The following is a 121896-nucleotide window of genomic DNA, read 5'->3' on the forward strand; positions in this document are numbered from 1 at the left end:
TACAATGTGCTCGTATGTAGGTCTGCAATTAGGTGTATTCTTAAGCCCCCGCCAGAGGGTCTAATGCTAAGATAGGCCCTCAACAGCAAAAGGAGATCTTTCATGTGAAACTGACCTCACAGATGCAGCACAGTTTAAAGTACCAGTCGGGACGGTGATGGGGACTCAGAAGTTGGAAAATGTTAATTTAAGTAATAGCTAGTAAGTTTAGTCATCCATGCATGTAAAAGTTATTGTTCCGGGAAGTGAAGGTGTGACCCCCCTGACTCCAGGAGACTAGAAGCAGTTCCACCTGTGTGCCTTGGGAGGGCTGCGAGCCTGTCAGGATGGAACCTGAGCCACTGTGCTCCAGGGTGAGATGACCCAGGGTGAGAATGCTGCAGGGTTTTTAATCCAATTAATTTTTCCCTGAATTCCAAACCCCTTACCTACCCTTTGTCTTCCTTATAAAAAGGGCCACTTTGAAATAGACTTTAAGACAGTCCATTAGGGTGTGAACCCACCATCTTCTCAGATCCCCGGCCATCTGAATAAAGCACCCATACAGATTCAGTCCCTGTTTCTGCTGATTTGGTCTGGAAGCTTTTCTGGTTTCCATATAGTTTCACTCGCCTGCAATAGGTTTGGGTGGATTCCTCAAGTTCTTGATGTCCCAGAAATGTCTTCGGGTTCCTTCCTTGCCATCTTCCAGGGAAGCAACCTTCGCTCATAGTGCATAGTTCACACCTGCCACAGAACACCCGCCATGAACTGCGTGGCTGAGCAAGGCGCCAGGCGATTCTCCAAGGGGCTCTCACTCTCTGGCTGTGAAAGTCAGTTTTCATTCCTTAAAGCTTTCTGGTGACGTCCAGCATCCAGGTTTGACTCTTTTGATCGTGACATTCCCAACAAAGACTTGGTCAATAGAACCACACTTGGAAACTGTTGCTGTTATAAAGAGAACAGATTCTTAACTGGGTTTATGCAAACAGATTGCCATGAAACTCACACTCACTCCTTAAGAATTGCCGAATTCTGGGGGGTCGGGGGGGAGAAAAATAAATGTTTTGATGTTGCTCGTGAGGGTACAATTTACAACTTGTTCTAAGAGGAAAACGTGTGTTCTTATATCTAGACAACAAAAAGGTTTAAAACTAGCAATAAACTGAACAAAGTCATAAGAATAACAATTATCTGTAGTTCATTCAGTCCCATATAATCAATTCTGTTTGTCTTGATTATTTGCCAGTATTTCCACGAATTCAGTTATTCCTTAGGGTTCTATAAATCTTCATTTGCTTTAAAGATGTGACCTACTTAAGATACCTGTAATTTAAGGCAGAGTCTTTTTCATGAATCTATCCAAAAATACATTTGCAAATATATTGGAGTTGAACAGTGACTGCTTATGTCCAAATTCAAAGTGACACGGTTATAGATTCAATTAAAATGCAATTGATAAAGAACTTTGCTTCTCTGTAAAATATATTTCAAGATAACAATTTCTTGATAATTACTATGAAATAAGTATATAAATCTTTATTTTCATATTTTTAAAATATATTATTTATTTATTTTTAGAGAGAAGGGAAGGGAAGGAGAGAGGGTGAGAAACATCAATATGTGGTTGCCTCTTGCACGCCCCCTACTGGGGACCCTGCCTGCAACCCAGGCATGTGCCTTGACTGGGAATTAAACCATTGGTTCCCAGGCCAGCACTCAATCCACTCAGCCACACCAGCCGGGGCCCAAAATTTGTATTTTAAAAGATGGCCCAGATGAGAGTTCTTAAAGAACATCAAGTATTTACATTTCAAAAATGTAGGAGTGGGGGTGGGGGGGGACCAAGCTTCTCCTAGAAGGGCTTTGGTTTCATCAGGCAGAGGGACAGTAAAGCAGCTCAAGTTGAAAATGTCACTTTTTTCCTCTGCATTGAGGGACAGGCCCAATTGTTCCCGGGATCTGGCAGCTCCCAGGTCTCCGGGAGGAGACTATAGAGTTTTACAGTCTGGGGGGCCCCCGGGGGGGGGGTGCGGGGCAAGATTTTCCTCCCTCCTTGTGCCCCGGTTTGTGCTCACCTTGGGCACAGCCGGCCAAGCCTAATTCTGAACCGGAGTTGAACGCAGGACTTGGGGGTCAGGGGGGTCAGGAATAGCGTCACCCCCTGCTGGGTCATGTGGGTGAAAAGAGCATGGCCTTACAGGGTTAGAGAGCTGCTCAGCTGAAAACAAATACAGCAGTTGCTCTGTAGCAACACAGACACGGGTGGGGGCGGGGCGGGGTGGTAGTGTGAGGCCAATTTGAGGGAAGAGGCACAGTTAGAAGGAAGAGGCCTGGAATCCCTGCTGAAGATTAAAATCTTGTCTCCTCCCCTCGAAGACTAAACCTAAGGAGGCGATCAAGATGGCGACGGTGAAGGTCAAGTTGGAGGATAGTATTTTAGTTAAGAGATCCGTTCCCGGGCCAGACTTCCTGGTCACTCAGTTTGTATCGAGGCCAGGCCGTGTTGCAATAAAGAATCCAGCACTTGGACTTGAGGCCGGTAAGTCCCAGAGCTTTCAAGTTCCATCCCAATGGGAAGTCCTTGGGCGGGGCCGATTGAGAACTGCCCATTCTAAAAGGGAAGGAGATCTCAGGGACAGAACGAACGAGGGCGGGGAAGGTTTGAGAAGGGCATCCCCACCTCAAATGACTTAGAGGTCTGTGGCCAGAGCTGAGCGGCCTCGAGCCTGAAGGCACACGGAACTTGAGGATCTGCCTCAGAGCCAGGCTCCCTGGGTCCGGAGAACAGAGCGAGCCAGCAGGGAGACGGCTGGGGGCATCCTTTCCAGCCAGAACCCTGAGAAGGAGATAGACCCAGCCCCGGGCTTTACGACAATGAGACGTGGTGGGTATAAGCTATCAGTTTCTATAAGATGTTTTTGTCCCGAGATTCAGAGAGACTTACTGATCTCTGGCTAGGGGGGCGGAGGGGGGGGCGGGGCCGCGCTGTTCACAGAGTCCCCAGAGAGAGAAAGATTGGAATCCTCTCCCCAAAACTCACATAGACAGGGTTAGGGGTCGCACTTCCGCCGCCCACTGCTCCCCTAATCACAAGTCAGGAGGCGGGAGGAGAGGGAGAAACAGAGAATGTCCCTGTAAGGGCCACCGAAATGTTAGGGTGCTCGCTGATGCAGGCTGTGGAAGAATTCACAAAGAGAAGACAGTGCAGAGAGCATAGTTTTTATTCACTCTCCAAGAAAGGAAAGGGGCATGGTGTGCGGAGGTGCACCAGCCCTGAGGGGTGGGGGCTTTGAGCTTTTATTGGATTGTAATTGGATCTAAAAAGAGTGGGGGTGCAGTTGTGTGGCCCCTGGGCTGTTGGGGGTGCAGTTTGTTCAGATGTCATCTCCTGCCTGTGGCTGTAGGACGCCCTTAGTCATGTTCCGGTCTTGCTTTCCAGTCATTTCCAGTCCTGGGAACAGAAGCTCGGAAGAGCGAAACCGGCAGTCGTGTTTAACAAGGTCACAGGCCCGCAAATGGCTCTGACTTTATCTTTTCATCCCCTGGGGGGTTCCCGCAGCTATGATGCAATCAGCTGAGAGGTGGGAGGCAGGAGGGAGATGTAATTACAGCCTCTCCTGCCTCAATTCAACAGGAAGCTCAGAGTTGGGGCCCAGGGGACCCTAATCCAATGTGACTAATGGACCACTTGCCAGGCACACGCAGGGCCGGCTCTGGGGGGGCAGAGGCACAGTGAGCTGTCGTCTGCCTCCATCCAGATCCAGCCTCACTCTGAGGGAGGAGCGGGGCGTTGAGCCTTAGAGAAGAGGAGGCAGGGGTGAAGGAGTGGAGAGGGGGTCTTGAACTCCATGGCCCTTGGGCCAACCAGGTAAAATAATTAACCAAACCCACAGGTCACCTTTCTTTTCATTCCACCGTAAGAAGCCCCTGACACAGGCTCCAAAGTAAATGGCAACCGGACCTCCACCTCCTCAACTGAGAGACAACAGGGCGGGTGGGGACTTCAGCGAGCTGGGAAGCCCATGTCCCGTCTCATAGCCTATGGTCACCCTGGGGGTCATGTAGGTCTGAGGTCACCAGACCTTCCAGTTCGGAAGGAGCTGGAAATGTGGACTTTTGTGTAAAGTACTCTATTAATTTGACAAGAACATTACATAGGCCAGAATAGATAGCCAAAAATACACCTGCAGGCTCTATATGTCCTGCAGGCCATCAGTGTGTGATGTGGGACACACAGGGCAGAAACCAGAGTAGGTACAGTCACCCCTGTGCCCTTAGAACAAAGAAATTGTTGAAGGAAGGAATGTGCAATTTAATTTGTCTCCTCTCCCTCTGTCCACACTTCTCTCTTCTCTGGGCCCCAAGTTTGGTTTTTTGCTTTTTAAGGATTTTCTTTATTTGTTTTTAGAGAGGGAAAGGGAGGGAGAAAGAGAGGGAGAGAAACATCAATGTGTGGTCACCTCTTGTGCACCCCCTACAGGGACCTGGCTTGCTACTCAGGCACATGCCCTGACTGGGAATCAAATAGGCAACTCTTTGGTTTGCAGGCCTGCACTCAATCCACTGAGTCACACCAGCCAGGGTGTGAGTCCCATGTTTTATTACCATCGTGTACCAACTCAGATATCTCCTCCTCCTCCAGGGAGCCCTCCCTGACCCCCAAACTGAGGCAGGTGTTCATGTTCCCTATGAGCTCTTCCACCCCAAGCCTGCCCATTTTGGGTTGTCACCTTTGGGGGATGGTTTGTCTCTCCCACTGGATTCTGAGCCCCAGGAGGGCAGTGCCAGGCTCTGTCCCCAGCTTCACCCAGCACAGGGTCAGTCACAGGGCAGGAACTAAGAGAGCATTTGGAAGAATGAATGAATGAATGAATGCACAGAGTTCAGTGCTTTGGGACAGAGGGAGGCCTGTGGCAGGGGGTAGGCAAATGTGAAAAAAGGGGTGAAATCATTCAGGATGAGAGAGGTGGGACGGGCACAGGAGGCAGGAGAGGGCAGAGGCCAGCCGAGGGGTTCAGGGAGCACTGGGCTCCACAGTCTTCACCCCATCACCTCCTCTCCATGTGACTTTGAGTAAGGGACCCCTTTGGCTCCATTTCCTCATCTGTAAAAAAGCTATTCTACAAGCAGCCAGCTGCCTCTGGGACTGTTGGGACGATTAATTAAATTCAGGATCATGGAGCGCTGAAAGGATCATTTCTTCCCACACACCCTCCGTATCCACACGCACCGCATATTCTCACCCCACCCCCATACTCCACACATACTCAGAAGATGTGCGAAGGGACGCGGGTGGCCCCAAGCCCTGCACATGCCTCAGTTGTCCCCAAAAGCACAGGTGCCACCAGTCACCACGTTTATTGGACTCATATTTCGGCAAGGGAGGGTAAGCTGTAGGGAAGGCTCAGAGCAGGACACAAAAGAGGCGCTTGTCGCGGAAGGGGTTCTCTGCGGCGGGTACCGGTGTCACCAGAGGGTCATCTTTGGCGTGCGTCTCGCAGAATGCCAGGAGCTCTGCTGCGGCCTGCGACACCTGCGGGCACAAGGGTGAAGTACACGCCCTGCCCCGGCCAGGGCCCCGCCCCATGCCCATGCCCCTCCCCTGGCCCTGCCCCGCCCCCTCAGGCTCCACCCCTCTCAGGACCCAGGCCAGGTCCAGCTCAGTTTGGAAGGGAATCCTACCCCCCACGGCTCTGTACCCTTAACAGCGCCGGGTCCAGACCCTACCCCCGAGCCCCCACCTTCCTCCTACCCCAACCAGCACCTTCATGCGGTCGATGTTCACTTCCAGCTTCAGCTGTTCCACCGTCTTGCGGGCCTCCGCGATCTTGGCCATGTTGTTGGACATGGCTGCGGCGGGGAAGGGGTTGAAAGCCCGGCGGGAGTGGAGGCGGAGGGGGTAGGCTAGGGCAAGTCTGGGTCTGGGTCCCTGGCTAAGGTGTCTGTGGTGGTGGGACCCGGCAGCGGGGGCGCGGGTGGAAGAGCGCACGAATGGGGTAGCCGGGCACAGGTGGAGGGGGTACAGGAAAAGAGAGGGAAAAGCGGAGGGATGAAGAGCCGCACAGACTGGAGACCGAGAGGCAGGTCCAAGGAGGGACCAAAGAGCAGGGCGGAGAGAGGCAAGAGGGGAGGCGGAGGGGTACACAGATGGGGTACCTGGAGCCAGAGAGGGGCGAGGAAAGCAGGAGGAAGCACGGAGGTGGGGCTGAGAGGCAGGTGGAGAGAGAGACGGAAGGACAGGGCCACAGGTGCTGGAGCAGGACCCAGGTGTCCTCAGCCCCCAGGGAGGGAGCATGAGCCAGGAGGGGGGCCCTTCCCAGGCCAATTAGCGGCCGCTCCAGGGAGACCAAGGAATTAAGATCTCCGCGGGAGGGGCACAGAGGGGGCCTCATTAGGGCCTTGGCAGCAGCTGCCCCCTCCGCTCCCCTCAGGGAGCTCCCCCACCCCAGCCCTGCACCTCAAAGTCTCTTCTGCTCATTAGCAGCTGGAGAGAGGGCTGGCGGGGTGGGGGGGCACCCAGACAGGACTGGGAGAGGGGCAGAGAGGAGGAAGAGAGGGACGAATGGAGGGGCAGAGGGAGAGGAGGTGACTGGGGCACAGGAGAAAAGAAGAGACTGAGGGAGGGAAGAAAGCGATGGAGAGACGGGGGAAGGATGAAGCGATGGAGGGAGTGGGGGGTGAGTGGAAGGGTGGAGAAAGGGACAGAGTGATGGGGGGAGAGAGGTGCAGAGGGGATGAAGAGACCGAGGGAGGGTGAGAAAGGGGGGCCAAGGAGCCCAGGAGGGGTGGGAGTGGGAGAGGATAAAGGTAGGATGTATGGAGAGGTAGGGGAAGGGGACGGGAGAGGCCACCGGGGATAAGGGGACAGAGGACAGGGGGACAGAAAGAGAGGGGTGAGGGGCTGGGGGAGAGACAAGCTGGTGGAGACGCAGAAGTACAAAATCATCCCTTCACTCACTCACTCATTCATTCCCAGGTGGCCAGACTGGTCAAGATAGAGCAGAGGGACCATCTGCCGGGGCCAGGATGGGAGCTTCCTACCTGTTGTTGCTCAGGGCTGGGATGGCGGGCTGCTGGTGGAGGCTGGGAGACAGCCCTGGGTCCCCCTGCCCGCCCCAGCCCAGCCCCGCCCCTCCCACAGGGCAGCCCCTGAGGACCCGCCTCCGCCTGCTGCCACTGCCACCCACACCCCACTGCTCTCTGGGCCACCTTGGGTCTGTCTCTCTGGATCCTAGCTCTGTCTGTCCCCATCTTTGACTCTGTTTCTGTGTGTCTCTCCCTCCCTCTGTCTTTCCTCTCAATCCCTGTCTCTGTCTCACACTCACTCCCTCCCTCAGGGGAGAAGACAGGCTCTCAAGGTGTGCCCCACACCCTGCTGCACACCTTCCCATCACACAGCTCTCTCCCGTGTGTCCCACATGGCCTGCTTTCCATTGCACGTGCTCTCCCACCCTGTCACACCCACCACCTCAGTGTCACCCCGTCCCAGACGCCTCCTCGCACTCACACAGCCTCACACTCACAGTTCCTCGCCCAGAGACCCGCAGCACCTCCCCACTGTGTCACATGGTGTTGCCACACATCCTCGCCCATGGTCCGTGCCCGACACACACTCCCCCACGGTGCCACCATCACGTGGTCTCTCCACACACCGCCCATCCCTCACAATCTCTCCGAGCGTGACATGTCCTCGCCCATGACATCAGTCAAGTGTGCTTTCTGAGTGTCCACTGTACAAACGGTTTCACATGGTGTCACACAATATGTCAAGATGTATGTGAGTGTGTCACACACACACATGTGATAAAAACTTCTGTCCCACACCCTCTCAGTCTCACTTTCCCCGTGTCTCCTGCAGTGACATGTACTTACTCACTCAACCTCTCTGTCAATTACTGCCATATAATATTTTGTAGTGTGACAGTTACCGTCACAGCCAGTGACTCCCACACACATCACACACATTCTTGCACAACCTCCAAGTGTCTCACAATCCTACACATTCCCAAACACATAGTCACACAGAGTCTGCCCCCTGTACTGTCCTGTACAGTCTCTTGCTGAGCCTCAGTCTGTATGACACACAGCTGCCGCCCATCCTCCCACAGAAATCCCCCAGTGTTGCACACTCACACACACCAGGTGTCTCCTGTACTCTAATCTCTGAGTGCCCTGCACAGTCGCCCACTCACTCACACACTGTCACAACGCTGTGCCAGTCTGTCGGTCTCCCACACAACCTATGCTGCACACAGCCACACACACTCTCACAGTTCATCGGTGTGGCTGGCACCTACTGTTTCACACTCACATGGCCTCTCTGAACACCCAGTCCCCGCGGGCCTCTCACACTGCCTTCTCAGGCCATCTCTGGGTGGGGCACACTCATTCACTCTCACACATCATCTGCCCATGTGACACACACAGCACTCATGTCCTCAACACGTGCACACTGTCACGACCGCTCACTCTCACACATGACCTCACAAACTCCCCCAAACAGTGTCTCCGGCACACCCGGTCTCGTAGGAAGAAACAGGGTCTCCAGGTGTGCCGCATGCCCTGCTGCATTTACTACAGTTACCCACCTCTCCTGTGTGTCACCCACCTCTCCTGTGTGTCCCACACAGCCTCATTCCATCACACAAGCGCCCACACCCTGTCACACGCACCAGCTCGGTGTCACCCTGTCACACCCAACCACATGGTATTACTCGCAGCCACGCACACATATCTCTTCATCTCCCGTGCAGAATCCATACAACCCCCAGGTGTAACACAGTTTCCCAGTCATACTCTGGTTGTCACACATCTCACCAGCTCACAGGGCCACACACAACCTATGGCTACAGCCTCACGGTGGTACACATTCACACAGTCTCTCGGTGTCACCCACCATCTCCCCCGCATCACCCACGGACACTCGGTGTCCCTCCTGCATTCAGGAGACGCCTGCCGGCGCGCACACTCTGCTCTCCGTCTCTTCCTGACAGTCCCCTGCAGGCCACAGGGAGGCGTCCGTGGTCCACAAAGTCGGCACCAAAGCCGTGGGAGGTGGTGTAAATCCGGAGGGCGAGGCGCCCCTGTGGGCCGGTCGGGTGCAGGCAGTGGAGAACACGAGATGTAGGAAGGTGGAAGGGTCTAGAGAGAGAGAAATGAAGATGGACTGGGACACCTAGAAAGGGAGTGAGAGACTCAAGGAGAGGCAGAGAGACAGGGACAGACAGAAATTTGGAAAGATAGAGACGGAGGGACTCGGGGAGACAGAGGTAGGCAGAAGGTTGCAGAGACAGAGGCACAGAGACATGTAGGTACAGGAGAGACACACAGACCGAAATGTAGAGTTGGAGGCAGAAATACAGACACCCAAACAGAGACAGAGGCGGGCAGAGAGACAGCACTCAAGACCACGCCTTACACAGGGGACGGTGGCGTTAGCCTGTAGAGGTGGGCCTAGGGGGCGGGGCTTTGGTGTCCTGAGGGGCGTGGCCTTGAGGGGCGGGGAGGTGGGAGTGGTCTGGATGGGGCGTGCCGGACCACCCTAAACGGCTGCAGAGGGGGCGCAGGCCCGAGCCCCGAGAAGAGGCGGAGGTGGGGAAGGAGCGTCTTTACCGCAGTCAGCCCATCCCAGTTCGGTTTTTATGATCTCGTCTGAGAAGGGAGACCAGTGGGAAGGGGACACCCGCCAGATCTATAGTGTAACTATTTGATAGGGGGGTGTCAGACCCTGGCTTCCCTCCTCCCCAACTCTGCGGGAGCAACGGGGCCAGGTGGGGGAGGGGAATCAGGCTCACATCTGGAAAGCATCAGGAGCGCCGGACGTGCCAGGGCCCCGGCCCACTGCGGATGGGGGGAGGGGAGCTGGGGCGCCCTAGTTTCCCGCCCCCCTTAACGGGGTCTGCCGGCGCCGGGGAGGGGCCTGGGAGTGCGCCCAGCCTCCGAGCCTCCCGCAGCTGGTTTTCATCAGCAGTTCGGGCCCAGCAGCCCCGGAGAAGGAAACCCAGCTTGGAGCGTGGGTAGACAGGGTGACGACCCAAACTCCCCTCCCCCTCCCCATGGAGGCCAAAGACTGGGGGAGTAGGGGAGACGGGCACTGCCTGAACTGAGCGTGACCTCCATTTCTCTCCCGAGCGGCGGGCCTCAGGCCTCTTTCCACTCTATGCATGGCCGTAGTCTCGAGGTGTGCTGTCCTGGTCTGTGCTGCACAGGAATCGCCATCCCCCCACACCCCCACCCCCGTCTCTTGACAACCTAGTGGTCACTGGTATGGTTGTCCCCATTTTTTTGGACGGGGAAAACTGAGACCCTGGGTTAAGATTCAATTCCGGCTTTAATAATTCAAGAAACGTGCCATGAACACCAACAGTAATTCTAGGATGAAATACCAATCACCTCCTGGCTATTCCCACCTGGATGTCTGGTGGGAATCTCAAACTCAGCGCGTCCAAAATGGAGCTCCGCAGTCCACCCGTCACACCCACTCCCACCACAGTCTCACCCATCTCCGTGGGTTCTTCCTGGCGCCCCTTTCTCTCCCGACTCTCCACAGTCCCGTTTCTTCTCACCTCCTCTGCTGCCTCCACACTGGTCCAGCCACCATGCTCGCTCGCTCTCTCTCTCTCTCTCTCTCTCTCTCTCTCTCTCTCTCTCTCTCTCTCTCTCTCTCTCTCTCTCTCCCTCTCTCTCTCTCTCACTAGTGCAGCAGGCTCCCCACAGGGTGCCCAGCCTCTACCTCTGCCTCCCTCAGCCAGGTCCCATCAGAGCAGCCAAAGGGACCCTGTTTGAACTGAAGTCCCCATACAATAGCAAGTGTTTGTGAGGATGTGGAGAAACCGGAACTGTTGATGGGAAGGTGAAATGGTGCCTCACTTTGGAAAACAGTCTGGGCAGTTCCTCAACAGGCTAAACAGAGTTACCACGTGACCTAGCAATTCCACGCTTAGGTATCTCTCCAAGAAAAATGAGAACATATGTCCACAAAGCAAATTGTGCAGGAATGTTCACAGCAGCATTATTTATAACAGCCACAAAATAAAAACGACTGAAATGCCCATCAACTGGTGAATGGATAAATTAGATGTGGTCTATCCAGACCATGGTGTGTCATGTGGCAATAAAAAAAAACAAGAAGGGCCCTGGCTGCTGTAGTTCAGTGGATTGAGCGCAGGCCTGCAAATCAAAGGGTTGCTGGTTTGATTCCCAGTCAGGGCACACGCCTGGGTTGTGGGCCAGGTCCCCAGTAGGGGGGCTTGTGAGAGGCAACCACACAGGGATGTTTTTCTCCCTCCCTTCCCCTGTCTCTAAAAATAGATAATTAAAATCTGTATCTTTCTCTTTTTTTATAAATAAAATATTTTTTTAAAGATATGAAGTACTGACACACACTACAACATGGAAGAACTTTGAAACATTATGCTGAGTGAAAGATGCCAGGCACAAAAGACCACAGATTTCATGATTTCACTTATGTGCCCAGAATAGCCAAGTGTATGGAGACAAAAGTAGGTTAGTGGCTGACAAGGGATGGGGAGACTGGAGGAAGACAGCTAAGGGGTGCTGAGTTTCTATTCAGGGTGATAAAAGTATTCTGGAATTCACTGTGGCAGTAATTGCACCACTCCGTTACTATACTAAAAGCCATTGATAAGACATTGATGAAAGAAATGGAAAAGGACACAAATAAATGGAAAGGTATTCTGTGCTAATGGATTGAAACAATTGACATTGTTAAAGTGTCTATATACTCAAAGCAATCTACATATTCAAAGCAATATCTATTATATTCCAATGGCACTTTTCACAGAAATAGAACAAACAATTCTAAAATTTGTTTGGAACCACAGAAGACCCTGAACAGCCAAAGCAATCTTGAGAAAAAAGAATAAAGCTGCAGGTATCACTCTCCCTGATTTCAAACTGTATTACAAAGCTATAGCCATCAAAACAGTATGGTACTGGCATAAAAACAGACACATAGATCAATGGGCCAAAATAGAGAAACCAGAAATAAACACACGCATATGTGGTCAATTAAATTACAACAAAGGAATCAAGAACATACAATAGAGAAAGGACAGTCTCTCCAATAAATTGTGTTAAGAAAACTGGACAACTACATGCAAAAGAATGAAATCTGGACCACTATCTAAAAACATACAGAAAAATTAACTCAAAATGGATTAAAGACCTCAATGTAAGACCTGAAACCATGAAACTCCTGGAAGAATACATGGGCGGTAAGCTCCTTGACATCAATCTTGGCAATGATTTTTTGGATTTGACACCAAAAGCAAAGGCAACAAAAGCAAAAATAAACAAGTGGGACTACATCAAACTAATAAAAAGCTTCCACACAGCAAAGGAAATGATCAACAAAATGAAAAGGCAACTACCAAATGTGAGAAAATGTTTGAAAATTATATATCTGATAAGCAGTTACTATCCAAAATATACAAACAACTCATACAACTCATTAGCCAAAAAAAAAAAGTCTGATTAAAAAATAGGCAGAGGCACTGACCATCTCTGATCACACTTAAAATTACAAACTCGCCCTGACCAGTGGGGCTCAGTTGGTTGGGTGTCATCCTACAAAAGGGAGGGGTCGCCGTTTTGATTCCAGATCCAGATGTGGGGCACGTGCAAGAGGCAGCTGATGGATGTTTCTCACATCAATGTTTCTCTCCCTGTCTTTCCCCCTCCCTTCCCATCTCCTAAAGATAAAATAATCTTTTAATAAATAAGAAATTTGGCACTTCCAGTTAAGATGGTGGCATGGGTAAACATGGCTCACCTCCTTGCACAACTACATCAAAATTACAACTAAAATATAAAACAACCATCATTCAGAACTGTCAGAAATCCAATTGGATGGAAGTCTGACAACTACAGAATCAAAGAAAGCACATCCATCCAGACTGGTAGGAGGGGTGGAGAAGAGGTATGGGCTGGTTCCAGATCCAATGTGTGGTGGTTAAAAACTCAGGAGGGATATCTTGGGAATGAGGAGTCCCAGCCCCACACCAGGCACCCAGTCCAGGATTCCAGTGCCAGGAAAATAAGTCCCCACAAGTTCTGGTTGCAAAAATGGAGGATTGAGTTGGTGGGAGAAGCTTCTGGAGCCCCAAGCAATTCCTCTTAAAGAACCCACACGAGGACTCACCTACTCAGACTCACCTACTCAGACTCACTCCCTCTGAGCTCCAGCACCAGGGTAGCAGCTTGAAAGGCACCAGTGGCACACAGGGAGGAACTGAAGTGTCTGACATCAAGGTGAGAGATAGGGGACAGCTTTCTCCCAGACAGAAAGGTGGTTAGAGGCCTTTGTCCCTTTTCTGAACCCTCCACCACAGAGCCACAGAGCCAGCAGGCTGGTGCCATATCTGAGACTCCATCAACCTGGCTAATACTATTTGCCCTGACCTGGAGATCCCCAGAGACTCATTCCACCCAATTTACAGGCCCACCCAAGCTGCTTTTCCACACGAATGTCTGGTCTTGGCTCATGCTTCACAATTTCCTAAATCCTCTCAAACAAGAAACAGCTGGCCTCAGTGAGTTCCCAGCCCCTGTGCCTCTTGCTAAGTGGCCCCAGGCCCAGCACTAGCAGCAATTCACAGCTTTGCTTTGCCTGGGAATCTCTAAGCCCAGAACAAGTGGCAGCCATCTCAGACTGCTTTAGATTGCTTTATAGCTCAGGAAGGGTGGCCCCCGGCAAAACACAGGTGGGAGCTGACCTTGGCTTGCACCACCTGGGAAACCCCAGAGCCTGCTCACCCAATGGACAGCTACAGACCATGTCGGAGCACTACCACCCTGCTCCAGCACAGCTGATCCTACACAGAGGGTGGAGGTTGGTGGTCAGTGGTCAACGCCAGTCCTTGCAGCTGACTGGCCTGAGTAAATCCCTCCCTTTGACCTGCCAACAGCAACCAAGGCTCAACTATAAGAGCAGGGAGTATTCAGCCTGCACTTCAAGTACCTAGCTTGGGTGATAGGGGAGGCTGTGCCACTGGACCCTACAGGACACCTACTACATTAGGCTACTCTACCAAGACAGGGAGTCATAGCAGCTCTACCTGATACATAGAAACAAACACAGGGAGGCTGCCAAAATGAGCAGGCAAAAAAAAACATGGCCCAAATGAAAGAACAAGTCAAAATTCCTGAAAAAGAACTAAACAAAATGGAGATAAGCAATCTATCAGATGCAGAGATCAAAACACTATTATAAGGATGCTCAAGAAACTTAGTGAGGACCTCAACGGCATAAAAAAAAGATGTAGTCATAAATGAAGGATACACTAATCAAAATAAAGAACAATTTGCAGGGAAACAACAGTAGAGTGGATGAAGCTGAGACTCAAATCAATGATTTGGGACATAAGGAAGCAACAAACAACCAGTCAGAACAAGAAGAAGAAAGACTTTTTTTAAAAAGAAGATAATAGACCTGGCTGGCGTAGGTCAGTGGATTGAGCGCGGGCTGCGAACCAAAGTGTCACAGGTTTGATTCCCAGTCAGTGTACATGCCTGGGTTGCAGGCCATGATCCCCAGCAACCGCACATTGATGTTTCTCTCTCTCTCTCTCTCTCTCTCTCTCTCTCTCTCTCTCTCTCCCTCCCTTCCCTCTCTAGAAGTAAATGAATAAAATCTTTAAAAAAAAAAGATAATATAAGCAGCCTTTGGGATAACTTCAAGCAGTCCAATATTCACATCATAGGGGTACCAGGAAGAGAAGAGAAAGAGCAAGACATTGGAAATCTATTTGAAAAAATAATGAAAGAAACTTCCTAATTTGGTGAAGGAAATAGACATGCAAGTCCAGGAAGGGCAGAGAGTCCCAATTATGATGGATGCAAAGAGGCCATTCCAAGACACATCAAAATTAAAATGCCAAAAGTTAAAGAGAGAATCTTAAAAGCAGCAAGACAGCCCTGGCTGGTGTATCTCAGAGGATTGAGTGTGGGCCTGTGAACCAAAGGGTCACTGGATCAATTCCCAGTCAGGGCACATCCCTGGGTTGTGGGCCAGGTCCCCAGTAGTGGGCACATGAGAGGCAACCACACATTGATGTCTCTCTCCCTCTCTTTCTCCTGCCCTCCTCCCTCTCTAAAAATAAATAAATAAAATCATTTTTTTTTAAAAGCAAGACAAAAGCAGTTAGTTCCCTACAGGGGAATTCCCAGAAGACTATCAGATGACTTCTCAAAAGAAACTTTGCAAGCTACACGGGATTGGCAAGAAATATTCAGTCATGAAAAGCAGGGACCTACAGGCAAGATTTCTCTACCCAGCAAAGACGTCGTTTAGAATTGAAGGGCAGATGAAGAGCTTCCCAGATAAGAAAAAACTAAAGGAGTTTGTCATCACCAAACCATTATTATATGAAATGCTAAAGGGAATTATTTTAGAAAAACAAGATCAAAACCATGAACAATAAAATAGCAATAAATGCACATCTCTCTCCACAATTGAATCTACAAAACAAACTAAGCAAACAAGAACAGAGACAGAATCATAGATACAGAGAATGTTCTGATGGTTCCCAGAATGGATGAGGGTGTGGGGGGAATGGGTGAAGAGGTGAGGGGATTAAGACGAGCACATAGGCTGCTACAGAATAGCCATGGAGATGCAAAGCGCAGCATAGAAATGGAGTAGCCAAAGAACCTACACATGACCCGTGGACACAAACAATGGCGTGGGGATTGCCTGAGAGGGGGGGATTGCTGGGTGGAGAGGGGCAAAGGAGGGGGGAAATTGAGACAATAGTATAATCAATAAAATATAATTAAAATAAATACATAAATAAGAAATTCACACTGGCATCACAAGGATAGTGTGATAAAATGATAAGAGAAAATAAAGAAAATATGAAGGAGAGATCCAAGCAATGAAATCAACTTGCCCTTAGAATCCTAGAAAGAGGAAATTAACTGGATATGTAGATGCCATAGTCAAAGGAATAATTGGGGGGCAATTGCTGAGTTTATAGAATTCAAGGTTTCCAGGCATCTCTGGCCAGGTAACTCAGTTGGTTAATGTGTCGTTCCCCATACACCCAGGTTGTGGGTTCGATCCCTGGTCAGGACACATAGCAACCAATGAATGCATACATAAGTGGAACAGCAGATCTCTCTCACACACACACATCAATTAAAAATTTTTTTAAATCTTTTAAAAAATAAAATGACAAACTTCTCTGCTCTCCATCACACTTAGTGGTATTCCTTGATACCTCTGCTCAGTTTTTTCTCCTTGTCTGATCACCTTTAAAAGATTATAAACTGTATTATGTCACACCCCCTGCCAGCTTCCATCTCCGTGACCAGTTCCCTGTATAGCCTTCCAGAGACAATCCACAAAGCAAAGGGACTATGTAGGCCAGTGGCTAAGAGGCTGAACTCTTAGACAGCCTTAAGTTCAATTCCGGCTTTGCTATTGAATCACTTCAGGTCAGCTACTTAACCTCCCTAAGCCCCAGATTCTCCTTCTGTAAAATGGGCATAATAATAGTACCTACCTCCCCCACCTCCATGAGGCTGTGAGAATTCAATGAGTCAAACTGCTGAGAATAGAGTCTGGCATGTGCTCAATGAGTGTTAGTTGTTGTTTTTTTTTTTATGAGTAAGCCCAGAATGTTAAACAGGAAGGAAGGGCATCACATTCTGACCAGGGGTGAGCTGTGCAGACAAGTCCCCTCCACGGCCCTTCCCCTTTTCGGCTTCAGTTCCCGCTTCTATGGAATGGAGATGCGGCGAATATTCCCAAGGGCCCCGGCCAGCCGAGGCTTTTCCTGGCAAACTTTTAAAAATAACTTTGATTTATTAGTAGTCCTAAAAGAAATATGTTTATTCACACACATACTAGAATGGATGCTCCACAGGGCAGAAACGTTTTTTGCTTTTTTTTCTGTTTTGTTCTCTGCTGTGTCCACAGTGCCTACCAGGCACTGGGGATTCAGGTGGGCACAGCAGGCCTGGTCCCCGCTCTCTCAGGCCCCACAGGGACAGACAGGTACACCACCCACGTAGATGCAAAGATCAGAGCAGCAACAACTAGCCATCCTTCAGACTGTGAACTTGGTGGCTGCTGAGTCCTAGCCCTGGCTCCCTCCTGCTATGTGACCAGGACAAGCGATGGCCTCTCTCTGAGCCTCTATTTATTCATCCTTGAAATTAGTATAATTATTCTGCTTACGCAGTAGAAGAATGGGCAACCAATATGAACAGGCAATTCATAGAAGAAACACAGGTGGACCAATACCCAAACAAATAGGTGTATCGCCTCAAGGAAACAGGGAGGGAGACATGCTAATTAAAATAAGTTCTGAAGCCATTGTTTGGTAAAGGGGTGGAAAAGAAGTGTCTCAAAAATTGCTGTTGCAAATGTCAGTTAAGGGCCATCTGCGCAAAAGGAAGCGTGGCCATGTCAGTGACAAGTTTTTAAATGAGCAATTCTATCCCTAGGAGTTGATCCCATGGTCATATGAGGGCTGTCCGGGAAAAGTCCAGCCATGGTTAACACAATGAGAAAACGTTTTGCGCAACATTGTGTGACCTGGCAGCCAAGGAGCATGGACTGGAATGTGCATGCATGCACAATGACAACTTCACTGTACTAGTCAGTGAGGGCAGTAGACACTGCTGAGTGAGCACGTGTACTGTGTAGCCACCACATTCAAAATGACTGAGCAAGTAGAGCAACGAATCTACATCGAATTTTGCATTAAGCTTGAACATTCCTCCTCAGAAAGTATTCTGATGATTCAAAAGGCTGCAGCCGGGGGCAGCTGGTGATTGGCAGCTGCATCAGGACGATGTGCCCACTCACGCATCACATTTCTTGCAGAGTTTTTGGCCAAACATCAAATCATCCTGGTGACTTGGATTTGGTAACCTGCAACTTCTGGCTTTTCCCAAAATTAAAATCACCTTTGAAAGGAAAGCGATTTCAGACCGTGGATTAGATTCATTAAAATATGACGGGGCAGCTGATGGTGACTGGGCGAACTGTGTGAGGTCCCAACGTGTCTACTTTAAAGGGGACTGAGGTGTTATTATCCTATGTACAATCTTTCTCATATCCTGTATCTTCTTCAATAAATGTCTCTATTTTTCCTATTACATGGCTGGATATCTTCTGGACAGGCCTCGTACATAAATACACAAGGATGTAACTGCATCAAACTCCACAATAGCAAAGGGACTGGAGCGCTGACAACAGGGTTAAGATGGTGGGCTCTCCGCAGTGGGGTCTCGGGCAGCTGCTGCAGTAACAGGAGTAGATGTCATCCCAGTTCACATCACATCACATGGACAAGTCCCTAGAATAATACCACTTAGCAAAACTGACACACGAAGAAACAGAAAAGCTACATAGTGCTATAACTATCAAAGAAATTCGATTTTTAACTTAAATATTTCCCATAAAGAAGTCTCCAGGCACAAATAATTTAACAAAAAAAAAGTTGATAAAGAATGCATACATATAGTTCAATTCATGTAACTATATAGTTTCATCTATACAGTAGGACAATATGCATATGCATATGTAGTTATACATATTCATCTAGTTACTAGATCCACGTACGTATGCCAACGCATGAAGGATGCACATCAAACTGGTTATGGTGACTTCTGAGAAAGGGGGTCTGGGGCTGTTCCTTTACCTGTATTGCCTCTGCTTTTATGAAACCATATTTATGAGCACACAAAATTCCATCGAAGGCCAGATTCGTTGAAGTAAAAGAGCCAATGATAGGAAAACGATGTTGAGACCCACCCTGCTATCTGCCATCTGGTTCTGGACACGTTACATCCAAAGCCCTGGCTGGTGTGGCTCAGTGGATTGAGTGCAGGCTTGCAAACTGAGATCCTGGGTTCGATTCCTGGTCAGGGCACATGCCTGGGTTGCGGGCCAGGTCCCCAGTGCAGGCACGCAAGAGGCAAATAACTGATGTTTCTCTCCCTCTTTCTCCCTCCCTCCCCCCTATCTAAAAATAAATAAATAAAATCTTTAAGAAACAAAGCAAACAGTAATCACTCAGTAAATGTTAGCCCAGCCCTGGTTAGTGTGGCTCAGGGGATTAAGTGTCATCCTATGATCCAGAGGATCATGGGTTCAGTTCCCAGTCAGGGCACAACCCAGTCAGGGTTGCAGGCCAAGTCTCCAGTCGGGGGCACGTGAGAGGCAACCACCCATTGATGTTTCCCTCTCTTTCTCCCTCCCTTCCCCTCTCTAAAAATAAATAAATAAAATCTTAAAAAATAAATAAATGTTAGTTCAAAGAAAAAGCAGACATAGACCCACCGCATATGTAACATTGTGCATTTATTTACAAAGAGGTTAGAGAAACACACAGAATCCGGCCCCCCTGTGCACCGGGGAGTCACCATCGTCATAATAAATACAGTAATTTTTAAAAAGAAAAAAAATACTGGATTGGAATAGCTGAGGGTCATCCTGAGCTCCCCCCACTCCCTCTGGTGGGTGGGGGGACACCAGATAGAAGCCATCTTCCTTCCCCTCTTCTACTTCCCAGTCCTCCATAACTGTCCATGGATCGAGGTAAAAGAGTCATTCTTTCCAGGTGTTATCAACTCCTACTTGACCCTCGAAACCCCAGAATCAGAGCTCCTTCCCTTCCCAGGGCACTCTGCAGGCACCATCTGGGTCAGACACAGGGTCTCTAACCCGGTGCCAAGAGAATATCCTAGGGGGTCCAGAGACATGGGTGGGGGGCACTTTGTGTATGAGGGGGCCATGTCTGGGCATGGAGAGGAGGAATAAGAGGGCGCAGTGAAGGGAGTGAAGGACATCAAACAGGCTACGTGTCTAAACTAAAATGGGGCAATTCAAACCGAATTACCCCCTTCAGCATACCATAGTACACCCATAGTACAGATAAGGAAAGTGAGGTCCAGAGAGAGGGAACTTTCTTGCCCGCGGGCTGCAGAGCCAGCAGCTGAACTGGGTCAAACAGGGCTCCTCCCCCATTCCTCCCTACGTTGGAGGGGGAGCCTTTTCAACCAAGCCTGCCGTGGATGGGGGCAGTCGGGGAGGGTCTTTGGAAACCGAGAAAATGGTGGTCTTTGGAAGGGAGGTGTGGAAGGGTCAGTGATTGGGAGTGTGGTGGAACTGAGGCTATGAAGGGGGAGCCCAAGCAAACCCCCAAACTCACACTGTAGTCATGACCTTAAGAGAACCCGAACGGAAACGCAGTATCTTCTTTTTGAGCGCGTGGGAAGCCTTGATCTTCACAAAGACTTTGGCGGGGCCGGCAGGCGCCCCACCACCAGCACCACCTCCCGGCCCGGAAGCCGCGGTGGCTGCCACCAGCTGCTGCGGCCACACGAGGCCACCGCTGCCGTCTGAGTCGCTAGATGCGGAGCTGAAGGCAGGCGACTCCCCCTCGCTGGCGCTCGATTCACTCTCCCCGTAGCCGCCGCCCGCAGGGCCCCGGCGTCCCAGGGGCCCCAGGCGCCCCGTCGAGCACTCGGAGTCGCTGCCCGCACAGCCATAGAGCAACCGGCGCTGAGGAGCAGACGGGGATGGGCCGGGACCTGGGCCACGGGCGGCGGGGGCGCGGGGACGGCCGCGGCGCCCATCGGCTGCGTCGATCTCGGCCGTGGAGCGCCAGCGGCGGCAGGACCCTGCAGCCTGCGCGGCCAGCGTGGGTGCTGGGCCGCGGCGGGGCCGCGGAGGCCGAGGCTCTTCCCGTTCCGCTGTGGGGTACTTGGGAGGCCCCGGAGGAACCGCAGCGGCGCGGCCCAGCAGGCTGGTCTCGGACTGGGAGCGCGCGGCCTTCCGAGCCCGGGGCGAGCCTCGGCGGCCCGAAGCCTCTGTTATGCGTCCGCGGCGGCCCGCGGCCCTGGGACGCTCCCGGGGCGGGGACTGCTCCACGCTGCGGCCCCGGGTCAGTGGTGGCGCTTTGCGGCGAGCCGCGCGGCCCGGGAGGCCACGGGTGGCCGCCTGTGCGCCTGGGATGTACTGCGCCTTCACCAGGCGGCCCTCGGCCGGGCTGTCCGGGGGCGAGGGGACAGCGGGCGACGCGGCAGGCTCGGGCGCCACCTCAGACTCCCACGGTGAGGCCCAGGCCCGGCCCAAGGCTGCCGGGCTAGAGGGACGGCCCCCCGCGCGCTCCACTGGGGGCTCAGGCGCGGGCCGCGCGCCTCCGGGGGGCGGGGACGCGTCCGGCGGCCGCTGGCGCACGCTGTTCTGGCGCCGCGGGCCCCCGTCCGCGCCCCCGGGACTGGTCCGGGGCTGGCCCGCCCCCCGGCGGCGGCGCCTGCGCAGGAGCGCCGAGATGTAGCCGTCCAGGGGCCGCCCTGCGCCCGGTACCTCGGGCGAGTCTGCGGGAGGACGACATGGCCGCGGGCTGCGCAGCGCCACGGCGTGCAGAGGGCTGGGCGTCAAGAAGGGCCCAGCGCGGGCGCGCCGCTCCGCTGAGGAGCAGGCCTCCGGGCCCGCAGACCCGGCGGCCGTCGGGTAGGGGGCGGAGAAGGACCGCGGCACTGGTGCCCGAGCTCCCACGGCCTCGGGAGCGCTGGGACTGGCGTCTCCTACGGGAGGGAAGCAAAATGTAAAAAGGAAGAGTGGGAGAGGCTCTCAAAGCCCTTTCCCATAGAGCCTAAAAGGGGCATTTCCCCCCTGTTGTCCCACTCCCATTAAAAAACAACATCAAACCCTGCGCTCACCCCTTCCCTCCCATGAGATTTACAACAAACTCTTCCCAGCAGCCTGCCAGACCCTGAATGGTCTGTCCTGCCTCTGCCTCTCGGACCTCCATTTCTAACCCCTCTGCTCTGTATTTATAGATCTGTATGTACCGGGCCAGTGACCACTTGGATGCGCAGGCCAGTCCAGCTCCGGCCTCAGGGCCTTTACACTTGCTATTCCCGGTTCCTGCAATGCTCTTCTCTCAGGACATCTGATCGGTCCGTTTACTTCAGGGTGCCGTGCCACTCAGCTGGCAGAGTCTCCGTGATGCCCTCTCTGACCACATTTTGTGAAATTGCAACTCCTCCCCCAATCAAAGGGATATGCTGTAGTCCCCTTCCCTAATTTTCTTCTCATTGTTCAAGTCAACACCTAATATCCTGTATATTTTACTTACTTATCTTGTGTGTTAACCTGTTTCACCCACCAGAACGTCAGTTTTGTGAGGAGAGGGACTTTTTTCACTGCTGTGTCCCTCACCCTAGGATAGTGCTAGGATAGCACGTCGCAGGGGCTCAGAAACGCACTTGAATAAACGAATAACAGCAGTTCCTGATTACTGAGAGGCTCCCATGTGCCAAGTCCAATGCCTTACGGCAGAGGCTCACTGAATACTCAAAACTTCCCTACGAGGTAGGTGCTGTTATTAACCCCATTCTCACAGACGGAGAAACAGGCCCAGAAAGAAACAAATGCTCAAAATCCCATGAAAGGGAATGTCACAGCCAGAATTAGAATTCAGGTTGGTCTGGCTCGGAAGTGGGTACTCAAAACCATTTTTCTCGCAGTCAGTTCCCTGGCTCTTGAGGGCCCCAACCCCACCCACCTTACCTAAGGACTTGGGCCTCTCGCTGGCATAGATGCCCCGGGGTTCAGAGGGACCCAGGCGTCCATAGGAGCCAGATCCAGAGAAGCCACTGTCGCCACAGAAGGTCGAAGGTGGTGAGTCGGGACCTCCTGTGGAGCTGGGGTCTTCATAGAAGCCTGGATTGGGGAGAAGGGCAGAGACACTCAGGGAGGTCTGACTGGGGAGAAAAGAGGAGACCAAGCGACAGAGATGGGGGTCTGAGGGATGGGGGACAGTGGAAAACACTGGGGTGTCCCAGGCCGACCCTGCTCCCTTCACCCACGCTCACCCGAGCTGCGCCCGCTCTCCTGTTCCAGGCCCCCAGATTCCAGGCTCAGGTCTCCCAGCTGCTGGCCCAGGTCCCAGATGAGCCCGGGCAAGGCCTCCTGAGGGCACGGGAGAGCAGGACGGTCAGAACCCACCCCAGCCCCAGTCCTCTGCAGACCGGTCCCCTATCCCAGGAGCTCATGGGCCGAGTTTCACTTGGACGATGAGGCTCTGTCTTCAGAAGGGTAAAAGCAAGACCTGAGTCTCAGGATTCCACCCCCCACCCTGTCCCCCAAGATCTCTGCACCTTCATCTCATGAAAAAGTCCTGGCTAACTCCAGCCCTTCCAGCTGCAGCCGCATCGTTTCCTATAAGGTGTGATGAGGCCTCAGTAGGTCCTACCCCTGCCCCCTCCCCTTCTTCCATCTGTGCTCATGGCCCCTTGACCCCTATTAAAATGTCCCTCATTGAGGCTCACTTCACTTCCTGCTACTTCACTGCACTGCCAAAAGTTGGTGGCCAGGACCTGGCGGGTCCCTTAGGCATCGTTCTGCCTTCTCCCAGCCCTGGACCCTTCCGCCTCAGATGCTCCCATCTTCCCCCACTGCCCGTTAGTCACCAGTAGAAAGTTCTTTTGCAAGTCTTCCTGCGTGCTCCTGGTGCAGACTGACCCTTCCCCTCACTTGGATGAAATAGGCTAGGACTCCTATGTCTTTGCTCCTCTCTTCAGAAAGAACCCACATGCCTACTGGAAAGTCCTTCTGTGAGTCTAGCTAGCCTCAGTGGTACTGCACCACTGAGCCCTGGCAGGTACCTTTGCCCCTGGGACCACAGCTGCCTCCTGCTCTAGCTTCAATCTCACCCAGAGGCCCCCAGGGTCCACCCGCTGCTCCCCATCCTCATAAGAAATTTCTGTTGTGTCTACCTTGGCTCCTTCTTGATCTGGAGCTGGGGGTGGTGGGGGAGACCATTTCTTATCAGTTGTGACTAAATGAAGGTGCAAACGCTTTGAGGGGAGTGTAGCAGTGGCTGTGGCTGGGGAATAGGGACTGAAACAAAACAAATGTGGCCGAAGAGACTAGAACTTAACCCCATTTGGGGAAATGGGGCCAGAGCCAGGAAGAGCCTCACAGGGGTCCGGGTGAGGCCAGGGGTGGCGGCAGGCTGAGCTGACGGTTGCCCCTCAGACAAAAGCGGCTTGTCTGGCCGGCGGGAGGGAGGGGAGGAGGGAAGGAGGAGGGGCTGGGAGGGCAGGCGCCCGGCCCTGCCTATTTAAGGCAGAAAGACAGGCCAGCTCCCTCTCAGACCCCGCCCCCCGCCCCCCAGCTTCCTAGACTTGTGTCTGCTCTCCTGAGCCCCATCCTCCCCCTCCCCCCAGAACAGTAGCCCCCGTCTGGGCTTGTTTATACGGCAGTAAGTCAACAAGAGAGTCCACTCAGGACTCCTGCTCTGGGTATGCAGAGGTGCTCAGGATGGTGTCATCTTTGAGCAAAACCCGGGAAAGCAGCCGACCTGTGCAGCATCCGGGGTGGCTAAAAGAAAAAATCAGAATCGCCCAGATAACCGATATCACGTGCCCCGCTAATCGCCCGCTTGCTCACGGCGCGCTGGCCACCTTGGCCTCTTCGCTGCTCCCGGAACACGCCAGGCATGTTCCAATCTCAGCAGCATTTGTCCCCCGCATCTCCTCCTGGCTCACTCCCTTGCTTCATTCAGAAACTTCACTTACCCAATCCCTTCTCCCACCCTCTTTTCAAAATAGCTCCCCTGTCACTCTGCACCCCTGGTGCTCTGCCTTTTCCCCTCCGTAGCAGCACTGCCCTCCTGGCTTAAAGTTACTTATCAGGTTGTTATTTGCTTATTGTCTCTCTCACTGGGATGTTGGCCAGCCCCCGGAAGGTGGAGATTCGTGTCTGTTCCGTTCACGGCCGCATCCTCCACCTCCAGTGCTTAGAACGGTGCCTGGCACAAAGTAAGTGAAATGTTCGATGAAGGAATGAATGAGTGTGTGCAGCGGAATACTATGCCACTGGTAAAATGGAAGGAGGCAATCTCTGTAGAGAGGCATCCCCACGAGAGAGCACTGAGTAGAGAAAGGCAAGTGAAGAATGAATAGTATGAGAGTGGGTTAGAATTGGCCGGAGGGCATATTAAAAGCTGAATCACTGCCCCCAGAGCTCCTGATTCCGGTCTGGAGCCCCCCCAAACTGCATTTCTAACAGGTGTCCATGTGATTCTGGGCCACATTTCGAGAACCCCTGGCGTGGTCTTTGGAACCTCACCCAAGAGACTGGAATTTGTAAAGCGCAAAGCAAAACTCTGTTTTTGGTATGTAAACTGTTTCTCTCGGCAGCTGCACTGCGAGAAGTCTGGAGGGACTCCCGAGGTGACACAGAGGTGACTTCAGAGAGGATGCATTTAGGAAGCCAAGTGAGGGATAAGGGGGCGGGTTTGTATGATGAAGTGGTCAAGGAGGCATAGCTTGGAGCCTAATTGCCAGGGTTCCGATTCAGCTCTGGCCTTTCCCAGCTGTGTGGCCTTGCAGGCTGCTTCGCCTCTCTGGGCCTCGGTGTCCTCACTGTAACAGGGCACTCTGTGACTCCCTCCCTCATGCGGTTGCTGAGGGCCCCGTGAGTTCAAACAACAGTTCCTTTTAAGCACTTCGAAAATGCCAGCTTTTATTACTGCATGAAAACTCTGAATTTTCTATCAAGGAAAATATTAAATCATGTTTTACTGGTATAATTCAGATGCAATGTTCAGTTTTTCAGGTCGAATTTCAATTCTCCCCCACTGCAGGGAAGAGAGGAGTGAGGGGAACAGAAAGGAGAGGCCTCCTCCGCCTTTGTGCCTGGACCCCCAACGCTCCTTCCCCCGGTCTATTCGAAGTCTGACCTCCTTCTTTCCAGCTGCAAAAGGATGAATCTTTAAAAGACCAGAAGGTCTTTGGTCTGAATCTGGCTCCCTGTTTATCTGCCCACAATGCCCAGTGCGTTTGAGGGCATCAGGCTAAAGTGGGTTTAGCATGAGTATGGTTAGAGCTCCCATCCCATGCCCCTAGTCTGTGTCCAACTCCCTTTGTTTCTGTGAGGAAGTCCTTCTGCAAGTCTAGCTTAAGTCCTTGCTGGAAGAGGAAATTTTTCCTTGGTGGGAGTTGGACCACCCCACCTCCTTGGTGGGAGTTGGACTCCCCCACCCCCTTCCAGAATTCCTGCCTGTTTTCTCTGTGATACTCTGTTCCTTCATCCCCATCATTCTTATTAGAAACTAATGAAGCCTGGCTCAGTGCTCTTGCTTCGAAGGGAGTATATTCCTGGGCAGGGGTGGGTGGGAAGGTAAGCATGGTAAGACAGAGGCTCAGGAATGAGTAGAGGCCTCCGCCCCTCTTCAGAAGGACCAAGGAACCCCCAACACCAGAGGGGTTTATATTTAGCGCTTCTCAGCTCCTCGCTCAGTGCTGCTGTCTCCTCCCGCTGCCTGCCACCGCCTCCTCCCTGACGCTGGGACGAAGCTTTGCCTGGAGACTGTAGGGGAAAGAGGCCTCTCTACTACCACCTCGTGGGTGGGGGGGAGCTGAGGGGCAGAGGTGGGGAAGCTGAAGGGGGAAGGGAGAGGAGACTGAGGCAGAGACAGGGAGAGACTGAGGGACAGGGAGGAAGGACACGGCTTGCCCATCCCCATGCCTTCTCCCTCTCCTACTAGAGGTGAGAGGTGCCTCCCCAAGCCCAGCCTGCTGTGTGTGAGGTGGGGGGAGCTGGTGAAGGCCCCCACAATGCGTCTCTAACTTTGGGAGGGGGTGGGGCCTCCCACAGCTGTTTCTGTTTCCAGAGAAGAATGTGCAGGGTCCCACTCCCGGGGTGGGGGGGAGGGGCTGGGCGTGCAGCCTAGGAGTCTGGCTTCAGTCCCCTCCCCAGTCCCCAACTGAGGTAGGGGCAGTCGAGGTCAGCCGCAGGGAGAGCCCCCTCCCCCGTCACCTCGGCTCAGGTTTCCCCAAACGGGAAGCTCTGACCACCCACAGGCTTGGGGATGGGATCTGCAAGGGGAGCTGGGGTCTGGGGCCTGGTGGGCTGGGGGGAGGGGAAGGGAGAGATAGGGACTAGGACACAAGGCGGTAAGAGCGAGATGCAAATGTGCAAGAAGGGAAGAGCAGGGAGACAGAACCAGAGAAGCAGAGAGACACTTTTTCAGAGAGACAGAGACACACACAGCAAGTCACAGAGATGCGGGAGGAAGAGTGTGAGGATCCCAGCAAGAGGTCGGGACAATCAGGAAATGACGAGAGGGAGAGTGAAGAATGACAAAAGTCATTCTGGAGACTTCTGCCTCATTTTCCCCCATTAGCACACCCAGAGAGTCCAGAAGTCAGACCCCCATGCTGCCTCTACCAGCCTCCTCTTGAGTTAACCAGGGTTGGGACCAGGTAGGAAAGGAGGCAAAGTGTCACGGGAGGATCAAGATCACCATGGGGTCCTCAGAAACTGTGAGCTTCCTCTCAACAATCATCCCCCCCTCCATTTGGCCCCCTCTGGAGATCACCAAGCTCACCAGGACTTAAGGAGATGGAGCCCTGGTAGCCAGGGCTCAGAGTGGGGCATGTTTGGATCCCAGCTGTGTGACCTTGGGTGAGTCGTTTGCCCTCCCTGAGCCTCAGTTTCTTTCTCTGTAAAATGGGGACTACCGCCCAAACTACAGGAAGACAACGCATGCAGAACACTGGTCCCCGGGCTTGACACATACTTGGCGCCCAGAAGGATTTTCTTTAGGGAAGGGGAGGAGGGGACGGGGCCTTGTGCATCTCCAAAGGCTCCAGCAGAGGCGATGCAGTCCCCCCTTTCCCAGTCTGGGGGGTGGGGAGGCCACATCCCTCCCGCCACCCAGACTCCAAGGTCCGCAGCCCCACCCCCTGCCCTTCGCCCCTCCCTTCCCCCCACCGGGACCGGTGTATGAACGTCTAACCCAGACAGACGGACAGACCGACACAGATGGGTGCGGAGGGACGGATGGACAGGCGGCCCCTCACCAGCTGCTCTTCCAGGGCCGCTGCGGCCCGGCGCGCTGCCGCTGCATCTTCATCCTCGTCGGCGTCCTCCTCGTCCTCGGCCTCGGCGCCCCCCATTCCGGGCTGGGCCAGCCGCAGCGCCTGCTGCACGCGGTACTCCTGCCTCTCCCGTAACCAGTGCAACTCGCAGAGCCCGGCCAGGCTGCCCTCCAGCCAGCCCCGCAGCCGGCCCCGCTCGGGGCTCACCGGGAACGAGAAGGCCCGGATCATGGCTGCGGCCCCCCGCCCCAGCCCAACCGGGCCCCGCGGCCACCCCTCTCCGGGTCCCACCTCCCCGCCCCAACAGCCCGCCTGCCCGCCCGCCCGCTGGCCCGGCTGTCACCGTCTCATCTGCATAGGCGCCCGCCCATTGGGCCGCCCACCCGCGCCTTATCTTCATGGCCACGCCCCCGGCCACACAGCAACGGTCGCCTATTGCTCGGCCTTGCACCCGCCCCTCCAACACGACGCATGCTCGCAGCTGCATACTCGCTGTGCTCTCAGGCGGCCTTGACACGCCCCCCGCTAGCCAGCCACAGGTCCATGGCCACGCCCCCCAAGCGTCACAATGAAACAAGCTGGGTCTGGCCCCTTTGTCATTGGTCCGTGCTTCCCCAGTCCCGCAGCTGGTTCCGCCCCCTTGTGGGCGAGCTCCGGCTACCATTGGACTGTCTAGCAAGAGGGGAGGAGGCGTTCTATAAATAGAGAACGGGTCCAAGAGACAGTTTGGCAGAAGCCCCTCTCTCTTCAGCCCCTCGAACCCGTGAACAGAGAGAGGAAAAGGTTAGAGGGTCGAACCCTGATTTTGCCTCCTCCTCCATGAAGACTTCCAAGACATTCAGCTGTAAAACTAGAGGGCCAGTCTAGCTAAGATCAACAATCTCCCATAAAATTATACTTGTAAGCAGGGCTGGCTTCAACCGGGTGCGACCAGCTTGGTTTTAATGATCTGCTGTTTTCGTCTTGACATTCTTAATTTTTGAACTAGGGCCCCGCGTTTTCAATTTCATGTTAGGCCTCGCAAATTATGTAGTCAGTCTTGCTCCTCAAGGTCTAAGATCAGTTATATCCCAAGTCCTGGACTTGTGAGACACTGGGTAGAAGGTTCTATGATTCGACCATAACAGAATCTAAGCGTCTTTTGTCTGCCTGCTGTGAGTCTCTGCGCTGGCCATTCTACCATTCCAGGGGTCTTTGTTCTACGTTCTAAGAGGCTTTGTTCTCAGCCTTCTACTATGCAGTGTTCTCAACATTCCATGGTCCTAAGAGTTTGAGCCTGACATTTGTTTCTAAGGTTCCCTCCTCCCTATCGGGGCTCCGCAAGTGGGGCTGGCGCCCCCTCAGGCGGCCAGCCTGTGTCACTACATGGAGTGTGCGTTCCTACAACCTTTAAGGAGATCTAGCTCCAATATTGATCACCATTTCTCAGACAATCCTTGACCCCTTCAAAACCAGAGCTCAGAAGATCATGTGAGAACCTCCCTTTTTAATGAGTGACCTTCTAATAGCTGGAGAGGCAATAGTAGAGAATGAGAGCAAAGACCATCACGAGTGAGCCCCAACTCTGCCACTTTCCAGCTGTGTGACCTTAAGACACTTGCTTAACCGCTCTTGTGCCTCAATTTCTTCATCTGTATAATGGGGGTCAGAATATTGCCTTACCTCACAGAGCTGTTATGGGGATTAAGTGAGATATTGGTCGAGTGCTTGGAGTGGTGCCTTCCATGAATTAAGAATCAAGCAAGGATGTGATAAATAAATAGATAGATATATAGATAGATGGATAGATAAATAAATAAGTAAATAAATATCTAGAGTCCAAAGGAGAAAAACAAGCCTGGACTTCAATAGAGACAAACTTTATTCAGTCCCCCTCTTGTTTAAGACAGACCTAGACTGTCCTTAATGACCTTGATTTTCCAACATGAGGAGATGATTGGGATTGAAGGAAAGGAGTTCTGGGGAGCTTGCTCTCACACAAGATTGTCTCAGGAGTCAGGGGCAATGTCAGGATTAGTTTTTCATCCCTGCTGTTTGCACAAGAGAGTCGAACCACTTGCCGTGTAAAATATTGGATCGCAAGCTGAGTTAGGAGGCTGGTCAGCAGGCATTGGAAGTTGAGTATTTCTGGAAGAAAAATCAAAATGGCTTGAATAAAGAAATAAAACCAGGATCTGAGGCCAGAGGGCCGCCAGTTGACAGGGTTCCGAGAAGGAGGTGAGGAGAGATCCTTGGTTGGTGAAGCCAGAACAGCAATTCTGCGGATTTCTTTGTTGGCCTCTCAGTGTCCTTATCAATAACAACAATGCCTGCAGAGTTTCTGGAAAGGACTGTGCAACATCGCTTCCAACCGCAGCCTACAAGTCCCTCCCCCGGCAACCCCTAACCTGTGGCCCACATGTGGTTGGAGGCCATATTGAATCCTCGGACTTCACTCTGGTTTCTTGTTCCAAGGCTTCATTGGATCCCAATGAATAAGGACATCACAGTCGTCCTGGGCCTCGTGTCTGCGTGGTGGTTTTTAGCCTCCACAGGATTCAACAGATCTCTTATGTTGGTGAGAAGTTGGAGGTTTGAAAGGAGAAAGAGTGAAATGTGGGTATTGGTAGAATTAGGGGGGATTGAAACTCTGATAAAGGCTCACAGGATTGGCAAGAGCGCAGCAGCCAGTCCCGCTGGTAGGTAGATACCAGTCAGTGAAATCCACACACGGAAAGTATGTGTCATTGTGGGCGATCCAGGTTTCATGGAGAAAATTTTGATTTTTAAAATTTTTTTAAGGTTTTATTTATTTTTAGAGAGAGGGGAAGGGAGGGAGAAAGAGAGGGAAGGAAACATCAATGTGTGGTTGCCTCTCACGTGGCCCCCCACTGGGGACCTGGCCCCTGCAACCCAGGTATGTGCCCTGACTGGGAATCGAACTGGCGACCCTTTGGTTTGAAGCCTGTGCTCAATTCACTGAGCTACACTAGCCAGGGCTTTTGCTTATTTGAGTGGTCAGAAAGCAAATGTTGATTAAAGATGGAAAATCAAGGAGAAGATGTGGGGACAAGACTGGGACCTTGAGATCAGTCAAAAAAAGAGCAAGCAATGCCACTGCACCAAGAGAAATGGTTGGCAGCATTGGTTGACTTGGGATGGGTAATATTTTGATATCTGGAAAACCTGGGTGTGAGTTCAGTGAGGAGGTGGTTCTTGCCATTCAGGTTGGTACAGTGTCATTTACTACATAAAAGATTCAGTGATGCCTGGCTGGTGTAGCTCAGTAGATTGAGCGCAGGCCTGTGAAGCAAAGGGTTGCCAGTTCTATTCCTGGTGAGGGCACATGCTTAGGTTGTAGGTTTAGTCCCCCATTGAGGCACATGTTGGCTAATTATATAAGGGTCTGTCTGGGTAAGAAGTGGTGAGGAAGAGCTAAAGATAGCAATAACAGAAGATACTCTGAGTTGCAGCATTTCAATGAAAAAACAAACAGCAGTTTACAAAGGTATCTACTCTGCACTCTCATTTGTTGTTTTTTTTTAAGATTTTTTAAAAATATTTTATTTATTTATTTTTAGAGAGGGAAGGGAGGGCGATAGAGAGAGGGAGAGAGAGAAACATCAATGTGCGGTTGCTGGGGTTTATGGCCTGCAACCCAGGAATGTACCCTGGCTGGGAATCGAACCTGGGACACTTTGGTTCCCAGCCCGCGCTCAATCCACTGAGCTACGCCAGCCAGGGCTATTTTTAAGATTTTTTTGAGAAAGAAACGCAACTTCAGTGAAATTTATTATATGGTATCATACAGTAGCATATGAGAATAAAGACACTGCAAAGAGTAGAAAGCAGCCCTGGTTGATGTGGCTCAGTGGATTGGGCACAGGCTGCAAACCAAAGGGTCGCAGGTTCGATTCCCAGTCAGGGCACATGCCTGGGTTGCAGGGTCCAGGTCCCCAGTAGGGGGCATGCGAGAAGCAACCACACATTGATATTTCTCTCCCTCTCTTTCTCCCTCCCTTCCCCTCTCTAAAAATAAATAAATAAAATCTTTTTAAAAAAATAGCTGACATTTTTAATATTTTGCCTTTAAAATGGCATTTTATTTTCTTGTGGACAAAACCAACATGAGATTACCCTTCTTTTTTGTAAAAATCCTCACCGAGGCTATGCTCATTGATTTTATTTTTTTAATCTTATTTTATTAATTTCAGAGAGGGCATAAGAGGGAGGAAGAGAGGGACAGAAACATTGATGTGAGAGAGAAACATCAATCAGTTGCCTCCCATATGCACCCCAGTTGATATTTTCTCTCCCTCCCTTCCCCTCTCTCTAAAAATAAAAATAAAAGAAAGCAAGGAAGATGTTAACCCAGGAAAGTGGGTGGTATCAGAAGATACAGAGAGGCTTAGATTTGACCATTTTATTTATGGCCGAGAGGTCTTGGACTAACCGTATCCCAACCAATAGCAACATCGGGGGCCTTGAAGGAGAAGGTGGGAGTGTTACAGGGGCCAGAGGCCATGTTAGAAGGCCCTGCGTGATGGGCTGGAGGCCCTAGATGGTAGGTGTCAGAGCGTGTTAAAGCAGTTTGGGGGGCGCACAAAAGGATCTATGGCCACTGTAAGAGGCTCATCCTCCAAGATGCATCCTAGGTCTGTTGCATTGGAGGTGCAAAAAGAATCAGGAATGTGGGTTAGCACAGCTTGACTTTGTGGGCCAGAGGGAGAGATCTATGTGTTACTTTGGGGCTGGGGTAGGAGTGGAGGAAGGGTAGTAGCCCAAGATGAACAGGAGCAGTCAGGGACTGTGAGGAATAAACTCATAAACATGCGAGGTTAACCTTCCAGATTGATAGGACATCCACTCTGAAAAGATTTACTGAAGTAGTCTGAGTAAGAAACTGCTGGCCAGTAAGGGACCTAATGAGACAGAGTGGCTTAGACAAGGGTAAACCGAGTGGCAAATTGTGGCATCTCATCATGCTATCTCTGTGTGCTGGAGGCAGGACTGCAAGATACCACTGGGGGTGGGGTGGCCCCAGAATCTACTAAAACGGTGGCAGCAAGCCCATTCATTAATGGGGATGGTCACTTCCCTTTGAGGGTTGGGTGGTATTTTCGGGCAAGAGGACAAAGTCTGCTGGAAGGGAGGTGTCGGGGAGACAATCTTAGGCTCAAATTCCTTTTTTATTTTAAAACTGGGCAGTCTCAAGTCCAGTGTCCTTTTATGCTATCTACATGTGTCTCTATCAAGGTTAGGTTTTGTGGTATCCCATGGCCCTGCAAAAGTGGACATTTTGGGGGGGCTTCAGTTTTAAGTTGTAGGACCTTAAATGGTGTTGTGTGGATTTGATTTTGTCTGCCGTGGTGATGTTGGGCTAGTTCCCGGAATTCTGTAATTGGGGCTTTTTTTTTTTTCCAGATCATGTCTCTAATTTCTGATCTCAGGATATTAAATCTAGTGGCCAGGACAACAGTCAAGAATCAGGCCTGAGTAGTCTTTCCGCACATTTCCTAGCCTGGCCTGGCTTTGGAGTTGGATTTGTCTCTCTGTTGTGTGGATCTTAGATCAGTTCTAGAGGGAGAGAAATTCAGGATGGGACAATCCCCACTTAGCGTTAGCTTGGATTCTGCCTCGGGGGTGTTCTGGTTCATTCCGAGATCCTTCTTTCACTGAGGCTCATTCAGCTTTTTCAAATCAGCTGCAGTTCCAGAACCTACCAGCAGGTGGACTCATCGATACAAACTGGAAGGACGCGAAGAGCAAGCTCCAGGGACTAACTAGCCTAAATTGGCTGCTAAACACGGACGATTTTTACCGGGCTCGAGGAAAAGTCTTTAACTAAGACGTGAGAGTCTGAGTGCGACCCAGGTGTAAAGAGAACGTACGCTGGTGCACGCTTCCACATCATTCGCCCTCAGCTGTGGGACCAAGAGTCTGGCTGACGCTGGGGAACAGGAGGGCAGGGGTTAGATGTGGAGAGGTGTTCCCTGTGCCTAAAACCTCAGGGATTAGAAGTCAGCCAGCTCAGAAGACTAGTTCCCCCTGGCCCTCATGCTCGCTGTGGGCTGCCCTACTCTGCTGGGCTCCCCACCCCAGCCCTGCCCCACTGGGTAATCACTGTTCAGGCAGGGACAAGTCCGTCTCCCCACTGAATGGTGAGCCAGCTGAGGGCAGGGTCTGGGGTGTCTTGGTCACCAATGTCCCCAGCATCATCCAGCACAGTGTGACAAATGGATGAACCAGTGTGTGAGCACATTTAATATGTGGAAGTCACCACTTCAAGATAAAACAGCAAATATCGTGTTGGCTTGATACTATAGACCAGACCTCAGCTGCTTGCATGGTTGTGATTAGTAATAACAGCACCAAATACAAAATGCATCAAACAAGCCATGAGATTACTTGCTTTTCTCTAAATTCTCCATCCCTGCATCTGTCCCCACCTCCCTGTCCAATCATATTCCCTCCATCTCTCCTCCACGTCTAGCTTTCCATCTGTTACTCTTCCCTCTCCCCCCTATACAACTCCACACTGTCCCCACTTCTACTCTCCCTTCCCGACAATCCTCTGTATTATCCACCGTTAGTCCTCTTTCCAAAACTCCTCCCCCTCTCTGCTCTTCTCCACCTCTCCAGTCTCCCCTCCACCCGGTCTGCTTTTTAGGCAGCCCTCTCTCCAGTTGCACAACAAACTGACGACACAAGAGGTGTGGCCAGAGACCGTGGCCAAGGGGACAGAGATGAGTCCGTTTTAATTGTTGGAGAATTAATTTTGGAAATAACTCCCAGCACCTCCCCCATGCTCCTCCCCCGGGGTGTGTGCCATCCAGTTCGGGCAGCAAGTCGCTTTCTCTAGAGCAGTTGATCGCTGGGACGGTGTAGAGGGCCGCTCCCCGAGGAGGGAGGACAGCATCATGGGGCAGCCAGGGTGAGGGCACGGAGGCTCAGAGGACGCTGATACGCTGAGCCAGCCCCTGCATCTCGTGGTCCTGTGGTGGGAGGGCCCCCCCGAGCTCCCTGTCCGCGATCAGCCCTGGCCCAGGCAGGGGGTGGTCCGCCACGAACTGCTCCCATCGCGCATCGTCACTCTCGTGGGTGATATACCGCTCGCCCATCTTCCCCTCCAGCTCTCGGAGGTCCAGCCACGTCTGGTACTCCTAAGCGCGGGAAAACAGGAGTTAGCTCGAGGGCTGCACCGAGGGCAGGCCTTTGCAGCTCAGCGCTAGGTACCAATGAAGATGAAGCCTTCACAACCTGCCCAGCCAATCAATGGAGATGCAGCTCCACCCCCTTCCACAGCCCAGCCAATGGGAGGCTCAGTCACATTCCCCAACCACCTAAACGTACCACACCCATCTCGTCCCAGCCCCGCCCCCTGCATCACCTGTAACCACGGGTGGCTGAGAGACTTGTCCACGCTGTAGCGCTTGCGCATCTTCACCTGCAGCAGGTTGTTGATGAGGTCTATGGCTGCGTGGGGAGAGAGACAGTTCAAGCCCTGCGGGGTGAGAGCTAACAGGCCACCCCCACGTGCTTGCTGCCCATCCAGGCCTTCCTTCTGCACTGGCCCAAGTGGCTCGGAAGCCTCACCTGCGTCAATCACTCACGCACCCGTTTCCTCACTAAATCACAAGTTTGTTTCCCTCCCACACACGTGGCAAACATACTAACTCCTACCTCTGTTCATTACGGCGCCTTCGTAAGTTTGTCATACACGGGTATATACAGGTACACCTACGATTTTTCACTTAACATTTCTCTTTAAGCCAACTCATTTGTCCAAGATGTAATGTGACGTGGACAAAGCAAGTTGAAAAACATCATGTATGGTATGCTACCATCTGTGTAAAAAGGGGAAATAAGAGAACATATGCCCACATATTTGCTTGCCTACATACAGAGTAGGGCAAAAGTAGGTTGACAGTGGTTCATATGGAAAATAATTCAATAATTAATCAAATAATACAAGAATAAATTCTGTTTTGCATACTCAGAACTTTAAACCTACTTTTGCCCACCCCTGTCTAAAAGAGACTTGTAATAGCCACTTGCCTTTGGGAAGAATGGCAAACAGGAGTGAGAATTTTCACTGCAGACCCTTTTGTATATAGTTACAGATTTGAACCATGTGAGTATTTAACCTAAGTAAAAATCAACACAACTAGCCCTAGCTGGTGTGGCTCTGTGGCTCAGTGGCTCGAGCGCTGGGCTGCGAACCAAAGGGACTCCAGTTCGATCCCTGATGATCGTAGACCAAGCCCCCACTAGGGGGTGTGGGAGGGGTAGCCACAAGCTGATGTTTCCCTTTCTTTCTCCCTTCCCCTTTAAGAAATAAATAAAATACTTTAAAAAACCAATACAATGTTGTGAATCACTTCACTTTTTAAGGTGAAAATGAATTTATATAAAATGAAAACTTTACATCACCCTGATAGATGGAAATCCAAAGACCACCTGCCACGCCCACAACGAGAAGACGAAAATAAACATGACTGGATGGTAATTAGTCACTGGCTTCCTGCAGAGCGCCCAGAGACCCAGGTCCGTTCTTTATGAAAGGGAGGATTAGCGAGCATCAGGCCTTCAAAACAAGCCAGCATTTGTCCGGGGCTCTCTCCTCGGTCAGAGGCCTCGAAGTACAAAGGCCTCACTGTGCGAGCCCCTCCGAGCGCAGGCCCTGTCTGCATGGGCACTCTGTTCTGGTCAGCACCACGGGCTCCCTCACGCACATCCATGCACACTCAGCTTCACTCACGCACACTTGACAGTCTTACTGAGTGACTTCTGAGCAGGTCTGGAAGCCAACCTGAGGACCTGCAGTATTACCCGGGACCCAAGTCAATCCACACTCTTTTTGCTTAGTGCTTACCTCTCTTAGGTCCGCCACCCTAGAGGGTTCCTGCACCAGGCAACCCTCATGTCAGCCCCACCCCCACCAGTTCCATGAGGCCACACCCCTCTAGGGCCTCACCCCTCCCACTGTCCACAGACCACTGGACTGGACAACCTTCTTTTCACATGATCCCTTCTCTTCAACTTATCTCAGTATTCCCAGAATCTAGTGAGGTCCAAACCAAGCACAGAGTAGGAGCTCAGCATGTCCTTGTTGAATAAATCCTGATACTTCCTATTTTCCTGAGTTCCAGGCTGCAGGACCTGTCCCTTGTTCTAACTTCTTTAGGGCTTCTTATCTTAGCCCTGCCCTTGGCCCACACCCAGACCTGGCTCCGCTCCCTAATTTGTGGGCACCAGGACTTGACTTTCCCAGGCAAGTGCCCAAGGCAGGGGCCCAAGTCACAAGGCCCAGTGCCACTACCTGGCTACAACAGCAAAGCCCCTATCTGCAGACATCCTAAAGTCTGCCTTGGCCCTGACTCCCCTCTCCTTGGAGCCCATGCTTCTCCGCACCCCAGGTGTCAGGTTTGACTTTGGTCTGCGGGCTTGTTGTAGTGCTTTTCCTAGACAGCTTCAGAAACCCTCCACGGCCCTGCCTCCCTCTAGCCACACCCCTAAACCAGCCTCCTCTGTCACTGAACCTGCCCCCAGGCCCCAGGCCCTAGTCTACACTTGCACCCAGTAAATTAGTCAAGCCCTTTCGGGGTCATGACCCCAAAGACTACAGATCCTGGCTAACATCTTGGGAGGATCTGTCCCTCCTCCTGGCACCCCAGCCATTTGGCTTTCTCAGGTCCAGTCTCCCTTTGGGTCTGGTCCTAGACAGGCCACTCCCAGTTCAGCCCCCAAGACGCCAACAGGGAGTCTGTCCTAGCACTTCTGGGCACTCCGTTTCCAACCCACATAATGTGGCCTAGGCCTGGGTCCGGGACCTGGTTCCTTCCATACACGCCCCTGAGTCCCTGCCGAAAAGTTCCAGGGCCACAGTGCCTCACGGTTTAAAGGGTTTACCTTTCCCGCAGCCCCGCCCCATGTTTAGGCTCCACCCAGGCAGTTTCAGGGCCCACCCCTCTTGTGGCCCGCCCACTTCTCCATCCCGACCCAGTCCCAGATCTCTGCACACCTCCCGCAGAGATGCAGCTCCAGGGACAAGCCGGGTACATGAAAGCGGCGTTCTGAATCTGGTCGTTGATGTCCTCATCCTCATTGAAGGGGAAAGTCCCACTGAGGCTGACATACATGATCACGCCCACTGACCACATGTCCAGCGAGCGGTTGTAGCCCTGGTTGAGCAGCACCTCGGGCGCCAGGTAGGCCGGTGTGCCCACCACGGAGCGCCGGAATGACTTCTCACCAATGATGCGTGCGAAGCCGAAGTCACAGAGCTTCACCTGCCAAAGTGAAGGGCACGGGGTCTGAAAAGGTGTTGAGGAAGCTTACTCTACCCAGTCTCACATCCCCATCACAGTTCTCTAGGGCAGGGGTGTCAAATTCATTGTCAGCAGGAGCCACATCAGCCTCGTGGGTGCCTTCAAAAGGCCGAATGTAACTTTAGGACTGTGTAACTGTAACTACTGCTTAACTAGGGGTAAGGAGCTCGGCGCTGCCACGGGGTAGAAACAAGGTGCCAGGCTGGATAAAACAAGGTGGAAGGCCTTCGGCTCTCGGGCCTTGTGTTAGCCGCCTGTGCTCTAGAGAACATCAAATATTGGTTCGAATCCAAGCTCCTCCACTCACTAACCAAGGGACCCCGGGGGAAGTGACTTCCACTCTCTGTGCCTCAGTTTCCTCATCTGTGTGAGGAGGAGGAGCATACCAGCGCCTGACTCAATGGCTGTCATAGGGGTTCCATGAGTTAATCCATCTAAAGCTCACAGGACAGCCCTGGCTGGTGTGGCTTAGTGGCTTGAACATCAGCTTGTGGACCAAAGGGTTGCTGGTTCGATTCCTGGTCAGGGCACATGCCTGGGTTGCCGGTCAGGCCAGATCTCCCGTGGGTGGTGTGTGGGAGGCAACCACACATTGATGTTTCTCTCCTTCTCCCTCCCTTCCCTTCTCTCTAAAAATAAATACATAAAATCATAAAAAATAAAAAAAATAAAGGTCATAGGACAATAAGAGCCCAGCATGCTCCCTGCCACATATGTGTCATGTGGAACAGGTCTTACTTAACCTCCATGTGGCTGTTTTCTCTTTCATACAATGGAGATGCTTAGAGCCCCTACCTGAAAGGGTGGCTGTAAGGGTTGGAAGAGTAAACCCACATCAAGGGTTAGGTGCAGTGTGTGGCAGAGAGAACCTCTCAGGAGAGGGACCTAACTTCTCACCGCCTGTTCTGTCGTCTGTATTGGGCATGTTAATAGCAGCTGCCTCTCCAGCTTCCCCGGGGATTAAAGAGGACTGGGCAGGTAAACTGCTGATGGGGTATCAAACAGCAACAGATGTGCGCCCAGCTTTCCCTGGTTGGTGGAGGCAGTCTAGGGTCATGCACAGGCTTTGGAGCCAGCAAGACCCGGGTTCAAGGTCACACCCTGCTGCCTACCTCTTTTTACTTTTTCTGTTTATTTTTTTAAATGTGGCTACTAGAAAATGTAAAGTGATAACTACGGTTCACATTAGATTCCTGGTGGACACTATTACTCAGAAGCAGGGGTTCTCAAGCTCGGCAGCCTTGCCATTCAGGGCACAACAGCCCTTTGCTGCCAGGCTGTACTCTGCCCAATGTTTAGCAGCATTTCTAGCCGCCAGTAGCAGCCCTCCCCGCAATAGCTGGGCCACCAAAAATGTCTCCAAGATTGTCACGTGTCCCCTGGGGGGATGCGCAAAATCGCCCCCAGACGTAAACCACTGCTAGAGATGAACGTTTTGGGGGTGCGGGGATGGGGATCTCTCGGTTTACCACAGACCCTACCGCTCCAGCATGAGGAACCTGGCATGCAGCAGGCACACGGTGAGCTTTATTGGACTAAGGCGAACCTCTGGCTTTTGAAATGCAATGAACTACGTGACTGTGAACTGCGGATAAGAAATCAACTCCATAGGGGTGTGGAAGGGCTAAATGAGAAACTGTAACTAAAGGCCCTTCAGCACAGTAGGTGCTCGGTACACAGCAGCGGTTACAACTGTCGCCCCTGGCTCTGCCCCTAAGTGGGGTCTCATCACCTAGTCAGGAGGCTGTCAGGCTGTTTTCTTTCTCTTTTTTATCATTATTATTTTAAAGATTTTGTTTATTTATTTTTTAGAGAGGGGGGAAGGGAAGGAGAAAGAGAGGGAAAGAAACATCAATGTGTGGTTGCTTCTCACGCACCCCCTCCTGGGGACCTGGCCCGCAACCCTGGCATGTGCCCTGACTGGGAATCGAACTGGCGACCCTTTGGTTCGAAGACTGGAGCTCAATCCACTGAGCCACACCGGCCAGGGCTACCCTGTTTCTTTCTTCCTTCCCCTGCTGTTTTCTGTCTTCTTTTTACATGGCGGGCAGCCAGCATGAACTGTGAAGACCAGGCAACACCACAGAGAGGCCAGAACAAGACAGCAGAAGCCACCATCCCTAACACCATGTGACTTACCTTTTTGGCCCCAGAATGCTTATGCCGGACTGTGCATGAGTGGTAAACAAGTCTCTATTTTAGCCGTCGTTATCGTGATTAATACCACCCACCCCCCACCTGCCACCAGTGTTGGCTGGACTTCCCAGATTCAGGAGTGGACGTGACTGACCTGGGGAAATGGGTCGGCTGAGGCCAGCAACACATTTTCTGGTTTCAGGTCACAGTGGACGATGTTCTTGAAGTGCAGGTGTCTCAAAGCCACCAGGATCTGAGGAGAGGACATGGAGCCAGTCAGAAAGGTGTAAAGGGGTCTGCTCCAGGTTCTGCCTTCAGCAGCCAGCCCTCCAAACCCCGCCCATGCCCTCCTCTGTACCCTAAAGACGCCCTCGGGGCCAACGGAGGCATTGGAGCACCACAGAAAAATCTCAGAACCCCAGTTCTATGACTGGGATAGGAGTCGAACACATAATTCTGGAAAGGCTGAATTGGAGCGGTGGGTTTGGGAAGACCTGGAGAACCTGTGGCATGCGGTAAGCTCTTGCTAAAAAAAGAGCTATGAAGCCCTAGACACGTGGCTCCATTGGTTGGAGCACCGTTTTGTAGATGAAAAGGTTGAGGGTGCGATCCCTTGTCCAGATGCATATGAGAGGCAATCAATCAATATTTCTCACATTGATGCCTCTCTCTCCCTCTCTTAATCCCCCTTCTCTCTCTAAAAAAAAAATCAATAAACATATCCTCAGGTGAGGATTAAAAAAAAAAACTATTAGCCCTGGTTGGTGTGGCTCAGTGGATTGAGCACTGGCCTTCGAAACAAAGGGTTGCCGGTATGATTCCTAGTCGGGGCACATGCCTGGGCTGCAGGCCAGGTCCCCAGCAGGGGGTACGTATGAGGCAACCACACATCGATGTTTCTCTCCCTCTCTTTCCCCCTCCCTTCCCCTCTAAAAATAAATAAATAAATTTTAAAAATTAAAAAAAAAACTATTAATATAGCAGTTGCTTTTTTTTAAAGATTTTATTTATTTATTTTTAGAGAGGGAAGGGAGGGAGATAGAGAGAGAGAAACATCAATGTGCGGTTGCTGGGGGTCATGACCTGCAACCCAGGCATGTACCCTGACTGGGAATCAAACCTGCGACACTTTGGTTCGCAGCCCGCACTCAATCCACTGAGCTACGCCAGCCAGGGCTAGCAGTTGCTTTTAAGGAGGCACCATTGTGTGACAATTTCTAAAAAGATTTTATTTATTTATTTTTAGAGAGAGGGAAAGGGAGGGAGAAAGAGAGGGAGAGAAACATCCACATGTGAGAGAAACATGGATCAGCTGCCTCTCCTATGCGCCACCCCCAAATGGGGACAGTGCCCGTAACCCAGGCATGTGTCCTGACCAGGAACTGAACAGGTGACCTTTTGCTTTGCAGTAGGATGTCCAACCAACTGAGCCACACTGGCTGTGACTCAATTATTTTTAAAGACTTTATTTATTTATTTTTAGAGAGAGGGAAGGGAGGGAGAAAGAGAGAGAGAGAAACATCAATGTGTGGTTGCCTCTCACATGACCCCCACTGGGGACCTGGCCCAAAACCCAGGGATGTGCCCTGACTGGCTGTGACTTAATGTTTTAAAAAATATTTTCTACACATTAAAAAGTTAATACAAAACAATACAAACAATACCGATACGACGTGTCACTTATCAGTGTAATACTCTTCAGAGTCATGGGGTATTCTAGAGCCAGTCTACCCTAAAGGAAAACCTGGTTCTACACCTACTAGTCTGTGGCCTTGAGCAAGTCACTTTACCTCTCTGGGTCTCAGTTTTCCCATCTGTGAAATGGGGTTGATGAGAGTAGCCATCCTCATTGGTTGCTGTGAGGCTTAAACAAGTAGATGTATATAAAGTGCTTAGGACAGCATCTGGCGCAGAGCAAGCACTGTATGTTAGCTATTATTATTGTTGTTATTGTTTACCATTTTTGTGATGGCCTGTTGGTGAGCATATTTCTCTGTGTTTCAAATAAAGCCTCTCCTGCTGTTATTTGTTAATTCAATAGTATTCTATGACAGCAAAGTGAGCTGATATATTAAAAAAAATACACACACAAGCCCTGGTTGGCATAGCTCAGTGGATTGAGTGCGGGCTGCGAACCAAAGTGTCACAGGTTCGATTCCCAGCCAGGGTACATGCCTGGGTTGCAGGCCATAACCCCCAGCAACTGCACATTGATGTTTCTCTCTCTTTCTCTCTCTCCCCCTCCCTTCCCTCTCTAAAAAAAAAACAAAAAACAAAAAACAAAAAACACACACACACACACACACACAAAAACCTGATACTGCCCTGGCTGGTGTGGCTCAGTGGACTGAGCGTGGGCTATGAACCAGAGGGTCGCTGGTTCAATTCCCAGTTGTGGCACATGCCTGGGTTGCAGGCTGGGTCCCCGGTGGGGACCACATGAGAGGCAATCACACACTGATGTTTCTCTCCCTCTCTTTCTCCCTCCCTTCTCTTCTCTCTAAAAATAAATAAATAAAATCTTTTAAAAAAAACTGATACCATCTGTAAGCATTTATCTGTAGGACCCACAATTTTCCCTGATTCTGCGAAACTCAAACAAAATACCAAATACACTGGAAGTAGAGACATGTACGAATGAAGTTGCAATTTCTACTTTAGAATGTAAATGTTTGTCCTGGATGACAATTGAGGACAAAAAAGCTATTTGAAAGCCACTGTGGAGGTCCAACATCCTCATTCTGCAGACAGGAAGACTGAGATCCCAGGATGCATTTAGACATCTGTTTGCTGACTCCCCGCTCCTAGTCAATGTGGCGAGTAAGGAGGGCGTGTTGGAAGCTGGAGAGATCCAGGTTCAAATCTCACCGGACCATCGCCTCTGTGACCTTGGGTGAGACCCAGGAACCTCCCCCCACCTTAGTTTCCTCACCTGTAAGATGGGGATTATAGTAATACCTACCTCGAAAGGAGGGTGTGAGGTCTAAACAAGTGAAGGGCTGAGCCTAGGACTTGGGGTGGGGCAGGCAAGAGGCAGAAAGCAGAAATCTGCAGAGAGAGAGAAAGAGAGAAAGAGAGCGGAGGGCAGGCGAGGAGAGAGGAGGAGACAGAGGACCAGAAAGAAAGAGAAACCGCCTCAGTTGCTGAAGGCAGGCAGTTCCCCCTCCTGGCCTGAAGTCTGGATGAGCCTGCCTCAGTGGGCTTCTGTCCCCACCTACAAGCCAGCCTGACACAGCCCTGCAGCCTCAGGCAGTGAGGGTGCTGGGCCCGGATAAAGAAGCACACAGCACAGGGGACTTCGCCACCAACGGAGGACATGTCCCAGGCTCAGGGGAGCGGCCAGCCCGATGGGAAGGCCTTTCTGGGAAGGCTGTGAAATGCAGAAGCCATGAAAGGCAACATGTAATATTGTAAAAGTTACACGCTCCGCAGCAAACGAAAGCCAGGCATGAAAGGAACAGGAAAACAAATCTGGAAGGAAAGCACTGAACACAGTGACAAGGGTCCAGTTGAGAAAAGGGAACGTAAAGCACAGGCCAATAAACAGGACGACAGGGTCAGGCTCCCCCATAATTTCCAAACTGCCAAACAAAGCCACATGAAGTGCTATGTCCCCACCTAGAACACTGGTGTTTATTGTTTCCAGTTACTAAGGAGTCAGAAAAGAGACACCTTCAAACTCTGTTGGTCAGAGCACAGGTTGAAAGGGTTTTTCGAGAACAACTAGGCAACGGGCTTAAGGGAATCTGAAGCACATTTCCCTGGAGCCAGGAGTCCGCTATTTGAACGTATTCCACTGAAACTCTCCCACCAGGACCCGGTAACAGTCGTCCACAGATGAGTGCAGACCGTTGTTCGCCAGAGTGGAAAAGTTAAAACTACCTCCACGCTCAACGGTTGGGGGATTTGGTGACACCCATCAGGAGACACAGTTCAGAAAAAGAGGTAGTTCTGCCTCTAACTGTGCACCAAAACAGAACACGGCACAGCGCACACATACAGACCTACGTGGGACAGCCCACGACACACCGAGGCCGTGTGGTGCAGCCTGTGGCTCCGGGGCCACAAACCTGGACAGCACGTCGCTGTCCCAAACAACGTATGATCAAATCCAACGCAAGACAGAGCAATGAGCTGAAAAGACGCGGTAAACGTGAGATGTAGGAGGCTGTTGCCACTGTAATGCAACGTGATATTTCATAGCGCACTTTGTTTTTTACAGGTAGAAACAGTACACTCTAAAATAATATAAACTGCAGCAAACACATAAAACTCAATAGTTGTCCATTGTCATTATTGTCTTATGTTCTGCATGCAATTGCACATGCTATACCTTTATATGACCAGCAACGTACAAACTCGTGGGTGACGCACTGCACACCGTTACGGCGGCTACAGTGTCGCTAGGTGGTAGGAATTATTTGGCTGCATTGTAGAATATTATAATATTATCATGTATAGATGGTTTACTGCTGACTCACATAGGGCGGCAGTGGGCGGCAGGGGGGCGGGGGGGCGCACCTGGGTGATGAGGAACTTGGTGAGGCGCTCGGGCAGCCGGCCCTTCTCGCTGGAGAGGATCATCTCCAGCATGTCCCCATGCAGCTTCTCCATCACCACAAACACCTTCTCGGGTGTCTCGAACATGCACTCCAGGTTCACGATGCCTGGGTGCCGCAGACTCTGGGGTAGGGTGGGGGACAGGTCAGGGCCCAGGTCACCCCATGACCTTGGAGCCGCAGGGGGTAAGCCATGGGAGCAGGGGGACAACAAATAGGAGGAAGGATGTTCCGGACACGAGCAGCTCATTCCCGGGAGTGTCACTTGGGGGAGGGGAAGGGAATTCCCACAGGCTCAGGGAGAGCCACCGCCCTGGACCTCCAGGTCCAGAAGATCTTCACACCATGAAACTCTGGTGAAGGCCCAGGGGTGTGGGGGGAAGGAGGCGGAGTGTGGAGAAACGGGAAGAATCTTTGTCTATCTGTCTTTTAAGTCTGTGCCTCCTCCCTCTTCCCCGAGTCCTGATCTGGGGGACCCACGGTCTCCTCCCACCCTCCAATGGCTGCCTAAGGGATCTTTCTAAAGCACACACCTGACTCCATCCCTTCCTTGCTAAAGGTCCTTCAGTGGCTCCCCAGTACCCTCAGGAGAAAGTCCACAGTGTGGGACCCCAGCTTCCTGCCTGGCCTCCCACCACCTAAACCATCTAATAACCCTGAACTCCTTCACGTTCCTGGAAGATGTGATGCTTCCTCTCACCTCCAGACCTTTGCACAGGCCGGTCCCTCCGCTCAGAACACCTTCTCCACCCCTTCAGTCTCAACATGCATAGTCCCTCCTCCAAGAAACCTTCCCTGACTACCCCCAGCCTGGGTCACGTGGCCCCTGAAAGAAGGAAGTGAAAAGGAAAGGCCCTTCCTGAGTGGGAAGAGAGCTGGGCCACAGGCCCCAGCGGTCACCTGCAGAATGGCCACTTCGTTTCGGAGCTGGCTCTCCTGCTTGGTGGGGAAACGCAGCTTGTCGATGACCTTTACCGCCACATCCCGGCCCGTCTTCCGGTGCTTTCCTGGTCAGGGGTGGGGGGGGCAGTTGGGGGATGAGGGGAGCAGGACCTTTCATTCCTAGCAGTGGGACTCCGCCCCCCACCCACAGAGATACGCCAGCATTGGGCGAAGGTGGACGGAAGGCCATCAGGGTGGTTCTGAGGTTCCCCCAAGAGAGATGTAAGGGGCAGGGGGCCCTGGGAATAAAAGTGGAATGAAGGAAGGTAAAGACAGAGCTCCAAGGAGGGGACCCTACTACATGGGGAACTAGATTTCCAACCAATCAGAATCTAGGCTCTAGCTCTGTGGCCAATCAGAACACAGAATTATCCTCCTGAGACTTTCTGGCCCCAGGATCTAGCTTTCTACCCAACCAGAACAGGAGGTGTCATGTGGCCAATCGGAAGGGAAGGTCTGGAGACCAGAAACCTCTCTGGGCTAGGTCGGAAGTGTTCTTACCGCCATAGACCACTCCAAATTGCCCTGAGCCCAGCACCTCGTCCGGAAAGATCTGGTAGACAGTGGCGATGTCCTGTAGGGTGGGACAGGGCAGGTCAGGGTGCATGTGGAGATGGGGGGGTTGGTCAAGGAGGCTGGGGAGGGCGGGAGAGTGTGGGAGGGGGAGGACATCCTTGGGGCCACCGGGTGGGGGCAAGGGTCTCACCACATTCTCTTGGATCTGACTGTTAGACACGGAGATGCTCAGAGAAGCTTGTCCTAGGGAAAGGGGAGAAACGGAGGTGAGGGGACCCCGGGCTCAGGACTGCGTTCATCTGTAACTCCAGAGGCAGCCTCTGGAGCCAGACCACCCGAGTCCGAAACGGGTATCCAAGGCACAACTTCAGGCTACTGGCTTGTCCACTGTGAACCTTAGTTTCCTCGTCTGGAGAATGGGAATAATATGGACCTCCCTCTCAAGGCCAGAGAGGGGGGTAAATGGGACGTGCTGAGCGGCTCAAGCAGTGACGGCACGAATGACTTCGCTGAGCATGTCACTCTGTGATCTCAACACCAACAGGCGTGCAGATCCCATTTCATAGAGGAGGAAACTGAGGCTCAGGGGGAAAGTTCAAACTGCCTCTAGCATCTTCCCCTGAGCTTGCTCCTCGGCCAACTCAACCAGCACCAGACATTTCCAAAGTCCCGATCCTTCTTTCTGCCACCTCAATGTCTCTCCCTGCTCCACTCCAGACCTCCACCCTCAGCCTCTTCCCTCAGCGCCCTGCCCCAGTCCTGCTTTCTCTTAGTCACCCTCCACAGGGAAGCCAGAGGGATCTTCTTGAAGCACAAGCCTGACCCTGTCCATCCACTGCTCAGAACCTGCCATGGCTCCCCAGTGCCCTCGGGAGGAAGCCCACGCCCCTTTCATGGCCTATCAGGCAGGTTCCAGTCCCTCATCTACCTTTTGACTTGGAGCCCTACTATGCTGTCCTCTGTCCCCAACACACTGGCCTGCTCACTGGGCCTCAGTACAGCAAATTCTCTTGCCTCCGGGCCTTTGCACTTGCTGTTCCCTCTGCCAGGAATGTCTTCTTCCTCTCGTTCTGGACTTAATTTAAAAATCCTCGCCCTGGCTGGCATAGCTCAGTGGATTGAGCGTGGGCTGCGAACCAAAGTGTCGCAGGTTCGATTCCCAGTCAGGGTACATGCCTGGGTTGCAGGCTATGACTCCCAGCAACCGCACATTGATGTTTCTCTCTCTCTTTCTCCCTCCTTTCCCTCTCTAAAAATAAAAATAAATAAAATCTTAAAAAAAAAATCCTCCTTGTCTTTTGGTCTCAGCTCGAATGTAGCTCCTGGGGCCATGTCAGGTGACTCTAGCACATGTTCTACATCTCAGTTGTTAAAGTACTAGATGATACAAATAATGCTTGTCACCCACACTGGATTATAAGCTCCAGAGACAGGGAACCTGGCACTCTCTGACCATCCTTTGCCTCTGCCTGACATCATTTCCCATTTGCTTTCTCCTATTTCATTCCTCCTCAGCTTCCAGATCTCAACTCAGACGTTGCCTCCTCCAGGAAGCCCTCCTGGATACTCAATCTGGGTCAGGCACCTCCTCTGTCCTTCTCCAACCCTCTGGATGGTTTCCACATCCCAGCCCTGCTGCTCACTATGAGGCATCGTGTATAAAGACAGCTCCCCCTCCCCCGCTGGACTGTGAGCCCCGTGAGGGTGGGTCTTGGGCTGTGTTGGTCACAGCTGTGTCCCCAGCAGTATTCAGCAGAGGTCAGACACAGAGGAAGCATTCAGTAAATGCATGAATTAAAGAGTCTACACTCACAACTTGGAGAAGTTGCCACCACCCAGACAAAAACTCAGAAAGGGAAAGTGACATGCCCAAGGCCACACATCAAGTCCAGGGCTTAACAGAGATTTGGACCCAGGCCTGCTGAGTTCGGAAGCCACATTCACCACGGTGCCATTCCCCCACTTCCCCAGGACCCTTCCAGCCCCACCCTCTCAGGAACCCAGGCTTGAGGACTCACTGTGGGGCGCGTGGCCCGGGGCGCTGGGTGCGTCCTGGAGGATGACGGGCATCAGGGCCTGGCGGATGGCCGTTTCCCAGGCCCGGGCGGCCTCAGCCCCCTGTCCACTGGGCCCCCCAGGGGCCCCGCCAGGCGTCTCGCCCACAAAGTAGGTGGCGTTGGCAGTGACGATCTCGAAGCAGTGTGGGTTGGTGCCCGGGGGCACAAGGCTGAAGTTGTGGGCAGGCTCCACGGTGAGGATTTCTGACAGTGGAATTTCCTGGCAGGACACAGAGCCAGCATAGGTGAGGACACCAGGCAGACACCGGCACCCCCCTTACTCTGAAGAGCACGCAGAGCCCAGTGTCAGCGGGGAGATGGTTTGCATGGAGTGGTCAGGAAAGGCCTCCTGGCAGAACTTACATTAAGGCAGAGGCCAGAAAGGTAAGAAGAGGCCAGCTGGTGGAGAAATGGTGGGAACAACATGTGCAAAGGCCCTGAGGTGGGAAAGGCTTGTGTTCAAGGGACATGCCATCTTCCCAGCACATGGATGGTGTCTGGCACACAGTAGGTATCCACACATGATAAATAAATGAAAGAAATGAGGCTAGGGCCAGGCCACGCAGGGCCTCACAGGCCATAGGGAGGAGCCTAGGCTCTGTCTCCAGGGCCCTGGGGAGCCACAGAGGGATTTAGAGCAAGGGAGGGGCAGGTCTCTCTGGCTGTGTGTCAAGAATGGATGGGAGAGAACAGGACTGAGACAGAAGGCCAGGAAGGAGGCTGACAGAGTCTGGGCGGGAGAGAAAGTGCAGGGCCTTTGGGCAGGGAAAAAGGTCTGCTTTGAAAAATCTTGAAAGAGAAAGGAAGGAAGAAGAAAAGAACAGAAGAGTAACAAAAGAGAGACAGACTTATGTAGCCAATAAAACCAGGAGCAGAGCCGTGGCAGGTGTAACTCAGTGGACTGAGCGCCAGCCTGCTAACCAAAAGGTTACCAGTTTGAGTCCCAGTCAGGGCACATGCCTGGGTTGTGGGCCATGCCCCCAGTAGGGAGTGCGTGAGAAGCAAGCACACATCGATGTTTCTTTCCCTCTCTTTCTCCTTCCCTTCCTCTCTCTCTAAAAGTAAATAAGTAAAATAATAATAATAATAAAAACCCAGGAGCAGAGAGGTGACAAGGGTAAGGAGATGCATTATAGATGGTGGAGGTGGCATTTCAGAGGTGCGGACAGCCCTCGGATGGCATGATTTGAGCAAGGTGGGGAGGGTGGGAAGGGCCCGGCATGGGCAGCGTGAGGAAGGTGCTCTGGACAGGTCACAGCGGCACCTGGCCTTCGCTTAAGGCCAGTGGGCACCGTCAGATGGTTCCAACGGTTTCACCGACTGCTCTGGCTGCCGTGTGGGAGGAGACTGTGGGGTTAAGGGCAGAAGCAGGGGGCCGGGGAGAAGATTCCTACAGCCATCTGTGGGAGGCTGGCTGGAAAGCATTGGCAACCTGGGAGGTGGTGATGAACCCAAATAAATTCCATAAATTAATTGTAAAGTAGTAATGATAACAAGGTTATAACTCCTGGGAACTCAGTGCGTGCCTGCCCCTAAGCTAATGGCTTCCGGTAGATTATCTCTGAATTCTGGCTGCAGCCCTGAGGTGACAGCTACTCTCTGAGGCCTTTTACAGGTGAGAGCAGACAGGTCAGCTAAGTCACCCTGGGTCCCTTATCTGGAAAGTGACAGGTTGGGATCAAACACATGGGCTGGGTGGCACCTGCCGATGGGCTGTACGTGGGCAAGCAGTGAGTGGGGAGAGGGTGTGATTCATAGGCATCTGGCTGGAGCAACTGGGAGAGGAATAAAGAAGCCGGTGGGCAAGGAGGGAAGGTCTGAGGGAGCTGGGAGCCAAAGACCCACCTTGTAGTATCTGTTGGTTGTGTTGTTCTGGAAGAGCGTGATGCACTTGCAGTCCAGGCGCCAATAGTGCCGCTTCCTCTGTTGGGAGGGGCGTTGGAGAGGTGAGGTCGTCTCCTGCTGCTTGGGGTGCCAACCCTCTCCACCAACCAAAACCCGCCGCTAACTTTAGCTCCGCCCACCCCTGAACTTGCCCTCGGCCCGCCTTTCTTAACTCCTGCCCCGCCCCTCATCCCAGCTCTAACTGGCCTCAAACACATCAGCAGCTACCCCATCCAGTCCTACCTCCTCAAACAGATCCTGCCGCGCCCCAAATGGCCCCATACCGCCCACTCACCAGCGTGTCCTTGTTGCTGTAATGAACCACCCAACCTTCGTGCAGTGTGGTGCTGGATTTGCGTGTCGTGTGTCGCACTGACTGCACCACCCTCATTAGGGGGATGTACCCTAGGGAGCTGAGGAGCGGAGAAGACAGGGCGAGAGGTTACTACAAGCAGAAAAGAACTAGAGCGCCTGGGGCGGTAGGGGGCATCTCTGGGTAGCCTGGCAGTTATGTTTTGGGGCACTTCCCCCCGCCCCCCGTTTTATGATGAGGGAAGGGACTCTTGTTGAAAGGCTGGGTTCCAAAGTCAGGCTGCCTGGCAAATTACCCAGCCTCTTTGTGCCTCAGTTTCCTTACCCAAAGGGGTTGCTGTGAGGAGTGAAAACCCTTCTACGGAGCTTAGCAGTGCTGGGCGCACAGCGGGCTGCTACTGTGTTCTAATGACTACTGAGCCCAGTGACTGTGCAGCCAGGGGGTGACACTGGGCAAGTGACTCAACCTCTCTGATGAGGGCACTGGGGATCAGAGAGGTTAATCTCTTGCCTAAGGCCACACAGTCCTGGCTCCAGAGTCCATGTTCTTACTCACACTGTAGTGTCAGTCTGCACTGCAGACTGTTTCTGGAAGGACCCACGAGAAACGTGTCCCACCAGCAACCTCCAGGGAGAGGAGCTGGGCAGCTGGGAGGTGGGAAGCGGTAGGATTTGAATGGCTGTATTACCAGTACCCCCCAAATACAATGTAAATTAAAATATGCTTCTCAGAAAACTTTAAAAATGTAAATCAAGCCCTGGCTAGTGTGACTCAGTGGATTGAGCCAAGGGTTGCCAGTTCAATTCCTAGTCAGGGCACATGCCTGGGTTTCCGGCCAGGTCCCCAGTGGGGGGGCGTGTGAGAGGAAACCACACATTGATGTTTCTCTCCCTCTCTTCCTCCCTCCCTCCTCCCCTCTCTAAAAATAATAAATAAATAAAATCTTTTAAAAAATGTAAATCAAGGGGAAAAAGGCAAAGTTGAAAAATAAAGTGTGGGTGCTTAAGATTTGCCTCAGGAACCTGGGAAATTTTCAAGTAGAAGGTATTGTCAATCATTGTAGATGGGGCAGGGCATCCCCAGGGGGCGCCCTGGGTACCTCTGAGCCTTGTCTCCCTCCGCTTCCTCCTCTTCACTGGCACGGAGGGCATTTTCCGAGTGGGAGCCTGGGATGATACCCGAGTCGTCTGACTCGTCCATGAGGGTGCTTTTGTCAGCCTCGCTGAAATCGGCAGCCTCCTCCATCGGCACGTCTGAAGTGGGAGGACAAGGCATCAGAGCGGCCTCCGCCCAGTCTGCCCCCCCCCACCACGCTCCTTCCAGCTCAGCCCACAGCCTCTTACCTCCATTGATGAGCACCTCTCCCAAACAGTCATTAGGGACGCGAGTGGCGCAGCGCTTGTGGCAGTTAAACTTGCAGTCTGGGGGGAGGACAGGGAATAGGGACAGAGGAGGTGGGGGAAAGAGAGGCCACCTGTAAGGGCTGAATCTTGAACCCCGAACACCAGGTTGGAAAGACCCTGCTCTTGCAGTCTGGCGCGGGAAACCAGCCTGGCGCTTCCATGGCTTGCCCCTTTGGAGCCCGTTTCCGGGGTGTGGAGAGACATCATTAAACAGGAGGGCCAGATTTAGTGCCTGTGGCTGTAAAGCCCTATGATACTAAGTGTCTGAAGTTCAATGGAAATATCCATTACCCCACACTTCTAGAAGGTGACAGGGTCTAAAGTGCCAGGATTCTAAACTTTGAAGACTCAAGAGCAGGGCTTCTCAACCTTTGGCACTATGGACACTTTGGGCTGGTTAACTCCTTGTTGTGGGCGCTGTTCTGTCCAGCACGGGGTGTTTAGTAGCATCCCTGACCTCCAGCCACTAGATGTACCATCCCCGTGTGATAAACAAAATGTCTCCCAACGTCCTCTGGGGGGGCCAAATTCGCCCTGGTTGAGAATCATCGTTCTAGAGTGTGATTATTATAAGGTTCTAGGATTATCATAAGATTCTTGAATTTTATGTGAACCTGTTCTTCTAAGGCTCTATGAGTCTAGATTTCTAAGTCTCCAAAGTTCAATGTCCAAGCTTCTAGAATTCTAGACACATCTGATTCTACGGTTCTATGATTCTAGACTAAGGCTCCTTGGTGTCCAAGACTTTATGGTTTTATATATCTAAACCCCAGACTTTGGTGACTTGAGCCCTACCATTCTGAATTTCTAGATCTCCAGAAGCTGAAGATGTAAAAGTTCTAAATGGTACATCTAAGATTCCAGAACTTAATGTTACTATTGTTCTTTAGCTGTAAACATCTATAATTCTAGAATGATTGTGCCAATAAATTTTAGAATTGGGTGGCTTTACGTTTTTACCCATCTAGACTTGTGGTATTCTAGAATTTGATCATTCAACATCCTGCACTTCTAGATTTCTAGAACTCTGAGTTCCCATGGTTCCAAGGTTCCACATTTCTACGACTCAAATTTGATACTTCTAGGTTCCTATTATTCTCAAATTCTGTGGTTCTCAAATTATAATATCTTGAGAATCTACAATTTGGTAGTTCTAAGATTTACGAGTCTAAAGTTCTGTGGTTCTTTTAGTCAAATCCCATGATCCAGAATTCTTGAACCCGATGTTTTTAAGGTTCTCTGATTCTAGAATTCTTAAGTTCCACAGTTTTAGAATTCCATGCTGTCTTATCAAACTAGATTTCTAAGGCTCTAGGATTCCCAGGTTATGGAGTTCCAGAATTACAGGAGTTCTAGAACACCAGGATTCATGGCACAGCCCTTATAAGGCCTGGTGCTGTTAAGATTGGAATACGAGATTCTTGCATTCTGCAACAAGCCCAGCTGAGATCCGAAGCGTCTGAGTGTGTATACATGGGGGGTTGGGGTTCCTGACCCTGTCTGTTCCCCCCATCCCCCCAAACCACTGACCTTTGCACTGCAGGCCCTGGCGGAAGAGGCCCTTCAGAAGTTTCTTACAAGCCTGGCAGACGGTGGGCCGTGTGTAACTGTGGATGAGGAAGGTATGTGGCACCTTGACCTTGGAGAGCAGCATCTTGTCCAGTTCGATGGGGCGACCCGTGTAGGATGAGGCAGAGGATGAGGAGGAGGAGGACGGGGGACGGCGAGGCAGGAGCTCAGTCGTGCTGCGGCTCTGTGGGTCAGCGAGAGTGGGAAGGACACATCAGCGTATTGCCCCACGCCTGGGCCTCATCAGCCCCCACCCGACGACCTGCCCACTCCCCAGCCCCTCACCAACTCATCAGCCGTGCAGGGCAGGGAGTCCGAGGTGCTGAGGCGCACGGAATGACCACTGGCCAGAGATGTGGACGACAGGCGCCGCTTGCGGGCCCCACTGCAGTTGTTGGGGATGCTGAAGGCGCAGCGCTTGTGGTAGTTCAGTCCGCAGCCTGCAGGGGGCGCCAGATGGTCAAAGAAACAGCCTCCTCTGCCCTGGGTTCCACCCCCTTCTTTTTTCCTACAGATCTGGAATACTGCAGATCCCTGAGGATACCTCTTAGTGTGTAATTAAAGTCTATGGAAACCTATTAAAACCTAATTCAGGCAGAACTGCTTATGGCCCAGAAATGAAGGTTGGGCCACCCCACCAGGTGAAGCACCATGAGCGCGTGAGGCGCTTGCTGAGGGCAAAGGGAAATCAGGTTGGGGAGTGGAAGAAGGGAGCTACCACCGTGTGACGGGCTGCAGAAACGAGGACTATAATCGCTAGGAGTAGTTCTTCCTTATTTTATGAGTATGTATGTGTATACCAAACTTTTGTTTTCCTCCCTCACTGAACATAAGATACTGCGTCGTCTTCTGGGGAAAGAAAGTGTTCGCATGCTTCCGGTTGTACTCAGGATGGTTGTATCATACCAGGTGGGAGCGTGACGTTGTTACTGCTTTTTCTTTTCTTTAAAAATCCTCATCCATGACAGAATCAGACTTGGCTTGTGGTTTCCACTGGGCTTCCTGAGTCCTCGCTCCAATCCGTCTCTGGTGCTTCCAACATGATTCTGGGATTGCTGACTGGTCTGAAGAATGTTCCTCCAGCCACTGGAGGTTTCTTTCAGAATGCCTGTCTTCTGGTAGGCAGCCTGTTAGAGACTTTGCAGCTCAGTAATTCTCCATCACAGCCACTGTGTCGGGTGTGCGATGTCACACTGCAGAGGCACACCAACGCTGTCGGTGACACGAGGAGAGCTTCAGGACAGCAAATAGCCATGGCCTTGGCCTTGGCCTACCGGAACCACTTCCAGCCTTGGCCTTTCATGCACTTCACGGAATCTCAAAATCTCACCTGTGATTCCCAGGGTGAATACCAAGGTAGAGTCAGACCCCCACAGGAAGGTGTCAGTGGCATTAAGTACAGTCACTTGGGCGTCTTTTGGAAGAGATGAACTTGGACCACCATCTGTGAAGCGGAGCCAGGGCCGCCCATTAGAATCTGATGACACCAGGGTTGCGCCATGATGAAGGTTACATATACTGAGACATCAAGAGTTGGATGTGGTCCTGGCCCAGTAGCTCAGTTGGTTGGAATGTCATCTTGTACACTAAAAGGTTGCAGGTTCGATTCCTGATCAGGGCACATGCCTAGGTTGCAGGTTTGATCCCCAGCTGGGGTGCATACGGGAGGCAACCGATCAATGTTTCTCTTTCTCTCTCCCTCTCTCTCTCTCTGAGATCAATAAACATATCTTCAGGTAAGGATTAAAAAAAAAAGAGCTGGATATGATGTGTGCATGATGGCAATACAGATAGCAGCTTTCAGTGCACCAAATCAGTTTTCTGCAGGCCTGGTACAGCTACTATCCCGCATCCCTAACTAATGCCGCAATATATTCAGGGCTACATGGTAACCATCACAATCGATGAGGAAGGTCATCTGGGGCACAGGCTGTCAAAGACTCTGGATTCCCATATGGGCGTGACCACCTTGAAGCCAGCACACTGAACCAGGGAGGTGCAGACTGTCACTGCAGAAGGGAGTCGTGGGCTTCAGCGGCAGGCAGGCGGCACCTCATTCAGGAACATCACAGATGGAAGGGACCTGCTGATCCTGATGCTTGGGCTTAACCTTGAGACGTCTTGGCTAAAGAACACAATGTGTTCTTTATTTTTTTTCAAGTATAGTTTAAGGACATGTGTATGGGTACTTGTTGTAAACTGAAAATCTGTGTTTCTCCACCCCAAATGTATACGTCGAAGCCCTAACCTGCAGTGTATTTGGAGACGGGGGCCCTTTAAGGAAGTAAAAGAAGTTAATTGGGGTCATCAGGGTAGGGCCCTGATCCAAGGAGTCTGGAGTCCTTAAAGAGGAGACGCTTCAGAAGTCATGCTCTTCACCCGCTATGTGGGCACACGTGACATGATGGTCATCTGCAGGCTAGGAAGAGGGTCCTCCCCAGGAACCAACCCTGTAGGAACCTTGACCTTCAACTGTCCAGCCTCTGGAACTGTGAGGAATAAATGTCTGTTGTTTAAGCCACCCCACCTGAGGTATTTCGTTATGGCCGCCTGAGCAGGCTAGGGTGCCCAGCTGACAAGGGGTGGACTCCGACGGTCAGCTCTCTCTGTCAGCTCGGCCAAGGTGGCATCCCCAGGTATTCAAACACTAATCCAAGGGTTGCTCAATAGGTATTTTGTAGATGTGATTCAAGTCCACAACCAGCTGACTTTAAATGAGAAAGATTATCCTAGAAATCTGGGCGGGCCTGCTTCCATCCGCTGAAAGGTCTAAAAAGCAGAGCTGAGACTCCCAGATGAGGAAGTTCTGTCTGTGGGTAGCAGCTCCAGCTCCTGCCTGAGAGTTCCAGCCTGCCCTTGCTGACCAGCTGCCCGGGGGACTAGGAGTTGGCTAGCCAGCCCCCACAATCCTGTTAACCAATTGCTTCCAAAAATCCCTTAATATATACCCACTACTGGCGGTTTTCTGGTTGATCCCTCTTCCCAGTGAACAATCCTTTTCTTCCCCCATGCTCCGCCCCTTACCTCTTCCTCAGAGCTCCACCTTCCAGGCTCCACCCCTGGAGCCGAGCCCTATTCTCAACACAAGACCCGCCTCTTGGCCCCACCTCCAACTCCTCCACCAAGCTGCCTCTGGGTTCTCACCTCTTCCTCCAAGTCCCGCCTCCTAGACTCCGCCTCCTTGCCCCTGAGCTCCACCCAAGGCCCCGCCTCCAGCCCTTCACCTCTCACCATCACACTTGAGGCCCTGGCGCACCAGACCGAAGAGCATCTCCCCGCAGTGGTCGCAGAACGCAGGCGCTCGGTAGGAATGCACGGTGAGTGCGTGCGGGCGGATCTGGAAGTCCTCGAAGGTGGCCGAAGCTGCAGGCAGTAGGGAGAGGTGGATGATTGAGCTGGGGCCAGCAGAGGCTATTCCAGACTCTTCGTTCCCGGGTTTCTTACAATCCTCCCAGTTGCAAGATTTCACTGTTCCTTCCTTCATTCATTTACTCCCATATTACATTCTACCTGGATTCAAGCCCCAGCTCCACCACTGTGTAAAACACCTATGTACTTATGCCAGGGACTGGGAGGAGGGGGAGGGGGGAACTGTTGAATGGGTATAGCCTTCCAGTTCTGTAAGATGAAAACAGTTCTGGGGATTGGTTGCACAACAACATGAATGTAATTAACACTACTGAACAGCTGACTTAAAATGGTTTTGATGGTACATTTTACTTTATGTATATTTCACCATTAAAGTTTTTTCAAGATTTTATTTATTCATTTTTAGAGAGATGGGAAGGGAGGGAGAAAGAGAGGGAGAGAAACATGGGTGAGAGAAACACCTGTCGGTTGCCTCTCACACACCCCCCAGCTGGGGACCTGGCCCACACCCCAGGCATGTGCCCTGACCCGGAATCAAACTTGCAACCTTCCAGTTTGCAGTCTGGTGCTCAATCCACTGAGCCATACCAGTCAGGGCACAATTGAAATTTTTTCAATGAAAAAATAGAGATGCTGGGTCCCACCCTCAGAGTTTCAAATCTACTTGATCTAGGGTAGAGCTTGAGCATCAAGAGGAAAAAGTCAAACATCTATGTACCTCAGTTTTTTCATCTTTAAAATGGAAATCCAATAAAGATTTATTGAACATAGTTCTAAGCAGGAGGAACAGCACATAGAATAAAACAAAACAAACAAAATCCCTGCCTTGCCTCCAGTGAGGGAGGCAGATAAAATGAATAAGATAAATATTCTTATTTAACAATCACCCAATCTAGCAGTTACTCTGTGCCAGGCTCTTCTCTAGGTACCTTTAAAAACTAACGAATTTAGACTTCTGGTCAAGATGGAGGCGTAGGTATACGTGCTGCTCCTTCTCACGAAACCACAAAGGGAATTACAACTAAACCTCAAAACAAGTAACAACCAGAATGGTCAGAAAATCAAGCTGTATGGAAGTCTCACAACCAAGGATTTAAAGAAGCCACATCCATCCAGATGGGTAGGAGGGGCGGAGTCTCGGAGACTGGGCGGAGACACGGTAGAACTGGTGGTCCCACACTCGTATGTGGTGGGCAAAAATCAGGAGGGATACCTTGGGAACGCGCGGCCCCAGGTCAGACCACACAGTGCCAGGAAGATAAATCCCTATAACTTCTGGCTGTAAAAATTTACAGGGAACCAACAAGTAGGAGAGGATGAAGCCGAGAATCAAATCAACGATTTGGCACACAGGAAGGTAAAAGCATTTAATCAGGAGAGCAGGAAGAAAAAAGGATTCAAAATAATGAGGAGAGGTTTAGGAACTCTGGGACAACTTTAAACATACCAACATCTGAATCATAGGGGTGTCAGATGGAGAAGAGGAAGAGCAAGAAATTGAAAACTTATTTGAAAAATAATGAAAGAAAACATCCCTGATTTGGTGAAGGAAATAGACATACAAGTGTAGGAAGCACAGAGAGTCCCAAACGAGTTGGACCCAAAGAGGGCCACACCAAGACACATCATAACTAAAATGCCAAAGGGTAAAGATAGAGAATCTTAAGAGAAAAGCAGAGAGTTACATACAAAGGAGTTCCCATAAGACTATCATCTGATTTCTCAAAAGAAACTTTGCAGGCTAGAAGGGACTGGCAAGAAGTATTCAAAGTGATGAAAGGCAAGGCCCTACATCCAAGGTTACTCTATCCAGCAAAGCTATCATTTAGAATGGAGGGGCAGAGAAAGTGCTTCCCAGACAAGGTAAAGCTAAAGGAGTTTATCATCACCAAGCCCTCATTATAGGAAATGTTAAAGGGACTTATTTAAGAAAAAGATCAAAACTATGAACATTAAAAGGGCAATAAATTCACAACTATCAACAATGGAATCTAAAAAACAAACAAATAAATAAACAAAAACTAAGTAAACAACCAGAACAGGAACAGAATCACAGGTATGAAGATTATTTGGAGGGTTATCATCTGGGAGGGGGCAGGGGGATAATGGGGTAAAAGGCGCAGAGATTAAGAAGCATAATTGGTAGGTACAAAATAAACAGGGGGACATCAAGAATAGAACAGGAAGTGAATAAGCCAAAGAATTTATATGCACAACCCATGGACATGAACTAAGGGGTGGGATTGGTGAAGGGGAAGGGGGTACCAGGCGAGGGGTGGGAAGGGGAAAAGTTGGAACAACTGTAACAGCACAATCAATAAAACATATTTTTAAAAAACCAACAAATTTAGCCCTCTCAAGAGCTCTGTCAGGTACATCTTGTTATAGTCCCCATTTTCTATAGGAGGAGACTGGAGCACAGACAGGTTAAGCAACTTGTCCCAAGTCACACAGCTAGCAAGTCATAGAACTCATGCTCAAACACAGGTGAGTGTGGCTCTAGAGTTCATGCTTTTAGCACCAGACTTCCTGCCTCTGAAACTTTTAAGTAATAAAATGTATAGGTGTTTAGAAGTCAGTAAGTGCTTAGGAGAAAAATTTAACAAGGAAGGGAGATTGGGAAGGTTCAAGAGGTCCAATTTGAAATAGGTGGCCAGGGAAGGCCTCCTCGAGGTGATGTCAAGACAAAGGCCTAAAGGAGGTAGGATATGAGCCATGCAGATGTCTAGAAAAGAACATGCTAGAATCTCTTTCTCCCTCCCTCCCTCTCTCTGTAAAAATAAATAAATAAAATCTTTAAAAAATAATAGTATTTCTTTAGAGGTTCTTTGTTTTCTTTCAGATTTTACTTATTTATTTATTTATTGAGGGGAAGGGAAGGAGAAAGAGAGGAAAAGAAAAGAAACATCAATATGTGATTGCCTCTCCAGCGCCCCCTACTGGAGAACCTGGCCCACAACCCAGGCATGTGCCCTCACTGGGAGTCAAACTCACGACCCTTTTTGGTTTGCAGGCCAGTGCTCAATCCACTGAGCCACACCAACCAGGGCTCTTTATAGGTTCTTTAAGGATTAAATGAATATATGAAAAGCTCTTAAAACAGCACCTGGCACATGGAAAATGCTCAGTAAATGTTAGCTATTATTTTAGAAGTTTCGTTTCTGGACTGAGTCTCATTCTTCTCCCCCCACACCCAAGTTTCAGTCTAGTATTAAGCTAATTTTCTTTGTATTATGCAACAAAAAGGGGATTCTCTTCTGCGAGCCAAGCACTATTTACACACTCAAGATAAAGCTCTTAACAAGACGGCTTTATACTTCACTCTCAGGAAACTGACAGGGAGACAGACACAAAACATAAACACCTAAATAAACAGGGAAATTTCAGACAATGGAGAAAACGGCATTTAAGCTGAACTCCCAATAACAAGAAGGAGCTAGCTGTGAGATGATCGGATGCGGGCAGCCTCCCAGACATCAAGAACAGCAAGTGCAAAGGCCCTGAGGCAGGGGCAGGCTTGGTCTGTCCAAGGGACGGAGGGCAGGCGAGCATGGCTGAAACAGAGTAAGGCGCACCGTGTGAAGAGATGCATTCAGGGAACTGGCGGGGGCTGGATCATGGGCAGGCTTGAGGCCACACCAAAGAGTTTGAATTTGACTCCAAGGGCCATGGGGAGCCACGGGAGCAGTGGAGTATCATGATCTGACTTAGGCACTACTGGAGTATCTAGATAGGAGGTGATGGTGGCTCGGACCAGCGGAGGCAGTCCAAAGTCAAGTGGGGATGGATGTTAAAGTAGGACCAGTGGGTCTGATGGTGGATGGAGTGAAGGGGAGGGGGGAAGAAGCAGGCAGTGCTGCCCCAGGGCTTGGGCCGTGAGCACCTGAGTGAGGGTGGGAACTTTCCACCGGATGCTGAAGAGCAGATTCATAGAAGAGGAACATAAAATTTCTGTCTTGGACAGTCCGAATCTGAGATGCCTGGAGATGCCAAGCAAAAGTGTCAGGGGGCCCTGAGTCAGGTGGCTCAGTTGGTTAGAGCATCGTCCCGTCACCAAAAAGTTGCAGGTTTGATTCCCGGTCAGGACACATGCCTCGGTGGGCGGTTCGATCCCCAGTCCGGGCGCATACAGGAGGCAACCAATCGATGTTTCTCTCCCTTTCTCTCTCTCTAAAATGTCCTTGGGTGAGGATTAAAAATAAAGGGGTTCAGGGAGATGGCTACATGAACGAGGAGACCTGGTTTCAGGGGAGAGACCAGGGTGAAGACAAAAATCTAAGAGTCATCGGACTGTATGAGGGTATTGAAAACCCGAATAAGGTCACAGGGGAATTAAATAGAAACTTCTAATTGTCATCCATCCACTCAACAAATTTAACTCAGTACTGCAGCCTGCGAGGGTTGGTTGCAGGGAGGGGGCAGGAAACACAACCATGGATAAGGCAGATAGCTCCCACCCCCTTCCCTCCTGTAGGAACCGAGGGCCACAGACTGAGCAAGGTGCTGAGAGCTTGACCATCTGTAAAGTGGGCATGGCCAGGGGGCAGGCTAGATCCTGGCTGAAAATACAGGTGCTGGGCGTATCTCATCTTGCAGAGTCAGATTTCATTTGGCATTTCAGTGGGACAGGGGCGTGGGCATCGAAACACTTTAAACTTCATATCAAAGTCTAACATACAGCTAGAAAAAGACCCTAGAAGTGCCAAACTGTACACATCATGTCACCAGCAACCTGATGGGACGATGCAAGTTTGAAGTAGTCCCCAGAAAGCTTCTTGGTATTCCCCGCCCCACTCTATCTTCCCCAAAGGCACCCACCCTCCTGGATTCTAACACCGTAGAGTAACTGTATCCAACTTCGTGCTCCATAAATGGTATTATACAGAATGTAGTCTGATGTCTGGCTTCCGTCTCTCAGCATTAGGTTTGGGAAATTCCTAGGTGTTGCGGTGGACGGCTATGTTCTAGTTCCACAGTGTTCTTGCACAACAGCAAATGGATCCACTCCGGAGAAGCAGAGCAGTCGTTTGTAAAAGCTCCCCAGGTAATTCTAATTTGCAGCCAAGGCTTAGAACCACTGGCTAACTTGAAGAAGCAAGTTTCTGGACCCACCTCCCCTTCCCCTCCTTCAGGTGCCCCGCCCCCGTGCAAGGCTCCGCCCCTAGGCGGGCCAGGCCTCTCACCGGACAGCACCACCTCCACCAGGTCGCCTTCCTGGATATCTCCGGCTGAGCGCACCAGCTGCAGGAGGTTAGCAGACGTGGGGTCATGTTTGAAGAGCAGGATCTTGTCGTAAAGGCCGTAGAAGCCACACTCGGGGAACTGAGGGGAGGGAGAAGGAGGTGGTGACGGAAAAGTAGCGGTCTGGAACCCTTCCAGGGCAGGGCCGCCTGTTTCCCCCGGAAACTCAGAGACCCCGCAGCCCCTCGCTTCCTGCCGCCTCGCTTTCAGGCCCAGCTTGAGCTGGGCAGGATGCTAGGGCCCCAGGTGTGTTGGGACAGAGTGCGGTCAGAGTTTGGTGGCTGGATTGGCGCAATGGGGCAGAAGGGAGAGTGGCTCTGGGAGCCTGGGCACCTAGAATTTCCCGGAGATGGGGGGTGGGGATGGGGGTCCAAGTGAGCACTCCTTTCCTTATGCCCACCCCCCTCCGGCTTCCTTCCTGGATCTATTGTCCCAGTTACCTGGCTCCAGGCCCAGCGCTGGAGCTGGGCAAGCAGAAAGGAGGGCCTTTAAGACTCTCAGTGGGGGAGGGGGGTCAGGGCTCTGTAAAGGCTAGAGCTTAAGGGAGCTGAAGGTGCAAGGTGCCCCCCATGCAACACCCAAAGAACCCAGGTGTCCAAGTCCCCAGCTTGGGAGGGTGGGGACAGGAAATGAAACCCGGTAGAACAGAAAGTGAAACAGCCCAGGTGGGGCTGCTGGAAGGAAAGAAAGGGGCCCTACCACACCTGGATGGAGAGGCAGAAAATAAAACCGGGGTGAGGCCTGAGGAGGCAGGCTGAGGACTTGAGCATTGAACAAAGAATTTCACCCAGGGGACCATCTGCCCTCCCCACCCTCAGCCTGTTTTCCCAAGAAGCAGGCTCATTTGGGTGTGTGAGCCGGGCCTGCTAGTTTTTTTTGGGGGGGAGGGGGCGGTGTCAAAGGAAGCCCCATCTGTTTCTGCCCACTGGGAGAGGGTCTGCAAGTGACCAGGAGCGCCTGGGCCCTGGTGGCCCCAGTGGCCCTGGAGGTCTTTCCCTAAGCTCCTGTCTGTAAAATGGGGGAGTTGGCCCAGTTCTGGATGTTTCTCAGAAGCCCAAAGAATTCATTTCCAGGGGGCTGAGAAGATCCTGAAATTTGGAGATGTGAGGATTCCAATTTGCTTACATTATAGGATCAGACATTCTAGAGTTCAACCTGTTCTCATTCGTTTTAAGATTCTCCATAACCTAGGTTAGCGGCAGTCCGTATTTTAATGTTCTAGGAGTCTGCCGTGCTAGGCACCTGGCAAACAAGGGTTCTAATGTGGTATTTGACTATCTTAGCTTTAAAAGACTCCAACAACCCAAGAATCTAATATTCCAACATTTTAATGTTTTCGTGTTTCAACAACCGGAGGATTCTAATGTTTAAATCAGAGGCGTTCTGACCCCCAGGCCCCCACCCTGATGACCCTGGTGTTGGAAGCCAGAAACAGGATGGGGTTGGGGAAGGCCGGTTTTAATAGGCCAGCATCAGTCAGACCCAGGGGTGACGGGGAGGTGGGGTGGATGGACAAAGTCTCCAGAGCCTCCGAACTTTGGGAAGAGGTGCCTGCCCCTCCACACACATCTCAGGCCTCGGGGAGGGCAGAGATTGGGCTGAGACCTCACTTGCCCCTGGCAGCCAGCGCAAGCACACACACCTACACCTGTCACCCGATCGCCGTGGCTTCAGTTTCCACTGTTTCCACCAAATGGGAGGTCAGGGATGGGCCTGTGCAGGGAGGTGTTCCCCCACCCCATCTGCTGTCAGCACCTGCCCCTTCCTCCTCCCTCCTTCTACACCTGGTGGGCCCCTCCCTTCCTCCCTGCCGGCTGCAGAAAACAACATGCAGGGACTCGCAATTTGGGGAGGCCTCTGGGGCACCGCACCCCTGCCCAGGTCTCCCTCAAACGGGTAGTGGGGTAAGGAGGCAACTGGGAACCAAAGCCCTACCCCCATCCTTCGGTCTCCCAAAGCTTAAGACTCCCTCCCACTGCTGTACACCAGGCTCCAGGTCACCTCTGTCAGGGACCCCCTCTATCGGACCCAAGCTGGATCGGGAAAAGCCTGCGCCCTTACCTTCTGGTCCACGATGGAACAAGCCAGCTGCTTCACGTGGGCCAGCTCCGAGGCGGCGGGCAACAGCACGAACTCGCGGGTCAGCCCGATTTGGATGTGGAAGGAGACCCCGGGGCCCGGCGCCGGGACCGCAGCCTGGGGCAGCAGCGGTGGTGGCGACTGCAGGTCCAAGCCGCCGGCGGGCGGAGGAGACCCCGGCCCGGGAGAGCCCGGGAGCCCGGCAGGATGGGAGGGGGCGGCAGCCATGGGGGAGGCCCAGGACCGGCCTCCCGGCGCCCACCCGGGATCGGGCTGGATGAGATTGGGGAAACCCGGATCACTGTATCCAAGGGTTCTTGTAAACTGGTCGTGGGAGCGCGGGATCCCGCGGTTCCGAGAAGAGAAATCTAGCAGGTTGAGGGGACTCGGCGATGGCGTGAACCTGGGAAATTAGAGAAAATAAATCTAATGGATCAGTCGCCGGGAATCAAAGGATCACAGACGATCAGAAAAAAAGAAATGGTTTGGGGGACCCAGTGATTGAGAGATTTCAAGAAATCAAAGAAGAAAACCTTGTAGGTCGGGGTCGCAGAGATCAGCAGAGCCCTAGGATATAAAGGCCCCTTGGAAAGAGAAAGGAGTGAAAAAGGAGAGGGGGACCCCAGAATCCAGTGGCTCTGAAAAAAGGATCTAATAAAGGGGGCCGAGAGATTCACCAGACCTTGGGGATGAAGGGCAAGGGTCTGAGTCGGGGATCCAGTGGATCCCAGAGTTCCGACGGGCCGGGGGATGTGCCGAGGGATCCCGGGGGCCGGGACGCTAAGGAGGCAATCTTATGGATCTCGGAAGTTGGAAAAAAGTTTAGTCGGGGGCCCAGCGGGGAAGGGGGCGTTACCGGCCGCGGTGGAGGTGGGGCAAGGGAGGGTCGCCCGGCGCGGGTGGCTCTTTTTCCTTCGCCAAAGTTTAACTCGGCTGCTGCGGCCCAGGAGGAAGTGTCCGGAGCGACGGCTCAGTCAGCCAATCGGCGCCGGCCTAGGTGACGTCAGAGAGAGAGGGCGGGGTGTGCCGAGGGGGCGGAAGGGGAGGGCGGGCCCAGTATCTCAGAGTCTGGGGTCGGGGTAGCGCGGTGGGAGATAAGAGACAGGAAGGTAGCACCAATCCCTCCTTCCAACGCAACGGAGTCGGCAAAGTTAACTTTTCCCTGGGCTAGAGAGGGAGGGACGAGCCAGCCTCCGCTACCACAAGTTGCCGGAGAGGGCGTGGAGGAGGCGCCTGGCCCTTTAAGGAAGGAAGGGGGGACGTCTTGTTTGCATCCGGCGCCCACCGCAGGGGAAAGGGTGGGAAACGGGGTGTCAGGTCCGGCCGGCCGTCTGGGCTCCGCCTCCCCCTTCCCCGACCGTCTGCTCTGCCCCTTCCGCCCCTCAGCCCTAGTCAAGGAGTGTTGCAGAGTACCCCCCAGCCCGTTAGTTCCACGGGTGGGAAGATTGAGACCTCCAAATGGGCAGAGGTCCTAGCCTCAGGTCTGTCTCCAAGATCCCTCGGGCAAGGCGCACGGCGCGAACCAGACCCGGGCTACCACTGCAGGAGAGTGAGGCCAAGGGCGGGTGGAGGTGTCGTTCCCTTCCCTCAGCTCCCCACTCCACCCCAGCCCTCTGGAAGGTGAAGAACCGGAGGCCTGGGGTGCCCGGAAGGGCCATAGCCACCAGGGAGGACCACACATGTACACCGGTTCACAGACGGAAAAGCATTGGTCTCTGTGTGACGTTAGGTAGGTGACTTAACCTCTCCGAGACTGTTTCTCCGTCTAATAAGATTTGACCCCAGAGGGTCTTTGCAGGGATTGAGATTGTGTAGTGGAGCCTGGAACACAGTTCAGTAAATGGTGGCTATCGCTGTCATTGCAGGGGTGCAGGGGTGGGCATCTTAACCACTCAGGTGGGCATGTCCAGCCATGCAACAAGCATCAGCTGACAGCCTGCTTTGTGCCAGGCCTGTCATAAAACACCTCTTTTAGCTCCTTCAGGAGCAATCCAGGTGTGGCTAGTGTGGCTCTGGATTGAGTGCCTGCCTGAAAACCGAAGGGTCGTGAGTTCGACTCCCAGCCAGGGCACATGCCTCAGTTGTGGGCCAACGTGCGAGAGGCAACCACACATTGATGTTTCTCTCCTCTTTCTCCCTCCCTTCCCATCTAAAAATAATTATTTTTAAAAAAGAAACAATTTAGACTTGATTTCTCCTCCCCAGATAATAAGAGTGGCTACCATCTAATTTACATACAGGAAGCTAAACCCTCAGAGGCAAAATGACTTGTCCAACATCAAGCCAGGTGCTACCTACCACCCTACCCCATTCATCCTGGTTTGAGCTCCAAAGGCATCCAGATAGACAGGCCATCTGCCTCCCTGGGTTCCAGACTGGCAGGACTGGTTAGGGGCAGGGGCCCTGGGAGAAGCCCCCCTTCCCAGGGCTGTTGGGGGCAGTGGAAGTAGGTGCAGTACCGATTGTCACCACATCCGGCGGCTGGCTGGGGCTGGGGAAGGAAGTCTGAGGCTGGAGTGAAAACCCAAACCACCACCTGGGGAAGCTGTTGCGAGCCCAGAGGGATGAGGGGGAGGCCACATGGAGCCCACAGACCTGCCGGCCGGCTGCCCACCTGCACCCTTCTTCCTTGACATGCTACCGTCCCCAGCATGCGGTTTGTAGGACTTCATTCTCAAGTGTTCAGGAGGGTAAGCCCTATTCTGGGCACCCAAACGCAGCCCTCGACAACCCAGGAGGTGCTGGGACTTGCCCAAAGACATTTTGCTGGTAGGGAGTAGGCTGAGCAAGCACAGTGACAAGGGACAGAATACAAATTCCAATGACCTGCTGGAGGCCTTACGAATCCTTTGAGAGCCCTCCCCTCACCCTAGTCTCTCTCTAATTCATGCACAGCGTTCCCCACTTTCTGAGGTTGTGCGGGCCCAGTGAAATGGCATGTGCTAACAGGGGTCTGGCTCCTGTCCAGTGTACAGGTGAATGCTGTGATCAGACCCCACATCCCCCAGCAGGCGGAGGTGCTCTCTGTGGGCAGCTCCCAGGCTCTCCCTTCCTGCCCCCTGTCCTTGCAGGCGTGGGTTAAAGAGAGAGGGGGGTCAGCCCACACATGGGGAAGGCAGGTGGGGTGAGGGCACTGAGGAGTCCCGAGCTACACCGAAACATCGGGCCATCTGCTTGTGGGACTCTGAGGTTGCTGCTGTTGCAGCCCCAGGGGAGGCAGCGCTCAGGGACAAAAAGGAGGGGCATGGGGAGATTCGGTCCTGTGCCCCGACTTCCGTCCCTCCACCCACACTCCGCCCAGGCTCCGGGCCCCTCTCTGCGTTCCCCGCCCTACCACAAAACCCCAACCCATTGCATATGCCCTCTCTCCAAACTCCACCCACCCGACAAGAGTCAGTTACTCTGCCCCAAAGTCAGCACTGCCACCCATCTTACTCCAAAGGGTTTACTGAGGCGAGTTTCACATACAAGTCCAGGACAGAGGGGACAGGGCTCATTAACAGGGATCTGGAAGGGGCCCAAGGGCTCAGGGGGGACCCAAACAAAGCGTGAAATAAATAGAGGGAGAGAGCGGAGGGCCAGGAGAGGGGACTGACAGACTATCACACGGTGATGACGACACGGGGGCAGGAGGGAGGTTCATTAAAATCCCACTTATTTATACAGATATACAGGGTGTTATGGGGGATCCCACTCCACCCTCTGTGCCCCAGGGAGAGGGGCAAGAGCAGGTCATCTCTCCCCTTGGGTGACCCATGGGGGGCAGGGGGCTGCCCTTGGAGAAGTGTTGGGGAGGTAGGGCGGGCACCTCCCCAGAGGGCCTCACCTGCACCCCAGGCAGTTACCGGCCCCGGGGCGCTGGGTAGTGTCTGGAAAGCTGAGTTGAGGGAACTGGAAGGGAGGGCAGTGGCCTGGGTGTGCTCCTGGGGTGGGCGGGGCCCAGCGCTCCCACTGCTGACAGCCTGGGTCCAACTGGCTCTGTGGCTGCCCTCAGACGGAGCCCACCACAGGGGCATCTGGGGCTCCTCCCAGCACAGCTCCCACCCGGTCCGGGAGGGTGGAGCAGAGGGGTTGGGGGTTCAAAGACAGAGCCTGGCACCTTCTAGCGTCTTGGAAAAGCTGATTGCCAAGGACGCCCGGCCCTGGCTGCGCTGCCCCCAGAAGGCAGCCAGGAAACCAGGAGTGGGTATGGAGCAGAGACGGAACTCCTGGAGACCATCTTGGAGGGTGATTCCTGAAGAGAGCACCCCCCCAGGCTGGGTGCTGGGGGACAGCCACCTGGGGAAAGGGCCTTTAGCACCACCAGGCTTGAGGCAGGCGGGACAAGGCCAGGCCTCCGGACCGAGGCTGAGTCACCTGTGGAAGACAGAAAGGAGGGGGAACTGAACCATGACTTCCAGGGGACAAGAGGTGAGGTAGCTGCGGGTCCCTCTGGGCCTCAGCCCCTCCTCTGAACACCCAAGGACCACACAAGCGAAGGGCTATCCCCTTGGGGGTAAGGACGCAGAGGGTTTCTGCCCTCCGGGGCCAAGCAGCCCTCAGCCCAGCTCCTCACCTCACTCCCGCCTGCCAGGTGGGCATCATACAAAGACCTTGGCCAGGGCATCGGCGCCCGCGCTGGCAATGAGGGCCTTGCTGGGGTGGCAGGCGACAGCATGTATGGCCTCCTCATGCTTTTTGCGGTGGGCCGTGATCTCCTGCACGCACGTTTTGTTGTCCAGGCTCCACAGACGCAGGGAGCAGTCGTGGCCTGCATGGGAGCAGAGTGGCCTGTGACACCCGGAAGTGCCTGCCGCTCAGCCCCAACCTGGCCCCTCAGCTGACCTCTCCAAGGCCTCGGGATCCCCCTCCCACCCCCCTCTGCCCAGCACCTCCTGACCCCCACCTGTCATGCATCCACCTGGGCACCAGCTGAGATGGTTACTGGACAACGGCTCTGTCCTGGGCCCCGGGGCACAGCACACCAGACAGGCCAAGCCCCTGGCCTTGTGGTGCTGACACCCCAGTGTGGGAGGCAGGACACAAGAAAAGAGTGAACCGTGCCAGGTGGTCACACTCCTCGTTAAGTGTGAGGACAGAATGGCCACGGGGGGAATCTGGGAGAAGAGCCCTCCAAGCAGTGGGCACAGCTAGGGGAAGGCCTTGAGGACAGACAGGAGGCGGGGCGGCTGCATCAGCCTGAGCAGAGGTGGGGTGGGTGGGAGGAAGAGGAGGTCAGAGCTGGGAGCAGAATGGGCCAGGCCTTGGAGGCCACAAACCACTGGAGGGAGACGTCTGACTGGGGCATTAGAAGGACCATGTCAGCTGTGGGGAGGCCCGTTCTCTCTCTGTCCCTTTCTGGGGGACCGGGGCCTATACTGAATCCCCTCCACTGGGGCTACACTTCTCAGGGACCACACCCTCACCTGTCTCCTCAGAGACAGCCACTATCGTCTTGGGCAGACGGGGAGCAGGGCAGGGTGGAGCTGCAGCTGTCCACCCCCCACCGCTCACACCTCTGCAGCTTGCTAGCTCTCACCCCGCACCAGCGAGCAGGAGCCGTGCCCCGAGGCAGGCTCAGCACCCACCAGCACACATTCCTCACACCATGGGGGAGCTCCAGCCCCTTCTCCACCTGCCCTAGTTCCACCCCACCCCCTCAAGGCATGGCCACACGGTCGGTGGGCCTCAGTGCCCTCGCCACCAAGAGCAGGGCAGTGACAACTGCTGAGAAAGCTCTCGAAGGCTGAGTCAACGGCCTGAGCTTCAATGCCTGCAGTGGCAGTTATGTAAACCTCCACGTCTGAACGACGGGGACAGGAGCACCAGCTTCATGGGGTTAGTCAGACCCCATGAGGTGATGTGGGCAGGTGCCCACGGTGGGCCCCGAGTGCACGGTGCTTTGCTGTCACAACTGTGACCACCTTTCTTCCTGCCACTGAGAGGTTCCCTGCCCAGCCCTCTGCAGTCCCCAGAGCACTGCTTCAGGGCCGAGGCCCGGGCCTGCTGGGACGGCATATGCCCTTGCTCCTCAGGAGCCATGAGGGTCCCAACTTACTTCCCGACATCAAGAACACGCCATTGGGGTCCACAGCCAGGCAGGTAACTGCATCCAGGTGGGCAACCATGGAGTGCACGCATTTCCCTGTGGGAGAGGGGTGGCAGGTGACTGTCCCACTCTGCACCTTGCCTGGGAAGGTGAAGGGGCTGCAGGGGACGCTCGGAGCCTCCGGCGTGGACACCGGGACTCCTGCGTATGAGCCTGGTTCACCCCTGCCCTCCCACAGGCGCAGGGGCTGGGGTGCCAGGAAGGCAGGGCCTCACCTGTCCGGTTGTCCAGGAAGCGGATGCCTCTGTCGTCATGGGCGGTGATGGTGAGGGGCTGGTTTGGGTGACTCACCACCTGGTTGATCTGGGTTGGGCCTGGAAGGAAAAGCCGAGAGAAGGGACATCAGGTAGAAATCAGGGGACCAGGACAAAAGCAAGAGGAAGACCCTGCCCCCACACTCCTGTCTCTGCCTGGGTGAACAGGAGGTGGGGTGCCTGGCCGCACCCTTCTCTAGGCCAGTGCCGTCTGCACACAGGGCCCTGGGGCCTGTCTCGGGGTGGGTGGGGGCGGGGGCAGGGGCTGAGAGGACCTGTCCATGCCACCATGTAGGCCAACATGCAAGTCCCTGACACGCTCCCTCCTCAGCCCTCCCCACAGCAGACACCCTGGGCTGTCCGTTAGCACAGGCCTCATCTTAGAGTCCCCAAGGGGGTGGAGAGCACCTGCAGTTGATGGAGCCTCAAGAAGAACCAGGGCCCTGGAGACATTCAGATCCCAGCCCCAGGCCCTCTTACCGCTGCTCCCCTGGGACTCCAGCGTAAGGAGGGCACTGCCAGCCTCCAAGTCATACAAGACGGTGTCGCCAGAGCGGAAGGAGGCCACGACGTGGGCAGGATCGGTGCTGGTGAAGGCCACGGAGGTGGGGATCCTGTGATCTGATGGGGCAGTGAAGGAAGGCCACCTCAGAGACCAGGCCGGGGTGCAGGGGTCACCTCCTCAGGGCATCCCGGCTCTGCATGGTTCCTGAGTGAGGTGCAAGGGCCCCCACTGTCCCCATGTTCCCCCCACTCACCGCTGGCTGTGGGGAAGGTACAGAGGCAGGTTGGGCTGCTGCTGCTGGGGTCCCAGATTCGGATGGTGCCGTCGGCAGAGCAGGAGGCCAGGCGCTGAGAGGCGGGACTGAAGGCCAGGCCCCACACGGCGTCCCCATGGCCCTCTAGGACATGGCTCAGCACGCTCGGGTCTGGACCCACCGAAGGGAGGAGATGGACTGGTCAGGACCACCAGCCCTGTCATGAACAGCCCGGAGTGTGAGCTCTGCCTCGCGGTTAGCCAGAGTCATCGTGCCTTTAAACCTGTCCCCACGGGGACTCGCCCTGGCAGATGCTCACACTCGACCACTGGCTCTCCTGGGGAGGTTTAGGGGTCTCAGCCAGCCCAGCACGGAGGTTCCAGAGGAGAGGGGTGTCCCTGGTCCCTGTGGCCCCTGGGTGCACAATAGTGACTGGCCCAAAATGGACACTCCACATGTACCTTTTAAAGCTGAGTTAAAGGGAGAAGGCACAACGGTGACTCCGGCCTGAGACCCTGCTTGAAGCCTGGGCCCTGCAGGCTTGGCTGCCCTGTGCACCAGCCTCGCCCGATCTCTGCAAAGCCCTCTGCTCATTCCCTCTGTTGCCTCCCCCGTCGCTCGAGTCCCACAGGCTCCGGTCAGGCCCTGTTGGCGCCTGACGGGTGGCAGCTCGTTTGGCCCAGCACACATGCTGCCGGCGGCTGACCCATGACCTTTCACGGGCAAGTGCTCTTGGGAAGATGCGCATGCCCCTTGAGAGAGACACTGAGCCCTACATTCTGTCACAACAGGATGGATGCCCCACGGAGCCAAGGGCATGGTTGACAGAGGTGCCGGACAGCAGGGATGGCACTGAACAGAGGTCCCTTCTCCACTTGACTTTTAGAGGTGCCCCGAGGATGAAGCGCAGACCCCCTGCACGCTAGCCCAACTAACTCCTCCCTTCTTACCGGCCCTCCCGCCTCCTCCCGGACTCCCCAGCTGACCAACATGCAGCCGCAAGCAGAGCTCTGGGTGCAGAGTGCACCAGGGCCCACCAAGCCCTCACACGGCCCCCAAGGCCCCAGCTGATTCTGGGCCAGCACAGCCCTCTCGTCCGACCCACAATCGTAAGCTGGGCCACGCTGTTCTGCACTCCCCCAGGCTGGGTGCCCGCACCCCCGTGCCCACCCCAGCCCCGCTGTGTGGGGCAGAGGCCGCCTGTTCGTGCAGAGGAGACAGAGAGGCCCTAGTGGACAACGGGCAGGGGAAGGGAGGCAGGGCGAGGGAGCTGTCTCACCATAGCCATCATAGGGGTCCATGTTTAGGTCTGGAATCTTCCAGCTGTGGATGCGGGCATCTGCCCCGCCGCTGTAACAGTACTCACTGTTGCTGCCCACGGCCACTGCCAACACAGGGCCCCTGCAGGGTGCAGAGGGGCGGGGGAGACACAGCCTCAGTGCTCACCCCTCCCAGTCCCTCTCCCGGGACCTTAAGTTCTTTCTCTACCACCATTTTTCAAGGGTGGCCAGAAGGAATCCAGCCTCTGGGGCTCTTGCCATGTCCCCCCCGCCCCCCGCCTGTCCTTCGCCGTCCCCCAGCCCCAGGCCTGTCCCCTCCGAGGGCCGTGCTGAGCACCAGCTGTGCAGGCACTGGCAGCGTCTTCGAGCAGCAGGAGTGAGGGGCACGGTGCCTGGGGACGCAAAGCTCCTGCCACCCTGCTTTCCCCCGTCAGCCCCCCGGGTGGCAGTGAGTGGGCCAGGAGCCGGCCCACGTTTGGGGGCACCCCGTCCTCACCTGTGAGCCCGGAAGGCATGGATAGGCTCCACGTCTAGTGCGGCATTTCTGTAGGGGGACAGGTGTCACTGAGAGCCCCCATCACCCTGTCCCCTGGGCCCAGATGCCCTCTGCCGGCCCCCCACCCCTGGGCTGTGCCCTCACTTCTTGGCTGTGACGGCCTTCTGCAGGTTCCAGAGCTTGAGTGTGCCATCCTCGGAGGCAGTGAGCAGAGCCGACTGGCTGTGGTGGAACGCCAGGGAGCGGATGCCATCGTAGTGTGAGCGGAGGGTGAACTTGGGGTTCCATGTCTTCTTAAAGGCATCTTTGCTGTCAGACAGCTGGGGGGGGGGGGGGGTGGCGGGGAGCAGCCTCAGTGCCCCCTCTCCCACCCGGGCAGTCACACAGTGACATCCGGGACTCCAGTGACTTGTCCCTCTGCTGCCCAGACCCGCACACAGCACCCCCTGGACTGGCCTCCAGCCCCAGCTGCTCCCCTCTTCCTCCTGGCCTGGCAGCAGCCCCCACTCACTCAGCAAGCCCTTCCCAGATCAGAGGGGGCAGAGGCAGGCGCCCAGGCCATCCCACCTCGGCACAGACAGTGTTATAAATCACAAACGCACTGGGAGGGGGCGCCCAGCAGCCTGCCAGCCTCTGTGGGGGTCAACATGCCTTCCTGAACAAGTGACAAAAATAAGCAGGGTCATCACCAAACGTGGAAAAGGGACTGAAGAAGAAAACTACATGTGCCAAGTCCCCGAGGCAGAAGCAGCCAGGGTGGCTGCAGGGGAACCTGCTGCCCGAGAGGAAGCCAGGTGCAGAAGCCAGGGGAGAGCAGGGGGTGTGGAAATGGGGACAAGTACACACAGCGGGAAGCAGCTGGGAAGCAAACTCCCAGAGACACTGCGCATGCCCTGGGGGGTGGCGATGCTGCTCTCGGAGAGGGGCCTTGGGGAAAGAAGCTACTGTCAGGCCAGCCTCAGTGCCCTGCCCCAGATCCCCGCCCCAGCCCCAGCTGCCCCTTCTGCATATTCTTTAGGGCTAGAGGATCTGCCTTGTGTGGTGACCTCTGGACTCGCACATGCCCCAGGGGCGAGTGGCTGGGAGGGTCACACTTGGACCAGCTCCCCTGCTCCAAGTTCAGCTCTGGCCCCTCTCCAGCCTCCCATCGCAGTGCCCCTGGCTGCACTGGGACAGGGCACCAACCACCCGAGGCCCTGCTGAAAGCTCCACGCACAGGGAAATGCACTCGCGCCTAACTCGGCATCCCCTGACGGCCACGGATCTCAGGCTGTGGACTTGGGCCCTCAGGTTCCCTTCTACTGCAGCCCAGCGGCCCCAGTGGCCCCCACGCGCACCAGACTGGCCTGGCTCTTCGGTTGTGGTGATTTGTAATCACCTTCCCTTCAAAGGTCAGTTCAGTGCCACTCGCTGCAGACTGTCCAACTGGCACTGCTGCCGCCCAGAGCGCCCCCAACCCTGCCCCCAGCAGTGCTGCGTCCTGGACTTGAGATGTGCCTAAGCGAGCTGGACAGGGAGGGAGCGTCCTGTTCCAGACACAGGCTCCAGAGTCTTCAGGGCTCTGCCACACACGGGGCTGTCAGCGCCCACGCCCGTCTGCGTGGCACCCCTCACACAGTGTGCGCTGTTGTACGTGCTCAAGTGGTCCTCATGTGTAAGGGGCCGAGAGCGCAGTCAGTGCTCAGCAGGACGCCCGGTGAGGGCCGTGGGGGGGCGGGCACCCGAGAACTTACGTCACAGCTGAGGTCGTTGTCATTGGTGACGGTGAGATCTGCCAAGTCCCCCAGGCTCACCTCCCCGCCCCCGATAGTGTCCATGATGAAAACGTCTGAGGAGAAGCCAAAGGAACCTGGTGGGGGGAGGGGAGGGAGGGGGTAGAGAGGGGCCGGGAGAGAGCGAGAGGCAGAGAGGCAGAGAGAGAGATAGGGAGAGGACAAGATCAAGAATCACAGCTGGAAAGAGAGAGACAGGGAGAGACAGACAGGACAGGACAGACAAAAAGAGGGGGAGACAGAGACAGACAGACGACCTTTTGGGACAGGGAGGCTGCAGGCTAGGGGCCAGGCCAAGACCCCGAGGACACAGAAGCCCCAGGCTTAGCTCCGCAGCCTCCCTCTGCCGTGGGTGCCGGGGGAGGGGCCTCTTACCTTCATGTGGCCGGGGCTGGGGTGTGCCAGGAGGTGGGCCAGTCACTTTGGGGGGCAGCCCATCCACATCCCGCAGGTCAGCCAAAATGCCCTGGAGTTTCACCCGCCGGCTTTCTGCAGGGATGAGGCAATGGGCAGGAGTCACCCCCAGTTGGACCCAGCCATACACAGGTGACTCCTTCCCTGCCAGCGGGAGCCACTCCTGTGAGGAGGTTGGGAAGCCCTGCCCCAGGGTGCACTGCGGCTCAGGGTGGCCTGGGGGATGGAGAGAGAGAGAGACACTGGGCTGGGAGCCCCGGCAGCCCACCTGGCAGGGGCCTCAGCCTCTGGCCACATTCCGTGACCCAGAGGGCCGCATAGCTCAAAGCCCAGGACCAGAGGGAGATACAGCACTGCCCCGACCGCCCTCCCCCACCGGTCCCCATCCTGTTTCCTCTCAGAGGTCTGCCAAGAACTGGCCACACGTGCACAGAAGGCTGGTGGCCCTGCTTCAGGAAGAGCCGGGCCTGCCTGCGTCCCCATGGGAATTTTCCAGGGAAGGGGTGCGGGCCTGGCTGCTGCAGCACAGGCCTCCTGCTCCCCCCGGGCCACCCCCTCTCAGGAAGTGTGTCCATCCGGTGGAGACCCTGGGGCAGGATGCAGCTGCAGGTGGCTGAGTGTACCCCTACCACCTTCCCTGAGGAGGGCTGGCAGGAGCCCCCCACTCACCCAGCTCATGGTGGGGCCCCTCTCCAGCACATCGCCGAGGGTCCGGAGAGCCTTCTCCATCCTCTCCTGAGCCCAGGAAATCAAACTCGTTGATGGCATCCTCTGAGTCGTCCTCCTCATCCTCATCCTCCATTTCGGGCACCAGGGCCTTGGCTGGCAACTGGGGCGTGGGCGACAACAGACAGGTTAGGGAGCTCGTGTCCAGAGCCTAAGCCCGCGGCATCTACAGGGTCAGAGAAGCTGGGTTCCCTGTTCAGAACCATCAGGCTCCAGCCCTAGGCTCCAGCCCTGGGCTCCCTCCACCAAGCCCTACGTTGGTGGCAGGGCTCCCCCTGCTGGCAGCCCTCAGCAGCTGCTCCTGTCCTGAGGCCCAGGGGCCAGCTGCCATTCTGCCAGCAGCCTGGCTTTGCAGACCCCTCCCCCTCAGCTACCTCCAGCTGTGACCCCTCTTCCAGCTTGCAGCTCAGGGCTCAGGCTGTTCCTGCTCCCCTAATCCCTGCCCCCGCTTCCTGCACAGGGTTTCTCATGAAGAGAAGTCTGTGCAACAACCTGCTTCGGGGAGGGGACCACGTGTTCGTGTCTGAGTGTGTGGAGGTGCCCAAGTAAGTGAGGACACGCCCATGAATACAAGAGTAATAATGACAAACTGTCATCAAAAGCTGTGCCGGCCTCTGCCTTATTCAGAGCACTGAATAAGACTCATACCGGAGACTCCACAACCCACGATGTGAAGAGCTATCATTACTGTAATTGTCACCTCACCATCACACACGAAAATACAAGTGAGCAAAGTGAGCTCCTTGCCCCGGGCAGCACGGCCGAGCCTTACACACCAAGACAGCTCTGGGCTGTAAGCTTCCCTGGGCTTCTCCAAGGCTTCGTGAGGACTTTCTAGATGGGCTGAATGTTTATTTTCTTATACAACCAGCACACGCTACTTTCAGAATGAGAGAAGACAGCACAGTCCCTCCACTCCAAGAGCAGGATGCTAAACACGTGCATGCCTCGTCCCCCAAATTCCCCAGAGTCGGTCTGCACCAGGGGCAGGAACCACATGATCAGTTTTCCTCAACCTACAAGCCTGGACCCCACCTGGGCTTGTGAATGCAAGAGCAGCAGGGCACCTGCTTGTCTCCCCACGGAGACACTTGTGACATGGAGCCTCATGAAATGACGTCTTGCACACGATTAATTCTCCGCCCTCTCATCACACAAAGTGCCATCCAAGGCTGCACACTCAGAACCTCAAACACCACACCTGAGGCTGAGGGGAGGCCGCAGAATTCTTGAAGACAGTTCCGACGGCTGGGCTCTGTCACCCTGAGGTGCTGGCTTAAGAACACGCGCCTCCACTGGGACTCCCCTCTCCCCTTGGGTCCCCATTGGCTGATCACACACAGCACTGGGATTCTGATGGCCACCGCACCCCACCGCCGCCTCTGCCAGGGGGCCTTCTCCCTCCTGAGTGGTCACTGCCCGACTGTGTCCCAGGCACCCACAGGGCCAGCCTCACTCCCCCTGCAAACTCCTCAAGGGTGTGGCTGACACTCCGCCCCCCCCCCCTCCCCCCCCACAGGCTAGGCACGCCAAGCTGGGTTTGGAGGGTACAGACTGGAGGCAACACCGTTCCGGCATCCTTGAGGGGCCAGCCTCCGGCCTATGTGAGAGGACCAGGGGCATGGCACACAGGCGCCTTCCTCTTCCTTTCCAGAAGACCCTGGGCCAGCTTTTAGACAGTGTGCCCAGAGAGGAGATGGCGGGGTGGGGCTCACAGGGCTGGGGCACCATCCAGGCGCTCCAAAGGGCCCACACTGCCTGCAATTCTGAGTGCCCCAACACTGCCACCACCGCCAAACACTCGGCATAGCAGCCATGGTGCAGCTGAGGGCTTTCTATGCATGAACTCATTTTAGTGAAACCCTTGACAAGCCAGAGACAGGCACTGTTAGCTCTGAAAATGGACATTAAGACCAAGAGAACCAAATACCCAAAGCTACCCAGCCAGGCCCGCAGCCACTCTGGGAATCACGGGTAGGCCTTTCAAATCACAGTACTGTCACCGAAGGTCTGCTGTGTGGAGACGGGCCTAGGGAGGCGTGAAACCCCTTACACAGTAAGCCACCCACAGGGCACGTGGGATGGGGGCAGTGAGAGATGTAAAGGCCTAAGGGAACAGGATAAGTCCATTTCTGACGGAGGCGCAGAGGGGCATGGGAAGGTTCCCAGAGTGGGCGGAGGTAACTCGCACAGCAGTGACAGCTCGGCCGGGGCAGGAGGGACCCGGGCACAGTGCAGGGCAGCCATGCTCACAGGCCTGCCGCCGGTTCTCCTGTGAACCCGACTCAGGCTCTGGCTCCATGCACTGCCCTGACTTGGGCGTTCAACTGAGCTCCTAGTCCAGGCGGGGCCCTGGGCTGAGCCACACTGGGGACACTGGGGAGTGGGGGCCAGGACAGACCTGGCCCCTCACAAGGATGGGGGTGGAGGAATACAGAGCCAACTCCACAGAAGGAGGATCCGGAGAGGTCCAGGTGAGGACAGGGGAGCCTCCAAAAGGTTCCTGAGCTTGTGGAGGAAAGAACAGCAAGGGTGAGTTAGGGAAGGCTCTCTGGAGGAGGGGGTGTTGGAGGTGAGCCTAAAGAAGAAAGGGTTCTCTGATAGGAAGCCGGGTGAATGAAAAGTTGTCCCCCATGGCACCCCCCCACTTCACAGGCACGTGTCCTTGACCCCACTGTGGCATGCTCCTCTGCACGTTGTGGCTGACAAGCACACCACTGGCCACAAGCTTCTCCCCATCAGGAACTATGACTCCACACCCCTGCTGCTCCGCACAGCCAGCCCACAAAGGCCCAAACTGATGCTGACTGGACGGACAGGTGGCTATGCCGTGCTAAGGACAGCGCTGTCGCCAGGGTGAAGTGTGGTGGCAGTCGTATCTTGCAGTCAAGCTAGGGCACCTGGGCTCCACCCTGCAGGCAGCGTCCCTGGAACTGGTCCTGACAACAGCAGACTGGACGCTCGCACCCTCCATAGCTCCCCACGGAGTACCCCAACCTGGCTCCAGGCTGAGCCCTGGGCCCAGCCACACCCACTCAGGATGCTGGGGAAGGAACAGTGGAAAGGCTGGAGGACCTACCTCATGGAGCCCACAATCAACTGAAGGGTTACACGAAAAAAGTATCTGAGTATGACTGCCATCAGGCTGGCTGGGAGGAGAGGGCGCTGTGGGAGGGCACTGGGGGCTGGCCCGGTCCAGGGAGCTCAGGAAAGACCTCGAGTTCAAGAAGGACAGATGGAGAGAACAATGGGGTGCAGGGTGGGCAGAGGCGGCCCCAACAGTGACCTGGCACTGCTGAAGGTTGCAAACAAACGGGGACCCTGTCCTGGTACACCAAGCGGGGGACTCCTCTGGAGGAGGGGAGGAGCTCTTCCTTCCAGCTCCTGCACTCACCTTCACACGCTGCTTCTTGTGCTGAACACTGTCCAGCTCGTCGTCCTCATCGCTGTCCTCGTCCTCGCAGTTCTGCAGGAAGGGGATCTGCTCCAGCACCGAGCCGCCCAAGCGTTCCTTCCCGTCTTTGCCTGCTGCATTCCTGCCCACAGCAGGGGGCAAAGTGGGAATTAGTTCTGCCATGTGACGAAGCTCAGGTCGGGGGAGCCAAGGCTTGGTGGCCAGAGTCTGGACCCACGTCTCAGTGGGGTAGAGCACCCCCCAATCTCAAGGAGTCTTGGCTGAGATTGTGCACAGTGTTTCAGCCCCAGCAGCCGCCTAACAGAGGCTCACCCAACTCACAGCCCCTCATGGACTGCAGACCGGACCCAACCCCTCACTGAGCTCCTGACCCGGGATCCAGAAGACCAGCCCCTAACCCTGGCCACACGTCTCCCACGTGTGCTGAGTCAGGGGCGCTGGGTGAGAAAACGCCACCGACTCAGCAGGCCCGGGTCCCATGGCCCAGGCAAACCACAAGTGCAGGCCAGGTGAGAAACAGAGATGCACCCCAGGGGGGAGGAGGAATTGGTCGCTAGCAATGCTCGGGCCCCACGGCCAGCAGGGCCACCGCCGAGCCTGCGCTCTCCTCGTGGACAGTGGCACTCCTGGTCCCACCTCCTGGTAATGCCTCCAGCTCAATGCCAAGTTGTAACAAAGGGGGGATTTGCCAAACCTGACTCCAGAGTAGAAAGGGGGTGGAATTCAGATAAATGTGAATATCCTCCTTTTCCGCCACTTAGATGGGTACTCTAGAGCAGCGGTATCAAACTCATTTTCACTGGGGGCCACACCAGCCTCGTGGGTGCCTTCAAAGGGCTGAAAGTCATTTTAGGACTGTGTAAATGTAACTACTCCTTAACAGTTCAGCGAGAGCTCCGCGCTGCCACCAGGTAGAAACAAGATGCCTGGCCGGATTCAGGCCATGGGCCTGTGTTTGCCACCTGTGCTGCAGAGAGTCTCTGTCAACTGCCCAGTAACTGCTCACGGCCCAGGAATGAGGGCTGCTTCCAGGGGGCCACATCCGCCACTCTCCTGGCCCCCCACACACAGCTGCCAGCAGAACATCTCTGTGCTCCGTTGCCAGGACACTATCTTGGGGTTCCCTCCTACAACGCTGGCTGCCTCAGCTCAGCTTCCTTTGCCGCTGCCTCCCTCTGGTTCTCCCTGTGGCCTCCAGACAGGGGAGGGCCCCTGGGCTCTGTCCTTGGACCTCGTCTGTGTGCCGGCCACCTACCCTCGCTCCTCCAGAGACTGCAAGGTCCCGTGACTTTCAAATCCTGCCCATGTGCTGGTGAACTAGGGGGGAGTTTAGGAATCAAGTGCCCCAGGCCCAGGCCAGCTGCTCAGCACCTGCACCAGGGTCGCCAGGCACCTCGAGCCCACCCATCCCCAACAGCCCCTTGGTGGGCCGTGCCTCGTCCTCCCCACCCCATTCAACGCTGCTCCCAGCCGCACACACCTGCCCTGTAGTCAGCACCAGTTTCTGTCCCCTCCCTCCACATCTAGTCTTTCAAGTCATGCCAACTCACCCCAACCCAGTGAGAAGCTGACCACTTCTCAGCCCTCTACCTACCTAACACCCCCCGATCTCTCATCCGGGCGTCCCCCAATGGGCAATCGCACATCAGATGACGTCATGCCCCGCTGGAAACCACTGGCTTCCCACAGCCCTGGAGTGGGATCCAGAGCTCCCTATCGCAGCCTGCGAGGCCCCGTCTGATCTGACTCCAGAGACCGCGGCCTCACCACAGACCACAGGCCCCACGTGCTCAGCCCACTGCAGACTCCCTGGCCTTTCCGCTGGGTCCTGAACAAGCCAAGTCTCCACTCTCTTGGCACCTTCCCGCTTGCTGTTCCCTCCACCCGGAAACTTCCCGCTCCAGCCACTCGTGTGGCTCACCCCCCACCTCCCACACCCCTCTGCCCAACCGTCCCTCCACAAAGAGGTCCTGCCTGCCTACCTCATCCAAAGCCGAGCAGTTCTCCCCATCCCCCTGTCTTACTACCTTTCCTCTTCTTCACAGCACCTGACATTACCAAACCCCTTGGGACCCATCCTGACCAACAGCAGTTACGGACACGAGAAGGAGCAAGAGCTGCTCCCAGGCAGCGACTGTGTGTTGTGCTCCCCGCCTGTCCCGACGAGTGGCGCTGGGGTGGGGGTCTGCTGTCAGCAGGTGCTCCTGTCTGCTGAGGGGTGTATAGGCCAGGCCTCAGGGAGGTGTGCTACCAGCACCAAGGCAAGGCCAAGGGACAGTAGGTACAGAGGGCCCAGAACAGAATCGGGGATGCACAACGAAGAGGCAGAAGGCCCTGGAATGAATGCCCCCCTCCACGCTCCAGGAGGGCAGAGGCCCACAGCACTATGGCCATCCCCACCACGGCCTCAGGCAGGAGGGAAGATGCACAGAGTCAGGGACCCCCAGGCCCACGAGCTCACCTCTTGATCTGCTCCTCGATTTGCTTCACCAGCAGCGACTCGCCTCCGCTGAGCCCCCCAGGACCCAGGGCGGCCCTGGGGCCCCCGTCACTGGGCTCCGAGGCCCCATTGAGCTCCAACGAGCGTCCCAGGAGGGACCTGACACGCTTGGACCGCATGTCCAGGATGGTGTCCGTGTAGCCCACCTCCTCCAGGTACCTGCAGGGAGAGAAGCAGGGTAGCTCGGGCGCACTGGGGCGTCTGCACATGCTGCGGCACGAGTGACGGAGCCCTCCCCAGAGGAGCAGTGGAGACTGCACACCAGCGTGTAAACAAGCATGCCCCTGGCCCCGCTGCCGTCCTTTCCAGATGAGTGCCAGAGGCAGGGCTTCCACACCAGTGCTGCACACAGATGCTCGCCACGACGCTGTGCGGGAGGCAAACACAGGGGCCAGGCTACACGTCCACCAACCAGGACAGGGGAGGCACATCAGTCACAGGGATGCTAGGCAGACGCTACATAAGGGAGACTGCCTAGGAAAGATGGCCACAATAAATGGCTCAGCAAAAATGGCAAGTTACATGCTACGTACAATTCAAGTGTTTAAAAAGAAGTGTTAATGGCCTGGGCTGGTGTGGCTCAGTGGATTGGGCACGGGCCTGTGAACCAAGGGCTCGCCGGTTTAATTCCCAGTCAGGGCACATGCCTGGGTTGTAGGCTAGGTCCCCAGTAGGTGGCGTGTGGGAAGAAACCAAAAAATAAAAAAGTAAAAAACAAAAAAAAAAGTGTTAGTGAGTATAGAACACATATAAGCACTCAGTGTGCTTGCAGAACACCCTCCAAGGCCAAGACAGGTACAGACTAAACTTAAGAGCAGTCAGTGACCTCTGGAGAATGGGGTTAGGAATTTAAGAGGAAGTTTTTCTGAAAAAAATGTATTGATTAATTTTAGAGGGAGAGGAAGAGAAAGAGACTGAGAGGGAGAGACACATCAGTTTGTTGTCCACTCACTGATGCATTCATTGGTTGATTCTTGTATGTGCCCTGCCTGGGGATTGAACCCACAACCTTGGTGTGTCAGGACAATTCTCCAGCCAACTGGGCGACCCAGCCGGGCCTAGTAACTTTTGCAACTTACTCTATTCACTTACACAAATGAGCACTTATTACTACTGCAATCAAAAAACTGAAGCCAGTCCTGGCTGGTGTAGCTCACAGGACTGAGTGCTGGTCTGCAAACCAAAGGGTCGCCAGTCAGAGCACAGGCCTGGGCTGTGGGCCAGGTCCCCAGCTGGGGGCATGTGAGAGGCAAAAGACTGATATATCTCTTGCACAGTGATGTTTCTCTCCATCTCTTTCTCCCTCCCTTCCCCTCTCTCTAAAAGTAAATTAATAAAAATAAATTAAAAATTGAAGCCAATTGGGACTGGTCTAAAAGAAGAAAAAGGGAGAAAATCAGTTATGGGTATCAGTGGCTTCAAAAAATGTGAGACCAGCGTCCCCTGCTCCCCAGGAGGCTCCCTGAAAGCCTTTTGTTACGGTGGCCCTGTCGCTTTGGGGCCCTGCCCCTCACACAGGGGACAGCACAGGAGACAGCACCACCTCCACTGCTGTCTCATCACGCGCACTGCTCAAGTCTGAGACTCCCCGCCCCACCACAGGAGGAGGAGGGCAGCATGGTAGCGAGGAAGCTGGGCTCTGGGGGCGGACTGCCCAAGTTACCCCTCGGACCTCCCGTTAGCTGTATGACCTTACACAAACAGACTCCTCTCCTCCGCATCTGGGTTCCCTCCTGAGAAAATTAGGGGACCAGCAGCCACACCCCCGGGGACCGTGGGAGGGAGCGAGTGAGTGTGCCGGGTATCTGGCGCAGTGTTGGGCACACACGGGGTAGCCGCAAGTGCTGCCTACTGCCACCGTTTCGTTACTGTCTGCGCATGCACTCAGTCAGCGACTGCTCCACCGGACATTAAGGAGACCAGAGACACGGACAAGTAACTTGCCAACGTCTGTCACACTGTCCACAGACACACCTTCGACACAAGACACAAGGGGCTGGCTGCGGAAAACAACGGCCACTCATGTCACAAACTAGTCGGTTCTTCAAACGACGCGTGTGACTAACTCCCACAGAAAGACGCTCGCAACACTTGCAAAAGCAATGCGGCACAGAACATCGCAGAGGGGAAGCTCCCGCTTCTAAAACACACATAGGCAGACCCAAAAACACAGCCATGAAGAATCACGGGTGATTTCTATCCTTTTTGTGTGTATCTCCCTGTATTTCCCATATTTTCTAACACACACACAAATCTCTTTGGCAGTAAAAAAAATAAATACATAACAATCCTCTTGAAAAAAGAAAAGCAACAGGCATTTGGGGTTGCTCTCCAAGAGTGGGGGGATCTCCCTCGGCTACCTCTTGCATCAAATCTTCCCGCCCTCTCCCAGGTGGGGCTCCACCCACGGGCGACAGCCCAGCTCAGCTGTGGCCGGTGGGGATCTCGATAGTTCAGTGTCCCGGGCGGGGACAGGAAGCGCTGTGAGGCCTTCAGGCTTATCTCCCAAGCCAGGCATGTCCCTCAGCCCCCTCAGCCCCCCTCGGCCCCCCTGCGCACTCACTGTCGAAGCAGCTGTCGCCCCTCCTTCCACACCAGCGGGCTGTTCTCCAGGGTGACTGACTCCACAGGGCCGTTGGAGACTGGAGTGGAGAGAAAGGAGGCAGGCTGTCCTGGCCGGGGCACCGCCGCACACCCGTCACCTCCCCCACAGTCCCCACCCTCAAACCCAAACTGGTCACCGTCAAGGGTCCGGGGGAGCCACTTCCTGAGTGTGTGAAACCCGCTCTCCCCTCTGCGCTCCTCATCTCCTGTCTCCTAACTGGTCGCTCTCCCAACCGTCCCCCAAACTCCCTCCAGACCGAGCTGAGTCTCACTATTCTCCTGCACAGGAAGCTGGCCCAGTTCTCAGAGAACAGGCAGACTTGACTGGTTCAAGTCCGGCTTGGCCACTTCCCACATGTGACCTTGAGCTGGCTAGTCTACCTATCTGTGCCTCAGTTTCCTCCTCCAAGAAATAAAGTTACTGATAGCAATACATACACCTCCTGGAACTACTGCATGGATTAAATGAGATCACCTGTTAATTTTATTCATCAAATATTTATTGTACCTCTGGGGGGAGGGGGTATAAGGTGACTAAATGGTAATGGAAAAAATGCAATAAAGATTATATTTAAAAAAGAATGTGACAGTAATAAATATCAAGGCATGAAAAAGTGTATTTACTGCACGCCTGCCGCCCGCCAGCCACACCGCCGGCAGAGCCTGCCCTGCAGACTCACACACTCCAGCAGGCGGGGTCCGACAGAAGGAAGGGCCACCACCATCAGCCCAGCAGGTGGCCCTGACAGGCCACTGCCCCCTCCTTCCTGTCACACCCGGTGACTCCTTGTGCCCTGACGTCCCACACTCTTCTGTCCACCTGGAGCACCTTCCCCCCGCTCTGCTGGCGAACTGGTCCCTCTCTGAAGGAGTCTGCATTGCAAGGGACCTCGTGTGCCTGTCTCCATTCCACGGAGGGACAGCAGGCATGCTGGCCTTCGTCACCACTGTCCACCCCGTCCCCCCAGGGGCCCCGCACAGTGCCCAGCACCTGGCAGTGCAGCCTGCGGGGGGGGGCAGGGGTGGGGGGCGCTGGGAGGGAGAGGCAGCCCGGCTGACCGTGCTTTCTATGGAGCCTCCATTTTGTTGGAGGCACATGGGGAGGATTGGGGGCAGGGGGTACCTTGTTCTGACAGCTCTGGTTTCTTCTCCCCCTGGTTCAGGTCTGTGCCAAACTTCAGTTTGTGGTATTTGGCCCTAAAAGAATAAATGAGTAACAAATGAGAGGCAAGAAGAGCAGACAGAGAGCACTCACCTCAGGAACCCCAAATCCCCAGCTCCCCCACTCTCCTACCTCTGGGGTAGCACCCCCCACTTTCCCACACTACGAGGCAGCCCCGTGGGGGAGCAGCACATGCAGTGCCGCGCAGAACCCCCCCTTCAGAGGCGGGCAGGCTGGGTTGCCACCCCAGCTCCAGGAATCCTTACAGAAGCCCCCCCCCCTCTGAGAGCCCCCCGGACACACTAGGCTACTGGGCAGGACGAGACAATGCGAAGACACGGGTTCGGCACCCAGTGGGCCAGCAGCACTATGAGCACCGGCACTAGTGCCTGACTGAATCCCTCCACTGCGTCCTGCTCTGACCCCGCTCCTGGGACCAGAGTGACAGGAGATCGCCTGAGCCCACATCTCCCTCGGCAGATGGCAGCAGCACCTTCCTGGGCCTCCCCACCCTCCCTCCGGGGACCGACTTCCTGGGAGGCAGGCCCTAGGCCGGTAGGGCTCACCTCTCCTGCTTCAGCGCATACTCTAGCATCTTGATCCGCCGCACCAGGTCTGTCTTGAGATTCTCTTGCCCTTTCCTTTCCCCCTGGAGGAAAGCCACCTGCGCCTGGGGGCACGGGGAACAGGAGACAGCAAGGCTTAGGCTCACCAAGGTGTGTCCCTCACTCACTCAGGGACGGCCAGTGCCAGCCCCAGCCCCAACAATGACATGCAGCAGCCACTTCTTCAGGCGTGGAGACCCGGAGCCAGGGTTCAGTGGAGCATGAGGGGGCATGCTGGATCTGCCCCCAGAGTGCCTACAGTGTCGCCCACAACAGGAGAGCTGGGGGGAGGCCCTGGCCCCTGAAATGGAAATGGGGCCAGCTTGAGACGAGCCTGTCCCTTCCTCTGGAGGAGCAGTTAGCTGGGGGATGAAGGTGGGGGGGTCCCTGGGCTCTGCTTCTTCCCCCACCCAAAGGCAGGTGCTGCTGGCGGGACGATGTCTCACTGCTCCCCCCGGAGCATCTGTCCCTGGGAGGAGGAGGAAGCTACTTCTGGAATTTAGGAACAAGAGTGGGTGGCTGGGCTCAGCTCCTGCTCCGATGCAAAAGCTTAACCACCCGCCTCCCGTGGCAGGGACCAGTCGTCCCCTGGAGTCTGCCCAGAACAAGGGAGACATGCCGCAGACGTGACCCAGGGCCCCTGCCAACCACTTCAAACCGTCTGCTGGCACGGGCTGCCCAGTCTGCCAGCAGGCCTCCTGGAGACACCAGGCCGACAGCCTGCGAGCAGGATCCTGGCCTGACCGCGTTCCGGAAGCCCTGCGCCAAGCCCCGAGTGTGGCCCCGAGTATGGGCCCGTGTGTGGGCCCGTCGCTAGCTTCTCCCACACGCTCCACTACTCTGGGCCGGGACAGCGGAGCTCCAGGCGTGGCTCGGCCACTCACTTGAGGCATGATCTGAGACAGGTCATCGGCCTTTTCTGAGCCTCCATTTCCCCTTCTACAAAATGGGGCTCCCGAGAGTGCCTGCCCCTCATGCATTAAGTTCTTCTCAGTCCAAGACCTAGCACAGGAGAAGGGCTAATAAATGCCAGCTCCCGCCTCTCACTAGTTTTATTCTCGGCGTCCGCACTCTCACGACGTTGACACGGGCCCTGTTCTTTGCGGGAGTGAGGGTCCTCTGAGACCCAACCCCATCCAACAGGGACGTCTGTGGCTTCCAGGCTTCCTGCCACCACGGGCAGCTGCATCTGTGGGAGCTGACCCCCTCATACAACGTGCTTGCTGAAAAGGGCTGCAGCAGCCCCCCCCTCCCCCAGTCTGGCCCCAGACACCTTTTCCAGGCATCGCCCAAGTTCAAAGCCTGGCTCCAGGACTGCCAGTTCCCGGCAGCCTCTCAGACGCCCACCCACACTGCTTTCTCTCCCTAGGGCTCAGAGGGCCCCAATCTACCTGCCGTGCTCGTGGAGTGCAGCACAGTCCTGCTACCACCCGTCCTGCTCCAGGGAGCAGGTCTCCCTCAGGCCTCCCCCTCAAGTTGGCAGACACCCAGGCACATGCTACATACTGCCTGGCATGTAGCCTGGCATAGACTGGGGGCCAGGTGCACTCGCACACCTTTGCCAGAGCCATAAATTGATGCACTCTTGCTGGGGGGCAATCTCACCAGACCTATAAAAATATTAAATGCACATTCCTTTTGTCCTAGCAGTTCTACCTCTAGGAATTATAGGAACTTATCCTGCTTGTAGGAATTTCTCCTACGGGCTTAATGGCAATGGTAGGCTTCCTTCTGAAAAAATGAAAAGGGATACATACACACGCAATGATGGAGGACAAAAGCATCTTTCCTCATTCATTTACCCCCAAATAGTTATTGAGTCAACTCTGCACCAGGTGCAGTCGTGGACAGAAGACACAGCACTGGACAAGAGGTGGCTGACAGTCTCGAGGGGGGGTGGGGCACACGCCAGGTGTGCCGCGGCAAAGAAGCCACGTCTGTGCGTCCAGAAAACGGAACCTCTGTCCCCTCTCCAATACTTTCCTCTCCACATTTAAACCAATACACACACACACACACACACACACACACACACACAACATCCATGGCCAGGCAGGGGAATGACTCACTGTGACCCCCGAGGTCTCCTAAGTCTGACTCTCTGCCCTTCGTGCGTGTTCTCAGGGCCCCAAATCTGCCCTGTGCACACGTCGCTTTAGAGTGGGGGTGCAGGGGAGACATGAAGAAGAAAAGGCTGACCACCAACCACAAGCCTCTTCACGGCCTTCCCTGCGCCCCTGGGCACCGGCAGGGGCCTCCCACCTCCCAGCAGCAGTCCAGCCTGCTGAGCGCCGCGTCCGTCCAACACCCAACACAGAGACCAGCTGTGCCGGGCCAGGGACTGCTCGAGGCACGGAAGGGGTGACGGAGAAGGCAAGGGGTTCCCGTCCCCACAGAGCTCTCCATCCAGCACAGGAGACAGGGACACGTGCCAACAGCCACCACAGCGAGTGACTAGGGCCACCACAGGGCAGCAGAGGGGTTCTGGGAAGAGGGATGCCTAGCCCACTTCTGGACTAAGAAGTGACACCCGGCTATGACTGGAGGGCCGGTCAGAAGCTGGCCAGGGCCGCGGTGTGTACTGCTGGCAGAGGGCAGAGATGAAAGTTGCATGGCAGACTCCAGAAACCCCAAAAAGCCAATGTGTGCCCCCCCTATGTTCACTGCAGCATTATTGACAATCACCAAGATGTGGAAGCAGCCTAAGTGCCCATCAGTAGATGAGTAGATTAAACAACTCTGGTACGCTCACATAATGGAATACTACTCAGCCATAATAAAGAAGGCAATCTTACCCTTTGTGACAAGATGGATGGACCCGGAGAGCATTATGCTGAGTGAAATAAGCCAGTCAGAGAAAGACAAGTACCATATGGTTTCACTCATGTGGAATCCATTGAACAAAACTAACTAACCAACAAAATAGACACAGACTCAGACAGACAGAGAATGGGCCAACATTGGCTGGGGGGGCGGAGGGGGGTGACAATGGTGAAGGGATTAAGCAAAGGTAAAACCCGCCCAGTCGCAGACATCAGTGTGATGATCACCAGAGGGAAAGGGGGTGGGGGAGGCAGAGGAGGGCCCAGGCAGGGGTGGGAGGAGACTTGACTTGGGGTGGGGAACACATAATACAACATAAAGATAATGTAGCATGGAACTGTACACCTGAAACCTAAATAATTTTATTAACCAATGTCACCCCAATAAATTCAATGCAAATTTTTTAGAAGAACATATAGAAGAAATCATAAAGAAAACTAAAAAATGAAAAGGCCACTCTGGCCACATCAGAACATTACAAAGGTCATTTCAGCTACATTGTGGAGACCTGATGGCTGGGGAGGGGCAGGTGGGGAGGGGGAGCAAAGCTGAAGGCCGAGAGGCCCATCGTAGGAGGCAGGGCAGGGAGGGGTGAGGGGATCTGAGGTAATGAGGAGGGGCTGGTAACACCCCATGACTTTGGTCTGTGGGGGAAGAAAGTGGAGAATCTCGGTCGGCCCACTCAGCTCTGTGGTCCCCTTCCAGCTCTTCTGGCACAGAAGGGAGAAAGGGGAACCAGGACACGTGGTTGAAGGGTCCCAAGGCAGTGGAATCCCTGGAAAAGGGAAGTGCTGGTGGCCAGTCCCTCCTACCCAGCACATGCCAGCAGCCACCAGTGCCGTGGCGGCTGGCAGGTAAGTGGGGAACCTGGAAGTTCTCTGCTCGCCAGGCCCACCCACTGCCACTCCCCCGGCCAGGCTGTGAGAACACAAGGAGCCCAGAACCACTCCAAGATGCGGCTGCCGCCTCCCCTCCAGCTGTTCCCACTCAAGTACCCACGAACCAGGATCCCTGAGGAGCACACCAGTCCTCCCGGGACCTAACGCCTCTCCATCCCTCTGCCAACCTTTCAGCTCCAGCCATGGCAGGGGTTCCCCGGATGGTCTCTTCGGCCCTGCATCTCCCACACTCCTCCTCCCCAGGCTCTGGGATGAGTCCCCAGGGGCCTTCACAGCCCCTGGTGAGGCTGGAAGTGGGGAGGGGTCAGCTCCACACCTCCTCCGCTGCCACCCCTCTCACCGCACCTCTGTGTCACCGCTCCTACGTTAATGTCCAATTCAGACTCCCCCAGGAGGGTGGCCCTGTCCTCAAGGAGCTCCCCTCCCAGAAGTGCCACAGACCTTGGGCAGAGCCATATCATGGGGTTCTCTGTGGCCTCCTCTGCAAACAGCCTCCTCTGTTAGCCTGGAAGTATCCAAAGAGCAGAAGCAACACCACCTATTTCTTGAAATCCCCCCACCTGGCAAAGTCCTGCTCAACATCAGACCGAGTCTACACCACCACCCTGCTCCAATCTGTGGGTGCCCCCTGGGGGGACCCCACAACGGGCTGCCTCTTCTGCCTTCCCACACACCCTAACGGAGCCCTGACTGCACAGTGGGCCCTGTGCTGAGAGCAGCTGTGTCGTTACTCGGAGAAAAGGCACTCGGAGCGCACCAGAAAGTCGGACTCGGCCTGGGCCTTGAAGAACCTCACAGGAGTTGCTCCTCTGGAAGCGCCTCGGTCAAAGGCATGTAGAGACAGGTACTGTGGAGGGAGTGGGAACATGGGCAACTTGTCAAAACCAACCCCACTTATACACCCACCTGCTCAGCCACTCCGCCGGTCCACTCTGCTTGGCATCACACAGACCACTCGGACAGTCACCACAGCCCTTTCAGATGAGAGCAGTTGGGAACAAGCCAGCGGCCGCCAACAGTGGTCAAACTGAATGCGTCACGATGCAGACACCCAGTAGCTATCACAAATAATAAAGGGCTCTCTGTGCTGATACGAAAGGGACGCCAAGACATGCGAGTATATGAAAAAGGTCACGAAACGATCCATTAGTATGACCTCATGCCTTGCACACATAGAGCCAACTCCTTTTACAGCAGTGACAGTTGGGAGGGAGGAGAGTGGGACAGGGACCAGGGGGACTCCCCCTTTCATGTATACCGTCTGTACACACATGTCTAAGACCTATGAATCTGTGCTAATGCAACAGGGCAAAAACACACAGTCAGTGGTGCAGGAGCCGAGACAAGAACAACCGACTGGGTCCACCCATGAGTTCTTCCCAAACTCCAAGAAGCCCACTAAGTGGGGGAATAAACACACATCTTTTTCTCTCTAGTCTCCAAGATGACAGGTGGCATAGAAGGTGCTGTAGGTGCCCTGGCATGGAGCTCCAGAGGCCAAGGCTTGACCCCAGCTCCGCTATGCTTGCGTGGGCGACCCCGGGAGGCCACTGAGCTTCCCCAAAGCGGCTTCCCATCCATGCTGGATGCCAGAGAGGGACAGAACATGGGCCTGAAAGGCCACAGACCAGACCAGGCCTGCTGCCCATGGGCTGTGATCCCAGATAAATCACCCACCCTCTCAAAGCCCCCCTTTCCTCTTATTATTATTATTTTTTTAAAGGAGCAGAGGGAATAATATCAGTTACTCTCCTACACTGTGACAGGGATTAAATGATACCCTGTAGCTAAAATGCTGGATATGCCCTGCTGGCTGGTGACTCAGTGGATTGGGCACCGGCCTGGGAAGCAAAGGGTCACCACTTCGGTTCCCAGCCAGGGCCCATGCCTGGGTTGCAGGCCAGGTCTGCAGTTGGAGGCATGTGAGAGGCAACCACACATTGATGTTTCTCTCCCTCTCTTTCTCCTTCCCTTCCCCTCTGTCTAAAAATGAATAAATAAAATCTTAAAAAAAATAAATGAAGTGCCTGGCACATAACACGTGCTGATTGAACAACAGCTGCCGTACCGTTGCTGAGTGAGGGCAGTAACTCTGGCTCTGCCCACATAACGGGGGCACTGAGAAAATCCAATGGGCTGTATGCCAGGGAGGAGCTCAGAAGCAGAGAGTGGGACATGGAAGCGAGGGGCACTTACATAAGGATTCCCTCCCACCCAACCCCAAGCCTCAGCTACCCAACAGCTGAGATCCCCAGTAGGGTGGAAGAATTGCGGGATGCTGTCCTCATTCATCCTGTGGACAAATTTCTAATCAGTTACTGCTTCGGGTCCCCACCTCAGCTAGGGAGGAAACAGCCAATCAGAAGGAGAAAGACAGGCCCGCAGAAGCAGACACTGACTTCTGCTAATAACACCCAACCAGGGAACCTCCAGACTCCTCTCAGCCTGTCACTGGGCCCCTCAAACCCTCACAATTCTGATGTCCTGGCTCGTGGGGACACTGCGAAGGGACTGCACTTCTCAAGGTCACAAAACCCAGCCCAGCTCCTCAGACTCTTCCCAACATCACCTGTGCGCACATCCCGCCTCCAAGCTACCCACAAACCACGGGACCCTTTCTCCCCAGAAACTCTCACAAACACGCCCCCCTCAAGACGCTTCTAGATGCTTCTTCCCAATGCCTTCCTGCTCTACAAAATGCTCTCCCTGTCACCCCCCAGGCGCCCCTGGATTCCTCCTCACTGTCCCCATCCCAAGACCCCTGGTCTCCTCGTTGGACACGCCTGACGCCCCGCCCACTCCAGTTCAGGGTTCTCCACCTGCCGCCCTACACACACCTCCGACCTAAAGGCCATCCCCCTCTCTTCTCCACACCCCCAAACTGGAGTTTCTGCTCTCAAGCCCTTCCACACATGCTCCAAGGGCTCGTCCTCGGGACCCCTTTCCTGCAATTCGGTAGCCGCACATGCCAGGGCTCCCCAAAGTTTCCTCCTGAGCGGAGAGAGCACACACCATCATCCTGGAACCCTCAAGAGCCTCCTGTTATCCCCGGAGTTCGCGCACAGCCATCTTTCAGTTCCCTCCGTCCACATACTCCGAAACGCACCCCGTGTCCCAGGCTCCGTGACTTCCTCTCCGTACTTAGGCCTGGTCCCGGCTGGAACGCTCTCGCCCTAGAGGGTCCCAACTCCCCGCCCCCCGCGCTCGACCAGCCCCGATGCCGCATCTGCCCCACCACCACCATCACAGCCCATCAGCCTCCACCTCACGCCCGCGCCTGGTCGGACAGGGGGTGGGCGTCACTCGACACCCGCCGAGATTTTGCTCAGTCCCACACAAGCCCCTCCAACAACTTCTCTCAGCACCTTTGGCTGAGTTCTCCTGGGCCCCCTCCGGACCCCGAGGCCACTCTCGAGAACCCGCCGTCCAGTCGGCTCACTCTTGCCACTTCCAGCGGGTTCTGGTGCCCTGAGTCCCTTCTCTCCGCCGGCCGCGGTCCGGCGCTCCCGCCCCTGGGCCCCCCGCCCGCCTCGAGGCGCCCCAGAGCCCCCAGGACCCTCCTCCGACGGCCCCTCACTTCAGTTCCGAGCCGGTCGGGGCCCCCTCCCGCCCCCCCGGCCGTCCCGGCGGCCATTGCTCCAAGATGGCGACGGCGGCGGCGGCGGGTGAGGCCGGGTCGGGCCGGGTGGGGGGTCGGGGGTCCGAGGCGGCGCTCACCTGCAACTCGGCGCGCTCGGCCTCCCAGCGGGCCTTCTCCGCCTCGAAGCGCGCCCACTCGTGCTGTATAAAGTGGAGGATGCCGGGCAGGCTCAGGGGCTCCGGTCCCGCCGTGGGCCCGGGGCTACCCCCGCCGCCGCCTCCCTTAGCAGCCGGACCGGGCCCGGGGGCGGGGGCAGAGGCCGGGACCGCCCCCGTCGGGCCCGGGCCCGCGCCCGAGCCGAGCGGACGGCAGGAGGAGGCAGCGGCGGCGACGGCGGTGGCCGCTCGCTCCTCCATCATGGAGGCCCCGGGCCGGCCCGCGCGCCCGCTGTGCCTCGCGCGCCTGCGCGGCCGCGCCAACCCCCCCCCCGAGCGCGCCCTCGGCGGGGGCCGGGTTGGGGGGGCGGTGACGGGAACGTGGCCGGGCGCGCGCTTCGCCCACCCGGGTTGACCCCGAAGGCGCGCGCGCGCGGGTATGTGGGAATGGGTAGGAAAGGGGCGCGCGCCCCGAAGAGGAAGAGCCAGACGTTGGGGAGGGGCCGCTTTCTACCCTCCTCCCACTTTGCCCCCAAAAGACAGACTCTAACCCTCTCCAGACCCAATACCACTTTCCTCAGCCATCAGTGTCACTCTGAGATAAAGGGCGACCACCGGGGTTGGTTTCAGGCTTGGCCCCATCCTCACTGATTCCTGGCCCAGGTCGGTTGTCATGGTAACCCCTCCCCAGCCTAGAACACCCCCAGGCTCCTTTCCCCTACACTTTTGTGTCTATGGAGTCCCAAACCTCTCCTGTCCCTGCACCAGGAGGAGGTTACTAAGGCAACCTAGGTCCCTGGTGGTCCTTCTGCCCCTACCCTCATTAGTTACTATGGCAACCCCACCTAGCACTCAGGTAGAAAGAACTCCAGCCCCAAGGACACTAATTATTGAAGGAAACACCTCTTCCCCAATCCATTCCCCCAGCCACCCAGTTGGCATTACCATGGTAACCATCTCCCCTCCTTTCCAATGGTGGGAGGTCCATGGACCAAACCAACCAGGTATTTTTATTTAGAGGAGAAGATGCTCTGCTGAGGAGTGGTTGCTATGGTTACAGGGCCTGACCATCCCCAGGAAGGTGAGACACAGGCAAGGCCAAGCCCTGGTTACTATGGTAACTGTGGCAGTCCCCCCTCCAGTGCCCCTAAGAACCAGACCCACAAAGGTAGGGAATGGTTTCAGATTGTCTCTCAGGATGGAGTGTGTCTAGGGAAGTGGTTGTCATGGTAATAGCTTCTGTCACTTCTAGCCCTACCTTTCTGGACACAGTCATGAGAGAGAGATGGTTATAGGTTGCTATGATAACTGACATCCTTCCCGCCCATTCTCAAGATGCTCCAGGTAGTGTCTGAATTAATGGGACTTGAAGAGAAGTGATTCCCTGGCCCCATTACCACTTTTGTAGGTAAGATGAAATTGTGTTCTACTATGCAAAGTTGGCTGATTTGGGGTTTTCTGGTTCTCTTTCCTCAGCAGTGCAGCTGAGCTGGACTGAAACTGTCCCCCTGGTGCTCCCCCAGCCTGCAACGTAGGAGGTAAGAAGTCCCTCAGTGTCACCAGCCTTTGTGTGGACACTGGCCTTTCCTTGTCCCCAAAGGTTTTCCTACATACCTCCTCTTCCCTGCCCATCACATTCTCATTCTATAGGTACAGCAACTGAGTCTCAGGCTAGATCACGGCTCAGACCAGGCGAGCCGGGCCTAAAGTGAGCCTGGATCCACTCACATTGCTTTGTGGGGAATGGAGAGACAAAGTCTCACCTTGTCTTCTCCTTCCCTTGAGCGCCTTTCCTTAAAGCAAGCCCCTGGTTTTGTCTGCCGCGCCCCTGCTGGTTTCTCTTCCCATCTGTACATTGTTTTCCTGCCTCTGGAGGTCCCGCTCGGGGACTGCCTGGGTCATCCCCTGTCCCTGGAATACAAGGTCACTGAATAAATAGCACAGAGGACACTCAATAAATAGCCCTGTTGAGTTAGTTGAATTCATTAATGTGCTGTATCCAGCTTTGACAGCACTGGTCAGGTCAGAGCCCATGAAGGCTCGTGGAAGGTAGGCCGGAGGGAGGCAGCAGAACTGATTGATTGGATTAGAGCGAGACTCTGGAGATGGCTTCTCGGGTCCAATCCCGGGTCCGTCACTTCCCAACTGTGTGACATCGAGTGACTGACTCCACCTCTCTGTGCCTCAGTTTCTTCATCTTTCAGTGCGGTTGTACCCAAGCGATCAAACAAGTGAATATATATAAAGTACTCAGAACAGGGTCAGGCGCCTCGTGAGCCACTAGAACCGCCGGACCTTCAAACATCATCATTTCATCCGCCTGGGCTCCCTGCAGGGGTTTTGCACCCTCACAGTTAAGGAAGCCACGGCTAAACATTGTCAGGGTTCTAAATGATTCCTTCCTTCGACCTCTTTGGTCCCCTCACTCAGTAGGTGGCACCTCCCCATGGAGCTGCCATACCCTCTGGTCTCTGAGGACCCAGTTTCTGTCCCCTGTCCTGCTGGGGACCTCCTGGCCCACAAGCAGCCAGACGGAGCATGGCAGAAGCCAAGGTTCCGGTGCCCACACCCTCGCAGTCTCTAAGCCGGCATCCCTTATCTGGACGGTTGGAGCAGCTCATTCATTCACACACATTTGTGCAGCACTGGCTATGTGCCAGGAAACAGACCAGACAATAAACAAGATAAGCAACATCAGTGTGATAACTACCAGGGGAGGAAAATAACTCAGGGCTGGGGCAGAGGAAGAATGTGGGTGACAGGGAGATGCATTTTCACATAGGGTGGCCGCAGGAAGGGCTCACTGGACAGGTGACCTCTGAGCAAAGACCTGAAGGCCGTGAGGAGGAGCCGGGTGGATACCTGTGAGGAGTGAGCATCCCGGCAGGGGCAACAGCCAGTGCTGGGGCAGGAGTGGCCTGGGTTCATCTGAGGACTGGCTTGTGGTGGCCAGTGTGGCTGGAACTGAGTGCGCGAGTGGGAGAGGGCAGGAGATGGCATGGGGCCTCGTGGGCCACAGTGAAGGCTTTTCCTGTGAGTGATTTCTGGCCACAGAAGGGTTTGAGCAGACGCAGGATGGGATCTACTTCAAATTCTAACCAGATCCCTCTGGGCTCTGAGTGGGGAACAGCTGGTAAGGGACAAGGGTGGAGTGAGGATGACCTCTTTAGAAGATTCTAGAAACATCTCCCATGCTTCTGTGTACCTAAGATCTAAGATTCTAAGCTGTTTAAAAATGAAGATTCTGTGATTCCATAGGTTTCTTCTGCCCACAATATGATGAATTCCGTGAGGTCATGGGTGTTGTGCGTCTCCGTGTCATGTGTCCACTGCTGGGTCCCCAGCACTTGAAACAGTGCCTGGCACGTTGCAGGAGTTCAGCAGGTGGGTGCTGGAGGACTGAACGAAGGACAATTCCAGAGTTCTAAAGATTAAGAAATTCTTAAAGTGCAACTCAGATTCTTAAGTGACATCCAAGTTGGGTCAGAGAAGGGCAGGCTGGACTGGGACAGTTGGAGAAGGGAGGAAGGGGTTCCTGGTTGGGGACCGGGGAGGGGTGGGGGGACAGGAAGACCAGCACAGGGCCCCAGGCATGGGGCCACAGTGCGGAGTTTGGCTCCTGGGACCTGAGTGGGCTTTACAGACATGCAGAAACCCTGAACCTGGCCATCACTTTTTCACCAAGTGCATTTTTAGTGCCACCTGTGTGCTAGGAGCATAGTGGTAATGGAGACGGCACTGGCTCTACCCTCCTGGGTCTAGTGGGGCAGGCAGACCCATACCTAGACAGTGACGAACCAGAGTGGGCAGGGCTGAGATGGGGGACCCCAGAGGGGACCTCTGACCCAGCCCAGGGTTCAAGGAGGCCTTCCTGGAGGAGGGGGCCATCTGAGCTGTGCCCTGAAGCACAAGTAGGAGCTTTCCAGCAGAAGACAGGCATGGGAAAAGGGGCCTGTTTGAAAGGAGACTCTTTAGGCAGAAGGAACAGGATATGAAAAGGATTAGGAAGAAGATCTATTTGAGGAAAAGCCCAAGGTGGCCTAGGCATAGACAGGGTTTGAGGAGGCGTGGCCAGAGATGGGGCTGGAATGGGGGGTTCACACAAAGCCTTGTGGAATGTTGTAAGAAACTTAAATTTTCCCCCCAGGGCACTGAGGAGCCTCTGGTCAGGGAGGGAGAGGTCATATTTGTGCTTTATGAAGACCCCTCTGGCTGCCACCAGGAGGGGACTTGGTTAGGAGACTAGGGGCTGCTGGGTGGAGATCTGGGTGGGCCCAGGGGGAGGGGAAGCTGTAGGAATGGGGAGGCGCTAGGAAGATTAGCTGGGTCTCTGATGTCTTCCTCCCTGGAAGGAGCAGACACCTGAAAATCCATGGGGAACTTTTTTTTGCATTTCTGCTGAGAACCCAGAACGTTAGTTACACCTCCTGGGCTGGAAACCAGCCAAATCTTCAGGCTGTACTGGGGGCAGGGAGACAGCGCCACCTGGGGGTTGCTTAGGAGTGTGGCCAGTGGCTGCGGGGAGGAGTCCTAAGACTGGCAGCCTCTTTCAATGCAGCCTTTCAACTTAAAACAACAAAATTTTTATTGTGATAAAATACACATAACAAAATGTATCACCTTAACAAGTTTATGTGTATAGTTTAGCAGTATTAAGAATTATTCACATTTTATGGAAACAATCTCCAGAACTTTTTCATTTTGCAAAACTGCAACTCCCCATTCCCCCCACCCCCACCCCGACCTTAGCCCCGGGCAGCCACCGGTCTACTTTCTGTTTCTATTTACAAAACAAAACAAAAAACTAGTGGCCAACATAAAAAATTGGATAATTCTGATTTAAAGAAAGCATTTCTAACTTTTCTTGTAAAACCAAAGCAATCTGGCTGGCCATGGGGAGCTAGAGGACCCGATGGCTCAGGATTTGAGGAAGTGAGCAGGGAGCAACAGGGGCGGGGTTTGGGGGCCAGGTGAGCGGTGGGGGGTGGAAGGGACAGGGGAGAGAGATCTGGGGTGGCTTCCCAGAGGAAGGAATGGAGAGCAGAAGGCGCAAGCTGGGCTCGGAATGGGGGCCTGAGTGTTCATAAGTGAATGAGAAGGTGACAATGACTGGAAGGACAGGACTGAACAAAGAAGGGAAGGTGACTTGTTTGATAAAAACTCACTAGTATGTAACGTGTGCCTGACTGTGCTGAGCGACATTGGGGACCCAGCAGTGACCAAGATAGGCTCCTCGTGGGTCTCACAAATGGGAGGACAAGATGGGTCCCTGCACAGTGATAGCTTAGAATGGTGGGGTTCGGGTGTGGAAATGGGGGTGGGAGGATGGGGCACTGAAGGAGTCCAGAATGGGGTGCATGACCCCGCCTGGGAGGTCAGGGAGAACTTCCTGGAGGAGGGAAAGTGAGAGCTGAAACCAAATAGGGAACAGGCTGGGAGAGAAGGGTAAGGCTGAGGTTGGGTAGGAGGGGCTGCTGATAGCCAGCTCCAGCCTCCCTCCCCTTTTGTTCTCACCTCCCCAGGATGTCCTGGAGGCCCAGCTAGGGCCTGAGCTCGGCCCCATGAGGCTCACCCGCTGCCAGGCTGCCCTGGCAGTCGCCATTATTGTCAACCTCCTGGTCCTCTTCTATGTTTCGTGGCTGCAGCAACGGCCCAGGAACTCCCGGCCACGGGGCCCCCGCCACGGGTCTGCTGCCGGCCCCCATGTTACCATCCTGGTGCGGGAGTTCGAGGCCTTTGACAATGCGGTGCCCGAGCTGGTGGACTCCTTCCTGCAGCAGGACCCAGCCCAGCCGGTGGTGGTGGCAGCAGACATACTCCCCTACCCGCCCTTGGCCCTGCCCCGTGTCCCCAATGTTCGCCTGGCACTGCTCCAGCCCGCCCTGGACCAGCCTGCCGCGGCCTCGCGCCCAGAGACCTATGTGACCACGGAGTACGTGGCCCTGGTGCCTGATGGGGCGAGGGCTGAGACACCAGGCCAGCTGGAGCGCATGGTGGAAGCGCTCCGCCGGGGAAGCACCCGCTTGGTGGCTGCCCCTGTTGCCTCAGCCAACCCTGTCCGGTGCCTGGCCCTGAACGTCAGCCTGAGGGAGTGGACAGCGCACTATGGCCCGGCCCCTTCTGCACAGCGCTGCGACGCTTTGGAAGGGGACGCTGTGGTTCTCCTGCGCTCAAGAGACCTCTTCAACCTCTCGGTGCCCCTGGCCAGGCCAGTAGGCACCAGCCTCTTCCTGCAGACAGCCCTACGTGGCTGGGGGGTGCAACTGCTGGACTTGACCTTCCCCATAGCCCACCAGCCCCCCCTGACCACAGCCCATGCGCGCTGGAAGGCGGAGCGCGAGGGGCGCGCGCGGCAGTCTGCGCTGCTGCGGGCGCTGGGCATCCGCCTGGTGAGCAAAGACGGCGGGCGCCTTGAGTGGTTCGGTTGCAGTAAAGAGACACCTCGTTGCTTTGGGACCGTGGTGGGTGACACACCTGCCTACCTGTACGAGGGGCGCTGGACACCCCCATGCTGCCTGCGCGCACTGCGTGAGACAGCCCGCTATGTGGTGGGCGTGCTGGAAGCGGCCGGAGTGCGCTACTGGCTGGAAGGCGGCTCCCTGCTGGGGGCTGCCCGCCACGGGGATATCATCCCATGGGACTACGACGTGGACCTGGGCATCTACCTGGAGGACGTGGGCAACTGCGAGCAGTTACGGGGGGCCGAGGCCGGCTCAGTGGTGGACGAGCGCGGCTTTGTGTGGGAGAAGGCCATAGAGGGTGACTTCTTCCGCGTGCAGTACAGTGAGAGCAACCACCTGCACGTGGACCTGTGGCCCTTTTACCCCCGCAATGGAGTCATGACCAAGGACACGTGGCTGGACCACCGACAGGATGTTGAGTTCCCCGAACACTTCCTGCAGCCTCTTGTGCCCCTGCCCTTTGCCGGCTTCATGGCGCAGGCGCCTAACAACTACCGCCGCTTTCTGGAGCTCAAATTCGGCCCCGGAGTCATCGAGAACCCCGAGTACCCCAACCCGGCCCTCCTGAGTTTGGCAGGAAGTGGCTGAAGCTTTGACTCACACGCCTGCCGACATGGGAAACTGTCCTTTGTTTCTGGTGTCACTGGCATTGGTAAATGGGCCGGGGATGCCAAGCGGCTCCACAGGGCCCAGCACAGTCCAGGACATCCATGTCATGACGTCTAAGATTTCCAGGAACCCTGGGCTCCAGGGCTGTGACAGAGTTTTGGAAAGAGGGAGAAAGAGTGTAGGTTCTAAGGCCAAACTGCTGCGATTCTAACCCTGGCTCTTCCACTTAACTCGTTAAGTGGCCCTGGGCGAGCCTCCTGGTTTCTCCGTTCCTCGTTGCCTCATCCGCACCAGGGTTCAGTGAGTGCCCTCCCTATAAGGCGCATATAGAAGCCCCAGGATACTTGGCTGCTCGGGTTGCTTCTACCACTAGAGGGCGTCCTTGCCCTACTGTGGGGCCAAGGAGACCTTAAGCACAGACTACTGTTCCACAGCTTTTTTTGTCTCTTGAACCTTTGGTCTTCTCTCTAAGCCCCTGCGCCTGGCTGGACAGGATAACTAGCTCCCTTTTTTTCCAGAACGCGACTCCCTTCCCTCCTGGGAGAGCCTGGTGCGGTGCATGCTGCTCTTAACCCCATCTCAAAGAGGAGGAAACAGGCTCAGAGGTCTGAGGCACATCTGTGGTTGGGAGTGAGGGTCTGGATCCAGGCCCCGCCCCTTTCGAACTGTTACCTCGTTATTTTCTCTCTCTGCGCCTGTTTCCCTGCTTGGATGGTGGGGTCAACAATAATCACTGCTGACATTTACTGAGCACTTACTGTATGCCAGGCACTGCTCCCAGTGTTCACACAGATGAACTGATTCATTCCTGTCCTCATCCCTCCCAAGTGAGAGCTGCTATTATTTCCATTTAACAGATGAGGAAAATGAGGCCAGGATGGTCAAGTCCTCTGCCCAAGGCCAGAGGGCGGAGGAAGTGGCAGAGTGGGAACTTCAATGCAGGCTGTCAGTCTGGAGCCCACAATGACGAGGCCCTGGGTGCCCCTCTCCAGTACTGGTACCCAGAGGGCCTCCTGTCACTGAGCAGGGAAAGCAATGGCTGCCTTTTTTTCCTTTTCTTTTTTTTTTTTTTTTTTTGGTGATAATGCACCTAAGAATAAGTACTGTTTGGGCATTACCCCAATATGTGTATTTATCAATGATATACAGGTACTACTAGCATTCTATATGTTAGTAATAAGGCTTAAATTATTTCATTTTTAAATTAAAATCAATATAAAAGTTTTTGTGTACTTGTCTCATCCCAACGGCTTGTCACATACACCCTCTGGGTTGTACACACCTGGTTGTTGAAACCACAGGCTCTGCAATGGGAGACCTGGGTTCCCATCCCAGCGCCGTGGCTTCCTTTCACCGTGAACCAGGCTGAGGCAACTCTGCCTCTCTGCACCTCTGCGTTGCACCTGGGAAACGGGGTAACGAGCGCACTCACCCCACCGGGGTGCTGTGAGGCACCACAGCAGTAAAGGGTGGGGAATCAGGGCTGTGTTTGGATTCTGGCTTGGCCACCTACTTCCTGACCTTAGGCAAGTCACAGCCCCTCGACCCTGTCAAGTAGGTGGGGGGATGGAAATGTGGAGCCCCTACAGAAAGGCCAGCAAGAAAAGACAAATACAAGTTTGGCCCAATCTCCTGAGCCTCAGATGTCCAAAGCCTGACTTCTTATAACACAGCCTTGGATCTTAACGCACAAAAAGCTCCCAAAGAGACTGTGGGGCTCCCACTTGAGGAGCATTCTGGGAACACGGTGATGATCTGGGCCACCCATCACTTGTGGCTCTTGGCTCTTGGCAGGCATGGCCCATGGATGGTGGGTGTCTTGTAACACATACAGGGCATCACACACAATAGTGTCTCTTGTCCCACACCATTTTCAAACTTCCCCTGGGACATTCATGAAGTGCAGGTGATGCTTGAACTATTTTGCAACTGGTATGGTAATATAGGGTAATATATAAATCAGCATATGCATCAGACGTTTTAAATGTTTCTTTTTAATTCTAAGAATAATGAAAATGGTCTATCTGTAGATTCATATTTCTTTAAGTTGTTTACCAAGAATATAAGTTGAAGCTCAACTCATTCTTAAATTATTTAATGAGTTTATTTCATTTAGAAATTGGTATGACTTCTTAATTGACACAGCTATGTATATGTATATGCATGAAATAACATTTCATATATATATGTATCTTGCCTTAGCTGTAATTTGATAAGGGAACCATATCAAATGCTTCTAGCAACTTCCTGTTAAATTGCAAATCATTTGGTGAGTTAAGGTTTCAATAGATAAAGAATTTCTTAGTATCAACCATAATGTTTTGGGGTTTTCTCCTCTCATCACTGTTTCTGAAGTAACAGCAGTTACATTAAAAACTTTTCTAACCCTGAGAATAAAAAACTAAAAAAAGCCAAGCTCTGGCTGGTGTGGCTCAGTGGGTTGAGCAAACTGAGAGGTTGCTGGTTCGATTCCCAGTCAGAGCACATGCCTGGGTTGTGGGCCTAGTTGGGGTTGTGCCAGAGGCTACAGATCCATGTATCTCTCTCACATTGACGTTTCTCTCCCTCTCTTCCCCTTCACTAAAGATAAATCAATAAAATCTTTAAAAAATTTAAAAACCAAAAACAAACTTTTCTCTTATACCATCTGATAGTTTTTTATAGTCAATATCTTTATTATCAACTAAGTAATGATGTGATAGAGAACCAATCACAATTGACTTGAACTAATGAATTTATATTACAATTTGTATTATTAAATGTCACTGCTTTCTCACTTGTTCTCATACTCTTAATCAGCCAGAACAGAAGTATTTCAGTGTTTTAAATGGCACAGCCATCCTAGCTTATACTAAGCAAACTCTAGCCTTACTTGGAAAAACCTGGTTAAGAATTATCCAAGCCCAGAACCTAACTCTCTTTTCATGCAAACACAGAGTCCTTTTTGTAAAGTTGTAATAGGTTCTGAATTTTCCAGGACGTGCAACTTCCACATAGCATCAGGGAAGCCTGTATCGTGTTTTGCTCAAAATGTGGCCAAAGTTTGTCAACAAGTTCAGAAAATCATGTTCCACATGGCTCTTGCTAGTTAGACATCAGTACCGCGTGCGTCCAGCCGGGTTGGGAGCTGCTTACATTTTAGGCATAAACATGAGCTGCCTCCTCTGTTTCTGGGGGCGGTTCCACATGTCCCCACACAGAAATGCATGTTATAAACTACTGTCCTCTTCTCCTTTTTATTGCAGTTCAAACAACAGCAATTGTTTTCTTTTTCAGATTTCATTTATTTATGTTTTAGAGAGAGGGAAAGGGAGGGAGAAAGAGAGAGAGAGAGAAACATTGATCTGCCAGAGAAGGTTGCCTCTGGCACACCCCCAGTGGGGGACCTGGCCGGCAACCCAGGCCTGTGCCCCGACTGGGAATCGAACTGGCGACCCTTTGGTTCATAGGCTGGCGCTCAATCCACTGAGTCATGCCAGCCAGGGCTAGCGATTGTTTTTAACATCACATGCAGTTGGGTTATATTATCTGTGAAGTTTATTTCAGGAGAACCAAGAGGACTGTCCCAGAGCTGCCATTCAAGCCAGCACATGCACTGGTGTGGCCATGCAGGTGGTTTAAACATGAAAACTTTAAGCTACTATTAATCTATTGGCAAATGGTCACCACCACCTGGCTCTTTCTGGAGCCCCCTGGAGCTCCCCGTGACCCGGCAGCCACAGGACTAACACTGGACACAGTGGGAGCAGAGCCGGCCCGTGTCCCAGATGCTGCTGGATGGGACTACGCATGCATCATGCTGTAAACAGGTTGCGTGTTGCCCCGTACAAACCATGTGCCGTGGAAAATGGGTGGCATCCTAACACCTGTGTTCAAATGCACCTTCATGCCCAGTCGCCCCAAAATGGAAACCACCATTAACGGTGGGTATATCCAGACCATGGAATAAACCTCAGCAATGAAAATAAAGGGAAACGAGGAGTGAACGGCTGACCCTGTGCAAAAACAACACCCAAGAGCAGCATGCTAAGAGAAGACAGATGCAAAAAGCTACACACTGTGACTCCCCTGATGTGAAATCCTAACCCTCAGTGGCCCGGAGCAGAGTGGTGGTGGGGGCCTGGGCCTGGGGGTGGAGGGAGGCAAGGTGGCAAAGGAGCCAGCGGAAACATGGGGTGGTGGGGATAGTGCGCATCTTGGTGGTGGTGGATGTTCTCGAATGCATGCATCTGTCTGAGCCCATCCAAACGCCTGCTTTAATGGATGCGGTTTATTGTGTGTGGTCTTTACCTCATAAGATTGACCTGCAAAAAGCAGGTGTGGGGAGAGTGCAACAGACCTGGAAACGCTGTCACCAGGAAAGACGAGCCTGAGTCATTCCCCTGTGCCAGGTTGCCCCCAAACTGCCACTCGGAGCCTAGAACCCAGGCCCCAGCTCAATCCAGGGCCACCCTGAGCCCTCCCTCCAGAGCCAGGCTCCAAGGAAGGAGCAGGAGGTCTGTCCTAATAACCAGAGGGTGGGGCAATGGAGAAAAGGGGAGGGAGACGGGAGCCAGGCCTGGGGAGGGGCCGTCCAGGTGCTTTTTCTTCTCTTATGTAACCTGCACCTTCGGGTGAGGCGTTAACATCATCATCCCCAGAGGGCGAGACTCAGCGGCGCTTGCCCAGGGTCCCATAGTTGTCAGGCAGCAGAGAGGGATCTGAACCGGCCTGTTCCAGCGGGGCAGCGCTGGTGCCCAGTTCGCAGAGTACGTACCGTGCGCCAGGTCCCGTGCTGTGCCCTCTGCCTACGGCAGTGAAGGGAGGGGACTAAGGCTGCTCCCTCTTGCAGCACCCATCCTGGCGGTGACCAGGTCTGGGAGTCGCTTAAGCCCCTGTCCACACAGAGTAGGCTTGAGGCGGTCCCGGTCTTTCTCTGCAGCCCAGATAGAGCCAGCGTTTTAGGCAAATTAGTGGCATGTGCTCAGCAAGAAAAAAAAAAGGAACATAAAAAAGTGGCTAAAGACTGTGTGGTGGAACTTGGCCCAGTTACATATTCTTTATATGTACACATAATGTATTTGAAGCCCGTATATGGAAAAAAGCATTACTTAGGTAATTTGGGGATGAAAAAGTATTTTAAATGAAGATAGTAATGCATTCACTCCCAGCTCCCTCTAAAACCCCACTGATTTCCCCAAATATTATTAAAACCCCCTAAAAACTTCTGTAACAACCCACCAAGGATTTTGGCATAATAGAAAGCATTGGTGGGAGGGGACAATTACTTAACCATTCGACACTTAATGAACTCATTAGTTGTACACAGTGCTCAAGTTCACACAATATCAGATAAGAGTTGTATTTCCGCACTGCAACAGTCTTGTGGGCAACAAAGCTGGAAAAAACGATGCTAAAGGTAATCAAAATAATACCCACTGCACCCGGACTGGAGGCGCCCCCAGGCACCCGGAAGAAGTCTACACAGGGTCCTGGGGAGATACCATCAGCAGCGTGCGACACGCTCCGGTAACACAAGACAGGATCATGTTAGAACCTGCAAGCTGCAACTGGTGTTATCCCAGCCTGGACTCGCACAGCACTGAAAAATAGTTGCAAGGCAGGCTTTTGATTCAAATAGCAAATTTTGGGTTAGAAGGCGGGGGAGCAAGTCATTATGGGAACTGGAACTATTTACGGTGAGAGTTCCGATACCGGGGGTACCTGCATTCTTACGCAGGTGGTTACAGTGGAATTTCTTCCCATGAGTGGTACAGCATTTTTAACTGGAAGAGAATAGACGGAGAGTAAAGTGCACTCAGCTTAAGTGCACAGGCTAACGAATGTTTCCAAATGTTTGCATCCGTGGGAGCACCACCCGTATCAAGACACAGAACATCGGCTGTGTCACAGAAGCTTCCCTTGCGCCCTGGCAGGCTACCCAGCGCTCTGATCTCTCCATAGAGCGGTTTTGCCAGGCCTTGGCCTTCATGTAAATAGAACTACACAGTACATGCTGTTTCTGGCTCCTTACAGTCAAAATAGTCCCTGTGAGGTGCTGCCAAGTTGAGTACAGTTGACCCTTGAATAACACACGGTGGGGGTTAGGGGTCCTGTCGTCCCCCACACACAGTCAAAAAACTGATGTATAACTTTTGACTCCCCAAAACTTCAGTTTGTCTCAGTATTCACAGCAGACTGCTTCCAGGATGCCCTTGGGCCATTCCAACCCTGGATGCTCAAATCCCCTCTACATTATGAAACAGAGGCAGATCTCAGCACACAGTAGGCCCTCCGCACTCACACTCCCAACCAGACTGAAATAGTGCAGGCATTTATGGGAGAAAATCCATGTGTCACCCTGGCTTGAGTGCCGGCCTGTGAGCCAAGGGGTCGTGGGTTCGATTCCCAGTCAGGGTACAAGCCTGGGTTGTGAGCCAGGCTCCCAGTAGGGGGTACTTGAGAGACAAACACACATTGATGTTGCTCTTCTTCCCCTCTCTAAAATCATTAAAAAAAAAAACACACGAGTGAACCTCCACCATTCAAACCCATGTTCAAGTATCAACTGTTGTTTTGATCCTTGCTTTTTCTTACCCAGTAGCCTTCCATCGCATGAGTAATTGTCCTCGTTTATCCAGGGACTTGTGAATGGATGTTGGCAGTTATACAGACAGATGTAAATTTTGTGTACTGCTGTTTTTGTGAAGTTTTCATTTCTCCTGGATAAATCCCTAGCAGTGGTTACTGAGCTGTATGGTGTGTGGTGTGTATATATGTATTTGTAAAGATTTTATTTTGAGAGAGAAACATCAATGTGTGGTTGCCTCTCACATGGCCCCCACTGGGGACCTGGCCCACAACACAGGCATGTGCCCTGACTGGGAATCGAACAGGCAACCCTTTGGTTCACAGCCCATGCTCAGTCCACTGAGCCACACCACCCAGGGCATAGTGTATATTTTAACTGGATATGACTGCCTAGCTATTTTCTTTGATTTGAGAAATGCCTTGCTTTGTTGTTTTACTTATTTATGCAATTATTGGCTCACTCTTCTACATGCCCTGATGGGGGGGTTGAACCGGCAACCTTCGCACATCGAGGGGACACTCTAACTGAGCTACCCCGCCAGGGCCTTGCCTAGCCATTTTCCGGAGTGACTGGACCACATGACATTGCCACCAGAAATGCACAGGCTCTGCCCAGCTGCTCTACATCCCTACCAGCACGTGGTACTCTTTGTCACCATTTGGGCAGGTGGGGACAGTGGCAACTCCTGGTGGCCTGGGACGTCAATAGACAGACATTTCCATGAAGTGCAATTTATTCTGTTTGTTATTTATTTCTATGCAGCTAATTCTTTCAGTCAAATTCCTAAAAATATCTGATTCAAGATCCCTGACAATTTCATTGCTAAAAAGTGTCCTCTGGAGTGACAGCAGTATTTGTCGTCAGTGTCCCCCTACCCAGAGTTCCTGGACAGGGTGGGATGTACCTTGGAGTCACAGCATGCATGTGTCACACACACATTCACACAGCTACAGCCAACACAACCAGCAAGGGAGCCAGCACATGGCGTCCTTCCTCTCAAAAAGGGCAGAATCCCACGTGGCGACCTGTGCCCCCTGCCCTGAAACAGGGCAGCCAGGCAGGCTCCCAGGACGAGGCGTGGAGGACGCTACTTCTCCATCTTCCTCTTTCCTAGCCTCGGGTCAGGGCAAGAGTCAAGGAGCGGGGAGATTTGGAGCAACATTCACACTCACATACACATATGTCCCAGCAGCAAAGCTCCCAGATCTGGGGTTGGGGAGGGAGTCTGGGGCCCCCAGCTCCCCGGCGTGTGTGGGCAGGGCCCTCCGAGCCCCGGTTTGTCCATTTATCCACCCCTTGTGATCCAATGTCCAAAGTGCCCCATCAGGGCGGGAAAGATCCTCACTGGGGTTTACATGACCGATTCCTTCTCGAAGGTGTCAGCATCCCCAGCAGGTCCCGGGTAGTGTTTGAGGAAGGGGTTCACCTCCTCAGTGGGGACTGGCAGCGGGTCCAGGGGTGCCTCGCTCTTCACATGGATCAACTTAGGCACTGAGCTCCGAGATTCTGTCCGATTCACGTAATGTTGGAGGAGTCCCGCCCCAAAGGCATCACCTTCCACGTTGAGGACGGTGCAGGACCGGTCCCTGAAGGGGGGGAAGTGATGGGGAAATGAGTAGGAGGAGAGGGGTCAGGGCCCACCCCTCCCTGGAACCATGAAGTCCCTCCCCATCACTCCCTCCCACACAGAACCCTGTTCAACAACGGGAGACCCAGGTCACCCCTCCTTCCTCCCAGGATGCCAAGTCTCTCTTCCTCCCACCAAGATCCTCAAAGACCTCTTTATCTGCACCCCAGAAACCCCCTATATCCCCTCTTTGCCCTGGAACCTAGAAGTGTCCCATAATATTTCCTCTGCCTTTGATCCCCAAAGATGTCCTCCTCCCTCGCTGGACCCCAGTGATCCTTCTCCCAACAAGACGAGATTTGTCCCTTCTGGAACCTCAAAGTCACCTCCTTTTTGGGGGGCCCCAGAAGACCCTCCTCTTCCCCCTGTAGCACTGAGTTCTCCTGAGGCCTTCCTCCTCCTGTGAGAATCCCAGGGGTCCTCTTTCTGCGTATGTGAGTGTGTAGATGTGGCCTTCTAGAAAATGGAGCTATAGAGTTCACACACCATAAAATCCACCCTTTAAAAGTGCACAGTCCCGTGGTTTCCAGTGTAGTCAGTCTTGTGCAACCATCACCACTATTTCATCCCAGAGTATTCTTATCGCTCCGAAAGGCCCACACCCACTGGGCGATAACCCCACATTTGCTCCCATCCCCCGGCCCCAGGCAACCACTAATCTACTTCCCGTGGATTTGCTTGTCCTGGACATTTCACAGAAATGCAACCACAGACTACACCGTCCTTCGTGTGTGGCGTCTTCATCACATTTTCAAGGCTCATTCACGTGGTGACACGTCTGCGTCAGCGCTTCATTCTACAGTCCATTGTATGGACAGTGACTAACAGAGTAATGTACTAGGAACATGTGTGTACAAGTTTTCGTGGACATGTTTCCAGCTCTCTTGGGTGATATTGCTAAGACACACGATAATTCTCCATTTAACTCAAAACCAGTCTGTTTTCAGTCCTGTATGTTCTTAATCGTAACAGCTGACAATTACGTACACAGCATTTACTGCTCTCTAGAGGCTCCTAGAAGGGAGTTGCGGGTATAAAGTCACCTAGTACCAAGGAGAGACTATTTTTTCCATTTTACAGACGGAGACACTGGGACAGAGAGATGAAATACTTGCCCAAGGTCACGCTAGTGAGCCATGGTGCCTGGGATTCTAACACCAGCAGTCTGCCTAAGAGTCCACTGTTACCCACTGTGGCACTCGACCTTTCTAGGGTTCTTTTTAGAAGTTCCAAGATCCCTTCCTTCCCTTCCACGGGAATGCTCGAGGTCCCATTCCCTCACTGGCGGAACGCCCGCCTCCCTTTCCTCAACCGCCCAGCGACTCCCCATGGCCCTCCTGCTCATCCCCGTTAGCGGGAGTGCCGCCCAGCCCGCTGAGAGCCCCAAACCCACACTCACACTAGCCAGTCCACGGCCAGGATCAAGGAGATGTCAACCGGTAGGTTGACTGCTTCGAGAATGATGGCCAGGGTGAGGACACCTCCAGCAGGGATGCCTGCTGCACCGACGCTGGACGCTGTGGCCGTCACCCTGGGGGAGGAAAAGGGCAGTCAGGGAGGGGCCTCTGCGTGGGAGAAGCCACTGCAGGAGCTCTGTTTCCCCCCAGCCTGTGTGCATTCTTAGGGGAGGGGTCAGCTGGGCCAGGGGTCCTAGCCACAGCCAGCCCACACTCACAGGATGGTGATAATCTTTACAAAGTCCAACGGTGCCTTGTAGAGCTGTGCAAGGAACACCGCGGCCACACACTGGAAGAGGGCGGCGCCATCCATGTTGACAGTGGCACCGATGGGCAGGATGAAGCGGCTGATATGCTTAGAGACGCCATTCTTCTCTTCCACGCACTTCATCATCAGCGGCAAAGTGGCAGAGCTGCGAGGGACCAAGGTGCCTGAATGAGCTCCACCGCCCACCCAGGCCTGGCCCCGCCCACCAGCCAAGCCACGCCCATACCACCCTGCCGACGTAGCCCCTTCTCCCTGGTCCAAGCTCCACCCACCAGCTTAGCCACCACCACCACCACCACCATCTGCAGGCCTCCACCTACGGCCCTCCCAGTGATCCATGCCCAGCTCTCCTCAGAGCCAGAAGGTACTAGGGATCCAGCAGACTGTAATCATTCCAACATGTATGCTCCTGGGCAACCTGCGACTCAAAATACACACAGAAATTCATACCTAAATTCTCTAATGTCTGAGAGCTCACCTACCCACACCATCTGCTATCTCCACCGATAACAGACCCCAGCTGAACTTTCTTGGGGGTGCTGCCACAGGGAAGGTCCCCATTCTGAGGGAACGGGACCAGCAGAGATGGCTGAAATACCCAGAAACATCCAGAAAGAGCTCCCAGAGGTGGGATCCAGTGTGAGGTGCCGGAGTCCCCCAAGGCCAGGCCATGGCGGGGAAGAAGAAATCCCTAAGGCCATAGTTTTCCTAATTTTAGGGAGGACTGGGTGGTGGATGCTGGGGGGGCGGGGATGGGGTGTAGATCCAGGACTTTATGAAAAACTTAGGGAAGTATGGCCCCTGTACCCAGATCCAATGTCCCCAAACACAAGAGTTCAGGGGTCTCAGGCATGTGATGCCCACTCTAGGCCCCTTATAACTTAAACATCCCACCCTAGTCCGCCCCAAGGTCACACCTGGAGGAGGTCCCAAAGGCGGTGGCCAGCGCAGTCACGATGCCCCACAGGAAGCGGTAGGGGTTCTTGCGAGTGAAGAAGAAGTAGATAAGGGGCAGCACTACGAGCCCGTGAATGGCGTGGCCCACCAGACAGCACAGGATGTATTTGCCGAGACTGGTGAAGAGTGTCCCCACGTCCTCCATCTCCATGATCTTGCCGGCCACCAGGAACAAGATACCCACAGGGGCGTACCTAATACCCAAGAGACACGGCAGCCTCTGACCACATGCTCACCCAGGGCTGGGCATTGAGCTCTGCACAGCCTCCCTCGGAATCAGGAGGCGCCCAGGGCAATGGGTGCAGAAACCCAGCACCTCCACTGCCCTCCTCCTGCTCTCTCCCCATGCGGATAGTACAGCCGGAGATAAAAGAAGCCTGGGTGCCTCCATCGCCACTTGGAGTACAGTCACCAACCAGATTTGGACTTAACACATAACTGAGAAAGACACGTGCACCACGTCTGAGTCGTTTGTGTTTCCTGGGCTCCTTTGTTACCGCAGCTATTATGACTTAAACCAATATATTCTCTCACCACATCATGAAAAATAAGAAACATGGCTCAGGACTTAATAATAGCTCCGAGGCATCATGCATTTATGATGTGCTGAGCCCTAGATGGTGTGGCTCAGTGGGTTGAGCACTGGCCTACAAACCAAAAGGTCACCAGTTTGATTCCCAGTCAAGGCACATGCCTGGGTTGCAGGCCAGCCCCTAGTTGGGGGTGTGCAAAAGGCAGCAAATGGATGTTTCTCTCCCTTCTTCTCACTCTAAAAATAAATAAATAAAAACTCTTTAAAAAGTATGTATTTATTTTGATAAAAGGTGCTTTTTAAAAAAATATTTTATTTATTTATTTTTAGAGAGAGGGGAAGGGAGTGAAAAAAGAGAGGGAGAGAAACATCAATATGTGGTTGCCTCTCGTGCAGCCCCTTCAAGGGACCTGGCCTGCAACCCAGGCATGTGTGCTGACTGGGAATCGAACCAGTGACCCTTTGGTTCGCAGGCCGGCACTCAACCTACTGAGCCACACCAGCCCGGGCCAAAATAATTTTTTTAATTAAAAAAATATACATGGTGTGCTGAGAGCCCTTGAATGTGACTGAATCTTCATCACCAGGGAGCTCCTATTTCGAGGCTCTCACAGCTGCCGTTGCATTAACAAAGTGTAACAGGTCTGTAAAGCAAGGACCACAATGCTCCCAACCTCATAAGAATGTTGGGAGCCTGAAATGAGGTTCCAAGGGATGTGAGCTGAAAGCTTTTTTTTTCTTTTTAATTTTTTTAGACTGTATTTATCTATTTGTTTATTTTTAGAAAGAGGAGAAGGCAGGAAGGAGGAAGAGAGGGGGGAAAGCATCAATGTTCGGTTGCCTCTCACATGCCCCCTACTGGAGACCTGGCTCCACAACCTAGGCATGTGCCCTGAATGGGAATCGAACTGGCAACCCCTTGGTTCACAGGCTGGCGCTCAATCCACTGAGCTACACCAGCCAGGGCTGAAAGCTCTTGAACAATTCATCTATAAACTTTAGTACCCTCTCCTGGAGTGCAGACCCCTGGGGTACTTATGCCTCCCAGCCAGGAGGCCACCCAAGACTGCTTCTGTGACTGCTTGATCTCTGTGACCAGTTGTCTCACAAACCCCTTTCCTGTTTGGTAGGAAGGGCACCACTTCCCAGGCACCTGCGCCCCGGGTTTGGCCAGGTGCCCATGTTCTGGCCAATGGGATGTGCCAAGAAGTTATACAAGTACTTAATAAATAATAGCTAATACCATTTTCTGTAAGCGTGTTATAGGTCGGGCACTCTCCCAAGCGCTTTATCCATATTAACGCATTTGTGCCTGGTCCGATCAACCCCACTTTCCTGATAGGGAAACTGAGGCACAGAAAGAGAAGTAACTTGTCATAGGGCACAGCTAGGAAGCGGCCGTGCTGGGATGGGAACCCAGGTGACCCAATAACAAAGCCTGCTCTTACCCACACAACACGTGCCCCTCCGGTAAAGCATTTTCATTAGTCAAGACGCACCCGATTCTACCCTGACTAGTGTGCCTCGGGTGGAGTTTCGTCCAGCAAGGCAAAAAGGTCATGAGTTTGATCCCTGGTCAGGGAACACTCCTGGGTTGTGGAGTCAGTCCTCAGTTGGGGTACGCACAAGAAGCAACTGATTGATGTTTCTCTCTCACATGGATGTTTCCCTCCCTTTCTTTCTCCTTCCTTTCCCTGCTCTCTAAAAATAAATAAATAAAATCTCTCTCTTTTAAAAGATTTATTTATTTTTAGACAGGGGGAAGGGGGAAAGAGAGGAAGAGAAACATCAATGTGTGGTTGCCTCTTGCACACCCTACTGGGAACCTGGCCCACAACCCAGACATGTGCCCTGACTGGGAATCGAACCAGCGACCCTTTGGTTCTCAGTCCAGCGCTCAATCCACTGAGCCACATCAGCCAGGTAATAATATCTTTAAAACATGCACCTGATTCCAGCACAGCAGCATCTTAGATGCTGGCTGCACTGGAATCGGGATGGGTGAGGGTGTTGGGATTTGTTGAAGATGCAGCAATCCTGGCCCCCGTCCTGGTTTCTGACCTTCTAGATCAGGGTGAGAATGGAGAGGGGACAAGCGTGGACACCAGAGGTCTCTGCACATGTTTTTTCTCATGGAGGTGAGTTAACAAAGCTCATAGTGGTAACAGTCTTCGCTGATATTACTGAGCTAAGCTTGGTAGGTGCCAGGCATTTAAACCACTTTCTGGGTGCTTCCTTTACCTATTATTCCCCGTTCCCTTGCTTCATCTTCACGATAACCCTATAAGGCAGGTACAATTTTGAGACCCAAAGGCGAATGTTTGATCACCTTCAAATCTCTAAAACGAGGCCGTGTTAGCCACAGCCTGGCTCTTTTCGTTACCTCCCAGTAAGATCAAGAAGGTGCCAAAAACAAACAAAAACAAAGAATGCAGACTGTCCTCATTGGATAGATGAGGAAATTGAGGTACAGAGAGGGCAAGTCACTTGCCCAAAGTCACACAGCCAGGGAATGGTCGATGCTAGATTTGAATCCAGGCCACCTGGCTCTAAGAAGCAGAGGAAGGGTCACCCTCTCCCGCACCCCCAGGTCCCTCCCACCACCTACCACATGATCCAGGAGACCAGCACCATGGTGGCGTCGTTGAACGAGTTGAAGAAGCGGATGAGCAGCTCTCCCTCTGGCCCCAGCTTCCGCAGAGCCAAGCCAAAGGCAATGGCGAACACCACCAGGCCCAGGATGTTCATGCTCTCCACCTCTCCCTCCACAGGCACCTGTGGGCAGGAACAGATGGAGACAGCGGGGGGATGCTCAGTCAAGACGTGCAGTCACCGAGGGGCTGTCCTGGGCAGAGCTGGGGCCCATCCACTTGGGCCCCTCCCTCCCAAGGCTCACTGTCTGAGTCCAGAGGAAATAGACCTGTGGCCAGGGACCACCCAGAGAGAGCAGAGTTGAAACTGGAGTGGAAGGGTTGAAGAGGAGGGGGTGCCAGTTCAAGGGTGTGAGTAATCAGGTAGGGCTTCCTGGAGGAAGGGTCTGAGACCTGGAGAACAGGAAGAGTGAATGAGGTAAGAGGGGTGGTAGAAGGTTCTAGAGAGGGGAAATAACTTGCAGTAGCCTAGAAATGAGAGCAGCGTGGGCATTCCACGAGCAGAAAGAAATCCACTGTGGCTCCAGGAGGTGGCAAAATCACAGAAGGAGACTGGGAAGGCAAAGGGGCAGAGGTCCAACCTGGCAGGGGGGAGCCTGGGCTTTCTTCTGAGGATGCACAGTGTGGAGCGTGTCAGGGCCTTGGGCGGGGAGAGGCAGGGTCAGGTCTGTGCTTTGGAAAGACCGCTCCAGCTGCCAGGCCTGGGGCAGGCCAGGGAGGAGGCCAGGTCAAGACAAGGTGGGGGGAAGAGAGGAGCCTGGGCCAGAGTGGGCAGTGGGGGGGTGGAGAGGAGGGGTCAAAGGGAGATTCGGGGGGGTGCGGGCGGGCAGAAAAGACAGAAATGGGGGAGGAGGCTGAACCGAGTTTCAGACAAACTGCACACCAAGTGTCGGAAGACAGAATGGGTAAGCAAAGGCTGGGGAGGGCGCAAAATGGAATGACCACAATAATGGGCCAAGAAGTGGGGTCCCCCCATCCTTCTCCCACTCTCACCTTCACCTTGGTTCCATTGGAGATGTCTGTTTCAGAGCCAGGCCCCTGTGTGGTAACAGATGGGGAAAGAGGGGTCAAAAGGGAGATTCCAGGGGGCAGAAAGGACAGAAACGGGGAGGGGCTGCACGGAGTTTCACACTGACAGCACACCACGTGTCGGAAGACCCCGTGGGCAAGCAAAGGCTGGGGTACCCCTCCACCCCCATCTCCCGCTCTTACCTGGGTTACATTGGAAACTTCCTCTTTATAGACGGTGTTGTACTGCAAGAGGGGTTGGGGAGGGTCTGTGTCAATGGTCATGAGGCCCCCCCCCCGTACTGGCACCCACGATGCTCAAAGGCTGCCCCCCAGCATGCCTCTACCCACCATCTCGTTCCATCCCACCAGCAGCCCCACTGCAATCAGGATTATTCATCCCCCGTTTGCCAGAGGCAGCAGCCGAGGCTCAGAGAAGTAAAGGCACTTGCCCAGCGTCACACAGCTAGAACTGGAGGCCAGCAGGGCTGGGAGCCCATTTTCTCACTTGTGGGTAAGGCGTGTGGATAGGTTTCAGAGGTCACCTAATAACCCTGCATTCCTGCCTGTAAATATGTGGACAGGCGCGTCCAAAAGCAGGCACCAAGGGGCTCCCACTGGCTATCTTCCTCCCTGCCCACCTCCCACCCTTGGGACACTCCTGAGGACTCACCGAGCGGAAGGCTGCAGATACCAGGTTGGCAGGGAAGATGTTTCTGCAGAGACATAGACGGGGTGTTTGTGGCGGGGGGCGGTTATTAGGTATTGCCCAGGGAGGTCAGGGGGTGTCTGCTGGGGTGCTGAGGTAGGTTGGTCTCCTGGGGTAAGGGGAGCCTTGGAGGGCCCCTTTGCACCCAAATGTGGCCACCACCCATGTCTCAGCCAGGTTCAGTCAGGCAGAGCTGGACTAGCCTGCACATGTTTTCAGGGTGTAGGGGGCCTGAGCTGGTCTCCCAGGGTCCCAGCAGGCTGGCGTCCAGGCCCCAAAGAATTGAAAAGATCGCAGATGAAGGGCAGGAATGTTAGCTTCCCCAGGCAGCGTCACCTCAGCCCTCAGCTCCACCCCCAGAAACAAACTTCACACCCCGCCCGTCTTGCATCAGCCACTTCCCCCTAGAGGGCCCGGGAAAGGGCAGGCTGCCCCTGGGGGCTGGCTGGTGGGTGGGGAAGATCTGGGTGTTGGCGAGAGATGGGGAGGGAGACAGGAGATGCTGTGTGTGTCGTGAATACGCATCTGTGTTCACCAGGCTACAACGTCCAAGTGTGACTGGGGGCAGCAGTGTGAGTGAAACCCAGAGTATGCTGGAGAGTCTGACGTTAGCCCTGTGTCTCAGGGTGAGGAGAAAATAATACCGAATGTAGCTACAAGTGCTGTAATAAGTGCTTTAAACCAACTCCCGCCAGCCCTCAGGGATGAGCACCATTATCCCACTTTACAGGAAAGGAAACTGAGGCACAAAAAGATGAAGAAACTTGCCTGGCTAGGAAGTGGCAGGGCTGGGGTTTGAACCTAGCAAGCTGGCAGCACAGTCCTACCCCCTCCTTCTCCCCAGTAACTTGGGTGTACGGCTGTTCTGTGGGTCTCCATCCAGTTTGCCAAGTGTCGGTACCTGGTTGGAGTGAGGGCTGGCGTTCAGACGGGTGAGTTGCTGTTGTGTGCACGGAGCAGGGAGTATGTATGTGCTAAACGAGTGTGAGTGTCCAGCGGGTACCCACATGTCACAGTCAGTGCAAGCCCATTTGTCAGTGTCCTGTCAGGGCCGTGGCTAAGGGTCTGTGTGCCTGTCAGTTGATTACAAAGTTTGTGTGGCTCGAGATATTTCAGCTAAGGCAGGGAGTGGCTGGCCACGTGTGAGTTCTATCTGTTCTGGCACACGGGGGGGAAGCCTGTACGTACAAACATAAACAGCCTTGGGCAGGTCGGCCTGTACTCACCCAGGCCTGACCCAGCTAATCTCCCCCAACCAGGAGGTGCCCACCCACTGCAACTTCTGGGTGAAGTTTTCCATTCCAGGTGGCAGGCAAAAAGGCCCCAAGACGCTGGGGGAACCCAGTTCTGTGACTCATCATTTCCTTCCACTTCCAGGAAGTTCCCAACCAACATGGAAACACTGAATCAGCAGGCCCCAAAGCAAAGCCATGTGGGCCCAGCAGTCTGTGTCATCCTTAAAAGTGGGGAGTGCCATTCTTAGGGTAGGAGGACAGGAAGCAGAGGCCAGAAGGAAAAGAATCTGCCCCCTTTTTGGGCAGCCTGGTGGAGGAGGGGAGCGGAGCACAGAGGGAGGAAATGGAATGGAAACTGGTGGGAGGCAGCAAGACTTATCAGGAACATGTATGGGGAAGCCACCAGGGCCCAGCTGAACTGGGAGGGGAAGGGGGCTTGGTGGGGATCACTCAGCCCTCCTCAGGTCCTCCACAGGCTGCTTGGGTTGCAAATCTTCTATCCACGACCTAGACTCAAACCTTTGTCCAGAAGCCCCGTCCTGGGGCCCTTGGCCACCCAAAGATCCCCTCCCCTGCCAGGACAGCCCCTCTTACCTCTCCCAAACCCTGAAAACATTACTCTCCCCTCAGTCTGTAAGACCTCCTTACTTAACACCCTTATGTAGGGCTCCCCTTATGTCCAGGTCCCACATTTAGAAGCCCCCTTCCCCGGAGTCTGTCCTCACCCTCTGTATACCCTGATCCTTGAGGGACCAGAGCTTCCCCCACCACCCCCTAGGAGGTGTCCAACCTTTTGGCGTTTATGGGCCACACTGGGAGAAGAGTTGTCTTGGACGGCATACTAAGTACACAAACACTAACACTAACCAAAACTGATGACCAAAAACAAGGTTTTAAGTAAATTTACGATTTTGTGTTGGGCCATATTCACAGCCATCCTGGGCTGCGCATTGAACACCCCCTGCGGTGAGATTTTCCGGAGGGACTGGGGATGTCCTGGTTCTGGTGAACCCTAAGCCTCCCCCGCCACCCCTGCTTCCGGTCTACGTGGCCATTCCCGCCATTCCAAACACCATCCCCCTCCCCACGTGGCTGAAATATGCCCCCCCCCCGCCACTTCCTTCCACCGGGAGCGGGGCCTGACCTCACAAGATCCAGGAAGGAGTCCAGCACCTCCTTGCTGGGGAGGTCTTGCGTAGGACCAGCAACCTTGAACGAGGCCTCGATGGCAGCGCCGGGCTGCAGAGCCAGCGCCAAACCCACGCCGAGTGCGGACGCTAGTAGTGTGGTGACCAGGAAAAAGAGCATAGCCCAGGCACCCAGGCGGCCGAGAGCGCTCGGGTCCAGGCTGGCGGCGCCGCCGATCAGGCTGCACACCACCAGCGGCAAGATGATCATCCGTAGCATGCGCAGCAGCAGCTCTCCTGGGAAGGCGAAGGCGGCCAGACGCGCGGGACCCAGGGCTTTCGCGCCGCCGGCCCCAGAGACCCCCAGGCCCAACGCCACGCCCGCCACCACGGCCGCAACCGTCAGCAGTACCAGCAGGTTGGCGCGAAGACAGCGGCGCGCCGGATCGGGGCAACTGCAGCAGCCACCTCCTGCCGCGCCTCGGTCCTCTCTGGGGATCAGTGTTGAGACACCGTTCGCAGTGGGCTCTGCCGCCCGCATCAACTTGATGTCTCCCTGAGGGGGATCGGCCACCATGATGAACGCCCCGGGGTTCCTTAGAGCCTGGACGCTAGGAGCTCTTGGGGCTCCTTCCTAGGACACCGACGTTGCTTAGAACTGAGAGTTGAGTAACAGCCTAGAAGTTGGAACTCTGAGGGTTCCTTGGAATGTGACTTCACAGCGCCTAAATGCCTGGTTCTTGGAAGCGGGAGTGTCTGAGATCTGTACTGGGCGCTGGGGTTCCTCTGCTCTTCCCGGCGGCCGAAAGCTGAGAGCTGGGAGCCCCGGGAGGGGGAAACAGGAGTTTCTCAAGCTGAGACTTGGGATCCTTGGCTTCGGAAAGCTGGCGGCACCAACGCGGCCGCAGTCTTCAGGAGGCGAGGTCCTGGTGGTGCAGATCTCGGACGCCTGGATCCGGGAGGCGGGGAACGGGAGTACCTGAGTCCTGGAACGGAGGGCTCGGGAGCCTGAGTCTGGGGGCCGGAAGTGGAGCTCCGGGAAGAAGGGAACCAAGTTCTTGGGGCCGGACGCGGAAGGTGTTGGTCCGGGGGCCCTGGACGTAACAGCTGTCAGTCCGGAGGTACCTTCTTGAGCGCGCGGAGTGACTCTAAGCAAGCTGGCGGAAGCTGCGGGACAGAATTCAGTAGGCTGACACCGCGTGGGGGGGGGGCGTCGATCTGAGCGCGCCTATTGGCTGCAGAGCATTCCGCGCTCTCCCTTGCTGAGGAGCGAAAGAGGCCGAATCTCCGAAGAAGGTAGAATAACAATAGCGCCTGTATTCGGGGGTGGAGCCTGGGTGGGGAACTGGTCGGAAGGGGGAGGGGCGTTGGGGGAAACGCGTTTTCCCGCCGAAGGAGTTGTGCTGCGGTTTGAGTCAGTTAATCCTCTATAGCTCCCAGGGGCGGGCGAGGATCTCTACAAAGTGCAGGGTAGCTCACTCAGAACATCGTCCCGATATGGCAAGGTTGCGGGTTCGATTTGGGGTCGCATACAAGAATCAATGAATGCATAAATTAATGGAACAACAAATCGATGTTTCTCTCACTCTCCCTTCCTCTCTCGCTCTAAACCCAATAAATAAAACTTTTTTAAAAGTGCAAGTGATCCGCTAGTGGCTCATTTGAAAATCAACTCCGCCTGAAACTCCTCCTTCGCCCTAAATTCGGTCTTTTTAAAAATATATACGTATATTGTTTATAGATTTTAGAGAGAGAGGAAAGGAGAGAGAGCAAGAGAAAAACATGAGTTTGTTGTTCCACTTATTCATTGGTTGATTCTTGTGTGTGTCCTGACCCCTGGGACTGAACTCACGACCTTGGCCTCTCGGGACAATGCTCCAACCCACTAAGCTCCCCCCCAACAAATTCAGTCTTTTATCGCCTCTCTGAACTTCAGTTCCTCGAATGTAAAATTCAGATTCTTCACACAAGTGGTGTAAGAGTTTAATGAGATGGAGTTATATGGTAGTTATTAACATTAGGATTGTAATTGACTTTCTCCTAGGTACATAATTTGCAATTCATCCATCAAAAGTTATATTTCAATTTAATGTGTGGGCTAATACTTTCACAAATGTTTTCACAAAATAGTTCCCCCCATATTTTATTATGAAAATTTTCAAACATACAAAAAGCTTAAAGGATTTTACAGTGAACCCCATATACCCAGCACCTAGAGTCTTCAATTTTTTACCTTACTTTCTGTATCATATTTCTAGCCATTTATCTTATCTCTCACTATCCATCCATTCACCTTCCTTTAAAAAAAAGATTTTATTTATTTATTTTTAGAGAGAGGGAAAAGAGAAAGAGAGGGAAAGAAACATCAATGTGTGGTTGCCTCGCTCACACCCACTACTAGGGACCTGGCCAGCAATGCAGGCATGCGCCCTGACTGGGAATCCAACCAGTGACCCTTTGGTCTGCAGGCCTGTGCTCAATCCACTGAGCCACACCAGCCAGGGCTTTTTTTTTTTTTTAAGCATGACAAAGTGAGTTGTGGATATCAGTGCACTTTCCCTCTACATCCTTCAGTGTGCATTTATGAACTAGAGTTTAATATTTTCTCGCAGTCCTTTTTAGGTAAAACATATACACAACAAAATGCACAAATCTTAAGGCACTCACTGATTTTTGACAAATGCGTATGCGTGACTTTTCTGGAATCTTCATAACTCGTTGGTGAAGTTGGTCCCACTTATACCCATTCTCCAGATGGGCAAGACTGGGGTTTATGTCCAGAAGAAGTCACTCGCTTTGAGGCCACACCTGGGGAGGCTGGGAGCTGAACGCCACCATCCCAAGGCCCTAACCATACCAGTTCTGCTGCTGCCCTAACTCCTTCTTGGTGGTTATTTGGGTCATTTCCAGTGAACCT

At 54.0% G+C, this 121896-nt stretch overlaps 6 protein-coding genes across 9 annotated transcripts; 1 reads left to right on the plus strand and 5 right to left on the minus strand.

Annotated features, from left to right (window-relative positions):
• Positions 1–5333: 5333 nt before the first annotated feature.
• Positions 5334–7042, minus strand: GNG8 (G protein subunit gamma 8). The gene is made up of 3 exons (XM_045845365.1): positions 7024–7042; positions 5747–5832; positions 5334–5515 (listed from the first exon to the last, which is right to left on the minus strand). Exons 2-3 carry the CDS (start codon positions 5828–5830, stop codon positions 5387–5389), a joined length of 213 nt encoding a protein of 70 aa, XP_045701321.1. The 5' UTR covers positions 5831–5832; positions 7024–7042; the 3' UTR covers positions 5334–5386.
• A 12268-nt stretch (positions 7043–19310) lies between these two features.
• Positions 19311–28123, minus strand: DACT3 (dishevelled binding antagonist of beta catenin 3). The gene is made up of 4 exons (XM_045845288.1): positions 27841–28123; positions 22843–22939; positions 22538–22690; positions 19311–21549 (listed from the first exon to the last, which is right to left on the minus strand). Exons 1-4 carry the CDS (start codon positions 28087–28089, stop codon positions 20165–20167), a joined length of 1884 nt encoding a protein of 627 aa, XP_045701244.1. The 5' UTR covers positions 28090–28123; the 3' UTR covers positions 19311–20164.
• Positions 28124–34551: 6428 nt separating this feature from the next.
• On the minus strand, positions 34552–65229 carry PRKD2 (protein kinase D2). 2 transcript variants are annotated; one of them, XM_045845351.1, is made up of 19 exons: positions 65093–65229; positions 64219–64639; positions 62100–62238; positions 56779–56910; positions 53833–53987; positions 53509–53731; positions 51919–51996; positions 51675–51828; positions 50558–50675; positions 50224–50301; positions 48340–48598; positions 46512–46564; positions 46307–46379; positions 45764–45870; positions 44826–44987; positions 40459–40557; positions 37862–38129; positions 35228–35313; positions 34552–35000 (listed from the first exon to the last, which is right to left on the minus strand). In XM_045845351.1, exons 2-19 carry the CDS (start codon positions 64462–64464, stop codon positions 34788–34790), a joined length of 2643 nt encoding a protein of 880 aa, XP_045701307.1. In that variant the 5' UTR covers positions 64465–64639; positions 65093–65229; the 3' UTR covers positions 34552–34787. The 2 variants fall into 2 exon arrangements, with proteins under 2 accessions (XP_045701307.1, XP_045701308.1); XM_045845352.1 differs by lacking the exon at positions 65093–65229 and adding an exon at positions 64919–65069.
• A 2436-nt stretch (positions 65230–67665) lies between these two features.
• STRN4 (striatin 4) lies at positions 67666–94074 on the minus strand. Of its 2 annotated transcripts, none has more exons than XM_045845067.1 (18): positions 93750–94074; positions 86272–86375; positions 85667–85740; positions 84503–84581; positions 81901–82098; positions 79419–79560; positions 75968–76127; positions 75260–75373; positions 74846–74940; positions 73257–73432; positions 73113–73160; positions 72616–72737; positions 71337–71507; positions 71059–71199; positions 70540–70638; positions 70274–70360; positions 68792–68986; positions 67666–68592 (listed from the first exon to the last, which is right to left on the minus strand). In XM_045845067.1, exons 1-17 carry the CDS (start codon positions 94029–94031, stop codon positions 68817–68819), a joined length of 2262 nt encoding a protein of 753 aa, XP_045701023.1. In that variant the 5' UTR covers positions 94032–94074; the 3' UTR covers positions 67666–68592; positions 68792–68816. The 2 variants fall into 2 exon arrangements, with proteins under 2 accessions (XP_045701023.1, XP_045701022.1); XM_045845066.1 differs by having other exon boundaries at positions 74846–74961.
• Positions 93655–102058, plus strand: LOC123822902 (fukutin related protein). 2 transcript variants are annotated; one of them, XM_045845068.1, is made up of 4 exons: positions 93655–93697; positions 95244–95305; positions 97026–97151; positions 99290–102058. In XM_045845068.1, the coding sequence occupies exon 4, from the start codon at positions 99329–99331 to the stop codon at positions 100814–100816; it is 1488 nt and encodes a 495-aa protein (XP_045701024.1). In that variant the 5' UTR covers positions 93655–93697; positions 95244–95305; positions 97026–97151; positions 99290–99328; the 3' UTR covers positions 100817–102058. The 2 variants fall into 2 exon arrangements, with proteins under 2 accessions (XP_045701024.1, XP_045701027.1); XM_045845071.1 differs by lacking the exon at positions 97026–97151 and having other exon boundaries at positions 93679–93697.
• A 6065-nt stretch (positions 102059–108123) lies between these two features.
• SLC1A5 (solute carrier family 1 member 5) lies at positions 108124–120267 on the minus strand. The gene is made up of 9 exons (XM_045845103.1): positions 118997–120267; positions 116582–116624; positions 116113–116154; positions 115894–115938; positions 114858–115024; positions 111678–111911; positions 110711–110905; positions 110435–110566; positions 108124–108994 (listed from the first exon to the last, which is right to left on the minus strand). The coding sequence occupies exons 1-9, from the start codon at positions 119554–119556 to the stop codon at positions 108760–108762; spliced, it is 1653 nt and encodes a 550-aa protein (XP_045701059.1). The 5' UTR covers positions 119557–120267; the 3' UTR covers positions 108124–108759.
• Between the last annotated feature and the right edge of the window lie 1629 nt (positions 120268–121896).

This window comes from Phyllostomus hastatus, unplaced genomic scaffold, assembly GCF_019186645.2.
Source record: "Phyllostomus hastatus isolate PE091 unplaced genomic scaffold, TTU_PhHast_1.1 phas_contig_468, whole genome shotgun sequence".
Classification (NCBI taxonomy): domain Eukaryota; kingdom Metazoa; phylum Chordata; class Mammalia; order Chiroptera; family Phyllostomidae; genus Phyllostomus; species Phyllostomus hastatus.

What these genes read in the sequence shown, in the direction of transcription:
- GNG8 (XM_045845365.1), bottom strand. Translation starts at nt 5,830, where the DNA reads ATGTCCAACAACATGGCCAAGATCGCGGAGGCCCGCAAGACGGTGGAA. An exon ending in TGAACATCGACCGCATGAAG is followed by an intron (nt 5,516 to 5,746) that starts GTGCTGGTTGGG and finishes TTGTGCCCGCAG; the next exon opens with GTGTCGCAGGCCGCAGCAGA.
- DACT3 (XM_045845288.1), bottom strand. Translation starts at nt 28,089, where the DNA reads ATGATCCGGGCCTTCTCGTTCCCGGTGAGCCCCGAGCGGGGCCGGCTG. An exon ending in CGGCCCTGGAAGAGCAGCTG is followed by an intron (nt 22,940 to 27,840) that starts GTGAGGGGCCGC and finishes CCGTGCCCTCAG; the next exon opens with GAGGCCTTGCCCGGGCTCAT. An exon ending in GGAGAGCGGGCGCAGCTCGG is followed by an intron (nt 22,691 to 22,842) that starts GTGAGCGTGGGT and finishes TCCCCAATCCAG; the next exon opens with GCTTCTATGAAGACCCCAGC.
- PRKD2 (XM_045845351.1), bottom strand. Translation starts at nt 64,464, where the DNA reads ATGGCTGCCGCCCCCTCCCATCCTGCCGGGCTCCCGGGCTCTCCCGGG. An exon ending in AGAGGTGCTCATCAATGGAG is followed by an intron (nt 51,829 to 51,918) that starts GTAAGAGGCTGT and finishes CTCCCACTTCAG; the next exon opens with ACGTGCCGATGGAGGAGGCT. An exon ending in GAGCTGCATCTCTGCGGGAG is followed by an intron (nt 35,314 to 37,861) that starts GTGTGCAGAGAT and finishes CTCCCCACGCAG; the next exon opens with CCATAGACCTCATCAACAAC.
- STRN4 (XM_045845066.1), bottom strand. Translation starts at nt 94,031, where the DNA reads ATGATGGAGGAGCGAGCGGCCACCGCCGTCGCCGCCGCTGCCTCCTCC. An exon ending in CCGAGCGCGCCGAGTTGCAG is followed by an intron (nt 86,376 to 93,749) that starts GTGAGCGCCGCC and finishes CCGTGCCCCCAG; the next exon opens with GCGCAGGTGGCTTTCCTCCA. An exon ending in CCAGCCCCGGCCACATGAAG is followed by an intron (nt 74,962 to 75,259) that starts GTAAGAGGCCCC and finishes TCCCCCCACCAG; the next exon opens with GTTCCTTTGGCTTCTCCTCA.
- LOC123822902 (XM_045845068.1), top strand. Translation starts at nt 99,329, where the DNA reads ATGAGGCTCACCCGCTGCCAGGCTGCCCTGGCAGTCGCCATTATTGTC.
- SLC1A5 (XM_045845103.1), bottom strand. Translation starts at nt 119,556, where the DNA reads ATGGTGGCCGATCCCCCTCAGGGAGACATCAAGTTGATGCGGGCGGCA. An exon ending in TCCTTCCTGGATCTTGTGAG is followed by an intron (nt 116,625 to 118,996) that starts GTCAGGCCCCGC and finishes ATGTCTCTGCAG; the next exon opens with AAACATCTTCCCTGCCAACC. An exon ending in CTGGTCTCCTGGATCATGTG is followed by an intron (nt 111,912 to 114,857) that starts GTAGGTGGTGGG and finishes CTTGGGTATTAG; the next exon opens with GTACGCCCCTGTGGGTATCT.